The 120342-nt window shown below is 42.3% G+C and overlaps 6 protein-coding genes across 10 annotated transcripts; 1 reads left to right on the top strand and 5 right to left on the bottom strand.

Moving 5' to 3' along the window:
* Window positions 1-929: 929 nt before the first annotated feature.
* mfap5 (microfibril associated protein 5) lies at window positions 930-17951 on the top strand. 3 transcript variants are annotated; one of them, XM_060920502.1, is made up of 8 exons: window positions 930-1090; window positions 2554-2627; window positions 7856-7918; window positions 8032-8061; window positions 8177-8209; window positions 8302-8389; window positions 12528-12601; window positions 16074-17951. In XM_060920502.1, the coding sequence occupies exons 3-8, from the start codon at window positions 7876-7878 to the stop codon at window positions 16190-16192; spliced, it is 387 nt and encodes a 128-aa protein (XP_060776485.1). In that variant the 5' UTR covers window positions 930-1090; window positions 2554-2627; window positions 7856-7875; the 3' UTR covers window positions 16193-17951. The 3 variants fall into 3 exon arrangements, with proteins under 3 accessions (XP_060776485.1, XP_060776483.1, XP_060776484.1); XM_060920500.1 differs by lacking the exon at window positions 2554-2627 and adding an exon at window positions 1351-1372 and having other exon boundaries at window positions 932-1090; XM_060920501.1 differs by lacking the exon at window positions 2554-2627 and having other exon boundaries at window positions 932-1090.
* Window positions 17952-18061: 110 nt separating this feature from the next.
* On the bottom strand, window positions 18062-46523 carry necap1 (NECAP endocytosis associated 1). The gene is made up of 8 exons (XM_060920499.1): window positions 46429-46523; window positions 38621-38721; window positions 28079-28183; window positions 27907-27988; window positions 27684-27792; window positions 27314-27461; window positions 26683-26782; window positions 18062-19078 (listed from the first exon to the last, which is right to left on the bottom strand). Exons 1-8 carry the CDS (start codon window positions 46521-46523, stop codon window positions 19021-19023), a joined length of 798 nt encoding a protein of 265 aa, XP_060776482.1. The 3' UTR covers window positions 18062-19020.
* A 384-nt stretch (window positions 46524-46907) lies between these two features.
* aicda (activation-induced cytidine deaminase) lies at window positions 46908-53408 on the bottom strand. Its single transcript, XM_060920498.1, has 5 exons — window positions 53383-53408; window positions 52484-52649; window positions 51948-52227; window positions 48572-48687; window positions 46908-46982 (listed from the first exon to the last, which is right to left on the bottom strand). The coding sequence occupies exons 1-5, from the start codon at window positions 53397-53399 to the stop codon at window positions 46929-46931; spliced, it is 633 nt and encodes a 210-aa protein (XP_060776481.1). The 5' UTR covers window positions 53400-53408; the 3' UTR covers window positions 46908-46928.
* Window positions 53409-60612: 7204 nt separating this feature from the next.
* On the bottom strand, window positions 60613-74283 carry nat14 (N-acetyltransferase 14 (GCN5-related, putative)). 3 transcript variants are annotated; one of them, XM_060920495.1, is made up of 3 exons: window positions 74183-74283; window positions 67825-67940; window positions 60613-61556 (listed from the first exon to the last, which is right to left on the bottom strand). In XM_060920495.1, exons 2-3 carry the CDS (start codon window positions 67903-67905, stop codon window positions 60768-60770), a joined length of 870 nt encoding a protein of 289 aa, XP_060776478.1. In that variant the 5' UTR covers window positions 67906-67940; window positions 74183-74283; the 3' UTR covers window positions 60613-60767. The 3 variants fall into 3 exon arrangements, with proteins under 3 accessions (XP_060776478.1, XP_060776480.1, XP_060776479.1); XM_060920497.1 differs by lacking the exon at window positions 74183-74283 and adding an exon at window positions 68021-68260; XM_060920496.1 differs by lacking the exon at window positions 74183-74283 and having other exon boundaries at window positions 67825-68260.
* A 5561-nt stretch (window positions 74284-79844) lies between these two features.
* znf628 (zinc finger protein 628) lies at window positions 79845-102821 on the bottom strand. Its single transcript, XM_060921651.1, has 7 exons — window positions 102554-102821; window positions 91340-91880; window positions 91060-91132; window positions 88199-89290; window positions 85706-86060; window positions 82938-83092; window positions 79845-82648 (listed from the first exon to the last, which is right to left on the bottom strand). The coding sequence occupies exons 2-7, from the start codon at window positions 91717-91719 to the stop codon at window positions 80375-80377; spliced, it is 4329 nt and encodes a 1442-aa protein (XP_060777634.1). The 5' UTR covers window positions 91720-91880; window positions 102554-102821; the 3' UTR covers window positions 79845-80374.
* Window positions 102822-105985: 3164 nt separating this feature from the next.
* il11a (interleukin 11a) lies at window positions 105986-110832 on the bottom strand. Its single transcript, XM_060920494.1, has 5 exons — window positions 110463-110832; window positions 109803-109963; window positions 107094-107186; window positions 106710-106871; window positions 105986-106542 (listed from the first exon to the last, which is right to left on the bottom strand). Exons 1-5 carry the CDS (start codon window positions 110467-110469, stop codon window positions 106381-106383), a joined length of 585 nt encoding a protein of 194 aa, XP_060776477.1. The 5' UTR covers window positions 110470-110832; the 3' UTR covers window positions 105986-106380.
* Window positions 110833-120342: the final 9510 nt, after the last annotated feature.

The raw sequence follows: 120342 nt of genomic DNA, 5'->3' as shown, positions 1-120342 counted from the left end.
TGCACATATTAAAACTGCATGGCTCCAGAGTAAAAGAGTCCGGGTGCTAAACTGGCTTGCCTGCAGTCCACACCTGTCTCCTATTTAAAACATTTGGTGCATTATGAAGCGCAAAATAAAACAAAGGAGACCCCGAACTGTTGAGGAACTGAAACTGTATATCAGGCAAGAATGGGACAACATTTCTCTTTCAGAACTACAGCAATTGGTCTCCTCAGTTCCCAAACGTTTACAGAGTGTTGCTAAAAGTCGAGGTGATGCGACACAGTGGTAAACATGCCCCGTACCAATTTTTTTTTAAACGTGTTGCTGACATCAAATTCAAAATGAGTATATATTTTTCAAAAAAAAAAATCTTAGTTTAAGCATTTGATATGTTGGGTTTGTACTATTTTCAATGAAATGTAGGGTTTCCATGATTTGCAAATTATCACATTCTGTTTTTATTTACAGTTCACACAGCATCCAAACTTTTTTGGAATCGGGGTTGTATAAACTACCTGAAACAGACAGGAAGTAGACACTGTTGTGTAATGTAAATGAGTAAAATGACCTGTTTCAGAGAATAAAATCATGGATGTCACATTTGGTAGTCAGGACTGATTTATCAGGGAAGAAACTAGCTGAGCTCACTCATTATCATTCCCTCAGAATTTGAAAGATCAGTTTAGACTTTTTATCAATGGCCTTTGCTGATCCCTGGTGTTCAGAGTGTGTAACTAAAGAATTTATAACAACACAAGCACTTAAAACAGACAAGCAAACAGGCTCACAGACAAATTGACATATACAGGTAGGTGGGCAAGCAGGTAAGCAGACAGGTGGGCAGGCAGGTGGGCAGATAGAAACAAGCAATTTATACACTCCATTTGTAAATATTTGTCGTAACTGTTTAGTCATCCATGTGAAGCCATCTGCCATGTAAGATATTTCTAATGCCCACATTCAGTCATTTTGGAAACAACAGAGAGAGAGAGAGAAAGAGAGAGAGAGAGAGAGGCGGAGAGAAGGACAGAAGGACCAAGAAGGAAACAGAGAGAAAAGGAAAGGAGAGGTCGATAGATTTAGACAGAGCAACAAAAGGAGAATTGTAAGTATTCAAGCCTATCTTGAATTTCACTATAACTTACACCATTCTCACACCTCACTATAACATATTTACCACAGCACACTGAGCATGCATGGTATCTCTCATTACACTGATGATGCTCATAAATAAGTTTTTTCACTCTGCCAGCACCTGATTCCATTACCGATAACAGTGCACTGTTCAAGTTATACAATTTTCACTCTGACATTGGTTTGCATGTATAAACATTTACTTTAACACTGAATATGTGTGTATTGTAGATGAGAATCTGTCTGAGTACATGTGAGTAAATCAATGCACATAAACAGGAATGCATGTATAAGTCTCAATTAATTTGTTCACTCTGCATAAATCTAAAACTGCCCCCCCCAAAAAACCCTGCTAAAAGTGTGTGTGTGTGTGTGTGTGTGTGTGTGTGTGTACGAGAGAGAGAGAGAGAGAGAGTTTACAGGGAGGGTTGGAAAGCACATTCTTGAGTGTGAACTCATGTCTTGGAGGCCTTACACCAAAACATGGTCCAGAAAGGCAAGAGAGAGAGAGAGCGAGAGAGAGAGAGAGAGAGAGAGAGAGAGAACAGCTGTAACCAATATCCATTTATTGTGGAGCAAAAACTTTGAAGAAGCAAATAAATAAACAGATGATCTTTACCTGTTTTTCTCTCCTTCCTTTACTTACTGTTAGATTGAGCTACACGGCTCCATTCCACACTTCTTTAAACAGTGAGAAAACTGATTTAGAAAGTATTAGAAACAAATTCTCCTTATTGCTTCTTCGAGAAGATATTCATGGTGTGTAACATAAAAAAAAAACACCTTTTAAAATGTTTATTATCTGTAAAATAAAACTGCCTATAGCAGTGTACTTTATTAAGTCCAGCTAATTAATAAATACACCACGACATCATGGCACTTTTTAGCGATAAGTTTACTGACATAAGCCCATATGTATAATGTATACTGAGTGTGACTCGTATCATAGCCCTGCACAATGTGACAACACCCTTCTACACTGGAGCACAATAGAGCCACTGCTGACCAGGTATTATTTGTGAAGCTGCGACATTCAGTATACCTGCAAACTGCACCTATCAGACCTCCTTTTGCTAGAAGCGTTCATGCGGCATCTAGGTATGGTAAGAATCGAGGTGTGCATCAGGACTCCATTAGGATACCACAGGATGCAACAAAAAAAGTCACAAAAGTGGGAGGTGTTTACTTTCATGCAGGTGCAAACAAATACCAGATATGAAGCTCACAGAACAAACAGAGATGATAATCATTAACATGAAGGTGTGGCACTGCTCAGTGCATTTACATCATCTTTAGTAACTGCCTGGTCAGGGTTGTAGTGGTTTAGACTACTAGGTTGTTTATATTTTGGGAAATAGAACCAAGTAAACTAAGATATAAAAATAATATCTCATCTCATCTTATTATCTCTAGCTGCTTTATCCTGTTCTACAGGGTCACAAGCAAGCTGGAACCTATCCCAGCTGACTACGGGCAAAAGGCGGGGTACACCCTGGACAAGTCGCCAGGTCATCACAGGGCCCAGTGTTGACATTTCTACCTCTACAACCCCGATTCCAAAAAAGTTGGGACAAAGTACAAATTGTAAATAAAAACGGAATGCAATAATTTACAAATCTCAAAAACTGATATTGTATTCACAATAGAACATAGACAACATATCAAATGTTGAAAGTGAGACATTTTGAAATTTCATGCCAAATATTGGCTCATTTGAAATTTCATGACCGCAACACATCTCAAAAAAGTTGGGACAGGGGCAATAAAAGGATGGAAAAGTTAAAGGTACAAAAAAGGAACAGCTGGAGGACCAAATTGCAACTCATTAGGTCAATTGGCAATATGTTATTAACATGACTGGGTATAAAAAGAGCATTTTGGAGTGGCGGCGGCTCTCAGAAGTAAAGATGGGAAGAGGATCACCAATCCCCTTAATTCTGCACCGACAAATAGTGGAGCAATATCAGAAAGGAGTTTGACAGTGTAAAATTGCAAAGAGTTTGAACATATCATCATCTACAGTGCATAATGTCATCAAAAGATTCAGAGAATCTGGAAGAATCTCTGTGCATAAGGGTCAAGGCCGGAAAACCATACTGGGTGCCCGTGATCTTCGGGCCCTTAGACGGCACTGCATCACATACAGGCATGCTTCTGTATTGGAAATCACAAAATGGGCTCAGGAATATTACCAGAGAACATCATCTGTGAACACAATTCACCGTGCCATCCGCCGTTGGCAGCTAAAACTCTATAGTTCAAAGAAGAAGCCGTATCTAAACATGATCCAGAAGCGCCGACGTCTTCTCTGGGCCAAGGCTCATTTAAAATGGACTGTGGCAAAGTGGAAAACTGTTCTGTGGTCAGACGAATCAAAATTTGAAGTTCTTTATGGAAATCAGGGACGCCGTGTCATTCAGACGAAAGAGGAGAAGGACGACCCAGGTTGTTATCAGTGCTCAGTTCAGAAGCCTGCATCTCTGATGGTATGGGGTTGCATTAGTGCATGTGGCATGGGCAGCTTACACATCTGGAAAGACACCATCAATGCTGAAAGGTATATCCAGGTTCTAGAGCAACATATGCTCCCATCCAGACGACGTCTCTTTCAGGGAAGACCTTGCATTTTCCAACATGACAATGCCAAACCACATACTGCATCAATTACAGCATCATGGCTGCATAGAAGAAGGGTCCGGGTACTGAACTGGCCAGCCTGCAGTCCAGATCTTTCACCCATAGAAAACATTTGGCGCATCATAAAACGGAAGATACGACAAAAAAGACCTAAGACAGTTGAGCAACTAGAATCCTACATTAGACAAGAATGGGTTAACATTCCTATCCCTAAACTTGAGCAACTTGTCTCCTCAGTCCCCAGACGTTTACAGACTGTTGTAAAGAGAAAAGGGGATGTCTCACAGTGGTAAACATGGCCTTGTCCCAACTTTTTTGAGATGTGTTGTTGTCATGAAATTTTAAAATCACCTAATTTTTCTCTTTAAATGATACATTTCTCAGTTTAAAAATTTGATATGTCATCTATGTTCTATTCTGAATAAAATATGGAATTTTGAAACTTCCACATCATTGCATTCCGTTTTTATTTACAATTTGTACTTTGTCCCAACTTTTTTGGAATCGGGGTTATATTTTTTTCTCTCTAGTCTTTAAAAACAAATATAGATACAGATATGGATATTGGAAGCATTAGACAGATACAGATGTACAGTACCAGTCAAAAGTTTGGACACACCTTGACATAATATGGATTACTACAGTTGTGGAATAGGGCTATTTACTGTATTTTTTATAATTTACTATTTATTGTTCGATCTCAAACACATTAAGAAGGCAAGAAATTGCACTAATTAGCTTTTGACAAGACACCTGTTAATTGAAAAGCATTCCAGGTGACTACCTCATGAAGCTGGTTAATATAACGCCAATAGTGTGTAAAGCATCATCAAGGTAAACTGTGGCTACTTCATGAAACATATTTTGGTTTTGAACACTGTTTTTGTTTACTACATAATTCCAGATGTTATTTCATAGTATTGATGTCTTCAATATTGTTCGACAGTGTAGAAAATAGTCCCAATACAGAAAAACAAATGAATGAGTAGGGGTGTACAAACTTTTGGCTGGTACTATATAAATTAGCAAATTAATTTTTACACTTTCGTGGTTTATGATCTGCATCATTGCACTAAATGGCACAGTGTGATGGCCATTCATAAAAATGATTACACATGAAGAAATATACAGTGCCTTCCACAATTATTGGCACCCCTTGTAAAGATTAGTAAATAAAAAGGGTTAGGGAAAAAAAATCCACTTTTTGATGAAGGAACTTCATCTCACACTGAAAAAAAAAGATCCAACCTTTAATTGAAGTAAATTTATTTATAGAAAAACAAATTTGTTTGGTGTGTCCAAACTTTTGACTGGTACTGTCCATCTGTATCTGTATCTGTCTAGTGCTTCAAATATCCATACCTGTATCTATATTTGGATTTAAAGACTGGAAAAAGAAAAAGTTTTTTTTTTCAGTGAATAAATTCAATTAAAGGTTGGATTTTCTCATTTTTCCAGTATTAGATGAAGTTACTTTAAAGGTAGACTGCCTTTCGGATTTTTCAGGTGTAGATCATAAAAAGAATTTTCCCGACACCCAATTATTTTTGTTTAGTGGACTGAAAGCTACTGAATTTGAATCACAGACTTCCAATTTTATTAGTTTCATCTCATCTCATTATCTCTAGCCGCTTTATCCTGTTCAGAACAATTCATGAATTTAAGGCCACGTGGCCCTAAATTCTCCATTATTTTTTCCTGCTTCACCATGACCCAATTCAAGATATTACATCATGCATCACGTGGTGGGCTTTCCCCGTTCATTCAAGGCATTGTGGGATACAAATTTCAAACAGGAGAGAAAAATGGAGGACATGAGTATGAAACGTGAAAGACCGACTACAGTAACGGAAAGTGAGAAGAAAATACATTATGTTCTGAAGGAAAAGAAACACAAGACCAAACTAATAAATATCGGCGGTCAGCGAGCACCTCGGTGTGATCAGCTGTTCATTTAGTGACAGAAAGATGTACAGTGGTGCTTGAAAGTTTGTGAACCCTTTAGAATTTTCTATATTTCTGCATAAATATGACCTAAAACATCATCAGATTTTCACACAAGTCCTAAAAGTAGATAAAGAGAACCCAGTTAAACAAATGAGACAAAAATATTACACTTGGTCATTTATTTATTGAGGAAAATGATCCAATATTACAGAGCTGTGAGTGGCAAAAGTATGTGAACCTTTGCTTTCAGTATCTGGTGTGACCCCCTTGTGCAGCAATAACTGCAACTAAACGTTTCTGGTAACTGTTGATCAGTCCTGCACACCGGCTTGGAGGAATTTTAGCCCATTCCTCCATACAGAACAGCTTCAACTCTGGGATGTTGGTGGGTTTCCTCACATGAACTGCTCGCTTCAGGTCCTTCCACAACATTTTGATTGGATTAAGGTCAGGACTTTGACTTGGCCATTCCAAAATACTAACTTTATTCTTCTGTAACCATTCTTTGATAGAACGACTTGTGTGCTTAGGGTCGTTGTCTTGCTGCATGACCCACCTTCTCCTGAGATTCAGTTTATGGACAGATGTCCTGACATTTTCCTTTAGAATTCACTGGTATAATTCAGAATTCATTGTTCCATCAATGACGGCAAGCCGTTCTGGCCCAGATGCAGCAAAACAGGTCCAAACCATGATACTACCACCACCATGTTTCACAGATGGGATAAGGTTCTTATGCTGGAATGCAGTGTTTTAATTTCTCCAAACATAACACTTCTCATTTAAACCAAAAAGGTCTATTTTGGTCTAATCCGTCCACAAAACATTTTTCCAATAGCCTTCTGGCTTGTCTATGTGATCTTTAGCAAACTGCAGATGAGTAGCAATGTTCTTTTTGGAGAGCAGTGGCTTTCTCCTTGCAACCCTGCCATGCACACCCTTGTTGTTCAGTGTTCTCCTGATGGTGGACTCATGAACATTAACATTAGCCAATGTGAGAAAGGCCTTCAGTTGCTTAGAAGTTACCCTGGGGTCCTTTGTGACCTCGCCGACTATTACACACCTTGTTCTCGGAGTGATCTTTGTTGGTCGACCACTCCTGGGGAGGGTAACAATGGTCTTGAATTTCCTCCATTTGTACACAATCTGTCTGACTGTGGATTGGTGGAGTCCAAACTCTTTAGAGATGGTTTTGTAACCTTTTCCAGCCTGATGAGCATCAACAACGCTTTTTCTGAGGTCCTCAGAAATCTCCTTTGTTCATGCCATGATACACTTCCACAAACATGTGTTGCGAAGATCAGACTTTGATAGATCCCTGTTCTTTAAATAAAACAGGGTGCCCACTCACACCTGATTGTCATCCCATTGATTGAAAACACCTGACTCTAATTTCACCTTCAAATTAACTGCTAATCCTAGAGGTTCACATACTTTTGCCACTCACAGATATGTAATATTGGATCATTTCCCTCAATAAATAAATGGCCAAGTATAATATTTTTGTCTCATTTGTTTAACTGGGTTCTCTTTATCTACTTTTAGGACTTGTGTGAAAATCTGATGATGTTTTAGGTCATATTTATGCAGAAATATAGAAAATTCTAAAGGGTTCACAAACTTTCAAGCACCACTGTGACTGCCAGTGCACTTTCAAGTTAAACCTGTAGATGGCAGTAATGAAACACTGTGGATGCCAGCTGCCGTAAAACCCAAAAGAAGAAGAAAAAGAAGTAAATCTGCATATGTGCACACGGACTTCCTCTGTCTGCTTGAAGCGAGTGATTTCATGCATATTATTTGCTCGCGAATCCCCTCAAATTAAATCACTTCCCAGCCACAGAATGGCCCGTTTTGTTTTTTGTGAGATATTACAGAAATAAACATATCTCACAATGACCAAATTTCACCAATTTTATGAAATCGAAAGGCTGTGCAGCTTTAACAGAAGATGGATTTTTTTCCTGAGCTTTACAAAGGGTGCCAATAATTTTGAAGGGCACTATAGACCCTATAATAATTTAAACAATTAACTTGTACTTGTAAAAGTGAACTAAAATGTGTTCAGAAAATTGCAATCACAATCTCCTCTCTAAAAAGTTTATTTCAGTGGAAAACCAACACTTGTTTACTCCTGACCTTTTTCCCACAGATTCCACACTACTTTGAGAGATGGCCTGCTACACAACCATTGTGTTTCTGTACTGTTTCTGTGGTAACGGTTCAAACTGCACAACACAAACCAATTACACTAACTGGTGTCAACAAGAGATTATTTGTTCTCCTCACTATTGTTGCAAAATCACTTTTTTTCCCCCCCCCGCACAGGGCTTGTTGCTGTTTGGGCACAGCCAAAGGGTAGGACAAACTAGTACTGTTTCTGATTAACTTACTGAATGCAATCCACACTGATCACTGTGTCTGTTCGTTTGTTGTTAAGATATCTCACTTATTATTCATTTTGTTTCTTCAGCAACAGCAGAATCAGTCATAGAAGTGCCAGAAGGTCAGTATCTATATAAACACATGAAATCAGAGCACGATTTGGAGATCAGGAGTGTCAGAGATAACAGTGTGACAGTGCCTTGTATCTTGTAGACTGTAGAGAGGAAACCTACCCCTGTACTCGGATGTACTCGGTCCATCAGCCTACAAAGACATGCTTCCACACCACGTGCTTTTATAGGTATCATACTCATTGTTTTATATGTTTGTTTTTTTTTAAATGATACTTTCCAAAATGATTAAAAATTACAGGCCTACAGTTGTGGTCAGAAGTTTACATCCAGTGACATGAATGTCATCTTGGATATGAATGTCATGGCAATATTTGGGCTTTCAGTCATTTCTTTGAACTGTTCTTTTTCTGTGGTAGAATGATTGTACAGCATATATCTATTAAAAAAAACACTACAATTTGGTGCACAAGTTTTAATTTTCTTTGGGTTTTCTGAAATCAACACAGGGTCAAATATTTACATCCTCTCATTTACATTATTAATTCAGAGGTGCTGAAACTTTGAAAATGTCTCTGATCTTGCCAAGGCTGAGGTCTCTTCCTTTTAGTGATCATGATTGACTACAGCTGGTAGCTTCTCTGTGCTTTCATAAAAAGGGTTTGTTAACAGAACTCATTGGATTGACCAGCACACAGTAAAATGGGAAAGTCCAAGGAGCTCAGTGCAGATCTGAGAAAGAGGATCACAGATCTACACAACTCAGGAATGTCTCTTGGAGCCATTTCTAAACAACTGCAAATTCCAAGATCAGTTCAAACAATTGTATCCAAGTTACTGATAGGTGTAGTCACTTTGCTTCAAGAAAACCCAAACTGTCACCCTCAGCTGAAAGGAAATTGGTTTGGATGGTCAGGAACAACCTGGGAACCACCATGGCACAGCCCTGCCATGAACTGGAAGCTGATGGATCACTGTCTACAGTTCAGATCACCATGGACTAAGAGGCTGCTATACAAGAAATAACCCCCTGCTCCAAAATTGACACCTTCAAGCTAAACTAAAGTTTGAAAAGAACCTTCTGGAGGATAGCTGTATGGTCAGATGAGACAAAGATTGAGTTGTTTGGCCACAATGACCACCATGTACAGACGGACACTGTACCAGCTGGTGGTGGTGGTAGGATCATCATGCTCTGGGGCTGTTTTGCTGCCAGTGGAACTGGTTCATTGCTCAAAGTGGATGGAATAATGAAGAAGGAGGACTACCTCAGAATTCTTCAGCATAAACCATCAGAAACCTGAACATGACTTGGGACTTATAACAGGACAATGAACCCAAACACGCATCAGAGCTGGTTGTGGAGGATAAAGCAGGCTAACATGAAGCTTAAAACAAGTCCTGACTTCAACCCTATTGAAAATATATGGACTGTGCTTATACAGTGGGGCAAAAAAGTATTTAGTCAGTCACCAATTGTGCAAGTTCTCCCACTTAAAAAGATGAGAGAGGCCTGTAATTTTCATCATAGGTATACCTCAACTATGAGAGACAAAATGAGAAAAAAAATCCAGAAAATCACATTGTCTGATTTTTAAAGAATTTATTTGTAAATTATGGTGGAAAATAAGTATTTGGTCAATAACAAAAGTTCATTTCAATACTTTGTTATATAACCTTTGTTGGCAATGACAGAGGTCAAACGTTTTCTGTAAATCTTCACAAGGTTTTCACACACTGTTGCTGGTATTTTGGCCCATTCCTCCATGCAGATCTCCTCTAGAGCAGTGATGTTTTGGGGCTGTCGCTGGGCAACATGGACTTTCAACTCCCTCCAAAGATTTTCTATGGGGTTGAGATCTGGAGACTGGCTAGGCCACTCCAGGACGGCTTCTTACAAAGGCTTCTTACAAAGCCACTCCTTCGTTGCCCGGGCGGTGTGTTTGGGATCATTGTCATGCTGAAAGACCCAGCCACATTTCATCTTCAATGCCCTTGCTGATGGAAGGAGGTTTTCACTCAAAATCTCACGATACATGGCCCCATTCATTCTTTCCTTTACACGGATCAGTTGTCCTGGTCCCTTTGCAGAAAAACAGCCCCAAAGCATGATGTTTCCACCCCCATGCTTCACAGTAGGTATGGTGTTCTTTGGATGCAACTCAGCATTCTTTTTCCTCCAAACACGATAAGTTGATTTTTTACCAAAAAGTTCTATTTTGGTTTTAATCTGACCATATGACATTCTCCCAATCCTCTTCTGGATCATCCAAATGCTCTCTAGCAAACTTCAGATGGGCCTGAACATGTCTGGCACTGCAGGATTTGAGTCCCTGGCGGCGTAGTGTGTTACTGATGGTAGCCTTTGTTACTTTGGTCCCAGCTCTCTGCAGGTCATTCACTAGGTCCCTCGTGTGGTTCTGGGATTTTTGCTCACCGTTCTTGTGATCATTTTGACCCCACGGGGTGAGATCTTGCGTGGAGCCCCAGATCGAGGGAGATTATCAGTGGTCTTGTATGTCTTCCATTTTTTTAATAATTGCTCCCACAGTTGATTTCTTCACACCAAGCTGCTTACCTACTGCAGATTCAGTCTTCCCAGCCTGGTGCAGGTCTACAATTTTGTTTCTGGTGTCCTTTGACACCTCTTTGGTCTTGGCCATAGTGGAGTTTGGAGTGTGACTGTTTGAGGTTGTGGACAGGTGTCTTTTATACTGATAACAAGTTCAAACAGGTGCCATTAATACAGGTAATGAATGGGGGACAGAGGAGCCTCTTAAAGAAGTTGTTACAGGTCTGTGAGAGCCAGAAATCTTGCTTGTTTGCAGGTGACCAAATACTTATTTTACTGAGGAATTTACCAATTAATTCATTACAATGCGATTTCCTGGATTCTTTCCCCCCATTCTGTCTCTCATAGTTGAAGTGTACCTATGATGAAAATTACAGGCCTCTCTCATCTTTTTAAGTGGGAGAACTTGCACAATTGGTGGCTGATTAAATACTTTTTTGCCCCACTGTAAGTCGAGTCCATGCCAAGAAAAAAATATTTAATTGAACTCTACCAATTCTTCTATGAAGAGTCGTGAAATATTCAACCAGAATTCTGACAGAAGCTTGTTCATGGTAAACAAAAATGTTTGGTCAAGGTGAGTCTTGCGAAGAGACATTTTACCCAAATATTAGGTGTGCTGTATGTATAATTTTGACCCTGTTTTGATTTCAGAAATCCCAAAGAAAATTAAAAAGTTGTGCACCAAATTCTAGTGTTTTTTTTTAAAGATGTATGCTGTACAATCGTTCTACCTCAGAAAAAGAACAGTTCAAAGAAATTACTGAAAGACCAAATATTACCATGAGATTCAAAACCAAGACGACATGTCACTGTATGTAAAGTTCTGACCACAACTGTATGTGTGTATATATATATATATATATATATATATATATATATATACACACACACACACACATACATATATATGCTAGACGATTACTGGGGCCCGTGAATAGTGATTGTGATAAGGGACTGCTTGATAGATTAGTTCAGTCTAGTCAAAGTTGAGCTTTAGATGACAGGTTTTCATCCAGATGTAGTCAGAAAAACAGTCTAAAATCTTCAGAAATACTTGATAGATAGATAAATGAAAGTTTGTCAGCAGTGATGAGAAGAACCATGATATCGGATCACTGAGCCAGTAGTTTAGTATAAATGGAGAACAAAAGTGAACCATTGACACTGACTCCTGAATGACACGCACATCAGACTTTTTTCTCTTCACCATTTCTACCTGTATCAAATATGTCAGGGGTGAAATAATTAACAGCTATTCCAAGAAATTGAGTCATACATGAGCTGATAGCTGATGAGGTGTATAGCACCAAGTTGGTGATTAGCCATGTATGACGAGACTGAGTGGAATAACTGTTTTATTTTATCCACATTCACTGGATTTTGAGAAACAGAGCATTTTTATTTTTTGCAAATTCGATAAATAAAAACTTGGTACAAAACGTCCGACAAAATCATTTCCGTTTAGAATGTAAATGAACCGGCGAAATGACAGGAACAATTTGTGAAAAATGCTAAAATAATTCTTGAAAAATAAAAAAGATGTGTCCTTATCATCAAATACTTTTATTCTATATTTTGTTGCTTTTTTGTATTTTTTGAGCTTTTGTTTTTGAGTAGAGTTTTATTTCGTCCTTGGTTGGTTCAGCAACATGCACCGCCATTTTGTTTTTCTCTACTCACGGTATATGAACTGATATCCTATTAGGAGAGTAGCCAATCAGAGTGGCGATTGCTCATATCCAGTGAATGTGGATAGAATAAAGTGTATTAGACATTAACTCTGTCTGTCATAGTCTTCGCCGAATCTACGTGATCAACAAAGAGCTCTGTGTGAAGACCGTGTGTCCACAAGAGGAGTTACTGAAAGGTGGGACAACTGACAATTGTCTTATAATGGACACAAAAGGCACAATTGTATTTTTTAAATGCAGTAATACTTGTACATTCAGCTCTCCAAGAAATGTATAATTTATGTTAACTCCATACAGCCAGCTCCATAATTATTGGCACCTTTAGTAAAGATGGGTTAAAAATATCTTGGTTGAGGTTAATTAGTATAATCGTCCACTGGGGGGGGGGGGGGGGGGGGAATCTAACCATTAACTGAAGTCAATTTATTCTAAGAAAATTAATATAATTAAAAAAAACCATTATTGGCACTCAAATTCACCTGAGTGTTTAGGGACTCTTAAGTGGTCATCCATGACTTCCTGCTTCAATGGGATATACAGTGGTGCTTGAAAGTTTGTGAACCCTTTAGAATTTTCTATATTTCTGCATAAATATGACCTAAAACATCATCAGATTTTCACACAAGTCCTAAAAGTAGATAAAGAGAACCCAGTTAAACAAATGAGACAAAAAATATACTTGGTCATTTATTTATTGAGGAAAATGATCCAATATTACATATTTGTGAGTGGCAAAAGTATGTGAACCTTTGCTTTCAGTATCTGGTGTGACCCCCTTGTGCAGCAATAACTGCAACAAAAAATTTCCGGTAACTGGTGGTCAGTCCTGCACACCAGCTTGGAGGAATTTTAGCCCATTCCTCTGTACAGAACAGTTTCAACTCTGGGATGTTGGTGGGTTTCCTCACATGAACTGCTCGCTTCAGGTCCTTCCACAACATTTCGAATTGGATTAAGGTCAGGACTTTGACTTGGCCATTCCAAAAAATTAACTTTATTCTTCTTTAACCATTCTTTGGTCGAACGACTTGTGTGCTTAGGGTTGTTGTCTTGCTGCATGACCCACCTTCTCTTGAGATTTAGTTCATGGACAGATGTCCTGACATTTTCCTTTAGAATTTGCTGGGATAATTCAGAATTCATTGTTCCATCAATGACGGCAAGCTGTCCTGGCCCAGATGCAGCAAAACAGGCCCAAACCATGATACTACCACCACCATGTTTCACAGATGGGATAAGGTTCTTATGCTGGAATGCAGTGTTTTCCTTTCTCTAAACATAACGCTTCTCATTTAAACCAAAAAGTTCTATTTTGATCTCATCCGTCCACAAAACATTTTTCCAATAGCCTTCTGGCTTGTCCATGTGATCTTTAGCAAACTGCAGATGAGCAGCAATATTCTTTTTGGAGAGCAGTAGCTTTCTTCTTGCAACCCTGCCATGCACACCATTGTTGTTCAATGTTCTCCTGATGGTGGACTCATGAACATTAGCCAATGTGAGAGAGGCCTTCAGTTGCTTAGAAGTTACCCTGGGGTCCTTTGTGACCTCGCCGACTATTACACGCCTTGCTCTTGGAGTGATCTTTGTTGGTTGACCACTCCTGGGGAGGGTAACAATGGTCTTGAATTTCCTCCATTTGTACACAATCTGTCTGACTGTGGATTGGTGGAATCCAAACTCTTTAGAAATGGTTTTGTAACCTTTTCCAGCCTGATGAGCATCAACAACGCTTTTTCTGAGGTCTTCAGAAATCTCCTTTGTTCGTGCCATGATACACTTCCACAAACATGTTGTGAAGATCAGACTTTGATAGATCCCTGTTCTTTAAATAAAACAGGGTGCCCACTCACACCTGATTATCATCCAATTTATTGAAAACACCTGACTCTAATTTCACCTTCAAATTTTCTGCTAATCCTAGAGGTTCACATACTTTTGCCACTCATAGATATGTAATATTGGATCATTTTCCTCAATAAATAAATGACCAAGTATAATATTTTTGTCTCATTTGTTTAACTGGGTTCTCTTTATCTACCTTTAGGAATTGTGTGAAAATCTGATGAGGTTCTAGGTCATATTTATGCAGAAATATAAAACATTCTAAAGGGTTCACAAACTTTCAAGCACCACTGTACATATGAGGTGATAAAGGCCAAATTCCTTTCATCATTCATCAGCATGAGGACGATCACAGAATACCCAGCAAGAAAAGGGAGACAAAATCATGTTAATCTTCATAAACCAGATAACGTCTTTAAAATTAAACCATAAGGTGAAAAGTTTGTGGGCACCTGAACATCACACCCATATGTGGACCTTCCGCAAACTGTTGCCACAACCCCAGTGAACACCTTTGGGATGAACTGGAACAACAAGAAGTGCATCCCAAGTCTCCTTGCCCAACATCAGTTTCAGATCTCACTAATGCTCTTATGGTTGAATGAGCATAAATTCCAAAGTCATGCTCGAAAATCTAGTAGAAAGCCTTCCAAAGGGGGACTAAATGTAGATTGGGATGATTTAAAAAAAATGTATATGAGTGTGATGGTTTGATGTCCACATAGTGTGTCTACAAGCCTAGAAATGCCCATATCCACGGACAATAATTAAGATGTTTAGAAGAGGTAACAAGTGTATTTTGCCTCAATTCACAATGAGGACAACCGATACAGAGTCAAAAGTTTCAAGAATTTGGAAATTTACAAAAAGATGGAAGCATTTTGGGGTCACCAAGTTTACAGATCTACAATTAGACACCATGGCCATGCCATTTGGCAGATGTGCACTCTGATCAGGTTGTACGGTCAGATGAGTCAAAAATAAAGTTTGCTGGCAACAAACATGCAAGAGTGGTTTGGCATGAAGGATCTGTGATGATGTGGAGCTCTTCTTAAAATACAGGGCCTTGTGAAGGTCCATAAAGGTCCAGGAGATTTTGTATAAAACATCCAGCAGCCTCTCTGGTCATTGTTGGAACATCCAGCAGGATAATGATCTACAGTAAATGATTAAATCCATATGAAAATGGTTTACTTACCACAGAATCAAGGAGAAGAGTACACAAGAGAATATTTAGGACTATGGATGATCGGGAGAGATTCTGTATTGAGGAGTGTCTCCGATTCTTTGCTCTTTATTCTCTTATTCAAGGGAATCGGTTCTGTTATGTCATCAAAGGAAGATTGCACAAGAAGTACTACATGCAGGGCTGTAAATAACTATATGTCGGGGGGGGGGAGCCGTGGTCTAATGGTGAGAGAAATAGCTATGGGTAGAAAAAAGGTCACTGGTTTGAATCCCTGGATCAGCAGGTATGGCTGAAGTGCCCTTGAGCAAGGCATCTAATCCCCCACTGCTCCCTAGGCTGCTCTGGGTATGTTGTACATCGCTCTGGATAAGAGCATCTGCTAAATGTCTGTAATGTAACGTGATTTTGTTAAAAATGTTTTCTTCAATTAAATATTAGGTCATTTCATAAATTTGTGGTAAGATTCATTTTTAAGGCTAAGAATTAACTGCAACGTTATACCATGCATCTTTACAAAGGGTGCCAATACTTCTGAAGCTGAGCATATATTTCCATTGTTCCTATTTTTGTTGCTAAAGATCCAACCCCACCCTTCTCCCTTGTCTCTCTATTAGCGGAACTATGCAGAGAGAAATCTGGCTGGCCCAAACGACTTCAGAGGTCAACCAAAAAAAATGATGGCTTCCCACGACAACCGGAAGTGACAAACGCCGAGACAGAACAAGAAAGATAGAATCAAGAAGTACATGACAGAAGGACAGCTGACTCATTTAAACAAGCTACAAATTTGTGTAACATTTTACTTTCAAACTTTGTGTTCAAATTTGTGGTTCAGTGTGCTTTTCAAGTCTCAGATTTTCTTTTCTTTATTACTGCACAATAATTTCTCACTGCAAGCTGAGTGACGTACAGTGGGGTCCAAAACTGAGACCACATTGAAAATGTAGGATTTTTAAAATTGGAAATAATCAGAAAAGTTTAATTTCTGCAATATTTAAAACAAAGGAAGTAAATGGTCAACATTTGGAATACTGAATTACATTTCTAGGTCCCTGTTTAAATGTAAATGCAAAATGTGTAATATTGCGCATGTTAACTGCTTCATGCAAAAGGTCAGATTTTCCTCATGATTCATTTCATCCCTTCTATTGAAGCATGTGTTCACAGGACACTCCGATGGATTTGATCCAAAATGAATAAGATTTTACACAAACTCATGGAGTTCACACTGTCATTAAAGCAAAACAAGTGCTTGGGGAGCACAATATCCCCCGCTGGCAACTCTGCCATAACTCTGGTAAAATGCGACCGAATCGAATGAAATTGCAATATGCATATTACCGACAAATAACAAAGAATCCTGCCAAGTTTTGTGAAATTCCTCCAAAAATTGTGAGAGGAGTTGATTTCAGAAGGTGAGCACCCTTCCCGGGACGGACGGACATCACCACGACATAATCAGCCTTCGGGCCTTTCAGCCAGCAGGGGATAATAAAAATTGTAAGGGAAGTTGATTTCAGAAAGCAAGCACACACCTTGATGAAATTGCCAAAGTACAAGTTTGTTAATAATCAAGGGCATAACTCTGGTATAATTTGCCCAAATTAAACGAAATTTAAATCTGCGTTTAACTGTCATATAACAAAGCCTTTTGCCAAGTTTGGTGAAATTCCTCCACAAATTGTGAGAGGAGTTGATTTCAGAAGGCGAGCACACCTTCATGAAATTGTGAAAGTACAAGGTTGTTAATCAAGGGCCACAACTCTGGTAAAATGTGATCGAATTTAACGAAATTTCAATATGCGTTTAACTGTCATATAACAAAGCCTTTTGCCAAGTTTGGTGAAATTCCTCCACAAATTGTGAGAGGAGTTGATTTCAGAAGGAAAACACACTCATGAAATTGTCAAAGTATAATTTTGTTAATCAAGGGCTGTAACTCTGGTAAAATGTGACCCATCTGAACAAAATTGCAATATGCGTATTACCGACATATAACAAAAAATCCTACCAAGTTGCGTGAAATTCCTCCAAAAATTGAGAGAGGAGTTGATTTCAGAAGATGACCACCCTTCCCAGGACGGATGGACAGACAGACAGACATCACCACGACATAATTCCCCTTTGGGCCTTTCAGCCAGCGGGGGATAAAAAGGGGACGTATTAAATACTACGAAACTCTGAAATTCATGCAAAAATGTCAAAGATTCTACTTTTCACTCAAGTTGTTGTCATCACACATTTAGTAATGAAAATGGTTGCATTCAATTAGAAAAGAATGCAAACTAGAAGTATAAAAACATTCGTGCGCTCAGACTTTTGGACCCTACTGTGTATATTTTGCTGAATATATCCACATTATTCTTCATGTTATCAGTATCACACCGCTGTATTTTCACAACTTCACCTCATTCATATAATTCAATGTCTGAGTGTAAATGAAAGCTACAGTATGATGCTCCTATAACCAATAAAATTTCCTTTAACAATAATTTGGTTCTATAAACTGGTTTTAAAGCAAGTCCAAACAGCTGCTTTCTCATGAATCAACTTTTGTTTATTACATTGACTTTTATATTTATACATATACAACAGTGTTTGAGATTATACATACAGTATTTATTTTATATAACTAGAATGAACACACGATGAAAAAAAAGAGCAAATAAAACAATGCTTCCTGCTAATAACCTTAACAAAGTAATGTGAATTCACCTCAGTCAGAAATAAACTTTGTCACAGTTACAGTCACGGAAAATAGCTTAAATATCTATACTGCACAGTGCAACACTGCAATCTGCCATATCAGACACATGGTTATATCTAGAGTCTTTTAAGTCTGTAAAATTTGGTCAAGCCACAAAAGTATGTGCTATCGCAAGGCATCGGGATTTTGACCTCTTATTTCTGTATGATGGCGTTCGTTTGAATATTGCTGCTCGGACAGACCAGACTTTATTAGAGCCGTTCCACGTATTAGTGCAGTTCACAGAAAGCAAAGGTGAAGGTGCGAGTAAGAACACCATCCATCTTTATCAGTGCCTCACAGAAATGAACGAAAGCCTGGCTTATTTCCAATGAGAATGATTGCATATCGTCAGGAAGGAGCACTGATGCTGGAAAACGTACCACGGTCGGTTCACATTACGAACTTTTTTTGCATTTGCACCACCAGAGGGTGACGCAATCATTTCATTTGCACGGAACGCCTTTGAGCTCGTGTTAGAAAATGAGGTTATTCCACTTAACAACTTGTTACTGTTCAAGTAAACACGTGTCCAAATATACACCTCATTAATACATGTCCTTCTTGAGGCTCTTATGACTATGAACACGGAATACATCAATAAATAAAATAAATAATTGTTTGACAAAGATTTATGTAGATGTCATAATTAAACAGTGCAAAAAAAAAAAAAGACAGTGGACAAGTGTGTGAGAGAGAGAGAGAGAGAGAGAGAGAGAGAGAGAGAGAGAGAAATGGGTACAGGTAAACATAAGTGATAGCTTTAGTGTGTGACGGGTTAGAACAGATATGAAGTGAGCAGTGAGAGCACACACTCAGAACTGGACCCAGTTTGTCGAGGCAGACTCCGGCTTGGAGGGTTGAGATGACAAGCTGAAAAAGAGAGAGAGGCTGACATTTATTCATCTAAACACCTAAATCACCAGCTTATACAGAGGCAGAGAAAATGCAGTCATACCCCCCCCCCAAAAAAACCAACCTCTCAACTCGTATTTTCATTTTCAATTATTTTCCTTACTATTATCAATAAGGCCTGTGGTGAACATACTATTACCTGCAAAAGAAAGCCTGGTGGTCTGGGCTTTTACTGAAAGTAGGCGATATCAGCTATTAGTGTAAATAGGCAGGTGATTATAGAAAATCGTGTGCTCAGATTATCGAGAAAATGTCAGAATTTCTCGACTAATCACCTCGAGTGACTTGGCAAAATGGCGGCCAATCGCTTTGTTACCGTAAGTGAGGAAGAATTACAAATGATGAAAGAAAACGCTGTGAATCCTAAAAGCACTAAAAGATGCTACAAAGTTTGGTCTAAAACTATTCAAAGGTGAGGTGGAATTGTGATTTATTTTATCCATTTCAAAACATGTCTGAAGATTCTCAATCATCCAGGTCATAGTAAACTGTGGGTGGTAGAAATGGGCAACTGGACTTGCTTGAAGATTCTTGAAAACGTTTCACCTCTCGTCCAAAAGGCTTCCTCAGTTCTGTCTGACTAATAGGGAGCATCACCCTAACCATTGATCACCCTAATGACTTGCCGTTCACACCCAGCCTCCAGCAACCCACACCAACATGATGCCTCAATGACACCTTAGATGAGCTGGTCATCAGAATTCTGATTCTGAGCCAGGAGAGGATAAATATCTGATACTCCCTATTAGTCAGACAGAACTGAGGAAGGGGCGGCACGGTGGTGTAGTGGTTGGCGCTGTCGCCTCACAGCAAGAAGGTCCGGGTTTGAGCCCCGTGGCCGGCGAGGGCCTTTCTGTGCGGAGTTTGCATGTTCTCCCCGTGTCCGCGTGGGTTTCCTCCGGGTGCTCCGGTTTCCCCCACAGTCCAAAGACATGCAGGTGAGGTTAACAGGTGACTCTAAATTGACCGTAGGTGTGAATGTGAGTGTGAATGGTTGTCTGTGTCTATGTGTCAGCCCTGTGATGACCTGGCGACTTGTCCAGGGTGTACCCCGCCTTTCACCCGTAGTCAGCTGGGATAGGCTCCAGCTTGCCTGCGACCCTGTAGAACAGGATAAAGCGGCTAGAGATAATGAGATGAGATGAGAACTGAGGAAGCCTTTTGGACGAGAGGTGAAACGTTTTCAAGAATCTTCAAGCAAGTCCAGTTGCCCATTTCTACCACCCACAATCCATTTCAAAACAAAGTATTTTATGCGAGTCGGCGTAGATAAGCGACAAGTCTGCGCCGCGCCGTTATTACATTAATACATAGTACAACATACTAAAACAATTATCCGCCTCAGGCTCAGTGAATAATAACCTCGACTTCGTCTCCGTTATTATTCACTTAAATGTTTAATAATTGTAGTACAAATCAGACTGTAACGGTTACACACTGTTAGCTCAGCAGTTTACCATGTACAAGGTTCTAACCAATGACTGAGCCACAGCTTGGCTGTATCTAACTAAAAAAAAAAAAAAAAAACACGCTGAAGGAAATTATTTTCCTCATTAAAGATTTTAACTTTCCAACCAAAAGTTTTAATAATTGTGTAATAGACCGACAAAGAAAAGTCGTTATTATACATACAGGACACTTTTTCAATGGAATAAAAACATGTGTTCTATTCCCTTCTAGCGGGTTTCATTCATCTGGTTTGATAGCATGCGATATTGTTAGCATAATCGCTTGTCCTACATGTATTACGTCAACTCTATGCAATGGAGAATGAGCGTTGAATATGGTTTATGATCTTGCATGGTTGTCAAAACAACAGATCACATGTTGGAGATGTAAAACTTCGGCGACTGTGACAATCTGTAAACAAACATGGCTGCCAGGTTTGCGTCGTTAAATACAGAATTTTGAAAGAGAAAGACACATTGAACACCCTAAAAGAATGCATGTGTGTAATAAATAATAATAGCTGGCTTTTTTCATGGTATATCAGATATATTCAATTCCACTCGTCTTCGACTCGTTCAGGATCATGCTAGCTGAATGGAATATATCTGATATACCATGAAAAAACCCAGCCAATATTATTTAAATTTCAGCAATGGGCTTTAAGCAAGTGTCCCATTTGCCTGAGAAAAATGAGAAGCCATGTAGTACAGTACACACACCGTGGTGCAAGGGACTGTACTGACCGTCAGAGGAGTCCAAATGTGTTATCACTTGTGTGTGTGATCAAAAAAGGTTGATTAGCCCGACGTGATTTAATCTCTCATTGGCAGGTAGCACAGATACAAAGTTTACCGTTACAATCAACTGCAACAGTGACTGAGGTTGAATTATACATCAAACGTTGATGGTATTATAAGGGCCTACTGCATTATGCAGTACCATAAAGAAATACTGCATTTCTCCGAGTGTAGAGTTTCAAACCAGGTGTTTTTTTTTTTTTTTTAACAAGTGATAGTGTAAAAATTAGCCTGCACGATCATAACCGTGCTACCCAGGACTAGCATGAGCGCTTGAAAGTTTGTTAAGGTTAGAAAAGTCTAATTAGGCCGTATTACTAGGAAAGCTGCTTAGCTAATGAGGCCTTAGCACTAACTGATTGAGGTGCACTATTAAAGGCTGTAAAAATGATTGGGCTTGAGTTTTGAAATTGAGATTGTCTTTTAGGCTGCACGGTGGTGTAGTGGTTAGCGCTGTCACCTCACAGCAAGAAGGTCCGGGTTCGAGCCCCGTGGCCGGCGAGGGCCTTTCTGTGCGGAGTTTGCATGTTGTCCGCGTGGGTTTCCTCCGGGTGCTCCGGTTTCCCCCACAGTCCAAAGACATGCAGGTTAGGTTAACTGGTGACTCTAAATTGACCGTAGGTGTGAATGTGAGTGTGAATGGTTGTCTGTGTCTATGTGTCAGCCCTGTGATGACCTGGCGACTTGTCCAGGGTGTACCCCGCCTTTCACCCGTAGTCAGCTGGGATAGGCTCCAGCTTGCCTGCGACCCTGTAGAACAGGATAAAGCGGCTAGAGATAATGAGATGATATTGTCTTTTATGAAACGGGGTAAACAAATCATTCCAATATTATTGGAGCTCACCTCACCTTGTATAAGGTGTAGATATAATTGTATGCAATGACCCTTTAAATAATGTTTTTTCAACTGAGGAAAACCATTGCAGCGCCACTGACCCACACCAAAGTCTGTTCTTGTTTCTGCGTTCTGGCAAATGCAATCGCGTCATGAGACAATCTGTGAAACACTGACTTGCCGCACTGTGCCCAGCGCTGTCTTTTGTTGCATGGATCTCCTTAGGTCTCTAATAACTTACTGTACCATGCACATCACCAGAATCAGGTCTCCCACCTCTACATCATTACCACTTCTCACGATGGACTCACACTCATGCACTCCCATTCCCACTTGTACATGTTGGACTGACTGTATTCTGCGTCTTGTATAGTCCAGGGGTTCTCAACCATTTTGGAGAAATGACTTCAAATGAACATTATGAATTTTCAGTAATCTCAAGCGTAGGCATTTTTGGTTCCTCCTCATTATTTACCATCATGTGAATCTATATTCAAGAAACGTTTCAGCATATTTGTGTGTTCGTTTATGACTTCTTGTCTTGAATCAGACTCACTTTATGTTATTGAAGAACTAGCGCAATTACAGTAGATGGATGGAGAAATTTGTCCATTTTTGTGGGTGAACGCCGAGGTTAGTGCAACATGTCAGGATAGTGAAAGAAGAGTGCTCGGAGAGCACAATATCCCCTGCTGGCAACTCTGCCATACAGTGGTGCTTAAAAGTTTGTGAACCCTTTAGAATTTTCTATATTTCTGCATAAATAGGACCTAAAACAATCAGATTTCCACACAAGTCCTAAAAGTAGATAAAGAGATCCCAGTTAAACAAATGAGACAAAAATATTATACTTTAGTTATTGAGAAAAACAATCCAATATTACATATCTATGAGTGGCAAAAGTATGTGAACCTCTAGGATTAGCAGTTAATTTGAAGGTGAAATTAGAGTCAGGTGTTTTCAATCAATGGGATGACAATCAGGTGTGAGTGAGCACCTTGTTTTATTTAAAGAACAAGGATCTATCAAAGTCTGATCTTCACAACACATGTTTGTGGAAGTGTATCATGGCACGAACAAAGGAGATTTCTGAGGACCTCAGAAAAAGCGTTGTTGATGCCCATCAGGCTGGAAAACCATCTCTAAAGAGTTTGGACTCCACCAATCCACAGTCAGACAGATTGTGTACAAATGGAAGAAATTCAAGACCATTGTTACCCTCCCCAGGAGTGGTCGACCAACAAAGATCACTCCAAGAGCAAGCCATGTAATAGTCAGTGAGGTCACAAAAGACCCCAGAGTAACTTCTAAGCAACTGAAGGCCTCTCTCACATTGGCTAATGCTAATGTTCATGAGTCCACCATCAGGAGAACACTGAACAACAAGGGTGTGCATGGCAGGGTTGCAAGGAGAAAGCCACTGCTCTCCATAAAGAACATTGCTGCTCGTCTGCAGTTTGCTAAAGATCATGTAGACAAGCCAGAAGGCTATTGGAAAAATGTTTTGTGGACGGATGAGACCAAAATAGAACTTTTTGGTTTAAATGAGAAGCATTATGTTTGGAGAAAGGAAAACACTGCATTCCAGCATAAGAACCTTATCCCATCCATGAAACATGGTGGTGGTAGTGTCATGGTTTGGGCCCGTTTTGCTGCATCTGGGCCAGGACGGCTTGCCATCATTGATGGAACAATGAATTCTGAATTATACCAGCGAATTCTAAAGGAAAATGTCAGGACATCTGTCCATGAACTGAATCTCAAGAGAAGGTAGGTCATGCAGCAAGACAACGACCCTAAGCACACAAGTCGTTCTACCAAAGAATGGTTAAAGAAGAATAAAGTTAATTTTTTCGAATGGCCAAGTCAAAGTCCTGACCTTAATCTAATCGAAATGTTGTGGAAGGGCCTGAAGCGAGCAGTTCATGTGAGGAAACCCACCAACATCCCAGAGTTGAAGCTGTTCTGTCTGGAGGAATGGGCTAAAATTCCTCCAAGCCGGTGTGCAGGACTGATCAACAGTTACCAGAAATGTTTAGTTGCAGTTATTGCTGCACAAGGGGGTCACACCAGATACTGAAAGCAAAGGTTCACATACTTTTGCAACTCACAGATATGTAATATTGGATCATTTTCCTCAATAAATAAATGACCAAGTATAATATTTTTGTCTCATTTGTTTAACTGGGTTCTCTTTTTATCTACTTTTAGGACTTGTGTGAAAATCTGATGATGTTTTAGGTCATATTTATGCAGAAATATAGAAAATTCTAAAGGTTTCACAAACTTTCAAGCACCACTGTAACTCTGGTAAAATACGACTGAATTGAATGAAATTGCAATATGCGTATTACCGACATATAACAAAGAATCCTGCCAAGTTTCGTGAAATTCCTCCAAAAATTGTGAGGGAAGTTGATTTCAGAAAGCAAGCACATCTTGATGAAACTGCCAAAGTACAAGTTTGTTAATAATCAAGGGCATAACTCTGGTAAAATTTGCCCAAATTAAACAAAATTTCAATATGCGTACAACTGTCATATACTGTAACAAAGATTTTTGCCAAGTTTCAAGAAATTCGTCCAAAAATTGAGAGAGGAGTTAAACGCTGGCTACTTTGAAGAATCTAAAATATGAAACTTGCTTTTTTAAACACTTGTTTGTTTACCACATAATTTCGTACATGTTCCATATATTATTTCATAGTTTTGATGTCTTCGGTATTGTTCTACAATGTAGAAAATAGTCAAAATACAAAAAACCCCCAAACCCTATGAATGAGTAGGGGTGTCCAAACTTTTGACTGGTACTGTATGTGGACATCTGACCTTCAGATCTATATGTGGGCCTTCCCAAACTTTTACCACAAATGTTAAAAGCACGCAGTTATACCAGTGTTGTAGTTGAGTCCCTAAACCTCGAGTCCGAGTCCAGTCTCGAGTCCCCAGTGTTCAAGTTCGAGTCAGGTCATTATAAATAAATAAATAATTCGAGTCGATCCCGAGTCAAGTTCAACACTCCAACTGCACCATTTGATGGTGGCTGTTTTAGCCTCGTGAACATCAGTTTGTTCCTGAACATGACGTATGAACAGGTGAATGTGCTTCTCTTTGTCAGGGAGCGTGGAGTATTCTGTCAGAGATGGTTGAGAGACAGATGTAAATACAGAAGGTGTGTTTATTAATACAACTGAGAGGGTAAACAATCCAGAACGACAGGCAAAATCATAAAACAGTGAAACAGACAATAGGTTCAGCGCGGCACAAACGGGCTATCATAGACTTGGCAGAATCAAAGACGAGAAACAGGAAACCAAATACGGAAATAAGGCTCAGTAATGTGTCAGGAATGCAGCTCAATACTTCGCAAAGTCAGTGTTTTTTCACAGTTTTTATATAGGCACGCCGATTGCACCTTAATCCTGTGCAGGTGCGAATTGTTTATGGTGTGCACGCACGAGAGTCCGCTTAGCATGCACACTATTCAGAGTGCGCCCGAGAGTCTATCTGATGCACATACCAGGGTGCGTAGGTGTGACACTCTTATACAAAATTAGTACAAAATTAATGTAGATATAAATATCTTATGCCAAATTATTATGGAGCGTTACAAAAAATAAAGAAAAAATCCGAGTCCTCGTCTCCAATTTACGAGTCCTAATGCAGTTAATGCACAAGTCCAAGTTGAGTCACGAGTCCTTAAAATTAGGGCATGAGTCAGACTCGAGTACTACAAGCCTGTTGTATACTACGTTTTGCATTGTATGCTGCAGCATTGCACTTTCCTTTCACTGGAACTAAGGGGTCTAAATCTGTTCCAGCACGACAATGCTCCTGTGCACAAAGCAAGGTCCATGAAAACATGGTTTGCCAAGGTTGAAGTAGAAGAATTCAAGTGGCCTGCGCAGAGTCCTGACTTCAACCCCACCGAACACCTTTGGGATGAATTTGAACGGAGGCCGATGCACCCCAGGCCTCCTGACCCAAGATCAGAGCCTGACCTTACTAATGTTCTTGTGGCTAAATACGCAAATCCAAAATCTAGTGGAAAACCTTCCCAGATGAGTGGAAGTTATTATAACAGCAATGGGAATGAAATCTGGAATGGGACATTCAAAAGGCATAGATGAGTGTTTGGCAAACATTTGGCCATCTAGTGTATTAAAAAAAAAAAAAAAACAGAGCAAAAAGAGGATATTGTGAGGGAACCCCTGGTACAGTCTGGTTATACTGCTCTGTATATAGATCCTGTTTAGCTTGACTCATGATTGGTGGTGGTGGTTGTGGTCTGTAAGCATATACTGTGCATTGCTCCATAAATGTCACAAATACAACTTGAAACTTGGTGCTGACTGTTTGGACTTCACTGTGATTTTACACTGGCCACCAGGCAGCGCCAAAAACAGTTTGAAACATGGTTGGACTCTGACCAAACCTGTAACTGGACTGCTGTCTCAAGCTCTTTTACAGATGGTGCTTTACCTGTCGGATGTAAAATCTCCCCACAGGTCAGCATTTGTGCTCGGAGGTGTTGGCTGGACCAAAGTGTTTGAATCATTGCTGTCTAAATCCAGCAAACAACCTGAGGACAAAAAAATCATGAGTGGAGACCTTTACAGTGCCTTGTGTAAATATCACCACCATCCCCCTGAAGAACCTGGAACTCAAATGGTCTAAACTAAGGATTATACATCATGAATAGACACAAAATGTCCCATAATATTGAAGTGGGGCAGAAAAGTCATTATGTTTCACAAAATTAAAATCTCAAAAGTCCTCACTGCATAAGTATTGACCCCCCTTTGCTGTGAATCTGCTGCAATCAGGTGTCATTAGAAGCTACACAATTAGTTGAATGAAGTCTTTCTGTATGCAATTAAAATATAACGTCATCCCAATACAGGAAGGCTTCCAAGTTTGTTTTTTAGAGATCAGACGAAAACAAACAGCATCATAAAGACTAAGGAGTTATCAAAGTATGCCTGGGATATAGTGTAGTTCTTGAAAACTATTAATCAGGAATTGATTATTAATAAAATCCCAATCTTTGAACATCCTGTGCAGGTGATTAAAAAAAAAAAAAAAACAGATCCAGTCATAAATTACAAAATACCTATGTTGCTTCCACTCGTGAGTGGCTCGGTGTTGTTATTGGTGGACGTGGCTGAAGGAGGCGGAGCAATTTTGCCACTCGGAGGAGGTGGAAGTAGTCCAAGGCCACCTGAACTTTGTGGACGGGACTTTTCTCGCTTTTTACTTTGCTAGATAATAAACGAAAGGGATGAGGTAAATTAACAAAATATTCTAGGTACTGAATATAAAGCCTCCTTTACAAATGTCTAAGCTCGAGCTTAATCTTAAGAATCAAACTGCTGTTCAATCTATTCAATATACAGTACCTCAACCTCAATGTATGTATTACAGAAAATGGCAGCATAATCTCTTTATATGTGTGGGATAATGTGAACATAAAGAGCCTTTACCCCAATGTTAAGAGTGATGGTCTGACCTTCTTTAAAACCCAAATCTAATTTAGGGCCCAAGTCTGGAGTTTGAGCCTGCTTACTCAATTCATTGTCCTGCTTCACCCACCTGAGAGAGAAAGAGAGAGAGAGACACCATTACAGAGAGCCATTAGAGCCACACGCTTACCGGTCCAATGGGTCATAAAACCAAAATGATATGATCACAAGAAACATAGCCTACTTGAAATGATCCTGCAAAGCCACGTTGAAATCAAACGCATCTCCCCGGTCACCAAATCCAATGCCAATAAAGGCACTACGACCTGAAAAAGAAAGAGTGGGGCTGCTTGATGTCTAATTTTGAGAGATGATATTTCATTCAGATTGAAAATATAAAACGGTATCTAACTCACCGCTGTCATCTTGAATCCTAAGAACAAAGTAGCGGCTTGAGTCACTTACAGTTTCGACTGCGATACCAGGATACTGTTCCACCGGGGCTTGAGCAAACAGCTCCCCTACAGGACAGGATAGGACAGGACAGCATTAATTAGCGGAACCACTCTCTATTCTTGCCCTAAACAAACAAACAAAAAAAAAAAAAAAAAAAGGAGCAAGGAAAAAAAAAGGAAGGGAAACAAACAAACAAAAACACATAGCTATATTTTTGCTATGTTAAATAAGAACGTGTTGCATTGGAGAAACAGACAATAGTACGGGTTACATTTTATGGATCTAAGTAGCCTGCACATCAAGTCAAGTTAAATATATTTTTGTTTAAATTTTCTAAAAAGAGAAAAGGATCATGAGATGTAGCCCATTCAGAAACGGTCCTGTATAAGGAAGGAAGCAAGCATCACTTTGCTTCTGGGTGAACTGAATGAATAAATAAATAAATAAATAAATAAATAAAACAAAAACTGCATAACCTTAATGAAAATACCAAACTACAATTATATTTCTACAATTATGATATAGCACGCTCATGAATACAATGTGATTTTTGACCAAAATCAGTTCTTTTGTTTTAATCAAATCAAATCACTCGCACAACACTTCTAGGATGTTAAGAATACCCACAAAAAAATCTAATACTTTTCCTTTATCAGAATGCTCTTTTTTCACAGCATCAGAATGCTCTTTGGCTTCATCATCATCAATGGTATTTAAGCAGACACTTATCCAGAGTGACATACAACATACCCAGAGCAGCCTGGGGAGCAGTTAGGGGTGAGGTGCCTTGCTCAAGGGCACTTCAGCCATTCCTGCTGGTCCAGGGAATTGAACCAGCAACCTTTTGGTCCCAAAGCTGTTTCTCTAATCTTTAGGCCATGCCTTCCCCCAGGCTTATGCTATATGAGTTTTAGTTAATTAATATTGCAAGATTTATTGTACATCCCTTCCCTACAGTGTTCGGATATGACAACCTTGGATTCCAGGCAATACCAGGAAATATCACCTGGATACTTATCATTTTTCCAGTGAATCACAGCCACAGAGTTTGCGTTTTAAAAAACACCTTTCCTCCTGCATGTTTGCTAAATGGATTATTTGACGGACGGACAGACTGTCAGGATGGCTGTAAAAAACCATGAGGTGGCACTTTGAGCAAGCAATGGATGACATTCTGGGTGAGGGGAAGTGCACGGCCATAAAATGTCATGGTTCAATTTTCCAGTAGCAAGATTAGAGTTGAGCTATCAGGACGACTCATAACAATTACAGAACTTGCATTAATTTTTCCAAGTATATAGATACATCTGTAGATGCGCTGGGACACAATCAGTGATGTTTCCTGAGATCCTCAGGTGTTTCGGGTCTCACATCATCAGACAAGTTCCCTCAGGCGACCCAGCCGGGGTTGGTCAGGCCCCGACTTGTGTCCCAGCTAGGGATGGCGAAAACTAAAAAAAATCTTGACCGACCACCGAGTCTCATTAGCCGGTTAAAGTCGGGTAACCTATGAGTTTAAACAGGGATGCAAACGGCGCGCCTTTTGGAGGATGCCGCCTTTTTCACGGCTGAATCGTGCAGATCCGATTTTTTTGGGGGGGGGGGGGGGGGGGGGGCGTTGGAGTGTCTGAATAATTTCATCACAGTAAATTCTGTATTAAAGTTGCTAAGTGGGCAGGTGCCGTTGCGGTCCGTGAGGCGTGGGAGGTGTGTGTGTGTGTGTGTGGGGGCAGTGGGTCGGAGGGCTGCGCACATTTTCGCGGAAGCTGCGCAGGTGTGCACGGCTTTCTGATTTGCTGTTTTCTTCTCGTGCTTCCTGTGTTTCGTGGACTGTGGCGGCGTTTGCTTGTTTAGTAATTTTAATACAGAATTAAAACTTAAAAAAAATTAAACACTCTTAAAAATTAAAAAACACTCTTAAAAAACAAATTTCACACTCTGTGTCTCTGCTCGCAGCGCGCGGATGGGGGAGGGGCTGCTCGCTCTCACACACACACGAGGGAGGGGCTGCTCCCTCTCAGAGAGAGACACACACAGTTCAGTGCAGCTCCTGCTATAGCGACTGCTACGCGCACTGCATCACTCTCACAATTTCCCACAGGGGAATTGTCTCTAGTTTAACCGACAACCAAAAAAAATTAACCAGTTGACGTTGATTCGGTCAACCATCGGTCAAACGGTCATCGGTTAACATCCCTAGTCCCAGCATTATTAGCCCACTTCTCGGACCTTCTGATCCAAATCCACCTCGAGGCCATCTCCACAGCCTCTGAGGTGGACTTGATGGCTCTCCTCTTTGCTGCTCCTGTGATGCCGAGCAGGGTGTAGATCTTTCACAGGGAGCGGGCAGCAAAGTCTCTGCACCCCACTTCGACTGGCTCACAGCGAGCTTTCCAGCCCCTCCTCTGGCACTCCTCAATGAGCTCCTGATACTTGAGTCCCTTGCGCTCATTGGCCTCTTCCATGCGGTCCTCCAAAGGGACTGTCAGCTCCAGTAAGAGGGCCTGCTTGGAAGATGCAGATGTTAGCACCACATTTGGTCTCAGGGATGTTGGGGTTATGAAGTCTGGGAACTTGAGCTGTCTGCCCAAGTCAACCTGAAGTTCCCAGTCTGATGCCATGGAGAGCAGGCTGGCTGATGGCGAAGGCTTTAGCTGTGGCTTCTCTCCAGCCTTTATGAAGGCGATCTTCCTCTGGCTGCGAATGTGTTTGTTGGTGGCCACTGCCCTAGAGATGGCCTCTGCCATGATCCTCAAGACCTGGTCATGTCGCCAGCAATATCAGCTCTCCCCAAGGGCTGCTGAGCAGCTACTCAAGGTCCTCCTTCCTGGACAGAGTGGACAAGTTGGAGTGTTGCTCTTGCCCCAGGTGTGCAGGTTGGCTGGGCTGGGGAGCACATCATAGGCAGCCTGACTCATGAACTTGATGCGCTGTGGTTCTGCCTTCCGGATGTCATTCCAGCTCAGTTTCTTCTCTAGCGCTCCTTCCCACCTCATTCATGCCCCCTACTTCCACATGCTCACCATCCTGCTCATCCTCACTTCCTCCACACCTGCTCAGACCTCCTCCAGGACCAGGTGACGTCCGACTTTACCACACGCCTTGTCATATCGTGGTTGTGGGATGGCTCCCAGTCCTGCTCGCCCAGTTGCCACTGTGCCCAGCCGGGACTCCACTTCCTCCAGCCCCTCCTGCATTCTCCACTTCCTGCCCATCCGCACTACAGTGACTGCCGATTCCACTGTGGAGTCCCTGGAGTTGCTATAGGCTAGAGCAGCGTTTCTCAACCTTTTTTCAGTCACGGCACCCTTCAGAAGTATGCAAATTCTCAAGGCACCCCCATATAAAATATACGCAGTCACGCTGACCATACGCTGATCCCAGCAGTGACGTTGTGACATGGGAAAGGGGGCCATGAGACAAATTTTGATGATGCATGAGATGGCGATGATCTGCATTAGTGTAACTTTCATTTTATTTATTTCAATGTTAGAATGTATAATTTTGACGGCACCCCGGTTGAGAAAGGCTGGGCTAGAGCCTCCCTTAAGGGCTCAAGGGCACTTCAGCCATTCCTGCTGGTCCAGGGAATTGAACCAGCAACCTTTTGGTCCCAAAGCTGCTTCTCTAATCTTTAGGCCATGGCTTCTCTCAGGTTTCTGCTATAAGAGTTTTGCAATATTAATTAACTTAAATTTATTGTACATCCTTTCTCGAGAGCGTTCAGATAGGACAACCTTGGATTCCAGGCAATACCAGGAAGTATCACCTGGATACACATCATTTTTCTAGTGAATCACAGCCACAGAGTGTGCGTTTTAAAAAACACATTTCCTTATGGGTGTTTGCTAAATGGATTATTTGACGTATGCACTCTCAGGATGGCTGTAAAACCATGAGGTGGCACTTTGAATAAGCAATGGACGACACTTTGGGTGAGGGGAAGTGTACGACCATAAAATGTCATGGTTCAATTTTCCAGTAGCAAGATTAGAGTAACAGTATTGAAACTTCTAATATCAGGACAACTCAATTATAGAACTTGCATCAATTTTTCCAAGATATTATATGACACACATAGGGTGTGCAATGTATTGTGATGCATGTAATTTCAGCCAATCAGATTCAACATGTGGTGTAAATAGTCTATGAAATGTTACATTCCTTCATTTTTCTTACAAAATTAAACACCTTTTCGCTTTAAAACAATAAAAATAGCTATATATTTCTCCTTTACTTGTTTTTCCATCATCCTGAATTCATTCTGGGGCTGAAACTAATGAATGATCTTGAATGACCCAGATATGTATCAGTAATTATAGAGCAGATTGAAGATTGCCTTTAGTGCCTGATGTACTGCTAATATGGATCACTCCATGCTTTTTAAAAATAGCAAGCAGGTGATGATAAAAGGAGGACGACATGGCGATTGGGAAAAAAATAAAATAAAAATCAGCAGGATTTTCCAGGTGCTGTAGTTCATGTATATTTGAATCACCCAAAATGGATTTCTGCATACTGTATGTTGATCCTATTTTTAACAAATCTTTAATGAAAAAAAAAAAAAAGTTTCCAGAGTACACATCTTACTCAGAGAACAGAGTGTAGAATAGCTTACTTATACTTCCAGGTTGACTTTTTATTTCTGGATTCTTGAATATTTGATTTCTAGACAATTAAGTGATTCAATATTTTAAAAAAACACTGTATATACACAGTACCAGTCAAAAGTTTGGACACACCCATTCATTCAAAGGTGTTTCTGTATTTTGACTATTTTCTACATTGTAGAACAACACTGAAGACATCAAAAGCATGAAATAACATCTGGAACGTATATGGAATTATGTGCCTTGTCTTGGTCCCGTAACCCTACCCGGACTTGTGGGGGCTCTTTTTGAGCGACTATTTCACCAGCCTTCTCCACTGTGTGCGGTCTTGGGCAATAACCCTAACCCATAGCTACAGCATCAATCGTTTACCGCAATGCATTATGGGTGATACCCAGGGTCAGCTCCGCCGTATTGTTTACTTTCGCCTTTGTTAAAGGAGAACTGAAGGCAAATTTTTTATTATCAAAATTCTATTTCTCATTTTATTAAATATAGGAATGCATTTTTGAGAGCTATTTTGTCGCTGCTATAGCGAGTTAGTGTTTGAAATACGCTCTGTAATATATCAGTCCATATGTCAAAGCAACGGCCGTAAACAAGATGCGTTGAGACCTGTGCGAGACTTCGTAGGACGGAAGTAAAACGTACAATGGAAATCAAAGTGACCGACATCTGCCAGCGTTGTCAAAAGACGCGCGCGCCCCCTTTCGAATGCTGATGTAATCAAGCCGGGAGTTTTATTTGTTTTGATAGCGATCAGGAAAGTTTGAAAAAAGTAGGCAATAATCGTCATTTAAACTCGTTTTTGTGCAATATTTCGTTTGGAAAACAGTTTTCAAAATGGCGGCACTGACACCTGGCTGACACTTCACGTTTCGAAGTCTTGCACAAGTCTCGTGAAGATCACGCGGATAAGCGACGCCTGCCGTGGACCAAACGAACTAAATTCAACACGGCTAAAAACCGAATAGGCCGATAAGTATAATATTTAATTGCGATTAGTTGCCAATACGAGGCACGATATAAGGTTACTAAAACTGAAAACGTCATTGAAGAACATGTTAAGAAATAAAGCGAGTTTAAAAATGACTTCAGTTCTCCTTTAAACACTGCACTGTTCTGTCTAAGTGGTTTTAACCATGTCTAAAGTGAATTGCTGTACGCCCTACTGTGTCTCCACAACAAAGAGAACACCTAATTTGAGCTTTTATCAGCTGCCAGTTGAGAAGAAGAGAAGAAAGAAATGGATAAGTTTAATCCGCAATGAAAACCTTCAAACTGAATCGAAATGGACAAGTGTTTGTAGCTTACATTTCTCTGGTGGGAAAAAGACGTACATAAACTGCGACCCAGCAATATTTCCACGGTCTGTGGAACGGCCTTTGGTTATAGAAGATTATAACAATTGACAAAGTTCATCGTCTGAAACTAGCGATATTCCAGAGCCTGTAAAACAAAGAAGCATTCTTCGGCCTTTGCCTCTCAATGTACCAAAGCACTCGGCAGCCGAACGAGCCTGTCGGACCGATAAAACTCCCAAACCATGAAGGGTTCTCTATCGGGTATGTATAATGCTCAGTGTACCTCACTAGCGGCATTTATACTAAACATGACACGGCAGATCAGCGGGTTTCCAAAGTTTTTTTTGTAATGTTTCCTGATAAGTTTTCTTTAACTAAATCATTCATTACCTCACCTGGAACAGAGTCAACCAGGGAGCGAGGTACTGTTTTTGGTGGGGTTTCTTTGTGAATGATATTACAGGAAAACGGCTGAACCAATCTTCATGAAACTTTCAGGATAGATGGGCATTGGTCTCAAATAGAACCTCCAACATTTTGAGGGTCATCCGGTCAAGGTCACCAAAAAGGTCAACATTTTTTTTTTTTCGCAAGGTCTTCCTTCATAGTCATTCAGATGTGTTCTGATTGGCTGACAGCAGTACAGTGTGCGAATGAGAATCAGAACTATGTTGATTGGCCAAGTATGTTCACACACAAGGTCACAAATCAAGGTCACCAAAAAGGTCAAAATCGTTTTTTCGCGATATCTTCCTCCATATTCATCATAAGTGCTACCGGGAGAGGTTTGTTTTGTCTGGCAACACTTGTTTATAAATGTTTTGATGCTGTTCATCTGGGCCCGGGATCACGAAGCAATCTTAGACTTAAGTCAAAAGTTGATTTTTCATAATAGTTTCCCTTACTGCATCTGTAACTTTCATTGTGCTGGATCAAGATTAAGTACAAGGCGAAGATTTCATTAGAACAAAGCTTCTTAGAAAATGGTAAGGAATAACTGAAGATTAAAAGTGGGTGGTAAAAGAGAGCAACTGGACTTGCTTGAAGATTCTTGAAGACGTTTCACCTCTCATCTGAAAGGCTTCTTCAGTTCTGTCTGACTAATAGGGAGTATCGGGTATTTATCCTCTCATGGATGAAAAGCAATCCTAAGAGTGCGAAGCAATCCTATCAGGATAAATACCTGATAGTCCCTATTAGTCAGACAGAACTGAAGAAGCCTTTTGGATGAGAGGTGAAACGTCTTCAAGAATCTTCAAGCAAGTCCAGTTGCTCTCTTTTACCACCCACAGTTTACTATGACCTGGATGACTGAGAATCTTCACAGACATGAAGATTAAAAGAAACAAATTTAGACTTAATTCCAAGATTGCTTCCTGATCCCGGGTCCTGTAGTCCGGGGGTGTTTTTTTTACCAAAAACCCCTTCGTACCTTCTCACCAAGCTTGATATGGATTGCGATTTTCCTGCTGTAAACCCTCGACATGTTATCCACCTCTTTAAATCACCAATTTCATTGTCTTCCACAACGGAGCATGGCAAAATCGCTCCCCTCACATCGCTCTCACGTAAAATGAATCTGACATCTGCTATATCGCTCAACTGCTGACCCCGGCTATCCCCCACAATGCATTGTGGTAAACAAGTGATGTAGCTATGCTTGGGGGCTATACTTAGTGTTTCTGCAAAGGTCTTCTTGGTCCATTCACTGATGATGTCTGCCCATTTTTTTTCTCCGTCTGCACCGCCTCCTCGCTCCATTGACTGTTCCTTGAAGGGTCTTGGCCAGCCCATGTGATCTCGTTATGTGTCCATACCAATTTAACTTTCTTCTTTTCACACCGCTGTCAGCAGGTCCGCATACCGTCTCCTGTGTTGTTTGATTTTGCGCATGTCCTCATTTGTGACATGGTCTGTGTACCTTCTGCCAAGAATCTTCCTGTAACATTTCATTTCTACAGCTTGGAAGCTTAGCGGTCAGTGTCCAGGACTCGCATGCAAACAGAAAAATGGAGAGCAGTAGAGCATATAATAGTTCCAATTTGGGTTTAAGGCTGATGTTCTCATCTTTCCAGTTGGGTTTAAGTTTGTCTAGGGCTTTAGCTGTTAGTGCTGCTCTTGCCAGGACTTCTGTCCTGGAGCAGTCTTCACTGATCATTGCTCCCAGATATTTTCATTTCTTTCCAGCCTCAAGTTTGTTGCCGCTAGCTGTGATTTTTGTTTTGATTGGTTCCTCTTTGTTCGTCATCGACTTGATTTTCCCAGCACTTATTTCCATGCTGTACTTGGCCAATGTTACATCTATACAGTTCACAAGTTTTGAAAGTTTTTCTTTGGACCCAGCCAGCCTGTCAACATCATCAGCAAATCTAAGGTTTGAGATGGTGCATCCTCCAATACTGACCAAGCAAGAATGATGTTCAAGTGCCTCAGTCATTATACAGTTGTGGTCAGAAGTTTACATACAGTGGCATGAATGCCATCTTGGATATGAAGGTCATGGCAATATTTGGGCTTTCAGTAATTTCTTTGAACTGTTCTTTTTCTGTGGCAGAATGATTGTACAGCATACATCTTTAAAAAACACTAGAATTTGGTGCGCAAGTTTTAATTTTCTTTGGGTTTTCTGAAATCAACACAGGGTCAAAATTATACATTCAGGGTCAAACATTTACACATGCTCACTTAGATTATTAATTCAGAGGGGCTGAAACTTCCAAAATGTCTTATCTTGCCAAAGCCGAGGTCTCTTAACTTCCTGTTAGTGATCATGATTGACTACAGCTGGTAGCTTCTCTGTGCCTTCATAAAAAGGGTTTGTTTACAGCACTCATTGGAGTGACCAAAGATTGAGTTGTTTGGCCACAATGACCACCATGTACAGAGGGACACTGTACCAGCTGGTGGTGATGGTAGGATCATCATGCTCTGGGGCTGTTTTACTGCCAGTGGAACTGGTTCATTGCACAAAGTGGATGGAATAATGAAGGAGGAGGACTACCTCAGAATTCTTCAGCATAAACCATCAGAAACTTGAACACGACTTGGGACTTACAACAGGACAGTGAACCCAAACACACAGAGCTGGTTGTGGAGGATAAAAAAGGCTAACATGAAGCTTAAAACAAATCCTGACTTCAACCCTATTGAAAATATATGGACTGTGCTTATAAGTCAAGTCCATGCCAAGAAGAAAAAACAAATTTAATTGAATTCTACCGTGAAGAGTCGTGAAATATCCAACCAGAATTCTGCCAGAAGCTTGTTCATGGTAAACAAAAACTTTTGGTCAAAGTGAATCTTGCGAAGAGACATTTTACCCAAATATTAGGTGTGCTGTATGTATATTTTTGACCCTGTGTGTATAATTTTGACCCTGTGTTGATTTCAGAAAACCCAAAGAAAATTAAAACTTGTGCACCAAATTCTAGTGTTTTTTTTAAATTAAAGATGTACGCTGTACAATCATTATGCCACAGAAAAAGAACAGTTCAAAGAAATTACTGAAAGCCCAATATTGCCATGACATTCATGTCACTGGGTGGCATGGTGGTGTAGTGGTTAGCACTGTCGCCTCACAGCAAGAAGGTCCTGGGTTCAAGCCCAGCGGCCAACGAGGGCCTCTCTACATGGAGTTTGCATGTTCTCCCCGTGTCCGCGTGGGTTTCCTCCGGGTGCTCCGGTTTCCCCCACGGTCCAAAGACATGCAGGTTAGGTTAACTGGTGACTCTAAATTGACCGTAGGTGTGAATGTGGGTGTGAATGGTTGTCTGTGTCTATGTGTCAGCCCTGTGATGACCTGGCGACTTGTCCAGGGTGTACCCCGCCTTTCGCCCGTAGTCAGCTGGGATAGGCTCCAGCTTGCCTGCGACCCTGTAGAACAGGATAAAGCGGCTAGAGATAATGGATGGATGGATTCATGTCACTGTATGTAAACTTCTGACCACAACTGTATGTTCTAAGAATACACTGAACAAAGTAGGTGAAAGGAGACCTCCTTGGCAGACCCCAACTGATGTGTGAAACCATTTCGCCACTGTACCTCGGACAAGTACAGCACTGCTAACTTTAGCATACACTTGTCTAATGGTTTGTATTGGTTTTTTGCACGCGTTGAATTTTTTCCATATTTGCCCATTATGTGGTAAATAAAAGAAAAAGTTAAAAAAAATGTGTTTCATATTTTAGATTCTTCAAAGTATCCAGCGTTTACCTTGATGATGCTTTGCACACTATTGGCATTATCTTAACCAGCTTCATGAGGTAGTCACCTGGAATGCTTTTCAATTAACAGCTGTGCCTCGTCAAAAGTTAATTAGTACGATTTCTTGCCTTCTTAATGCAGCCAAGATCAAACAGGAAATAATAGAGTAAATAGCTCTATTCCACAACTGTAGCAATCCATATCATGTCAAGAACCGCTCAACTAAGTAAAGAGAAACGACATCCATCATTACTTTAAGACATGAAGTGACTTAATTAATAAAAATAAAGAAAAAGCATTGAATTAGAAGGTGCGTCCAAACTTCTGACTGCTACTGTACACACTAATATATGTGTGTTATTCATGGGTACTACATCTTCTGACCTGAGATCTTATCCTCTAGCTTAATATAGGCAACTTTTCCCCTGGCCGTCACTCTCATTCGTCCTGTCCAGTCAGGAGCGTCTAACTTCCAATCAGCTGCCCTGCAAGACACAAAAACAAACAAACAGATGATTATCCAATATGCATAACCGCTTATCCTGTGCAGGGTCGTGGGCAAGCTGGACCCTATCCCAGCTGACTACGGGCGAGAGGTGGGGTACACCCTGGACAAGTTGCCAAGTCATCGCAGGGCTGACACATAGAGACAAACAACCATCCACACTCACATTCACACCTACGGTCAATTTAGAGCCACCAATTAGCCTAACCTGCATGTCTTTGGACTGTGGGGGAAACCGGAGCACCCGGAGGAAACCCACACAGATACGGGGAGAACATGCAAACTCCACACAGAAAGGCTCGAACCCAGAACCTTCTTGCTGTGAGGTGACAGTGCTAACTACTACACCACCAGACAGACAGTTCAAACTCTTTGACAAGTGATGGTACCCTTTTCAGTAAATGTAACAATTACACCATGCTATCGAGGGTTTTATGGGATGGGTTTTCACAAAGCTGTGGGGTTCGAACTTTCCATTTGAACTTGAGCAACCTTTATACTTGCTGCCCAATAGTTGATAGTGTGTTCTCTTATTAAGTGTACTGAGTGACATGGTAGTTCCATGTTACTGTGTGTGGCACTTGAACAAATGTATCAAGCACAACTCTGTTAGGATTTTTAAGTATAGTGGATTCTTAATGGGGGTGGCATGATGGTGTAGTGGTTAGCGCTGTTGCCTCACAGCAAGAAGGTTCTGGGTTCGAGCCCAGTGGACAACAGGGGCCTTTCTGTGCAGAGTTTGCATGTTCTCCCCGTGTCCGCGTGGGTTTCCTCCGGGTGCTCCGGTTTCCCCCACAGTCCAAAGACATGCAGGTTAGGTTAACTGGTGACTCTAAATTGACCGTAGGTGTGAATGTGAGTGTGAATGGTTGTTTGTCTGCATGTGTCAACCCTGCAATGACCTGGCGACTTGTCCAGGGTGTACCCCGCCTCTTGCCCATAGTCAGCTGGGATAGGCTCCAGCTTTCCTGTAACCCTGCACAGGATAAGCGGTTATGAATAATGGATGGATGGCTTCTTACTGGTCACTTTATGAGATACACCTTCTTTAAGGTAGAAACGACTAGCGCAGGGGTGGGCAATTATTCTTTCCATGGGGCCACGTGAGAAACAGAAAATTTTGTGGAGGGCCGGACCAAAAGGCTGAACTAAATTCTGCATAATATTAATTGTATTTCTTTATATAAAGCAGTAAATAACATAGCTTGTAAAAACAGCTAAGACTGGTAAGAGTATGGAAAAAACGGGGTTGCCTTACAAAAAATGTCATTTATTCAATCAAATTTCCCAAAACAATGGTTAACAAAATGTGAACATTTGTACCGTTTTTTTTTTTCAGTCACATTCACCCCAAAAACACAATAAAGACATCACGGTATTGTCTTTCTACTCCACATATCAAGCAAGATACATCATATTATAATAATGATGCCCACATTTGTAGTCTAATCACCTCATTTGGTGTTTTTCAGTTTTTTATTTGTTCAGTGAGAGAAATCTAGTCTCTGTTGGTCTTTAACGAGTGCATCAGAGTCAGGTTGAATGTCTGAGGTGGAGATGCGAAGCACAGCTGACAGATGATCATCAGTCGATTCGGTGTAGGAATCAGATCTTTTTTTTATTGAATTCAAACATATAAAATAATTCTGTTTATTACAACATAAAATAACATCTCTTCTGAAAATATAATCTAAAAAGAAAAAACTTATCAAATACATATATATACACAATATATGTAAAATGGAAAAAACAAAAAACAAGGGGTTTATGAAAGGTTAACTTGTGCTATGATTGTGTACAGTATATTTGCATGAGGATTGTTTATATATTTCAGACATTTTTGTAACAAGGACAGTTCATTCTTAAGAGCAGGCCATGAAGGGGGGGGATTTGGCATATCGACACTTGTGTATGTAATATTTTGTAAAAATAATGAGATTATTCACCAAAAAGTAGGAATCAGATCTACAGATCGGCTTGGGCTCCGGCGCCTGTTGGTGACGTCACACTATGTGATTGGCTGGACCGTTTGAAGAATGACGTGCAAGTTTGTGGTTGGTCTGGACAAATTACGAAAGTAGTTATCGCGGGATTAGGTTTCGTGGGATTTCATGTCATGTTCATGTCGCGCGCATTGCGTTTTTGTTGAACACAACTTCAAAATAAAAGCAATGCACATTCAGTCCATGCATTAGGTAAAATTAGAAAATTCTTTTATTTTGTAATTTCTAATTAACCTTACGCGGGCTGGTCAGAATGAACCAAAGGGCCGGATGCGGCCCACGGGCCGTAAAACGCCCAGGCCTGGACTAGCGTCATCTTTTTCTGTGCACAAACATCCTCCAACCCAGGTGTCATCAACTATCAGAAAAGCAGGTTCAGATCCAGACCTAGCAAAGCATTTCAGTGGATTCAAACTAATACCGGATATAATACTGCAGCAGAGCTGATAAACATACAGTATGAAGGGGAAAAAATGGCCATGGTTGAGTGACTCGAGTTTTAGAAACATGAAGCAGCTCGGCTTCCGCAGCAGATCTTCTATTGTGGTTTATCACATCAGAGGCATTTATGTAAATTATTTAACTGAAGGAAGATTAGACCAGAGAGGACTTAAAGAGCTAAAGACACGTGTTTAAAAAAATATATAAATAAATAAAAAAAGGAAGAGTGTTTTCACAGTCTTTCATAGACTATTTTTACCCTCTCTGGTCTGATTCATGAACTGACATCACTTGTTTATTATAAAAAAAAAATAAAAAAAGGCAAAGAAATCAAACTGTTTAAAGATGAACAGGACCGAGAAGTATGTGTTTATTCTTTGCACATCACATTCAAAATAGTTATGTCTCATCTGTTTAGAATTAAATGGTGCCGTCAAATAAACAGGAAACGTCACCATGAAGCAAAACATAACCATTTCAAAATGGTCTTATTTATAGTCTTAAATCCTAATGGTTACATGTTAGAAACAGCAAGTGTTGTCATCATTTGGTCATGTTAATTACTTAGTAAACCCGAGGAAATTATTTGACATAACCGGTCCCTTAGAAACTGCAGTTGAAGACCCCTGGACTAGTCCCTATGTCGGTGTCTGCTCACACAATGATGCTGGCTTGATATATTTGTGGCTTTAATCTGTTTCTCAAAAGTGACAATGAGACATTTAAAAATTCCAATAACACCACAGTGCATGATACACTCATACCAGCTCTACACACACACACACACACACACACCCATGTCAGTGTCACCGCTGTGCTCTGGGGCTGACAAACAACACATACATATTAACAGATGGGCTACACTTATTTATACCACAGTCCTGCTGAATTCACAAATCAGAAGGTGTGGGTTCATTTTCACGAACAGCGCAGCTCTGATAACAAATCTGGCTGCAACATAAACAAAAGGTTTAAAACGTACTACTTCTAATATGCTATTATTTCTATAGTAACAGCTCAAACACCCAAGCTGTGTCCGAAATCACTCACTCACTGTCTAGGGAATTACTATATAGAGGACTACATACAGTAGTGAGCTCATTGGTAAAATGAAAGAACGCTTTCGGACACTACTCTACCGCGCCGTTATTTACGTCATTACTGTCGCACAGTTAAAATGTGCCAGATCAGTCGGCTGGTGGGTTTTCAAAGTAATAAATACATGCATGTATTTTTGTGATAAATCCATATTATACTGAGCGCATTTCCCACATAAATAAATACGAAGTGCTTTGTGTCTGCTGCATCTTTCAGTTCTTTTAAATCAAGGCTGAATCTTTTCTTCTTTGCTGCTGCCTTTTATTAAATCAAATTTGAGGCCTTTGATTAATTCCTCGCTCTGCACTGGAACATTTATTCTGTCATCTGCCATTTTCCTTTCAGCTCGATCACAATATACGCATGATGGGATATATTGCTTGGTTAGTGACCATCGGTTGTACACTACTTTTCATGATGTACTGTGGGATACTATGAGTGCACTATATAGGGTGTAATAATTCTCACTATACGTTCGGACAGCACTACAAAATGGCGTCCTCACTATACAGTCCACTATATAGCGAGTGATTTCGGACACAGGGCAAGGGATTTTTATAGTGAATGATTAACATGAGCCAAGCTTTTTTTAATAAATAAATAAAATTAAATTAAAAAGGCGAGGTTTTCTGTTAGGAGTTCATTTATCATTAATGGAAGGAGTATTCAGTATCAGCGCTTTGTAAGAGTTAGTCACTTTTTTTCTGCCAGGAGTTTTCACTTTCTAGTGAACCTAACAAGATGCATCGTGTCTTATTAATTCCCCAAGAGAATAAAAACAGAGGCTGGTGAGAGAATGACTGTACGTGCTATAAAACGTAACTGATAACAGGAACCAACTTTATCTCACGGATGTTCCTCAACTATAAACAAAAGTGTGATGTTTAATTAAGAAAAAAAATTGATATCACTGATAAATGGCTGTGGTATAAGAGGAATAAAACACTACAGGATACATTATAGGAAAAGAATCAGCTTGTGACCATCCTGGGAATGTTGTTTCCTGACAGCATGGCCCATTGTTGGTGGTTCCCCCCCTTACAAATTGTATATCGACAATACAAAGCACATCTGTATATGTACTTTAGAAAACGTCCACCGAGTACATGTCCAGTCCTGTGCAAAAGTCTTAGGCATCCTACTGTTTTAGATTTTTTTTAAATTATTTTATGACTTCTATATTATCGAGTCAGTATTAAAAAAAAAACTTTTTAGAATTCCCAAACCTTAGTTTTCCAGCAAGAAATGAAATGTTACAGAAATACAATTCTTGTACGTCAGTAAAGAAAAGCGGTATGTTATGAATATAAGAGATGGTTCAGACAGAAAAACATAATGAAGCACTCTCGGAAAACAAAGTACATTATTGTACCTTTAGAACTACAACGTCTTGTCACTAGGGCAATACCCTCGAAGGTACTTGTATATTATATATACACACACCTTTTTGACCTTAAAAAGGTACACATAGTTACCTTGAAGTCCAATAATGAGCCCTAGGGGGTACATTAGTGCAGATTGTACCATGGGGTACAGAAATGAACTCCTACTGTATCCCCGTTTCTGACAGTGAGGCTGCCGGGTTTTCGCACAAAAATAAGTCAAGTTTATTTGTATAGCGCTTTTAACAATAAGCATTGTCGCAAAGCAGCTCTACAGAATTTGAACGACTTAAAATATGAGATAAATCGTATCCCTAATCTACCCCCAATAAGCAAAGCTGTGGCGACGGTGGCAAGGAAAAACTCTCTCAGACGACATGAGGAAGAAACCTCAAGAGGAACCAGACTCAAAAGGGAACCCATCCTCATTTGGGCAACAACAGACGCCATGACTATAACATTAACAGTCCTAACATAAAGTCAGCTTCGTTGATGCCATAACCCCCCCACCGACGGACACCCGAGCGCAAAACCGTTCACGACAACCGCAGTCCCAAAGTCAACTGCAGTCCCCAGCCACAAAAGCACCACTGCTAGAATCCAGAGCGTCCTCCAGGCGCGACCCCAAACTGTCTACAGGAGCGATGCGATGAGACTCCAACCAGACACAGGGCACCAGGATGGATCAGGCAGGTCCGAGGAACAGAAGAGGTCAGCATGTCGATCCCAGAACTGACATGTAACAGGTTCTGTACAGTAAGATGCTCAGTAAAACCTACAGCTCCTCATTTCCTTATAAAACCGCACTCGTTGTACCGGAGACTAATGGTTAGCACGAAGGATCAGTGCATCAAATATTGCCTTTGCTTCATTTATTACGCATCTCATCTCATCTCTAGCCGCTTTATCCTGTTCTACAGGGTCACAGGCAAGATGGAGCCTATCCCAGCTGACTACGGGCGAAAGTCGCCAGGTCATCACAGGGCTGACACATAGACACAGACAACAATTCACACTCACGGTCAATTTAGAGTCACCAGTTAACCTAACCTGCACGTCTTTGGACTGTGGGAGAAACCCACGCAGACAACACGCAAACTCTGCACAGACAGGCCCTCGCCGGGCACGGGGCTCAAACCCGGACCTTCTTGCTGTGAGGCGACAGTGTTAACCACTACACCACCGTGCCGCCCCTTCATTTATTACTCATCTCATCATCTCTAGCCGCTTTATCCTGTTCTACAGGGTCGCGGGCAAGCTGGAGCCTATCCCAGCTGACTACGGGCGAAAGGCGGGGTACACCCTGGACAAGTCGCCAGGTCATCACAGGGCTGACACATAGACACAGACAACCATGCACACCTACGGTCAATTCAGAGTCACCAGTTAACCTAACCTGCATGTCTTTGGACTGTGGGGGAAACCGGAGCACCCGGAGGAAACCCACGCAGACAACATGCAAACTCTGCACAGACAGGCCCTCGCCAGGCACGGGGCTCGAACCTGGACCTTCTTGCTGTGAGGCGACAGCGTTAACCACTACACCACCATGCCGCCCCTTCATTTATTACTCATCTCATCATCTCTAGCCGCTTTATCCTGTTCTACAGGGTCGCATGGCACGCTGGAGCCTATCCCAGCTGACTACGGGCGAAAGGCGGGGTACACCCTGGACAAGTCGCCAGGTCATCACAGGGCTGACACACAGACAACCATTCACACTCACATTCACACCTACGGTCAATTTAGAGTCACCAGTTAACCTAACCTGCACGTCTTTGGACTGTGGGGGAAACCGGAGCACCCGGAGGAAACCCATGTAGGCAACATACAAACTCTGCACAGAAAGGCCCTCGCCGGCCACGGGGCTCGAACCTGGACCTTCTTGCTGTGAGGCGACAGCGCTAACCACTACACCACCGTGTCGCCCCTTCATTTATTACAGGATTTCTTCATACTTGCCGTAGACTTTTGCCCGGCATGTAGAGTAGAAGTGGGAACACTTTTTTTTTTTAATAGTGAAAAACATGCTATGTTCTCATGATGACTAAGATCTCAAGATGCTGCTATCACAGCTTAAATAAGGAAGTAATTAAAAAACAAACAAACATGCTTAATTTTATGGTTCATTTTCAGTCTATATCCGATTAGTGATGGGAGAAATGTCATGTTGTGATGATCTGTCCAATAAATCATTGATTAGTCAGTAATGAAACCCTGCTGGACTTGTGTTCAAGTCTCCCACGCGAGCGACTCCGGAGGAACCAATCAGCATCCAGGAAGCGGATTAAACAAACACTGCTGTCCAGTCATTGTCCGGAAAGCATTGCCTGACGTCATCAGATTACGTGCGAACGTAAACACGATGTATCCTTCAGATATCCTTTCCGGCAGATACAGACGCAAGCAAGGAAAAACGTTTGTGTACGAGCAGGACAACATTGCGCGGCTCAATAAAAGTGAAAAGACGAGAATGATGCATGTCGAGGTTGTAAAGGGGAAGGAAATTAGGAATGACACCATCCCTCAGGGCATGGGAAGAAACTCAGTCCCTACTCCTTCAGTGTGTGTGTGACGTAATGGCTTTCCAAGGCCTAAATCATGTGTAGCATCAATAAACATGCAACAGGGATTCTGAGTGTAAACATGGCATGCGAGCAAAAGGGTTAATGACGCTGAAGGTGTAGCTGTGAAAGATGGATGGATGGATAGAAGGATGAATGAATGAATGAAGCTCATGACTCGACGGTATCACGGCTTTACCTGACGGCACGGTTCGATGCTCGCGGCGGAATTCGGTACACATTGACGTCAGGTTTGACACACAGAACTGACTCGTACTCCACCTCGGCCGCCATCTTGGATTTTAATTCAGCCGCTTGTTTGCTGCCGCAGCCTGCTCTTTGGGTTTAACGGGACCGTTAAAGTCGTATTACACCGTGTATCTGCGCACTACATTTCTTCCATACCGTTTTTTTGTGTGTGTGTATGAAGGATGAGGCAAAAATAAAGAACAAAAATGATCTTGTCAAAACACGGTCTGAGGGAATGAAAATAGCGTCCACAAGTAAACTCTTTATTGTAGTATTTCTGAAAAGTACCAGAACATACAGCCCTGTATATAAAACAATAATGCTATTTAAAACAGAAAAGTAGACTATTACTCTTCCAGTGATTCAAGTCTCAGATATGTTTTTCTTCTTCTTCTTCTTCTTCTTCACAGCACCATAATTCATTATCATGTAAACAGTTGTGTTCTCAGTTCACAGGCCCAGCAGAGCGAAGCCGTCCCTCAGGTCCTCAGACTCCTCACTCGGCTGGAGACACAAAAACAGAGGCGTAATTTGTGACATACTGTTTTCTAACTCACCAATGCTTTGTTGTTATTATATTCATCCATGGGGCGGCACGGTGGTGTAGTGGTTAGCGCTGTCGCCTCACAGCAAGAAGGTCCTGGGTTCGAGCCCCGTGGCCGGCGAGGGCCTTTCTGTGCGGAGTTTGCATGTTCTCCCCGTGTCCGCGTGGGTTTCCTCCGGGTGCTCCGGTTTCCCCCACAGTCCAAAGACATGCAGGTTAGGTTAACTGGTGACTCTAAATTGACCGTGAGTGTGAATGGTTGTGTGTGTCTATGTGTCAGCCCTGTGATGACCTGGCGACTTGTCCAGGGTGTACCCCTATCCCAGCTGACTACAGGCGAATGGGGATCGGCTACAGATAATGGATGGATCAAAGTCCTTCCTGTGCCATGTGGTGCATGAGGCGGCGCCGATCTTCGTTTCCATAGCCCCCCACTGTAACCCTAGCTATGTGAGAGGCCGAGGGCTACGGAAACGAAGATCGGCGCCGCCTCATGCACCACATGGCACAGGAAGGACTTTGATCCATCCATTATCTGTAGCCGATCCCCATTCGCCTGTAGTCAGCTGGGATAGGCTCCAGCTTGCCTGCGACCCTGTAGAACAGGATAAAGCGGCTAGAGATAACATCCATCCAACCGGCTAGTGGCCTAGTGGTTAGCGTGTCCGCCTCTCGATCGGGAGTTCTATTCACGGTCGGGTCCTACTACCATCTGGCAAGGCACGCTGCAATACAGATGTGAATGGGGAGTTAAACTCTTGTGGTTACCAGAGGACTAGCCCCCCACTGTAACCCTAGCTATGTGAGAGGCCGAGGGCTACGGAAACGAAGATCGGCGTCGCCTCATGCGCCACATGGCACATGACTTTGATCCATCCATTATCTGTAGCCGCTTAGGTTGCAGGCAAGCTGGAGCCTATCCCAGCTGACTATGGGCATGAGGCGGGGTACACTCTGGACAAGTCGCAGGGCTGACACAGAGAGACAAACAACCATTCACTAGAAGCGATTCTAGAGTCTGTTGTGGCCCCAAGCAAAAATTTCCAAGGGGCGCTTCTGACCAGTGTTCATCACCAATATGTTATAAATAATCTGACGCCAACGAAAAATGTATGAAACCAAAGTTTTTTAAATTCCAAATGTGAAAATACAAATGGTAAAGAACAATAAAAACAATAAATAAATAAGCCCTCGGGCCCCGACTCTCAGGGGGGCCCCTGGGCCAGGGGCCCCCAAGCAGTTGCCTGCCTTGCCTGTTCACAAGCTGCATGTCTGCCATTCACACCTACGGTCAATTTAGAGACACCAGTTAACCTAACCTGCATGCCTTTGAACTGTAGGGGAAACCGGAGCACCCGGAGGAAACCCACGCAGACACGGGGAGAACATGCAAACTCCACACAGAAAGGCCCTCGTCGGCCGCCGGGCTCGAACCCAGACCTTCTTGCTGTGAAGCAACAGTGCTAACCACTACACCACCGTGCCGCCCTATTATATTCACTAGACGAGAAAAAACAAAACCCTGACTTTTTTTGTTTTATATTCTTACTTTCAGGATTCGCTGTAGTTTCCGGGACAGTCTGATAGAGTTCTGGTGAAGGCCATCCCAAGCCTTAAAAGCCTTCGCTTTACGAGCCACAAAGGTTTGCCAACAGTAGAAATAATCTGTTGAGAGAGAATGAAGTACAATTTACAATCTTACGATTGCAAAAAAACAAAAAAATGAACAGTGAAGTTGAAGGTTAAGGAGCAGGGTTCGGGACTCTGTGCGTAGTGTCAGTGTCTGGGACTGACTGTTTAAAATTAGTTTGATTATGCAACACAATCTCAGAAAGTAAAGTACATTATTCTATCCGCATTGACTGGATATGAGCAATCGCACGCTCTGATTGGCTACTCTACTACTAGGATATCAGCTCATGTACTGTGAGGAGAGAAAAACAAAATGGTGGAGGAGTGTGTTGCTGAACCAACCGAGGATGAAATAAAAACTCTACTCAAAAACAAAATCCCAAAATACAAAAAAAAGCAACAAAATATGGAATAAAAGTATTTGATGGGAAGAATGTACTTTTTAAAATGTATTTTTCACAAACTGCTACTGTCATTTCGCCGGTTTGTTTACATTCTAAGCAGAAATGATTTTGTCTACATTTTGTATAAAGTTTTTCATCTCATCTCATTATCTGTAGCCACTTTATCTTTCTACAGGGTCGCAGGCAAGCTGGAGCCTATCCTAGCTGACTACGGGCGACAGGCGGGGTACACCCTGGACAAGTCGCCAGGTCATCACAGGGCTGACACATAGACACAGACAACCATTCACACTCACATTCACACCTACGGTCAATTTAGAGTCACCAGTTAACCTAACCTGCATGTCTTTGGACTGTGGGGGAAACCGGAGCACCTGGAGGAAACCCACGCGGACACGGGGAGAACATGCAAACTCCATACAGAAAGGCCCTCGCCGGCCACGGGGCTCGAACCCAGACCTTCTTGCTGTGAGGCGACAGCGCTAACCACTACACCACCGTGCCGCCGTATAAAGTTTTTATTTATCAAATTTGCAAAAAAAAAAATAGAATAAAACAGTTATTCCACTCAATCTCGTTGTACTTGGCTTATAGCCAACTTGCGACTATGCGCCTCGTTGGCTATCAGCTCATATATGACTCGATTTCATGGAATAACTTAATTCTTGTACCTTTAAGGAGAAACCAGCTTGATACTGGGGCAGTATCCTCTAAGGTACTTATTTGTACCCATTATATACTGCTTGGGAACATATGTGTACCTTTTTGGCCCTAAAAAGGTACACATAGTTACCTTGAGGTCGAATAATGAGCCCTAGGGGGTACATTAGTGTAGCTTGTACCTTATGGGACAGAAATGGACTCCTAATGTACCCCTGTTTCTGTCAGTGCACATAATCAAACTATAACCTATTCTAAGGCCCTGGACACACTACAGCTCGCGATGGGTTTGCGTTGCAAATACTTGGTGATGAAAAATTGGTAACATCGCCACCAATCGTGCGATGTGCAGCGAATGTTCTCTGAGCTTCGCGAGTTGTTTTTTGATGAGTGGCTGAAAACGTTGTGAAAAATTTCAATGCATGTTTTGAAATTTGGTGGAGATGTTTCCATCGGGGATGGCACAGTGGTATAGTGGTTAGCGCTGTCGCCTCACAGCAAGAAGGTCCGGGTTCGAGCCCAGTGGCCGGCGAGGGCCTTTCTGTGTTGAGTTTGCATGTTCTCCCCGTGTCCGCGTGGGTTTCTTCCGGGTGCTCCGGTTTCCCCCACAGTCCAAAGACATGCAGGTTAGGTTAACTGGTGGCTCTAAATTGACCGTAGGTGTGAATGTGAGTGTGAATGGTTGTCTGTGTCTATGTGTCAGCCCTGTGATGACCTGGCGACTTGTCCAGGGTGTACCCCGCCTTTCGCCCGTAGTCAGCTGGGATAGGCTCCAGCTTGCCTGCAACCCTGTCGAAGGATAAAGCAGCTAGAGATAATGAGATGAGATGTTTTGAAATTTGGTGGAGATGTTTTCATCGGGGATGGCACGGTGGTGTAGTGGTTAGCAGTGTTGCCTCACAGCAAGAAGGTTCTGGGTTCGAGCCCAGTGGCCGGCGAGGGCCTTTCTGTGTGGAGTTTGCATGTTCTCCCCGTGTCTGCATGGGTTTCCTCCGGGTGCTCCGGTTTCCCCTACAGTCCAAAGACATGCAGGTTAGGTTAATTGGTGGCTCTAAATTGACCGTAGGTGTGAATGGTTGTGTGTCTCTGTGTGTCGGCCCTGCCATGATCTGCCGACTTGTCCAGGGTGTACCCTGCCTCTCGCCCATAGTCAGCTGGGATAGGCTCCAGCTTGCCCGCGACCCTGCACAGGATAAGCGGTTACGGATAACGGATGGATGGATGTTTTCATCGGCAACGACGCGGCGAACACTTCTAGATGGGTTTGGGAATACTTCATGAAGCTTCGCCACCAAAAAACCTCATTTTTCATTGATAACCCATAGCAAAGCATCGCAAGCTGTAGTGTGACCATAGTCTAATGTGATTTATGCAACATCTTAGCAAACTTGCACGAATGGATATAACTAATAGACAGAAACTCTCTACATATAATAAAGTTTAGTGTGATAAACTTGTGCAGCACTTATTGTGGAAACACAGCAAACCAAACCATTTTACAAAATGGTGGTAATACTAATTTCTCTGATGAGTTGCAAACAGGGGCGGCACGGTGGTGTAGTGGTTAGCGCTGTCGCCTCACAGCAAGAAGGTCTGGGTTTGAGCCCCGTGGCCGGCGAGGGCCTTTCTGTGCGGAGTTTGCATGTTCTCCCCGTGTCCACGTGGGTTTCCTCCAGGTGCTCCGGTTTCCCCCACAGTCCAAAGACATGCAGGTTAGGTTAACTGGTGACTCTAAATTGACCGTAGGTGTGAATGTGAGTGTGAATGGTTGTCTGTGTCTATGTGTCAGCCCTGTGATGACCTGGCGACTTGTCCAGGGTGTACCCCGCCTTTCGCCCGTAGTCAGCTGGGATAGGCTCCAGCTTGCCTGCGACCCTGTAGAACAGGATAAAGCGGCTACAGATAATGAGATGAGATGAGTTGCAAACAATCCACAGGACTCCATTTTGACCATCAATGATCAAAACAATGTATTTGAACAGGTTTTGTTATGCACATGAATGGACTACTAAACCCTCCTGGTGCCCATCACATGGCCTGCACCTGGGACAGCTTCCTGTTTGGGGTTAATGGTCATCTTTGTCTCTCCAACCTGCACATAACCTCATTTAAGTCTGATTCATTCGAGCGTATATGTTTACATAAGCTAACTGACAAAGTATCAGAGAACGCTGATGTTTTTAAAAACATTTATATGCATATAGCCTAATCTTTTTTTTTTTTTTTTACCTTTATAGGTCATGACGGTCACTTGGACACCTGCCCTTTGCAAGCACCGGAGTCCCTCTCTCTCTTGACTGTCCTCCTCGTCACAGAAGTAGAGTCGTGAGACGAAGATGCGCAGCCGCAAGTTGGGCATCTGAGACATGAAGCGAGAAAGGCGATGGGCACAGTTTGAACAGGGTGACCAGGAACAGAACCAGGTGATGGCATATGCCACCCTGACACCATCCACACCGGAACCCAAGAAACCCGGGCACAGTACACCAAGGTAGCTCAGGAAGAGAAGCTGAAGGGAGGAAAAATGGCTGTTATTAATATCAATTGTCATCTCATCATCAAAACAGGCTGAATCTTAATAGACTAATCCCCAAATCCATACATGGGGATTGTTTTAATGGCAGATGTACTGTATGTGCCCATGGAGATACCATTTTGTTTCAAACTAGCAAAGATAATCGCAGTGTGTTAATCGCATTCACACTGACTTTATCCTCGCAATCTGTTTTTCCTCTCACAGTTGCATCTGTCCATCCACATCTTACCTCCACATGGCAGCCAGAACGATTGCGCAGGTGTCCAAAGTCGAAGGAGAGCGAGTCGGGACTGTTGCGTTTCTTGACCACAAAACAGAGGTAGGTCTCGTTCCTCCCACGAGCCCAGCGTACGTTCTTATAGTGGTAAATAAACTTCCTTTGAGTCAGCAGCACTCTGTAACAAAGAACAATGATCCAAAAGAACTATTAAAATTAGTCATGAGTGATGCTAAAATATCAGTGTGTGCATACGGGTTGAGGAAAGAAGGCGTAAGATTACTACTGATCTTAATTTGACAACATTTACAGTATGTCAAAGGTAGATTGAAATCATTGAAAGGGAATACAATAGCATTTAACTTCTAACATTTATTTAATAAGTTGTAATTTATAGTAACTAATTTATAAGTAATTTTGTAACATTAATAATGCATAAACATTATAATAATTAATAACAACAATGATAGATAGATAAACTGTTCAGAATGAATTTGTTAAGTAGCTTTATGTCTCTAATGTTCGGCTTTTTAACTTTAAATGTCTTGTGCAGTCATGCATGTAGGAACTGCTACAACACAACAGCAGTTATAAAGAGATTTAGAGATTGTACTGTGCAAAGACACACACACACACACACACACACACACACACACACACACACACACACACACATACACACCTAGCACTCTCAGTTTCATCCTTTGTTACTAATAGCTGAGAAAGTTCGAAAATTGCATTACGATACATCGATATATTTTCATTCAATAAAAGTCTAATCTTCTTTCCCATTCATTAAAAATCTAATTTTAAACGATTTTTTTTCTTAATAATTCCTGAACTCTCCATCATCTGCGGCATTTAAACTAGCGTTCTTAGTATTATGGGAATTTTTTTTTTTTTTCACTCACCTGTCCAGCTTGCTCATCGTTTCGAAAGATGAAACAAACTCGGTGGTTGAGTCATGCAAAAAATGAGTGAGAGTTCTGAAAGTAATGTGGAGGAAGAAGGAGGTATAGAAAACGTGTGACATATTGATACACTTGAGTGAAAGGGGGTCCCTGATTGGGTGACAACAGTTTTCAAACACAGTTGGGAGGGCTGAAGTTTATTCGAACCGACAGTCTCAGAGAAGCGTATAAATAGCAATTGCTATTTCAGAGAACAAACAAAGCAGTTCGAACCTCATTGTAAAACAACATTAGAAAATAACTACAGTGCCCTCCATAATTACTGGCACTGCTTGTAAAGATTAGGAAAAAAAAAAGGGTTAGAAAAAAAATCCAGCTTTTGGTGGAGTCACTTCATTTCACACTGAAAAAGAAAAAAAAATCCAACTTTTTAAAATGTTCTGGTATTTCATGGAGTCCATGATGCCGTGGACCCTAACAAGGTTTCCAGGGTCTTTGGAGGAAAAACAGCCCCTAAACATGACAACTTTCACCATATTTTACAGTTGGGATCGGGTTCTTTTCATTATAGCTATCCTTCTTTTTACGCCAAACCCACCTTGAGTGTTTACTGGCACAAAGCTCCATTTTTGTTTCATCAGACCATAGAACACGGTTCCAGTCAAAGTTGTAGTAGCGTTTCGCAAACTCCAGGCGCCTTCATTTGTGGTTAACTGACAGAAAAGGTTTTTTTTCCCCCTCACATACCTTCCAAATAATCTGTTGGCAATGAAGGTGGCATCTGATGGTGGTTTTGGAGACTTGGAAACCCCAAGATTTTACTTTTTCTTGTGATTCACCAACAGTGATCCTTGGGGATTTTTTTTGTCTCTCTTAACATCCTCCTCACTGTACATGGGGGCAAAATAAACTTGGGTCCTCTTCCAGGCAAGTTTGTAAGAGTTCCAGTTGGTGTCCACTTTTTTATTCTTACCCTAACAGTAGAAATTTTCAGGCGAGTAGGTTTTTTTAAAATCTCTGTCTCTGTCTCTCTCTCTCTCTTTATATATATATATATATATATATATACACACACACACACACACACAGTGGCATGCAAAAGTTTGGGCACCCTTACTGAAAATGTCTGTTACTGTGAATAGTTAAGTGAGCAGAAGATGAACTGATCGCCAAAAGGCATAAAGGTAAAGACGACACATTTCTCTTCAGCGTTTTCTGCAAGATTTCTGTATTATTTTTGTTTTGTACAACTGGAGAGTGAAAAAAGAAAAGGAACACCATGCGAAAGTTTGGGCACCCCAATACATCTGAGTTCTCAGGTAACTTTTACCAAGGTTCCAGACCTTAATTAGCTTATTGAACTGTGGCTTGTTCAAATTCTTCATTAGGAAAGGTCAGATGATGCAGATTTCAAAGCTGTATAAATTCTCTGACTCCTCAAACTTGTCCCTAAAATCAACAGCCATGGGCTCCTCTAAGCAACTCCCTCGCATTCTGAATAATAAAATAATTGATGCTCACAAAGCAGGAGAAGGCTACAAGAACGTAGCAAAGTGTTTTCAGGTAGCTGTTTCCACAGATCGTAATGTTATTAAGAAATGGCAGTTAACAGAAACAGCGGAGATCAAGGTGAGGTCTGGAAGATGAAGAAAACTTTCTGAAAGAACTGCTTGTTGGATTGCTAGAAAGGCAAATAAAAACCCTGTTTGACTGCAAAAGACCTTCAGAAAGATTTAGCAGACCCTGGAGTGGTGGTGCACTGTTCTACTATGCAGCGATACCTGAACAAATATGACCTTCATCGGAGAGTCATCAGAAGAAAACCGTTCCTGCATCCTAGCCACAAAATTCAGCGTCCGAAGTTTGCAAATGAACATCTAAATAAGCCTGATGCATTTTGGAAACAAGTCCTGTGAACTGATGAAATCAAAATAGAACTTTTTGGCCACAATGTGCAAAGATATGTTTGGAGAAAAAAGGGTGGCAAATTCCATGAAAAGAACACCTCTCCAACTCTGAAGCATGGGTGTGGATCGATCATGCTTTGGAGCTGTGTTGCAGCCAGTGGCACAGGGCACATTTCATTGGTCGAGGGAAGCATGGATTCGAATAAATACCAGCAAATTCTGGAAGCAAACATCACACCATCTGTAAAAAAGTTGAAGTTAAAAAGAGGATGGGTCCTACAATAAGACGATGATCCAAAACACACCTCAAAATCTACCATGGAATACCTCAAGAGGCACAAGCTGAAGGTTTTGCCGTGGCCCTCACAGCCCCCTGACCTAAACATCATTGAAAATCTGTGGATAGATCTCAAAAGAGCAATGCGTGCAAGACAGCCCAGGAAACTTGTAGAACTGGAAGCCTTTTGCAAGGACGAATGTGTGAAAATCCCCCAGGTAAGAACTGAAAGATTATTAGCTGGCTACAAAAAGTGTTTACAAGCTGTGATACTTGCCAAAGGGGGTGTTACTAGGTACTAACCATGCAGGGTGCCCAAACTTTTGCTTCGGGCCCTTTTCCTTTTTTGTCATTTTGAAAATGTAAAAGATGAAAATAAAAAATTGTTTTTGCTTTAAATATAAAGGGAATGAGTCATCTTTAACTTTATGCCTTTTGGCGATCATTTCATCTTAACTGTTCACAGTAACAGCAATTTTGACCAGGGGTGCCCAAACTTTTGCATACCACTGATTATATATATATATATATATATATATATATATATATATATATATATAAAACCATTCCCTGACTTATGAAGGTCAACACACTTCTCCCTCATTTGGTTTACGTGTTCTCATATCTTTCCCATGTTGATGGATGACGAAGGAAATCTGGCCTCTGTGTCACCTCATATTGGTTCCCCGGTTAATCAGGAAGTCATGGGTTACAGCTTGAAAGTTCCTACACACTCCAATCAACTCAAACATGTACAATTTAATGGGAAACATGCTTCAGTTACATTGTGTTCACTATAATTTCCAGGGGTGCCAGTAAGAGTGGCACATGTGTTTTTGTTGAAAATAATTATCTGTTGATGAGGGATTTGTTTTTCTCTGAATACATTTATTTTAATTCAAGGTTGGATTTTCCTCATTTTTTTTCAGTGCGTGATGAAGCGACTTCACCAAAAGGTGGATTTTTTTCCCTAACAATCTGTGGTTGGTAGAAGAGAACAACTGGACTTGCTTGAAGATTCTTGAAGACGTTTTGCCTCTCGTCTGAAAGGCTTCCTCAGTTCTGTCTGACTATAGGGAGGATCAAGTATTTATCCTCTCATGGATCATCATAGAATCAGAATTCTGATGGCTGCATTGTAGGTGGCTGATAAAAGATGTCTTAGACACCCACCTCTGTTCAGTGATGGTCGTTCCAGGTTGACAAAAATAAACGATCCTCTCTGGCTAAGATGTCTGCCAGTTTTCTGGAAGTCCTCTCATACTCCCGCACCAGTCGAAGGGATCTCATCCCAAAGTGCGTAGAAACATATCTGTGAAGATACTCAGTCACCCAGGTACATAGTAATCTGTGGTTGGTAGAAGAGAGCAACTGGACTTGCTTGAAGATTCTTGAAGACGTTTCTCCTCTCGTCCGAAAGGCATCCTCAGTTCTGTCTGACTAATAGGGAGTATCAAGTATTTATCCTCTCATGGATCATCATAGAATCTGAATCAGAATTCTGATGGCTGCATTGTAGGTGGCTGATAAAAGATGTCTTAGACACCCACCTCTGTTCAGTGATGGTCGTTCCAGGTTGACAAAAATGAACGATCCTCTCTGGCTAAGATGTCTGCCAGTTTTCTGGTAGTCCTCTCATACTCCCGCACCAGTCGAAGGGATCTCATCCCAAAGTGCGTAGAAACATATCTGTGAAGATACTCAGTCACCCAGGTACATAGTAATCTGTGGTTGGTAGAAGAGAGCAACTGGACTTGCTTGATAAATACTTGATACTCCCTATTAGTCAGACAGAACTGAGGAAGCCTTTCGGACGAGAGGCGAAACGTCTTCAAGAATCTTCAAGCAAGTCCAGTTGCTCTCTTCTACCAACCACAGATTACTATGTACCTGGATGACTGAGTATCTTCACAGATATGTTTCTACGCACTTTGGGATGAGATCCTTTCGACTGGTGCGGGAGTATGAGAGGACTTCCAGAAAACCGGCAGACATCTTAGCCAGAGAGGATCGTTCATTTTTGTCAACCTGGAACGACCATCACTGAACAGAGGTGGGTGTCTAAGACATCTTTTATCAGCCACCTACAATGCAGCCATCAGAATTCTGATTCAGATTCTATGATGATCCATGAGAGGATAAATACTTGATACTCCCTATTAGTCAGACAGAACTGAGGATGCCTTTCGGACGAGAGGAGAAACGTCTTCAAGAATCTTCAAGCAAGTCCAGTTGCTCTCTTCTACCAACCACAGATTACTATGTACCTGGGTGACTGAGTATCTTCACAGATATTTTTTCTAACACTTTTTACTAACATTTACAAGGCGTGGCAATAATCGTGGAAGGCACTGGAGCTAAATTCTCAATTGAGTAATCGACTGCAACTCAGGTGGATGAACAATTGGATTGATTGATTTTACTTCCCACAATTCAACCTGATATTGATGTGGCATCAGAAAATAGCAGAGATTGGGATTTTGTTTAACACACAATAGCACTTTTTCTACATGACTGGCGTCATAAAATTGCAAAAACTGGGAATTTTTATTTTATTAAAAATATATATATATTCAATATGTTTTATTTTAAATATTCAACTCCAAAGAATGGGATTTTTCTTTTTTACACAATAGCACTTTCCTTGACCACATATTAGTCTCTTAAGTGTTTGACGTGACTTGTAGCCTTTTTTACGCTCAGATGTGCGTCACAAACTGCAGCCTGTGGCGTAACCATGGCAAGCTGGAAATTTCCAGAAACCTTGCACCCAACCAAGGAAGCCTCCACTTCACTTTTCCCACATGGCCTTTAATCATTCCCATTATACCTTCTTCAGCATTCTGGGTTGTTGGTTTTTTTTTTTTCTCTATTACCTGGGTCTTTCCCCTTTATTTATTTTTCCCATATAGACATCCTAGGAAGAAAGTCCAGTAGAAAGCTTGAATACCTTCCAAAAAAAAGTGTTTCCAAAGACCTAGATTACCTTCTTCCTTTAAAACATACACTGGAGCCCTCACTTGAGACCACTTTACCACAGAGGAGAGCCTAGAAATTCAGCCTGACCACATAACGTCACAAGTGCTCAATGGAATGCATAAGCACACATATCACTGCTCTTCTGCATCCTGCTAATTTGCGACTATGTGCAATTGTTTTCAAAACCCCTTTCTGGTTTCCGTACAGTTGGCATCATGTCCGAGGCTCACTCTAATTCACCCTTTCATGCACTCTGTGGTCAGGGAAATCACCGTTTCCCAGAGAGCTCCCTCTGATCTCTGTTTGTGTGTGTATGTGTAAGAGAGAGAGAGAGAGAATGAATGAGAAGACGAAAGTGTCCATCTGGTTTTGGTTTTTTTTTTTTTTAACATCTGTCTGCTCCCACGATTCAGCCTCTGACCACAAATCGTTCAGAGGTCCGGCTATATTATGGGTTGGTGTGCGCGTCTGTATAACAGAGAGCATTGAAGAAAGCAACAGAGAAAGCCGAACACAATGCAGGTTCAAAATTTCCTATCATTCTTCTTCCTAATAATAACAACAACCAGTACGCTGCATATTTATGCACCAGGACAAGCAAACCTAGTGTTTTAAAATTTGTAACTGACAGTAATAAAGAATATTACTGACCAGCCACATCTCACCCCTTTCCTCCTTTCATGTTCACACCTATATAGTCGGTCTCTCACACACATACAACAGCCGCTTCAATGCATCAATTGGCACAACACGTATGAACGAATTAGGGCAGGAAACGCAGAGTCATTCTTTCCGAAACCCACCCGCCCACACACACAAACACACAGACACACCTCCAAAGACCTATCGTGCAGACAAAATCAACCACAACTCCAAACACACTTTTCCAGAGCTGTGAACTTGCATCTGTTTCCTGAAGACAATAATAGGTACACTTTGGTTAGGGGGACACACTTGCAGGTGTTTACTAATGTGGGCTCCAGCGCGGCAGAACAAACAAAGACCACAACAAACAAGGCACGGTGCCAAATCACATGAAAGAAGATAGCGAAGCAGTAACCGTGAACGTGTTAATTACCGAGCTGTCTGCTGTGACCCACTTAGAAAATAATCCAACTCTGAAATGAGTAAGAAACACTTCTTACTCAACTCAAGTATGTGATCTGTATCGTGCAAAACGTAAACCTGATTAAAATGAATCAAATCTCATGGTTTTGTGATAGCCAAAGCGCAAAAAAAAGTCCATTGGTGTTCACTACAGCCTGCTTTTTTTTTAAAGGTTTATTTAAAATGGCCGTTCCTATCCTATCATGCAGACACGGTTTTAGCAATCATCACCGATAACGAAATGAAGCCAATTCTTTCTGGCGTGCCTTTGAAGATCAGCCTAAAAGATACATTTTCAAATCATGACATCGAAGTTTGCTGCTGCACCAGGTGCACTTTCTCACCACACACACACAACTGTACAAACATCCGGTGGTGAATGAGGTAGTAGGTGAGACATATAAGTCACTGTGTGCGGTTAAGGTAAAGATATAACCGCATGCTTCAACTTCAAAATACATATATGCTTGCTTACTGCTGTTTGATGGCAAGTATAAAGTTTGCAAACGTTTACAGTCGAACATGCAGCATGCATTTGTGTTGATCTGCGTCGGCATCTATAGTAATCTGGTCGCCCTCACTCAGTTTACCACAGCAGAACCACAAACTGCACATCTCTACCTGGCAAGAGAGAACCAGAAAGCTATACATCTCGAAAAGACGACACCCGAGTCATTTTCATATAAAGACATGTTTTACAGCTCAGTTTGAACCTACGCATTCAGATCAAAACCTTTTTTATGACTAGTAATGCTGCATAATTAACAGCAACCCCTGAGTAAAACCAGTTTGAGAGAAGATTTATTTATAGCTTTTTACAGACAAAAGAAAAACTCTGGTAGTTCAGTACTATTCTGTTACAGTGCAACTACATGAATTAAAAAAAAAAAAATCTGAAATGACATCAGAACATTTAAAATAAATGTAATGGAGAGAAAAAATAAGCAAAAAGACACAATAAATAACCAATATAAATAAACGTTGTAATTTTAAATGAACTTGTGGGTTTCACTCACTGTAGTGAGTTTATAGAATTTCAGAAATTACGTCAGTAATGTCACAAATTATTTGACTATTTTACGATTTCAGGCTGTAGTTACAAAAAAAGTGCCCATTCACAAGTCTTTAACAAACACCTTTGTCACTGGGAAGCCCAACCAGCCTTTTCCTGGCTCCTCGTAATCCTCCTCCTCCTCTTCACCTTCCACCCCAGACGTCTCTCCCTGGAGCCGGTAGCCCAGTTTTCTGAAGAATGCCTCTCCTACTTTGGAGGGGAAGGGCACATGGGCATAGACCCTGTGCACTCTGCTCTGTTTGGCTCTAGACTCCAGGCTCTGGACCAGCAGCCTGCCAAGCCCTTCTCTCCGGTACCAGCTCTGCACTACCAGCCTACAGATACGGTACACACCATGCCGGCTCCAACCATCTCGGGCAACGCAACCAAGCACTTCACCATCGCTCTCTGCGACCCACACCTCCCCTGCAACACGTGCCCGCTCCTTTAGATCATCTTCATCCACCTTCTCCTTGTCTTCAGCCTTCGCTTTCTCTGCCTCTTTGCTCTTATACTTCTCTTTGGCTTTCTTCCGACGTTTGGCTTTCTCCTGGTCAGTCACGAGCTTGGCTTTGGTGGCATGCGGGTTCGGTAGGTCTGGTTCGGACCTAGCATGGTAGCTGCTGCCCAGATAGTCCCAGTAGGGTCTGCTGGAGCCCAGGATGCCCATGGACCGTGGGATGGTGAGCTTGAGGTATATGATGAGAAGGAAAACAGGGATGAAAAGGGCTAGCATAAAAGAGTGCACTACAAAACGGAGCACAGAAGAGACTGTGGCAAGCAGCAGGACCGCCAGTGGTCTCGTAAGGAGGTGCAGGATGAGCCGGTTCTCCATCCCTTCACATCCTTGCTGGAAGACAACAAGGCAGAAGTTTGGTGACGGAAGCAGAAAGTAGTAGTTATACATGATGAAAAAAAATATTTTTATTAATTTGCTGCACATAGATAGATAGATTCTTTACTGTCATTGCACGTTACTATACGACGAAACCCTGTTTGAGGGCTCAGATCACAGCAGCATATCAATAAAATAAATAAATAAATAATATACATAACCTTTTAAATAGCAGCATATTGGCATACAAGCAGAAGTATGTAATTATTCAATGTAGCCAAACACAGTAAGGTGCAGAGAGTGCGAGTCCAAATCCGGATCAGGCCTCCAGCAGAGCTTTTATGGCCCTGGGGAAGAAGCTATTTTGGTGTCTTGCGGTTTGTGACTTTATGACCCTAAGCCTGCCAGAGGGAAGGGCGTCAAAAAGACATTGTCCGGGGTGGGTGCAGTCAGTCCTAATCTATGTGGCTCTGTTTCTCAACCTGGCAGAGTAAATCTGTTCCAGGGATTGGACAGGGGTACCAATGATTTTAGATGCAGTCCTGATGATCCGTTGCAGATCTTTCCTCTCCTCCGAGGTGCATCTGGAGAACTGCACCATGCATCCATAGCTCAGAACACTTTGTATGGTGCACTGGTAGAAGTTGGTGAGGAGTTTCTGTGAGAGCCCAGTTTTCCTCAGGGATCGCAGGAAGAAGTCTCTCTGCTGGGCCTTCATCACCACCTCTCTGGTGTTCACTCCCCATGTCAGGTCCTCTAATGCCCCTTTTCCACCAAATCAGTTCCAGGGCTGGTTCGGGGCCAGTGCTGGTGCTGGTTCACAACTCGTTCAACTTGCGAGCCAGCTGAGAACCAGTTTGCTTTTCCATAGCTCGCAGTGCTAGAGGAAGCCACATCATTACGTCGCTGTATACGTCAGTTATGTTGTTGTATACGTCATTACGTCGCTGTATACGTCAGTTACGTCGCTACGTTTGCATAAACCTTGGCGCGAATATCGAAGCAAAAACAACATGGAAGAAACAGCAGCAGCAGCAACAATAATAATAATAATAATAATAATAATAATAATAATAAATGACTTCGCGTTTGTACAGCTGCTGCTTCTTGTCGCTTAAAAATTGCCATCTTTTGCGGTCTTGTTATTGTTGTTGGTCTTAACAACTCCGCCCCCCCCCCCCGCTGACGTAAGCGGTTCTTTCCTCTGGCCCAGCAGAGAGTTGGTGCTAGCCTGGAACCGGTTTTTCTGGCCCCAGAGCCAGTTCTTTGTCAGTGGAAACAGAAAACCCGGTTCCAAACTAAGCACTGGCCCCAAACCAGCCCTGGAACTGCTTTGGTGGAAAAGGGGCATAAGAGGTGAACACCGAGGTACTTGAAGCTCCCCACTTATTCCACCTCCTCTCCAGAGATCACCAGGCTGGCATTTGTTTTAACTGGTCGTTTTCTGACGTCAATGACAAGCTCCTTCGTTTTGTTGGTGTTGAGGAGCACCACCAGCACTGTTCTGACACCAAGATGTGAGGGCCTGAACTTCCTATCTGTAGGCTGCCTCATCGCTGTTGGTTATCAACATACAGTGCTCAGCGTAAATGAGTGCACCCCCTTTGAAAAGTAACATTTTAAACAATATCTTAATGAACACAATTTCCAAAATGTTGACAAGACAAAGTTTAATATAACATCTGTTTAACTTATAACGTGAAAGTAAGGTTAATAATATAAAACTTAGATTACACATTTTTCAGTTTTACTCAAATTAGGGTGGTGCAAAAATGAGTACACCCCACAACAAAAACTACTACATCTAGTACTTTGTATGGCCTCCATGATTTTTAATGACAGCACCAAGTCTTCTAGGCATAGAATGAACAAGCTGGCGACATTTTGCAACATCAATCTTTTTCCATTCTTCAACAATGACCTCTTTTAGTGACTGGATGCTGGATGGAGAGTGATGCTCAACTTGTCTCTTCAGAATTCCCCAAAGAAAATTATTTCTTTCCACCACAAAGGTGAAGGCTACAAGAAGATCAGCAAAGCTTTACTTATCAGTCAGAATACTGTAGCAAAAGTGGTACAAAAATTTAGAAAGATGTTACTGCAACCATCTCACAGAGACGTCCAGGTCGTCCACGGAAGTTAACACCTCGACAGGAGCGTCTTCTGATGAGAAGGGTTGAAGAAAATCGGCATGCGAGTTCACTGCAGTTATCTAAAGAAGTAGAAAGCCAAACTGGGGTGACTATTTCCCGTGACACAATACGGCGTACACTGCAGAGGAATGGCATGCATGGATGCCGTCCACGAAAGAAGCCTCTCCTAAAGTCCAGTCACAAAAAAGCCCGCCTAGAGTTTGCCAGGGCCCATGCTGACAAAGATGAAGACTACTGAGACTCTATACTCTGGAGTGATGAGACCAAGATAAATGTTTTTGGAACTGATGGCTTCAAAACTGTATGGCGTCGCAAAGGCGAGGAATACAAAGAAAAATGCATGGTGCCTACAGTGAAACATGGTGGTGGCAGTTAGGGATCGACCGATATGTTTTTTCAGGGCCGATACCGATTATTATGGAATTGGGATGCCGATAACCGATATGTGCAACCGATAAATGTAAACATTATAATTCACATGAAATTAAACATAGCACACACTGACACAGACCTTCATATCCATGAAATGTATGTTTAATTGTAAAATTGAACATGAAATTTTGTGCAGGGAGATGCCAGCAGCATTTGTACAATAAAGTCAAACATTAGTTAGAATAAAATGAGAAATAAAATAATAATAAAATAAATATTCACCAATAAAAAAATAAATCACTCCCTACTATATTACAGCTCACCATTTTCAGTGGAAAATAAATGAAAATACACTCTGGATTCTTTTACACTAAGAACTAAGTAAGACTTACCAACTTCAAGTAGTTTTTAAATAACAAAACCAAGTGTAGGGAGCTGCCTGCAGCATTTTTTAAAAAGTAACATCAAACATACAGTAAAGTAGGCCATCACTCCCTATCAGGAGCGGCTGCTCCTTTAAGAGTATATCGCTTTCCGAATCAGGAGCGCTAGCGAGGAGAATCACTTGCGCAAGAATTATAAATACTAGTCACATCTGGCTTGTTTAAATGTTCAAATAGCGCTTTATAAAGTTATCTAACATACAAGTGCAATGCGCTTTCTGAGCACGAGTCACGTCATGAAGTTTACTCATCACCATAACAAATAGCCAGTAGGCTTGCGCTAGCCTACAGAACACAAACACTACGTTTTATTTCGTCTTCCCTTGACCACCTCTCTGTATGGCTGTCATTCTACTGTTCGAGTAGAACTACTGACACATTCACAACGTTTCCAGACAGGGATTTAAAAATGCCTACGTTATGCTGTTTCAGCGAGACTGGTTGGTTGTAGGCTAATTCAAGTGCTTCCTTCCGTAAGCTAAGTTTGCCTGGCTACACAGATGCAAATGGACAATTTTAACGAGTAGTAGATGAAGAATGTAAACATATAATGATATTGTACTTGTGTGTTTGTGACTTATTGCGGCAAAAGCAGCGTGTCCTTACCTTGATACGGGCGCCTTGAAACAGTTCAGAGTGTTTAGCTGCGCGTGTCGATTGGCTATATCTTTTGTGCCAAACAAATCAGATGTTGTGGTGGGCGGGAAATGTGTTCTTGAACTCAGAGAGGCGAGTGCAGGAAAGGACGTGCAGTGACAGTCGCGTTAGGAACGAAATGGCTGCAAAAAGGCATGTTATCGGCATATCGGTGGAAATTATGGCCGATACCGATAACCCTAAAAATGCAGAATATCTGCCCGATATATCGGCCAGGCCGATTATCGGTCGACCCCTAGTGGCAGTGTCCTTATGTGGGGCTGCACGAGTGCTGCTGGTGTCGGGGAGCTGCATTTCATTGACGGCATCATGAATTCACAGATGTATTGCTCTATACTGAAAGAGAAGATGCTACCATCACTCCGTGCCCTTGGTCGTCGTGCACTTTTCCAACATGACTAAACACACATCTAAGGTGGATTTCTGAAGAAGAACAGGGTGAAAGTGATTCAGTGGCCAAGTATGTCTCCTGATCTGAACCCAATCGAACACCTATGGGGAATTCTGAAGAGACAAGTTTGCAGACAATACCGTCATTTTAAGTTTGCTGCACAATAATGAATCCAGCCATGGTCCAGTCTTGGAGGATTTTATCAGGTGGTGCAATCTTTCTTTCTTGGTGCTTAATACATCCAAAACAAAGGACATGATTATTGATTTCAGAACTCAGGCTCCAAACCATGATCCCACAGTCATTAAGGGCCAATTTGTTGAATGGGTGGATAATTACAAGTATCTTGGGATTGTCGTTGATGACAAACTGACTTTTAACAAGAACTGCGAAGCAGTATGCAAGAGGGGACATTAGCGGCTGTTTTATCTTCGGAAATTGTTCTGTTTTAACATTGACAAAACTATGCTGACCCTATTTTATTGTGCTTTTATTGAGTCACTGTTATCTTTTGCCTTGGTGTCTTGGTTTGGTAATCTGTCACTACAGGACAAAAACTCCCTGAACCAAATCATTAAATGGGCTGGGCGGCTAATTGGGAAGCCTCAACTCACCATGTCTTCTCTTTATGACACAGTTACAACGTAAAGCTACCTGTATTCTCAAAGATGGCTCACAACCGTTGCATGGTGAGTTCCAGCTCCTTCCCTCTAGTCGTTGTTTTGGGGTCCCTAAGGGAAGGACAAAACGGTACAGAAAGAGCTTTGTACCAACAGCAATTGTATTGCTGAACAGTAAGGCCCAGAGGTGAACAATCTTGTTCATACTGAACAACTGATGATGAAGCACTTTTTAAAGACCATACTTTTAAGGATTGTATATGTTAGGATGTGTGTACTGCTGTTGTCTTGTCTGTCACAATGTATTTTACGTAGCTGTTATTTTGTACTGGGATCGCTGAATTCCTGCCTGCACAACGAATTTACCAATACTACAGTATGGTACAAATAAAGAAACCTTGAACCTTGAAGTTGAGCATCACTCTCCATCCAGCATCCGGTCACTAAAAGAGGTCATTGTTGAAGAATGGAAAAAGATTGATGTTGCAAAATGTCGCCAACTTGTTCATTCTATGCCTAGAAGACTTGGTGCTGTCATTAAAAATCATGGAGGCCATACAAAGTACTAGATGTAGTAGTTTTTGTTGTGGGGTGTACTCATTTTTGCACCACCCTAATTTGAGTAAAACTGAAAAATGTGTAATCCAAGTTATATTATTAACCTTACTTTTTCCCATTATAAGTTAAACTAGTGCTGTCAAAAATGTCGCGTTATTAATGCGTTAACCTGACTCAATTTTAACGGCGATAATTTTTTTATCGCGAGATTAACGCTCTGTGACATGTAGGTTTTTCATAAGCTTTTGAAACTGCCAGGAACTTGTAACAGAGACTTTGCTTAGAAAAACGATAGCAGCTAGACTGTAATGCCACGCCCCGCACAGCCAGAGTCCTCTGCCCTCCCCCGAAGAGCCACGGTGCTCGGCTTAGGTTTCGTTTTCCCATCGGCGGCTCCAGCCCCACTTTGCAGTGGCTGTGACAAGACGTGTTATGCTCTGCAATAAAAAAAAAAAACATTGGTACAACCAGTGTTCGAACTATGCCGATATTTTCGGGGGGTCCCTTTTTTCCCCTTGGGGGGCAGGGGGTGCTTGCGCTTGTCTCAGAGCGCGGCTCTCCATCGCACACTCACTTTGGATATGCAAATGCTTCCCGTTACATACGATTGCTATGTCAGTAAACATCATTTTGCCAATATTTTAGAGACCCCCCAACATTTCCCAAATCATGTTTTCAAGGGATCTCATGTCTGTTTCAGGGGATCTCGGATCCCCCGAGTACCCCCGTAGTTCGAACGGTGAGCAAGCCCATTCACTTTATGCTGATAAGAGAATTACAATGGTTTTTCATGTGACAAAAATGTGCAATTAAATTGCGATTAATCGTGAGTTAACTATGACAGTCGCGACATTAATCGCGATTAAATATTTTAATCGCTTGACAGCACTAAGTTAAACAGATGTTATATTAAACTTTGTCTTGTCAACATTTTGGAAATTGTTTGTGTTCATTGAGATATTGCTTAAAAATTTTACTTTTCAAATGGGGTGTACTCATTTACGCTCAGCACTGTACTAGCCAAAGACAGGCACATGAAACAAACAAACAAAAAAGATCTACACAATGATGAAGTCGTCATCGAAATACCTTGATAAGAGCCTTTACAGCCTCAATATCCTCCTCTTTCATCCGCCGAAGCACTACATTTCCCAGGTCCAAGTGTGCCATCTTATTCAACCTTTATGGGGATTCAAACCTAAGTCCTGAAGAGACAGCATTAATACTTGAAACTGAAAGTCTACTGGAGGCTTACAGTACAAATGACACTTTATATTTTAGTTACTGGTTTTTCAGATGTGTGAAATGGATGTGAATTGTGTCTCGCTCAAGTGTGTCTCATCAAAAACAGCCTAGAGAGAAACACGTCTGTGAAGATTCTCAGGTCATAGTAAACTGTGGGTGGTAAAAGAGAGCAACTGGACTTGCTTGAAGACGTTTCACCTCTCATCCGAAAGGCTTCTTCAGTTCTGTCTGACTAATAGGGAGTATCCGGGATTTATCCTCTCATGGATGAAAAGCAATCCTAAGGTGTCGTCGAGTCATCCTGTTGGTGTAGGTCAGTGGGAGTCAGGTGTGAACGGCCTCAAGTGGTTCCTCAGGCCAGAACTCTGCTGTCTATCTTCATCGCAACAAAGGACAGTCGTTTCAGGATTGCAACGTACGCATTTTAGCCAGAGAGGATCGTTGGTATGAGCCAGGGTCTCCGCGGATCCTTAAAAAGTCTTAAAAAGTCTTATTTTTAATATGTGTTTTTTAAGGTCTTAAAAAGCATTATATTTCGCTATTTTTTGAGCTATGGTATTAAATTTCACATGGGAGGTATTAAATTTCATCCGGGTAGCCTACGGTAAATGAAAAAAAAAACCATATGTCTGGATTTTTTTTCCGCGCTAACGTTATTTATTCAACCAGCGTCGTTTGTTGTCAAGATGCTGAACAAGTAGCACAAGAGCCGTTGTGTGTCTAGCACTAGTTCTAATAGCGCAGGAACCACGCCACAGGGGGCAGTGTGTTCTTTTATCCATGTAGTAGAACCATTGAGAGTAGAGCAGACGAGGAAGAAGTGGTTGAACTTGAACATGAACGGAGATGGGGAAGTGTAAGTTTAGTAAGAAGTGGCTTGAGGAGCCAAAATACAAAAGTTGGCTAACAACAGCAACTTCAGAATATGAAGCGAGATGTGAGGTATGTCGGAAAGACATCAAGTTAACAACAATGGGCTGTAAAGCCCTTGACGCTCACTCGAAAGGGGAAACGCATATGCGCTATGCTGCTAGTCGGGCAACAACAGTCCCCATGCCAATGTTAGCCTCTACGGTCACAAAAAGTGCAATGCCAGCTTTAGCGTCTCCGGGTCCCAGCACAAGTGCTTTCGCGGCATTCGCCCCAACCGCTACGCTGAAGGCAGAAATACTGTGGGTTCTGCAGACGATTACCTGACACCACTCATACACTTCAAATGAAGGTGTGAGCTTATGTTCTGTTTTGTTAACTGAAGATCAATTTGTTTCCTCACTGTTTATGTTTACAGCAGTACCCTACTATTAAAATATCGAGAAGGCAGCTAATGTTCTGTTTTGTAAACTGAAGATGCACTTATTTATTAAAAAAAATGCTTTGAACTTAACCTAGAGTGTGCTTTTTTTTTTTACTGTACGTATTTGTTCCGCGGTAGTGGTCTTATTTTTTATACTCGGTGGTCTTAAAATGGTCTTAAAAAGTATTATTTTTGCTGGTCAGAAATGTGCAGAGACCCTGATGAGCGAGGAGTTAAAGAAGCCATTGGCGGCACAGTGGTGTAGTGGTTAGCATGGTCGCCTCACAGCAAGAAGGTTCCAGGTTCGAACCCAGCGGCTGGCGAGGGCCTCCCCGTGTCTGCGTGGGTTTCCCCCACAGTCCAAAGACATGCACTTATGTTGACGTGGGGCGGCCTTGGGCTGAGGTGCCCTTGAGCAAGGTACCGAACCCCTGACTGCTCCCCGGGTGCTCTGGTGTGGCTGCCCACTGCTCTGAGTGCGTGTGCATGCACGCGTGTGTTCACTGCTTCAGATGGGTTAAATGCAGAGGATGAATTTCACTGTGCTTGAAGTGTGCATGTGACAAAGGTTTCTTTTCTTTGTCAACCTGGAACGGCCATCACTGAACAGAGGTGGTGGTCTAAGACATCATTTATCAGCCACCTACAATGCAGTCCTTGGCACACTTCCCAGACAACTGAATGCACACCAAAACCCAGGAGGACAGATACCCCTTTTCCACCAAATCAGTTCCAGGGCTGGTCCGGGGCCAGTGCTTAGTTTGGAACCGGGTTTTCTGTTTCCACTGATAAAGAACTGGCTCTGGGGCCAGAAAAACCGGTTCCAGGCTTGGGCCAGAGGAAAGAACTGCTTGTGTCAGCGGGGGGGGGGGGGGGGGGGGGGGTTGTTAAGACCAACAACAATAGCAAGACCACGAAAGGTCACCATTTTTAAATAAGCGACGAGATACACTATATTGCCAAAAGTATTTGCTCACCTGCTTTGACTCACATATGATCTTAAGTGACATCCCATTCCTAATCCACAGGGTTCAATATGACGTCGGTCCACCCTTTGCAGCTAGAACAGCTTCAACTCTTCTGGGAAGGCTGTCCACAAGGTTTAGGAGTGTGTTTATGGGAATTTTTGACCATTCTTCCAGAAGCGCATTTGTGAGGTCACACACTGATGTTGGACGAGAAGGCCTGGCTCTCAGTCTCCGCTCTAATTCATCCCAAAGGTGTTCTATCGGGTTGAGGTCAGGACTCTGTGCAGGCCAGTCAAGTTCATCCACACCAGACTCTGTCATCCATGTCTTTATGGACCTTGCTTTGTGCACAGTCATGTTGGAAAAGGAAGGGGCCAGCTCCAAACTGTAAAAACAGTCTGCATGCCTAGGTGCTTGATTTTATACACCTGTGGCCATGGAAGTGATTGGAACACCTGATTCCAATAATTTGGATGGGTGAGCAAATACTTTTGGCAATATAGTATACACTTACCAGCCTATTCAGTTTTTAGCCATGCTGAATGTAGTTCGTTTGGTCCACAGCAGGCGTCGCTTATCCACGCGATCTTCACGAGACTTGTGCGAGACTTCAAACGTGAAGTGTCAGCGCCGCCATTTTGAAAACTGTTTTCACAGCGGCCAGATCACCATATCATTCCAATTTAGATTCATTTCAAGATTTGCAGCTTCATCAGTGACGGAGCGTCAGTCCTGCACGCTGTGGCACGCGCGCCTCAGGCTGCGCACACACAGAGTGGACTCCAGCACGCGCGCCGTGAACAAGGCGCACCTGAGCTCAATTAAGGAGCTGTGTTTGCATTGCAAAATTATTATAATATGCATTACCAAGCCTTTCTACCCATTGTCTTGATTTCCTGTCCTAGTCTGCATGCCTAGGTGCTTGGTGGCCATGGAAGTTATTGGAACACCTGATTCCGATAATTTGGATGGGTGAGCAAATACTTTTGGCAATACAGTGTATCATGGATGCAGTAAAGCAGCAGTCATCCATTATTATTATTATTGTTCTTCTTCGTGTTGTTGTTGCTTCGATGTTCGCGCCAAGGTTTATGCAAACGCAGCGACGTGGCTCCCCTTAGCACCCCAAGCTATGGAAAAGCAAACTGATTCTCAGCTGGATTCAGAGCATTTTTTAAGGATTTTCCACTAGGAGACCAACTGGTCTGGGCGATACAATCACAGGCCCCAGAGTCCATGCGGCTGCACCTCTGCAGCATATTCTGTGATGCAAAATGGTTCACCAATCACCATACAGACAAACACACTACAGTGACTACACAGCTATCAAGAGCAATTACCAAGCACAAATGTTATGTCAAAGACACTCAAAGTTACGCAGTAATGACATCGGATTCTGACATCAGCCATCTCAGTAACCAAATTTTAGTTTTGTTTTTCTTAACCAACATGATCTTGTGTGTGTATATCTTATAACATAGATCTTCGTTTTCCTTGTTAAATGTATACTTACATGGTACTTGGTTAATTAATTGCGACTGACTGAACCAAATGATAAGGCATACAGTTAGGTCCATATATATTTGGACACTGACACAAATTTTGTTTTTTTACCTGTTTACTGAAACATATTCAGGTTATAGTTATATAATGGACATGGACAAAGTCCAGACTTTCAGCTTTCATTTGAGGGTATCCACATTAAAATTGGATGAAGGGTTTAGGAGTTTCAGCTCCTTAACATGTGCCACCCTGTTTTTAAAGGGACCAAAAGTAATTGGACAATTGACTCAAAGGCTATTTCATGGGCAGGTGTGGGCAATTCCTTCGTTATGTCATTCTCAATTAAGCAGATAAAAGGCCTGGAGTTGATTTGAGGTGTGGTGCTTGCATTTGGAAGATTTTGCTGTGAAGAAAACATGCGGTCAAAGGAGCTCTCCATGCAGGTGAAACAAGCCATCCTTAAGCTGCGAAAACAGAAAAAAACCCATCTGAGAAATTGCTACAATATTAGGAGTGGCAAAATCTACAGTTTGGTACATCCTGAGAAAGAAAGCAAGCACTGGTGAACTCATCAATGCAAAAAGACCTGGACGCCCACAGAAGACAACAGTGGTGGATGATCGCAGAATAATTTCCATGGTGAAGAGAAACCTCTTCACAACAACACTCTCCAGGAGGTAGGCATATCAATATCCAAATCTACCATAAAGAGAAGACTGCATGAAAGTAAATACAGAGGGTTCACTGCACGGTGCAACCACTCATAAGCCTCAAGAATAAAAAGGCTAGATTGGACTTTGCTAAAAAACATCTAAAAAAGCCAGCACAGTTCTGGAAGAACATTCTTTGGACAGATGAAACCAAGATCAACCTCTACCAGAATGATGGAAAGAAAAAAGTATGGTGAAGGCGTGCTACAGCTCATGATCCAAAGCATACCACATCATCTGTAAAACACGGCGGAGGCAGTGTGATGGCTTGGGCATGCATGGCTGCCAGTGGCACTGGGTCACTAGTGTTTATTGATGATGTGACACAGGACAGAAGCAGCCGGATGAATTCTGAGGTATTCAGAGACATACTGTGTGCTCAAATCCAGCCAAATGCAGTCAAACTGATTGGTTGGCGTTTCATAATACAGATGGACAATGACCCAAAACATAAAGCCAAAGCAACCCAGGAGTTTATAAAAGCAAAGAAGTGGAATATTCTTGAATGGCCAAGTCAGTCACCTGATCTCAACCCAATTGAGCATGCATTTCACTTGTTAAAGACTAAACTTCAGACAAAAAGGCCCACGAACAAACAGCAACTGAAAACGGCTGCAGTAAAGGCCTGGCAGAGCATTAAAAAGGAGGAAACACAGCGTCTGGTGATGTCCATGAGCTCAAGACTTCAGGCAGTCATTGCCAACAAAGGGTTTTCAACCAAGTATTAGAAATGAACATTTTATTTACAATTATTTAATTTGTCCAATTACTTTTGAGCCCCTGAAATGAAGGGATTGGGTTTAAAAAATGGTTTAGTTCCTCACGTTTTTATGCAATCATTTTGTTCAACCCACTGAATTAAAGCTGAAAGTCTGAACTTCAACTGTATCTGAATTGTTTTGTTCAAAATTCATTGTGGTAATGTACAGAACCAAAATTAGAAAAATGTTGTCTCTGTCCAAATATTTATGGACCTAACTGTAACTTGGTTTAAAATTTGGTCTCCCAGTGAAGCTGGTTTGGCACTGACTAGGAGACCAAATCTGGCCACTGGGAGACCATTTGGTCTCCCAGTAACTATGTTAAAAAATGCTCTGGCTGGATCGCAAGTTGAACGAGTTGTGAACCAGCCCTGGAACTGATTTGGTGGAAAAGGGGTAAGAGAGAACCAGCAATCCATTGATCACCCCAACGACTCTCACCCGGCCCCCAGTGACCCACACCAACAGGATGACTCGACGACACTTTAGGATTGCTTTTCATCCATGAGAGGATAAATCCCGGATACTCAGACAGAACCGAAGAAGCCTTTCGGATGAGAGGTCTTCAAGAATCTTCAAGCAAGTCCAGTCCTTTCAGCCTAGAGAGAAGAATCATGGTGTTCTGCATGCTCTGCTTAGGGTCGAAGCCACAGGATTATCATGCAGTACCAAATATAGCAGGAGCTGGGGGTGGGACAAGACCAGAAGGAAAGGGTTTAATCGGTTTTTAAGCCACTAACACAGATAATGGCTATGCATGCACAAAAAATGTACTTCTGTTCTCACTCTATTTCTCCCTGAATCCGCTGAGAGTCCTGTTAGGGCTTACAGTGGCGTGGTCGGGTATGTGGTGTATTTACTAGCGCTGCGTCCTTACGAATGACTTTGAAAAACCTCTTAAGGGAAAACGTTTCCTGTTTAATCCAACACTGCGCTGTGTACCGGGCCAGAGACCGCTATACTTACCTCAGGCATAAAGGTTCAAATCATTTCCAAGCGCGCATAGTGCCCACAGGCTCTCACTGCGGAGAGGAGCTACAGGGTTACGGCTACACGCTAAGCGCGCTTTCAGCGTAACTGCGTTCGTGAATACCAAAGCAGCGGCGCATCAGCCGAAAGGTCATCTACGTCACGACTTTAACATAATTCCACAAGTCGTCGAAAATAATGACAGGTTTATAAATAATTACATAAATAAACAAGCAACGTTACATGTCAGAACCTACGGAAGCCGAGAGAGGCCCGTCATATAATCCTTTTTTTTTAATTCACCTTGTTATCCCGAGATAACGACATAATTAATTCAGGACCTTGAGAAAACACCACAACTAATTCGAGATCTCGAGAAAACAAAACCGTTATTCCGAGATAACGACATAATTAATTCAGGATCTCGAGAAAACAACACAACTAATTCGAGATCTCGAGAAAACAAAACCGTTATTTCGAGATAACGACATAATTAATTCAGGATCTCGAGAAAACACCACAACTAATTCGAGATCTCGAGAAAACAAAACCGTTATTCCGAGATAACGACATAATTAATTCAGGATCTCGAGAAAACAACACAACTAATTCGAGATCTCGAGAAAACAAAACCGTTATTTCGAGATAACGACATAATTAATTCAGGATCTCGAGAAAACAACACAACTAATTCGAGATCTCGAGAAAACAAAACCGTTATCCCGAGATAAGGACATAATTAATTCAGGACCTTGAGAAAACAACACAACTAATTCGAGATCTCGAGAAAACAAAACCGTTATTTCGAGATAAGACATAATTAATTCAGGATCTCGAGAAAACAACACAACTAATTCGAGATCTCGAGAAAACAAAACCGTTATTTCGAGATAACGACATAATTAATTCAGGATCTCGAGAAAACACCACAACTAATTCGAGATCTCGAGAAAACAAAACCGTTATCCCGAGATAAGGACATAATTAATTCAGGACCTTGAGAAAACAACACAACTAATTAGAGATCTCGAGAAAACAAAACCGTTATCCCGAGATAACGACATAATTAATTCAGGATCTCGAGAAAACAACACCACTAATTCGAGATCTCGAGAAAAAAGCGTTATTCCGAGATAATGACATAATTAATTCAGGACCTTGAGAAAACACCACAACTAATTCGAGATCTCGAGAAAACAAAACCGTTATTCCGAGATAACGACATAATTAATTCAGGATCTCGAGAAAACAACACAACTAATTCGAGATCTCGAGAAAACAAAACCGTTATTTCGAGATAACGACATAATTAATTCAGGATCTCGAGAAAACAACACAACTAATTCGAGATCTCGAGAAAACAAAACCGTTATTTCGAGATAAGACAATTAATTCAGGATCTCGAGAAAACACCACAACTAATTCGAGATCTCGAGAAAACAAAACCGTTATTTCGAGATAACGACATAATTAATTCAGGATCTCGAGAAAACACCACAACTAATTCGAGATCTCGAGAAAACAAAACTGTTATCCCGAGATAAGGACATAATTAATTCAGGACCTTGAGAAAACAACACCACTAATTCGAGATCTCGAGAAAAAAGCGTTATTCCGAGATAATGACATAATTAATTCAGGATCTCGAGAAAACAACACAACTAATTCGAGATCTCGAGAAAACAAAACCGTTATCCCGAGATAACGACATAATTAATTCAGGATCTCGAGAAAACAACACCACTAATTCGAGATCTCGAGAAAAAAGCGTTATTCCGAGATAATGACATAATTAATTCAGGATCTCGAGAAAACAACACAACTAATTCGAGATCTCGAGAAAACAGAACCGTTATTCCGAGATAACGACATAATTAATTCAGGATCTCGAGAAAACAACACAACTAATTCGAGATCTCGAGAAAACAGAACCGTTATTCCGAGATAACGACATAATTAATTCAGGATCTCGAGAAAACACCACAACTAATTCGAGATCTCGAGAAAACAAAACCGTTATTCCGAGATAACGACATAATTAATTCAGGATCTCGAGAAAACACCACAACTAATTCGAAATCTCCAGAAAACAAAACCGTTATTCCGAGATAACGACATAATTAATTCAGGATCTCGAGAAAACAACACAACTAATTCGAGATCTCGAGAAAACAAAACCATTATTCTGAGATAACGACAATTAATTCAGGATCTCGAGAAAACAACACAACTATTTCGAGATCTCGAGAAAACAACCATTATTCTGAGATAACGACATAATTAATTCAGGATCTCGAGAAAACAACACAACTATTTCGAGATCTCGAGAAAACAAAACCGTTATTTCGAGATAACGACATAATTAATTCAGGATCTCGAGAAAACACCACAACTAATTCGAGATCTTGAGAAAACAAAACCGTTATTCCGAGATAACGACATAATTAATTCAGGATCTCGAGAAAACACCACAACTAATTCGAAATCTCCAGAAAACAAAACCGTTATTCCGAGATAACGACATAATTAATTCAGGATCTCGAGAAAACAACACAACTAATTCGAGATCTCGAGAAAACAGAACCGTTATTCCGAGATAACGACATAATTAATTCACGATCTCGAGAAAACAACACAACTAATTCGAGATCTCGAGAAAACAAACCCATTATTCTGAGATAACGACATAATTAATTCAGGATCTCGAGAAAACAACACAACTAATTCGAGATCTCGAGAAAACAAAACCGTTATTTCGAGATCTCGAGAAAACAAAATTATTTAATGATCTCGAGTAAACAGCTGAGAAATGGTTCATTCAGGTGCGCCAAGAGACTTGTGATATGCTGACTTTGGGGCTATTTCTCATTCTGTATAGACGCAGCTTTGGTCATTAGAATGTCTGGAATAATCGATCACCTAATAAGGCAATATTTTGATCAGGGGTTGACACAGGGAGAGATTGCATTAAGTCTTTTAATAAGGGATCATTTCAAAATTAGTCCGCGGCACCTCCGCAGAAGACTGGCCCCCCTCTCTCTCAAGGCATCGTAAAAAGTCATTTCTGCTCTGTTACATGTCCGCCAATTTCTAAGTCTTCGTTGTCTGACCCACAGGGGGCGCAGCTCTGCTAGAAATCTCAGCTGTTTTCTCGAGATCATAAAATAAATTTTGTTTTTTTCGAGATCACGGAACAATTGTCTTGTTTTCTCGAGATCATGGAATAATTGTTTTGTTTTCTTGAGATCTCGAATTAGTTGTGTTGTTTTCTCGAGATCCTGAATTAATTATGTCGTTATCTCGGGATACTGGGTAAAAATAGCGTACTTTTTTTTTGCTAGACATAGTTTATTATACTTCGTCTTAAAAGCCATTCCACTGAATCGGTGCCATTTCCGTCCCTAGAAAATATGTATAAATGCACATAAAAATGTACTTTAAAATACATTTCCTTATTACCTGCACATTGATCTGATTTCAAATTTAAGCTATATAATTGTAAGGATTAATAAAAACTACCTAAAAACAGAAAAATAGCATGGGTTACCTGTCCCTGCACTCTAACTTTATACTTAACTATGAAATATGATTAAAATCCTTCAGAAACAGTATTTCTTTTGTTGTTGTGTGACTCCATATCCTATCCATGGTTTAAATATTTTTTTCCATAAGAAATCCACAATATCTTAGTTAAAATACATGTTTTAGTCGTGTCCCTGGGTTTTCACTCAGTCCTGTTACCCAAACATATTACCCCGTCTGACAAATTTGGAACATTCCATAAATCACATGCTCAACAGGAAGTTACAGCAGTTGTGTCTTCTGAAGGCCATGGGAAGACCAAAAGTTAGTTCTCTCATTTACTTTTCTGTATATTTGATGATTTTTTAACTTTGACTGATAAGGTCAATGTCAGCATACTGTCCTGTTACTTAAATTATTTCTTAGATGATTTTATTTTAAAAATACAGATTTTTGGTAAATCACTAGAATGTGCTAAGTGTGGTCATGCTATTAGCGATGACGCCATGTGGCTTAATTCCATGTATTAGCTAATCCTAGGCTAAAAACTCAGTCTTGTTACTTTCAGAGTTTTGGTAACAGGACTGAAAAAAAATGCAGCCATCTTTGACTTCCAAACCTTGTAGCGTAGCCTGAGGTTGACCAATACACATTTTGAATAGTTAAATATGTGTTATTATAATCAGTGTTGAAAAGATATAACAAATTAAGTTTAATTTGGGAGTGGTACAACAAGTAAATGGCACCCATTCGGTGGAATGTCTCTGAAGTGCAGAATGAACCACCCCGCGCACACACACAAAACAAGTGTTGCCGGGCAAAACAAACCTCACCCGGCAGCACTTATTTTCAACCTATATGTTGATCATGGTAATATTTCGCTGTCCGGTTATAGTCCTAGGGAAATTCATGGCCTTGAGTTTGACCTTTCAAAGTCATTCAAGGTGCCAAATGAAAGCCCATATGGCACTTCCTATAAGTTGATGGTAAACGTGTCTACCATCATCCATTTTCAAGTTACAGCCCTCTGGAAACCCGTGACCTTGAGTTTGACCTTTCAAGGTCACTTGAGGTCAATGGTCACGGCACCAAATGAAAGCCCATATAGCACTTCCTATAAGTTGATGGTAAACATGTGTCTACCCATCAACCGTTTTCAAGTTACAGCCCTCTGGAAATCCGTGACCTTGATTTTGACCTTTCAGGGTCACTCAAGGTCAAAGATCATGATGCCAAATGAAAGCCCATATGGCACTTCCTATAAGTTGATGAGGGTAAACATCTGTCTACCATCAACCATTTTCAAGTTACAGCCCTCTGGAAACCCATGACCTTGATTTTGACCTTTCAAGGTCAAACATAAATGGCACGAAAGCCCATATGGCACTTCCTATAAGTTGATGATGGTAAACGTGTCTACCATCAACTGTTTTCAAGTTACAGCCCTCTGGAAACCCGTGACCTTGAGTTTGACCTTTTAAGGTCACTCAAGGTCAAAGATCATGGCACCAAATGGAAGCCCATATGGCACTTCCTACAAGTTGATGATGGTAAACGTGTCTACCATCAACCGTTTTCAAGTTACAGCCCTCTGGAAACCTGTGACCTTGAGTTTGACCTTTCAAGGTCACTCAAGGTCAAAGATCATGGCACCAAATGGAAGCCCATACGGCACTTCCTATAAGTTGATGGTAAACATCTGTTTAAACTATGAGAGACACCCCATCGTGTAGCATATCAATGGAAGCAGAATTGAAAGATGAGCATTCTGGAATTGATTCAAAGTAAATATGATGAATATGAAGGAAGATATCGCGAAAAAACCCAGATTTTGACCTTTTTTTTGGTGACCTTGACCGGATGACCCTCAAAATGTTGGAGGTTCTATTTGAGACCAATGCCCATCTATCCTGAAAGTTTCATGAAGATTGGTTCAACCGTTTTCCCATAATGTTGCTAACAAAGAAACCCCACCGAAAACAATACCTCGCCCCCGGTAGACTCCGTTCCCGGCGTGGTTTAAAAAAACAAAAAAAAACACTCCCACACACACAATCACGACACTGATAGCAGTTTGTTGAACATGATAATTTACTAATATTAACAATTATAGTGAAACTAAACAGACTATAGACATATTCACAGTTCATGTTACACTTTAGCTGTCAACATGACAGCATATTAGTTTACAGTTGTCCAACATTCTTCAGCAGCTCCTCCTCAATTCATCATCTAAGAGTAATATTTATTAAAAAAAAAAAGTCATATCTTTTGTGTGTGGTCTATGAAACGACTCCCTCTATGGGCTGCTGAGTTACTCTCACCTTAATCTAGGTAAAGCAGTGCTCAGAACACTCCCACACACTGAAGGAAGAGGACAACATATTTATTTATTAAAAAAAAAAAAAAAAATCAACCATTGCACCAAAAGCATTTTTGCCATGCATTTGCCTGTCAATTCTTGCTATAAAGCATGGCCTTAACCCTCCATTTCACTTTCCTGATAGCTGAAAGTCAGACTGCTTTAGGTTTAGTCATCTGGATCATAAAAGGCATCATTAAAAATCAGTGCGTCATCAAAGACTCAGGTTGCTGGTAGTTAGTAGTGTGCATTGATTAGTAGGACCATGTACGTGTTGCGTTTTGACATTCCTTCTGAGCTTAGTCTTAGGTCCCATTCACACTGGCTGATAGTCTGCTCTCAGTTTCTAGCATCTTCTGTTCCTCTGATGCCATTTCTTGTGATGCAGTGCCTTCTTTGTCCATGTTCCTTAATCCTACCGAAACGCCTTCTGTTCCCTCTGTCAAACTGCTGGTACTAACCTCAATAATAACAATACCTTCTCCTCCCTCTAACTGAAATATGCTCCCCATTTGCCCTGCTCCTGTCCCAGTGACTCCGCCAGGACTCGTAAAACTGCCCCCCGTGTCAGAACTACTGCCCCCACCTTCTATTACTGCAATCATTTGAACGCTTTCCCCGCTGCCTGTGTCCGCATCTATTTTGGCCTCGCTGCCTAATTCAAACACAACTTCCTGTCCACCGAGAGGCATTAAGGTTTGGGAAGGATGGCAAGAAAGACCTAAATCTTCACCCGAGCCTTCAGGAAAGTCAGCATTTGGTGGGACGTCTTCATCACTTGGTGCATCTGTTTGGAAATGAAGAACAAATGCTTTCTCTTCCACCCCGACACCTTCTTCAAACCCTTCCATTCTTTCACTTTCCCTTGCGCCACTCCAATCCTGAAGCAAGTTAAGAGAAACCATCCCAGTCTTCTCCTTGTCTCCATCTCCCTCCATCTCTTCCTCTGACTGAAATCGGAGAACATAGGATTTCTCCCCGCTCGCTTCACTTCCTTCTTCTCCTTGTTCGCTTTCTCCTTCAAAATGTAACACGTATGACCTTTCTCCCTCCACCCCTTCGTTCATTTCCACCTTCACCTCCATTTCGTCTCCTTGCTCCCTCTCCTCAGTCTCCTTCTCAAAACACAGGACAAAGCGCTCCTCTGGTAGTGGCTCTGGAAGTTTCTCCACTTCCTCTGCAGCAGAAGCGTTTTGGTGGTCGCCTGTCAGAATACAGTGGCTGTCTGTTGGGGGTGGAGTTGGGGCCATTGCTGATACAGTGACGGTAGCAGGGCCAGAGGGTGCGTCAGGCACATTATATGAACTCAGTGGTGGCACACATGTTGGAACGTTATGTTCCCGGGACATGGTTGTAGAAGACGCAACAGAAGCAGCAGTTGTGGTTGTTGAAATAGTAGAAGGTACTAATCCTTGAGGAGTCGCTGTGACAGATGCTGTCTGCACCAAGGACCCAGATTTCTGAGTTTTAGCTTTGCGCCCACGCCTGGTTCTAGGGCTCCTGGTGTGGCTAAGCGGTCCTAAAATCGGTCTAGTAATGGCGGTTGTGTTTTGGGGTGGGGCAGTGACGAGGGGAGCACTACTGTTGGTAAAAATAAACCTCTGCTGCGTCTGGAGTGGCTGAAACTGTGATATCTGGGTTTGAGCTGGAGCTAAAGTGGCTATCTGTGGCAGTGCTGGTATGGTTTGCATCAAGGGGAGGGGCTGTGGTGCTGAGGGAGCAGGAAGAGTGTTTGTATTGGATGCTGTTGGAACAAGAATCAGACTTGGCTGGTTCCCACTGGAGGACTGGCACTGAAGAAGCAGGAAGTTCTGGGATGGCAGTTGTTGTGGTGGTGGAGGAGGAGGAGGTGGTGGTGGAGGAGGAGGGGGGGCTTGGACAGGCTGTGTGGGTGTTGGATTGGACAGCGGGATCAGCTGTAGTCCTGTGGGTGTCTGGATCATAAAATAATTTTGTGACGTGTTTGGAGGAATGTCCAAATTTGATGGTGAGAGAATGAGTGTGGAATTCCCTTCACTAGAAAACAGAGAACTGAGCCCTCCTGCTGCATTCATGTTTAGATTCAGAGTAGTAGTTGAGATTTCTGAGGACCCACTACCGTTCTTTGTGGTTTTCCCTGCTTCTTTCGTACATGTAGCCCCTCCACCGCTGCCATGCGTCCGCAGGTGCCGTTGCAGGTAAGAGTGCATGACGAACTCTTTGCCGCAGCGCTGACACTTGTAGTCTTTGCGTGAGGAATGTGTGCGGAGGTGAAGTTGTAGATTGGAGGAGTGTGTGAAACATTTGTGGCACTGCGCGCATTGGAAAGGCCTCTCACCCGAGTGTGTGCGCTCGTGTTGCTTTAGGTTAGAGGTCTGCGAAAATGCCTTGCCGCACACAGAGCAGGCATGTGGTCGCACGCCCGAATGCAATTGGCTGTGCCGCCGCAGACAGCTGGTGTTCTTGAATGATTTGCCACATTCCTGGCACACGTACGGCCGCTCACCAGTGTGCTGCCGCAAGTGGTACTGGTAATGCGAACTCCACTTGAAGGTCAAAGGGCAGTAGGGACACTGGAAGGCTCGTACTCCTGTGTGCACCTGTGCACGCACACAAAACAGAGAAGCTGCTGAATTTGGATTTGCGTTTTAAATTATTAAAAATACAGTAAGCAGGTGAAAGAAAAGCATGACCTGCACTGAGGTTTGTCATGTAAAATCAGCAAAATGACGACGTATTTTATTAACAGATACTAACATGAATACCATTTCTAAATCAAAAGTGTGAATGAAGCTCAAAGAAATGTACATCCTGCCATATTGTGGTCTGAATGTCTTTACCTGCTTTGTCAACGTAATCATTTGGCGTAAAAAGCATGGCAGTTTTTACCCGTTGATGTATGGACAGTAGAGATGATCTCTTAAAGCTTTTTCCACACTCTGTGCAGCGGTACGGTCTCTCTCCCGTATGGTCTCTCATGTGGTATCGCAAACCTGAAGAACCCTTAAAGGACTTCCCACATTCTAAGCACCGATACGGCCTCTCTGTACACAAAAAAAAAAAGAAAAAAAAAAAAAGGGCGACATTGCGAAATATCAGAAATTATGACTCAGGGAATTACTTACAGTCAGGATAAAACCCATCTTTAACCCAAAGGAAAAATTTTGCCTTGATGTTATGCCCAGGTCAGACGGCAGGCTGCAACTAGTTTTCAACTACTTGCGTCTACAACCCCGATTCCAAAAAAGTTGGGACAAAGTACAAATTGTAAATAAAAACGGAATGCAATGATGTGGAAGTTTCAAAATTCCATATTTTATTCAGAATAGAACATAGATGACATATCAAATGTTTAAACTGAGAAAATGTATCATTTAAAGAGAAAAATTAGGTGATTTTAAATTTCATGACAACAACACATCTCAAAAAAGTTGGGACAAGGCCATGTTTCCCACTGTGAGACATCCCCTTTTCTCTTTACAACAGTCTGTAAACGTCTGGGGACTGAGGAGACAAGTTGCTCAAGTTTAGGGATAGGAATGTTAACCCATTCTTGTCTAATGTAGGATTCTAGTTGCTCAGCTGTCTTAGGTCTTTTTTGTCGTATCTTCCGTTTTATGATGCGCCAAATGTTTTCTATGGGTGAAAGATCTGGACTGCAGGCTGGCCAGTTCAGTACCTGGACCCTTCTTCTACACAGCCATGATGCTGTAATTGATCCAGTATGTGGTTTGGCATTGTCATGTTGGAAAATGCAAGGTCTTCCCTGAAAGAGACGTCGTCTGGATGGGAGCATATGTTGCTCTAGAACCTGGATATACCTTTCAGCATTGATGGTGTCTTTCCAGATGTGTAAGCTGCCCATGCCACACGCACTAATGCAACCCCATACCATCAGAGATGCAGGCTTCTGAACTAAGCGCTGATAACAACTTGGGTCGTCCTTCTCCTCTTTAGTCCGAATGACACGGTGTCCCTGATTTCCATAAAGAACTTCAAATTTTGATTCGTTTGACCACAGAACAGTTTTCCACTTTGCCACAGTCCATTTTAAATGAGCCTTGGCCCAGAGAAGATGTCTGCGCTTCTGGATCATGTTTAGATACGGCTTCTTCTTTGAACTATAGAGTTTTAGCTGGCAACGGCGGCTGGCACGGTGAATTGTGTTCACAGATAATGTTCTCTGGAAATATTCCTGAGCCCATTTTGTGATTTCCAATACAGAAGCATGCCTGCATGTGATGCACTGTAGATGATATGTTCAAACTCTTTGCAATTTTACACTGTCGAACTCCTTTCTGATATTGCTCCACTATTTGTCGGCGCAGAATTAGGGGGATTGGTGATCCTCTTCCCATCTTTACTTCTGAGAGCCGCTGCCACTCCAAGATGCTCTTTTTATACCCAGTCATGTTAATGACCTATTGCCAATTGACCTAATGAGTTGCAATTTGGTCCTCCAGCTGTCCCTTTTTTGTACCTTTAACTTTTCCAGCCTCTTATTGCCCCTGTCCCAACTTTTTTGAGATGTGTTGCTGTCATGAAATTTCAAATGAGCCAATATTTGGCATGAAATTTCAAAATGTCTCACTTTCAACATTTGATATGTTGTCTATGTTCTATTGTGAATACAATATCAGTTTTTGAGATTTGTAAATTATTGCATTCCGTTTTTATTTAACGGAACAAAATCGCAGGTAGACGCAAGACGACGCAGATAATGGCAGTGTTGCAGAGGGTCTTTAATAGAAGCAGGTGGATCACGATCTGTTCGCATTTCAGCTGCGATTCACTTCCAATCGGTGCAAACAGCAAGTTGACGCATGTAGAGGCAGGTGGTTGTGCAACGCTTGAGCGACCAATTGCAGGTTGAAGCAGTTTGGAGTGTGTGGAGAAGAAAAGAGGAAGACAAAAACGCACGTTCACACGAACTCTGCGACTTTCACAATACTCATAGTTTATTAACTAACTTCAGCAAAATTCTCAGACTTAATTTCCCCAGTGTTAAGCAAAAAAGTGTTAAAGCTGAAATGACACTGTAAAAAGCTGATTTAAGTTTAGGAAGTGTTAAACACTGCAGAGATTGGGACAAAATAAACACCAGCATAGTAATTTAACACTATTAAATTTGCTGTGTAAACTTCAACCTTACCATGCCCGGTTGAACGGCTCCATCTCATCATACGTGAACAAAATAGAGGTCACACATTCCCTAAACGTTACTCTTGAGTTGAGGAGCGAAAAGAAAAGGAGCTTGTTAACACACACACACCCATTTCCAGCAAGGTGCACGGCTCAACTAACAGAAAACACGAGCGTGAGCTGAGGACGCCGCTTCTTAAAAGACACATTTCACAATTTTGACTCTTACAACGTCGGAACACAACGAAGGATTTGGCGCAAAACGCCTGCGTCCACCGCCACCCGACCGATCGCAGGCCGCAGCATGCGTCTTTCTGCCGTCTGACCTGGGCATTACATAACCAAAATAGAATCAACCTGCCAACTTAGATGGATGTTGCAACTTATTTTCTGCTAGTAAACAAAACATGATGAATGTCCTGGTAGCATTTAATAGTTTCCCAAGTCCTTTTCACGGATTCTGAAGAATGAAGGAAATCAGCATTGACATCTTTTGAGAACTCAATAAAGCTCACCGTTATTTGCAGCAGAGCCCTTGCTCCCGCCTCCTCTCCTTCCTGCCTTCCCTGATGCCCTGTTGTTTGGTTTCACAGTTTGCTTCTCTCCCTCTTCTGTAACGGCAATGAGGCTGACATGAATCTCCCTTTCTCCTTCCTCCCCCTCTCTCTTGGCAGAGGATGAGGAAGACAGGGGCAGCGAGAGGGACAGTGAAGGAGGGCAGACTATCTCGGCCTCTGCCTCGGCCAGCAGTCTCTGCTCCTCAGTGTGTGAGAGCTGGTGGGTAAGAAGAGACGAGAGCAGGGGGAAGGAGCGGTCGCACACAGAACAGCTGAACTGAGATCTGGACTGGGACAGCGCCAGAGGGTGCACCTGGTTGAAGTACAATCGACAGAAAATTTCACATATAACAATCGTATTTCTATCTACAGTGTTGCTTGAAAGTTTGTGAACCCTTTAGAATTTTCTATATTTCTGCATAAATATGACCTAAAACATCATCAGATTTTCACACAAGTCCTAAAAGTAGATAAAGAGAACCCAGTTAAACAAATGAGACAAAATATTATATTTGGTCATTTATTTATTGAGGAAAATGATCCAATATTACATATCTGTGAGTGGCAAAAATATGTGAACCTCTAGGAAGGTGAAATTAGAGTCAGGTGTTTTCACTCAATGGGATGACAATCAGGTGTGAGTGGGCACCCTGTTTTATTTAAAGAACAGGGATCTATCAAAGTCTGAGCTTCACAACATGTTTGTGGAAGTGCATCATGGCACGAACAAAGGAGATTTCTGAGGACCTCAGAAAAAGCGTTGTTGATGCTCATCAGGCTGGAAAAGGTTACAAAACCATCTCTAAAGAGTTTGGACTCCACCAATCCACAGTCAGATTGTGTACAAATGGAGGAAATTCAAGACCATTGTTACCCTCCCCAGGAGTGGTCGACCAACAAAGATCACTCCGAGAGCAAGGCGTGTAATAGTCGACGAGGTCACAAAGGACCCTAGGATAACTTCTAAGCAACTGAAGGCCTCTCTCACATTGGCTAATGTTAATGTTCACAAGTCCACCATCAGGAGAACACTGAACAACAAGGGTGTGCATGGCAGGGTTGCAAGGAGAAAGCCACTGCTCTCCAAAAAGAACATTGCTGCTCGTCTGCAGTTTGCTAAAGATCACGTGGACAAGCCAGAAGGCTATTGGAAAAATGTTTTGTGGATGGATGAGACCAAAATAGAACTTTTTGGTTTAAAATGAGAAGCGCTATGTTTGGAGAAAGGAAAACACTGCATTCCAGCATAAGAACCTTATCCCATCTGTGAAACATGGTGGTGGTAGTATCATGGATTGGGCCTGTTTTGCTGCATCTGGGCCAGGACGGCTTGCTATCATTGATGGAACAATGAATTCTGAATTATACCAGCGAATCCTAAAGGAAAATGTCAGGACATCTGTCCATGAACTGAATCTCAAGAGAAGGTGGGTCATGCAGCAAGACAACGACCCTAAGCACACAAGTCATTCTACCAAAGAATGGTTAGGCCACACCAATTCAACTAGTTGGTTCTCGGAATCGCCGCTTGAAGAAAATGCAAAATGGAAAAAAAATAAATAAAATCGAACTCAAACTCCCGCCAACAGAAAAGGTCATGTGACATCGAAAACCAATCAAATCGCCCCTTTCACTTTCGATAAAGACTTGTGGAAGAAACATGCCTGTGGAGGGGAATCCTGCAAAGCCTGTGTTTGAGATTGTTAGGATATTCAGCGAACAGAAGCATAAAATCTTTGACAGGTGTGTTGAAATTCTGTTTACTGGTCTGCCTGTATTGTTTGGTCTATTTCCACCGCTAATTTTACCATCAGAGCATTTTTTAAATTTTATTTTTATTTCGCCTGCTCGCTTCATACTTTTCCTGAAAAAATCCGAGAACCAACTAATTAAATTGGTTTGGCCTTAAAGAAGAAGAAAGTTAATGTTTTGGAATGGCCAAGTCAAAGTCCTGACCTTAATCCAATGGAAATGTTGTGGAAGGACCTGAAGCGAGCAGTTCATGTGAGGAAACCCACCAACATCCCAGAGTTGAAGCTGTTCTGTACGGGCTAAAATTCCTCCAAGCCGGTGTGCAGGACTGATCAACAGTTACCGGAAATATTTAGTTGCAGTTATTGCTGCACAAGGGGGTCACACCAGATACTGAAAGCAAAGGTTCACATACTTTTGCCACTCACAGATATGTAACATTGGATCATTTCCCTCAAATAAATAAATGGCCAAGTATAATATTTTTGTCTCATTTGTTTAACTGGGTTCTCTTTATCTACTTTTAGGACTTGTGTGAAAATCTGATGATGTTTTAGGTCATATTTATGCAGAAATATAGAAAATTCTAAAGGGTTCACAAACTTTCAAGCACCACTGTATTCTTGCAGTTTCCTCCCCTTAGTATTGTAAGATCCTCTCATTCAAGATTTGTCCTCCATATCATTTAATATCACTCACCTGTGCTATGTGTCTGCTCATCGAGCTGCTGTTCTTGAAGCTTTTCCCGCAGTAGGCACACTCCGACAATGCAGCCACAGTCGTGTCCACTATGGATGTAGTGTCATCTGAGGGAATCTGGGCCACGGAGTTGGTGAAGCTCTGCAGCAAGTCATACTGAACCTGACCCGATCCATCCCCGATCCCACCCAATCCAAGTAGTTCTGTCCCCTGCCCACTCTCAGACACTGTCGTGGTTTCCACCACCTCCTCAAAGTCCGCCAACAAGGGGGCCATCCCAACCAATGAAACCCCACCTCCCTGAGCCTCCATACCATCACCTCTGATGTCTTCGCCCCCATCCCCTGCCCCCAGGCTGTGCAGATGCAAGGCTTGATGTTCTTCCAGGTGTGTTTGGGTTCCGAATGTCTCGTTGCAGCTGCCGCAGCTGTACAGCAACACGTTAGCACCCGTTTCTGTAGACTGCTCCATATTCACCTGTACATGCTCTGAGCCTGTTGCTGTCAGGACGTTCTGACCGCCTTCAGCTGAGGCCGATGTACAAGATGAGGGCACGTGGTGAGATAGGAAGACCTGACTAGTTCCCCCCTCCTGCCCACCTACAAGGCCCACCATGTCCGATATTGTCATTTCGACTGCCTTTAAATCGTCTGAAGTCGCCCCCTCGAGCACCACCTCCACATTCGTCTGTGACCCTCCCTTTCCTGTCTTCCCCCCACCCTGAGCCTTGACCTCGGTGTGGGAGTTGCGATGAAGTGCCAGGTTGGAGGAGTGTGTGAAGCTGCGACCACACTCCCCACACATGTATGGCCTCTCGCCCGTATGTATGCGCATATGTTGCCTTAGGTTGGTTGACTGGCTGAAAGCCTTGTTGCACACCATACAGACATAAGGCTTGACACCCAAATGCACGTTCTTGTGCCTACGCAGGCTGCTGGAGTTCTTGAAGGCTTTGGGACATCGGTCACATGGATAAGGGCATTCGCCGGTGTGTTGGCGGAGGTGATATTGGTAGTGAGAGCTCCACTTGAAGGTGAGAGGACAGTAGGGACACTGGAAGGTACGCAAACCTGTATGCACACTGCGATGAACCTAAATTTGAAAATAAAATTCACAGAAAGTAAACAGTAAATTCATGGTTCAAAATGCATTTACAGTTATGGTCAGAAGTTTACATACAGTAACATGAATGTCATCTTGGATATGGATGTCATGGCAATATTTTGGCTTTCAGTAATTTCTTTGAACTGTTCTTTTTCTGTGGCAGAATGATTGTACAGCATATATCTTTAATTTAAAAAAACCCCACTAAAATTTGGTGCACAAGTTTTAATTTTCTTTGGATTTTCTGAAATCAACACAGGGTCAAAATTATACACACAGGGTCAAACATTTACACATGCTCACTTAGATTATTATGTCAGAGGTGCTGAAACTTCCAAAACGTCTCTTATCTTGCCAAAGCCGAGGTCTCTTAACTTCCGGTTAGTGATCATGATTGACTACAGTTGGTAGCTTCTCTGTGCCTTCATAAAAAGGGTTTGTTTACAGCACTCATTAGATTGACCAACACACAATATAATGGGAAAGTCCAAGGAGCTCAGTGCAGATCTGAGAAAGAGGATCACAGATGTACACAACCCTGGAATGTCTCTTGGAGCCATTTCTAAACAACTGCAAATTCCAAGATCAGTTCAAACAATTGTATGCAAGTTATTGTGAGGTGTAGTCACTTTGCCAAGCCACTTTGCTTCAAGAAAACCCAAACTGTCATCCTCGACTGAAAGGAAATTGGCTTGGATGGTCAGGAACAACCTGGGAACCACCATGGCACAGCCCTGCCATGAACTGGAAGCTGATGGATCACTGTCTACAGTTCAGTGAGTTTTATATCGCCATGGACCAAGAGGCTGCTATCCAAGAAATAACCCCCTGCTCCAAAACTGACACCTTCAAGCTTAACTAAAGTTTGAAGCTGACCACATGGACAAAGAAAAAAAAGCCTTCTGGAGGAGAGCTGTGTGGTGAGATGAGACAAAGATTGAGTTGTTTGGCCACAATGACCACCATGTACAGAGGGACACTGTACCAGCTGGTGGTGGTGGTGGTAGCAGCATCATGCTCTGGGGCTGTTTTACTGCCAGTGGAACTGGTTCATTGCACAAAGTGGATGGAATAATGAAGGAGGAGGACTACCTCAGAATTCTTCAGCATAAACCATCAGAAACTTGAACACGACTTGGGACTTATAACAGGACAATGAATCCAAACATGCATCAGAGCTGGTTGTGGAGGATAAAGCAGGCTAACATTAAGCTTAAAACAAATCCTGACTTCAACCCTATTGAAAACATATGGACTGTGCTTATAAGTCAAGTCCATGCCGGGGGGGGGGGATTTAATTGAATTCTACCAATTCTACCATGAAGAGTCGTGAAATATCCAACCAGAATTCTGCCAGAAGCTTGTTCATGGTAAACAAAAATGTTTGGTCAAGGTGAATCTTGTGAAGAGACATTTTACCCAAATATGAGGTGTGCTGTATGTATATTTTTTTGACCCTGTATGTATAATTTTGATCCTGTGTTGATTTCAGAAAACCCAAAGAAAATTAAAACTTGCGCACCAAATTCTAGTGGGTTTTTTTTTTTTAAATTAAAAGCTGTACAATCATTCTGCCACAGAAAAAGAACAGTTCAAAGAAATTACTGAAAGCCCAAATATTGCCATGATATGAATGTCACTGTATGTAAACTTCTGACCACAACTGTATTCACATGCATATAGTAGGTCTAGTATGTTTCAATTGTGAAATCTTGAACGAGACCCTGCTGGCCCTGATGCTGGCAGGTAGTGCTCACCTGGAGGAGAGATGAGCGCTTAAACGCTTTACCACAATCCTCACATTTATAAGGCTTCTCTCCTGAATGAGACCTAGAATAAAGGGTATAAAAATCTTCTTAGAAATCTAATTCATCCGGTTGCGCATTGTTAATTTTTGCAGTCTTTAGAGCAGAGCGCCTGTTTCACTCCGAGATGCATTAAAAAAAAAAAACACGTTATACCAACATGATTTTGGAAGAACAGGAATCACATTGATTCAATATTCAGATCTGTAAAGCGAACCATTTAACATCTTACCTCTGGTGATAAAGCAGAGCAGATGAGCCTTTGAAAGCCTTGGGACACAGGTTACAGCGATACGGCCTCTCGTTGTTATGGCTACGCTGATGATGTGCCAACCTGGAAGACCACTTAAAACTCTTCCCGCAATCTAGACACTGAAAGGGGTGTTCAGGATTTTGGGAGCCCATCGTCCCTGGAGACGTCGACGATGTCACCATCTCGACTCCCGTAAGCACGACGGTTTCTGTCCCTTTCTCTTCTTCTCCACCTTTCTCTTCATCGTTATCCTCCTCTTCCACTGAGGGAAGAAGCGATGGAAATGGAGAGAGGGACGAGGGAGTCTGGCTTGGAAGAAGCTCTGTTTGGACTACCAGGCTAGCAACAGAGTTGGCCATTGTACCCTATGAGCAGAGGAGGATGCTCTGGGTTGCAGTGCAGATTACTAGTCTTGTGGATCCTCCCAATTTACAGCAGCCATTGCAGATGTTTTGTGGAGCGCTGTTGATGATGATGTATAGCCGAGCCTGGAATGAGTGCTGTAACTTCTTCACTTCAACTGCCAGAACAGTACAGATAAGCAGAACACGAAATGAGCTAGTCATATGAATACATGTTTCACCCAAATACAACGTGTGGCTTTTCACAGCAAAGTTATTTTTAACAATCTTAAAAAAAAACAAAGTCACATGATTTAAATACCAACACTATGGACGTGGCATTCTAACCTGTGCTTTAGCAGATTTTCACATAAGGAATACTTTCCAAAAGTCTTAGGCACCCTACTTTTTTTTAGTACAAACTTTGTTATAGATTTCCATTTTATGACTTCTAAATTATCAGTTCAGGGGGTGGAACGGTGGTGTAGTGGTTAGCACTGTCTCCTCACAGCAAGAAGGTACTGAGTTCGAGCCCAGTGGCCGACGGGGGCCTTTCTGTGTGGAGTTTGCATGTTCTCCTTGTGTCTGCATGGGTTTCCTTCGGGTGCTCCAGTTTCCCCCACAGTCCAAAGACATGCAGTTAGGCTAATTAGCTACTAGAGGTGTGACGATTAATCGATCCCTGATCTATCGATCCATTTCAATCCACGATTCAAAAATCGATTAAAATTTAATGAATCACGATTCACTAACAATACCTTATTTCATCCTGATAACCCGAGATGCACAACAAATTTTGACAAACGGCATAATTTCGATATTAAAAATTCCATTCGGTATCTGGAGCTGTATGTGGGCGCAGCCATGTTTTTGGTTACTACAGCAATCTCGCGAGATCACACGCTGCTTTGTGAACAACGTGGTGGCCGACTAGGAATTCCTGAAGCCACCGGCTTCTAAAAGCCCAGTTTGGCGGCATTTCTTACAATCTCTGCCTTATGTACTCTCTGGACAATGAATGTTGTGTCTCAAGAGGTGGTATTCACTTTAATACAAGTGACTGTATTTTTGTGTTTTAAAAGATTGAGACAAAAGTCATGAAGTTTTCATTGCTTTTTGTGGCTACTGCCTCATCAAAGTGAAGCGAGGCAGTAGCCATGAGGTCATCGTGTTGTACGAATGAGTGGAACAATAGCAAAACTTCGTAACCAATCAGCACTTATCCTGATCAAGTTTGATTACCCGTTCGACTTCTTGATAAACTTCGGGACCAGTCATAACCAGAAACGAAATAAGAGAAACCTCGTTATAACTTCGGAGTATCGGAAGATAATCGGCAGATAAAAAGATAAATGAAATTCACCTCGTGGTTCACCAAGGCTACGGATTCGATATCAAGTAAGTGGTGTTTATTTTAAGAAAATTTACCTTTTGATTATCACAGCTTTTGTTTGGTCCTTCTGAAAGGGCAAATGAAAGCTTTTTTTTTTTAGCTTTTTGGCAGATATATCGAGAAGCCGATATCAAACTTCTGCTAGCTGCTTTAAATTTTACACTTTAGAGTCTTTACACTACACTTGTGAAACAAAATGTGCTCATTAATACTAAACAATACTTCTAAGACAATTCATGAACAAGTGCTTTCTTACCATTTTGAAAATAGATCTAGTTCACAGCACTGTATTTTGAACAAAACACAGCAGACAAAATTGGTAATCAAAATACTACAAGCCCTGATGCTGCTCACAGCTCGATGATGCTTGCAAGAGAGGAGGCGAGTAGAACTGATAACATGTATATGCGCTATACAGGGCTTAAAATTTGCGGTGGTCTGGTCACGCGAGGCGACTTAATTTGTCATTTGGCGGGTGATTCCTGTCACTAGGCAGCCCGGCTGGCTAGTTGAAAATAAAAAATATATATGAAGCGAAGATTCAGACTAGGGCTGTGCAATATATCGAATATACTCAATATATCTCCGAAAATTCTGTGTGAGATACATAAAATTATTATATCATAACTATTGAGTATTTTATGGTCATCTGCTGACTTGTGTTTGTTTCGTGTTTGTTGCGTTTGTTTAAAACATTTTCCGGTGGTTTTCTCCCTGTCCCTCAGGCAGTAACGTGAGAGGCTGCCTAAGGGGAAAAAAAAAACAAAAAACAATAACATCACACACTCGCCAACCAATCCCGGGCGACATCTCTGTGCTGAAAGGAACTTGCAGAAAGATTTTCTAGTTTCGGTTTACAGCGCTGACTCAGTTTGTGCAATCGCTGGTGTTGCACAGGCTACCGTGTAAGCTCTGTCAATTTCAGCGACAAATTAAAAATGGAAGCGGACGAACTGGTTCCTAAAAGAACTAGTAAGGGGTCAGTCATCTGGCATTTTTTTGGATTATATTATGGTGCTCTGTGTTGTTCTCATTTATGTATTTAACAACAGTATCAAAATACTCAGGTCTTGAAATAAATGCACATTAGTCATGAACAATGGTAACTACTCTCTTTTGTGTTATTTTTGACAGAAGTAAAATTCATACATGAACAAATTTTGGTGAGTTGATTTTCTGTTTGGCGAGTTACTTTGGAAGGTAACTAGTCCGGCTGGCTGGTGAAAAAAATATATGAATTTCGAGCCCTGCTATATATACACACTACCGTTCAAAAGTTTGGGGTCACCCAGACAATTTTGTGTTTTCCATGAAAAGTCACACTTTTATTTACCACCATAAGTTGTAAAATGAATAGAAAATATAGTCGAGACATTTTTCTGGCCATTTTGAGCATTTAATCGACCCCACAAATGTGATGCTCCAGAAACTCAATCTGCTCAAAGGAAGGTCAGTTTTATAGCTTCTCTAAAGAGCTCAACTGTTTTCAGCTGTGCTAACATGATTGTACAAGGGTTTTCTAATCATCCATTAGCCTTCTGAGGCAATGAGCAAACACATTGTACCATTAGAACACTGGAGTGAGAGTTGCTGGAAATGGGCCTCTATACACCTATGGAGATATTGCACCAAAAACCAGACATTTGCAGCTAGAATAGTCATTTAGCACATTAGCAATGTATAGAGTGGATTTCTGATTAGTTTAAAGTGATCTTCATTGAAAAGAACAGTGCTTTTCTTTCAAAAATAAGGACATTTCAAAGTGACCCCAAACTTCTGAACGGTAGTGTATACTGTATGGACATGGGATCAGAAAACAATTTTATTTACAAGCAGTAGCCACATGTACCCATAGGGTACCTTTTTTGTTGTTGTTGTTGTTTCTTAGTGTTTTGAAAATTAAAATGTGCCAAAAATGACTGAACTGTGATACATTCATCGTTACATTCAAAGTCAATGGAGTGACTGGAGTCTGAATAAAGACTACAAAGGCAACGCTACTTGTTTTTTTTTTTCCTCTACATTTCTAGGCTGACAGTTAAACAGAATATCGACAATGATTTGCATCAGTTATAAAATAGAGGAGCCCTGTGATGACCTGGCAACTTGTCCAGGGTGTACCCCGCCTTTCGCCCGTAGTCAGCTGGGATAGGCTCCAGCTTGCCTGCGACCCTGTAGAACAGGATAAAGCAGCTAGAGATAATGAGATGAGATAAAATAGAGGACAAAAAAAATGTGAATTGTGATTCGAATCAAATCATGAAAAACTGAATAGTCACAGCTCTATTTTTCAGGCAACTCTAAATTGCCCATAGGTGTGAATGGTTGTTTCCCAAGCCCAGAAATGGGAGGGTTGCGACAGGAAGGGCATCTGGTATAAAACTGTTCTCCAATTAATATGATATGTGGATCAGTAGGGTCCATATGGACCCCGACCTGGCAACGTGCTGGACAAGGAGGATGAAGAAGAAAATCATCAGTTCAGTACAAACACATTTTAGATTTCCAAACATTAATTTTCAAGTACAACATTAAATGTTAAAGAAAAATGTCTGGATGTCAGTAAAGACAAAAAAAAAAAAATCATGAAGGCTGCGCGAATAAGACGCAAGTATGACAAAGTGTCCAGAAGAACCGTGACAGGTTCTTCTCAGTAAAACTTACAACTCATTTCCTTATAAAACTGCCCTAATTGTACCTGAGACTACTGTTTTTAAGCAAAGGATCATCACATCAAATATCGACTTTGTTTCATTGAATACTGTTTACTGTTCTTTAACCCTTTGAGGTCGAGAGCTTCGCTGGCAAAGCTCGGCAGGTTTAGAATGAGTAGGTCATGTATTTAGATAAATATGTTCACAAGTTTTTTTTAAATATACAAGCATGATAAACATATTGGCAGAAACTTTATACTTTCCTATGTGCCCACTGCCAAATAATATTATAGTTTTTAAAATGACCTAAATTAGATGAAACATAAAACTTGTCACCTTACTCAGTCACACCGGAGTTGGAGCGCTAAGCGCCCACTTACGCATTCATAAAAGACTAAATCACATGGTAACGGCATGATAATCACTTTCACTCTTTCAGTTTTGATTGGTTTCTTTTTCACCATGGGAACGCCCACCATAAACAAGATAAAATCTGTCAGACATAGTTTGGGCTATTTGGAGGTAAAACTTGTTGCGAGATGGCATGCGAATTTTATACGCTTTGGATGATTCAGGACAGTGAATCAATTCATGATTCATTTCACGATTCAGGACAGCAATTCAATTTCAGGACAGCAAATCAATTCATGATTCAGGACAGCGATTCAATTCAATCTTGAGAAGTGCAACACTGATGATGAACGGTTGCCTTTTTTTTTTTTTTTTACTTCGACTCAATCCAGCCAAAGATCAACTCGAGTAAGTGTAAATATTTCTTCTATTTCTTATGAGCAGAACAGTTGATGTGTGTGCACTGTAGTGCATCCATCCATTATCCGTAGCCGCTTATCCTGTGTGTGTGTGTGTGTGTGTGTGTGTGTGTGTGTGTGGGGGGGGGGGGGGTCGTAGGCAAGCTGGAGCCTATCCCAGCTGACTATGGGCGAGAGGCGGGGTACACCCTGGACAAGTCACCAGATCATCGCAGGGCTGACACATATGCCCCTTTTCCACCAAAGCAGTTCCAGGGCTGGTTCGGGGCCAGTGCTTAGTTTGGAACCGGGTTTTCTGTTTCCACTGACAAAGAACTGGTTCTGGGGCCAGAAAAACCGGTTCTAGGCTAGCACCAACTCTCTGCTGGGCCAGAGGAAAGAACCGCTTACGTCAGCGGGGGGCGGAGTTGTTAAGACCAACAGCAATAAGACCGCGAAAGATCGCCATTTTTAAGCGCCGAGAAGCAGCAGCTGTACAAACGCGAAGTCATCCATTATTATTATTGTTGTTGTTGTTTCTGCTGCTGCTTCTTCCGCGTTGTTTTTGCTTCGATATTCGCGCCAAGGTTTAAGCAAACGTAGCGACGTAACTGACGTATACAGCAACGTAATGACGTGGCTTCTCTAAGCACCGCGAGCTATGGAAAAGCAAACTGGTTCTCAGCTGGCTCGCAAGTTGAACGAGTTGTGAACCAGCACCAGCCCCGAACCAGCCCTGGAACTGATTTGGTGGAAAAGGGGTAGCAGAGACTAACAACCATTCACACCTACGGTCAATTTAGAGCCACCAATTAGCCTAACCTGCATGTCTTTGGACTGTGGGGGAAACCGGAGCACCCGAAGGAAACCCACACAGACACAGGGAGAACATGCAAACTCCACACAGAAAGGTCCTGGAACCCAGGACCTTCTTGCTGTGAGGTGACAGTGCTGACCACTACACCACCATGTTGCCCACTGTAGTGCATGCACAGGAAAAATGACTGAGCAATTCTTTCCAGAATTAAAAGTATTTTCCTAAAAATAGTTAATTTTGCTCGATTTTGAGTTTAGAGAGTAAAATTTGGAGTTGGAGCAAAATTACAAAGTAATTGTGTAACAGAGTTGGTTGTGGCTCTGAACTGAGTAAAATGGTACAAGAGTTAATTTCAAGACACACTGAATAGAGTCAAATAGCAGATAAATGAAACTGTTTTAGAACTATGTTGGAATGTGTGAAAAAACATGACCTTACCCATCATGACTTGACCTGATAGGATTAAGAGATGGCAGTGGGAGTGGTTTTCATTCTTCTCATTGAATGGAATGGAATTTTTTACGCTCCTCACTGAATACCTCTCCCACTCACAACCCTTTATCCCAAAACAATAAGACATACTTTTTTTTTTTTTGATGGCCAGTTAATTGTCCAAATCAGTGGAGCAGATTTAAGTTTTGGTGCTTGATCCATTCCTAAGACTGTACAGAATCACCTCAAGTGACCAAAACAGTTCGTCACAATGGGTAAGGTCATGTTTTTTTTTTTCTTCACACAATCCAACATGGTTCTAAAACTGCTTTTTACAACATCTTTATTTAGCTAATTTTTTTTTTTTTAAGTACAAGCATGACATTCATACTACATGGATATTATTATAGCTGAACTTGTCAAGTCAAGTTTATTTGTATAGCACTTTTAACAATAAACATTGTCGCAAAGCAGCTTTACAGAATTTGAATGACTTAAAATATGAGCTAATTTTATCCCTCATCTATCCCTAATGAGCAAACCTGTGGCAATGGTGGCAAGGGAAAACTCCCTCAGACGACATGAGGAAGAAACCTCGAGAGGAACCAGACTCAAAAGGGAACCCATCCTCATTTGGGCAACAATCAGACAACATGACTATAACATTAACAGTTTTAACATGAAGTCAGTTTCGCTGATGTTATAACTCATCATTGATGGAAACTTGAGTGCAAAACTGTTCATGACAACTGCAGTCCTAAAGTTTGCAAACTTGTGCTGAATAAAAAAAAAAAGTTATACGACTTTGAAAATACTGCTTTGTTTAGTTATGCTACAATGACCTGCATAGCGCTTGTATTGTTTCTGCCTACCGCTAGCAGCCTGCAGTGGCTACTCATGCGTCGCGTTTTGATCTTTGCTTTCTACGTTATTGATTCCCGTGCGGATTTTCCCAGTACACAAATACTGATGACGTAGTCAGTATTCTCAATAACCTCGTGTTTCTCGAATTTTGCGATGTGACAACGGGAAGTGGAAAAAAATTGTTTATGAAGTAGACCCTCATCTTCCAACTTCTGCTACCATCAATGGTGAGTAGGTTGTATTTTCTAAACATATAGAAGTGATAGCTTAAGTATTTTTCTTGATTACTGCCAAGTTTCATCGTAATCAAAAGACTAGCACATTGGTTTTGCTAATGTTAGAAAACTGTGTCTCCAAGTGCTGCCAGCGGACGGGCAGCCATATGGCATGCCGTAATTGTCTTTAAAGATGTTAATTACCATGGAAATTAAAATAAAAATAATAGTACATGACATTGTAGTTTGGATATTTTGTTATTTTCTTGTTCCCCTTATCATAAGCTTTCAGCTGATCCCTTACTTTTTGAAGTAGTACAAAAATTAAGCAAGTTATGGTTATTTACAGGTGAAAGTTGCTGATATTGGTCACAGTTCTTCTATTGTTTTAGTGTGTAATTAAGGGCTGAAAATGTTTTCGAAATAAAATTCATAACTTTCTTAATATTTGTCATAGATAGTTGGTTCAAGCATCATTTTAAAGGTCTTTTCTAGTGCTTTCTAGTGTAGTAGAAATATTCTTAATCTAATAACTTTGATTTTTATTGGCACATGCCTACTTTGTTGAAATTGAAAGGTGGTGCAAGTGGTTAGCACAGTCGCCTCACAGTAAGAAGGTTCTGGGTTCGAGCCCAGCGGTCGGCGAGGGCCTTTCTGTGTGGAGTTTGCATGTTCTCGCCGTGTCTGCGTGGGTTTCCTCCGGGTGCTCCGGTTTCCCCCACAGTTCAAAGACATGTGGTTAGGTTAATATGGGACGGCCTTGAGCGAGGCACCTAACTCCCAACTGCTCCCTGGGCGCTGTTAGCATGGCTGCCCACTGCTCTGGGTATGCGTGTGAGCTCATTGCTCACATGTGTGTGTGCGCGCGCATGTGTGTGTTCACTGCTTCAGATGGGTTAAATGCAGAGAGGAATTTCACAAGTGTGTGATGAATAAAGCTGTGCTTTCTTTCTTAATTCTGAATTTTTTTTTTTACATTTATATTATCTATATCTCATTCTCATCTCATTATCTCTAGCCGCTTTATCCTTCTACAGGGTCGCAGGCAAGCTGGAGCCTATCCCAGCTGACTACGGGTGAAAGGCGGGGTACACCCTGGACAAGTCGCCAGGTCATCACAGGGCTGACACATAGACACACAACCATTCACACTCACACCTACGGTCAATTTAGAGTCACCAGTTAACCTAACCTGCATGTCTTTGGACTGTGGGGGAAACCGGAGCACCCGGAGGAAACCCACGCGGACACGGGGAGAACATGCAAACTCCACACAGAAAGGCCCTTGCCGGCCCCGGGGCTCGAACCCAGGACCTTCTTGCTGTGAGGCGACAGCGCTAACCACTACACCACCGTGCCGCCCTATATTATCGATATTATTTTATTTATTAGAATGACTTACTCACTGTTTAAGTGCAGTTTGTAATGATTATGTTCAAAATTTCCAGAGCCCGACCGAAAATCATATTGTATGACGTAGGTCTTCGGAATAAAGATTCTTCCAAAGTACAGGTTAAAGGGCTAAACTTAAACTATGACTTGTTTTGGTGCCATTCATTGAGGAACCGTGGTTGGTTAAAGTGATCAGCAGTGTCCTTTCCTCGCAAGAATGTTCTGGGTTCGAACCTGCCGGTTGATTCTGTGGAGGCTATGGGGAAGCTGAAAAGTTACAGAAGCAGTTTTGGGACCAAAAGGTTGCTGGTTCAGTTCCCTGGACACCAGCAGGAATGCCTGCCTTGGGCAACCCCTAACAGTCCAAAGACGTGTGGATTAAGTCACATGGATTACTCCTTGTTTTGAAGTCTTTAGCGTGCTCCTGACATCTGTGTCGACTAACAGCTTTAGGAAGCAAATACTAAAACGGGTGGCATGGTGGTGTAAGTGGTTAGCACGGTCGCCTCACAGCAGGAAGGTTCTGGGTTCGAGCCCAGTGGCTGTCGGAGGCCTTTCTGTGCGGAGTTTGCATGTTCTCGCCATGTCTGCATGGGTTTCCTCCGGGTGCTCCGGTTTCCCCTACAGTCCAAAGACATCCAGGTTAGGCTAATTGGTGACTCTAAATTGACCGTAGGTGTGAATGTGGGTGTCTTTAAAACGTGCAGGACATGGGTTCTGTAGCCTGTGCCTGGCAGCACGGTGTAGTAGTGGTTAGCACTGTCGCCTCACAGCAAGAAGGTCCTGGGTTCGAGCCTAGTGGCCGGCGAGGGCCTTTCTGTGTGGAGTTTGCATGTTCTCCCCGTGTCCGCGTGGGTTTCCTCTGGGTGCTCCGGTTTCCCCTACAGTCCAAAGACATCCAGGTTAGGCTAATTGGTGGCTCTAAATTGACCATAGGTGTGAATGTGGGTGTCTTTAAAACGTGCAGGACATGGGTTCTGTAGCCTGTGCTTGGCACCACGGTGTAGTAGTGGTTAGCACTGTCGCCTCACAGCAAGAAGGTCCTGGGTTCGAGCCTAGTGGCTGGTGGAGGCCTTTCTGTGTGGAGTTTGCATGTTCTCGCAGTGTCCGCGCGGGTTTCCTCCGGGTGCTCCGGTTTCCCCCACAGTCCAAAGACATGCAGGTTAGGTTAATTGGTGGCTCTAAATTGACCGTAGGTGTGAATGTGGGTGTCTTTAAAACGTGCAGGACATGGGTTCTGTAGCCTGTGCTTGGCGGCACGGTGGTGTCGTGGTTAGCACTGTCACCTCACAGCAAGAAGGTCCTGGGTTCGAGCGTAGTGGCTGGCGGAGGCCTTTCTGTGTGGAGTTTGCATGTTTTCCCCGTGTCCGCGCGGGTTTCCTCCGGGTGCTCTGGTTTCCCCTACAGTCCAAAGACATCCAGGTTAGGCTAATTGGTGGCTCTAAATTGACCGTAGGTGTGAATGTGGGTGTCTTTAAAACGTGCAGGACATGGGTTCTCTAGCCTGTACTTGGCGGCACGGTGGTGTCGTGGTTAGCACGGTCACCTCACAGCAAGAAGGTCCTGGGTTCGAGTGTAGTGGCTGGTGGAGGCCTTTCCGTGTGGAGTTTGCATGTTTTCCCCGTGTCCGCGCGGGTTTCCTCCGGGTGCTCCGGTTTTCCCAACAGTCCAAAGACATGCAGGTTAGGCTAATTGGTGGCTCTAAATTGACCGTAGGTGTGAATGTGGGTGTCTTTAAAACGTGCAGGACATGGGTTCTGTAGCCTGTGCTTGGCGGCACGGTGGTGTCGTGGTTAGCACTGTCACCTCACAGCAAGAAGGTTCTGGAGTTTGCATGTTCTCGCCGTGTCTGCGTGGGTTTCCTCCGGGTGCTCCGGTTTCCCCTACAGTCCAAAGACATGCGGTTAGGTTAATAGGCTGAGGTGTTCTTGAGCGAGGCAACTAAGTCCCAACCGCTGTTAGCATGGCTGCACACTGCTCTGGGTATGTGCGTGTGTTCACTGCTTCAGATGAATAAAGTTGCGCTTTCTTTCTTTTTGATAACAAAATCATTCCAATGCCAGACCCCTGAGGGTTAAAGTGTGTTTTGTTTAAAATGCACAAACACTTGTTCATGATTTCTGAAGGCATCTTTGCTGTCCAGCCCAGGACTGGGTGTAAATGAGTAAAATCATTTGGCGAATAAGTGATCAGCATGTCCCCTTTAAACCCCTCCTCCCCCTGCGTCCCTCCCTCCTGTTCTGTGTCGGTGTCCCTGCTGCGTTGTCTCGAGGAAATAAAATAAAAAAAACCAAGATGAAGACAAAACCAACGAGATGTCAAACATGCACACTCACCCTCATATATAATGTTGTGTAAATCAGCACTGACTTCCTGTCTCACGGCTGTGTCCAGTCCCGAGCCGGCCTTCCCGCATCCATCTCACTGTCCGCCTCAGTTTCTCTCAAACAGCGCACTGTTCCTCCGGATTTCTGCACATGGGCGCTGCATATGTCCCTCTCCTGTAATTATTAATTTTGCTGAACAGTTTTGATGTATTGAAACGGCTCTGGAGTCCGCAGTGATAGTCCACACAACCTTAACAATGATGTCGGGCACAAACTAACCAGCAGTCGCCCGCCTGCTTCCGGCTCTCAGCAACGGCGCACGCTATTGGTCCGTTCTTCCTCCCAACGCGTCATGTCATTGGTCAATACCATCAACGCTGATAAATTAGTACTAAATATTTCCAAATGTTCTCCAAGAGGCATGTAATCTAAGTATCTGCTCGTATTTCTAATACTTCACATGTCACAGCATAATAATTCGGGCGTAAATGAAGCTCAAGGTATTTATTTGTGCGTCTGTTCCAGGGTTTGTGGGAAATGTAGTTTTTGCAGCACAGACGCGAGGCCTTAAGCACAGGCTATCTATCCATCCACATTCACACCTACGGTCAATTTAGAGCCACCTGTTAACCTAACCTGCATGTCTTTGGACTGTAGGGGAAACCGGAGCACCCGGAGGAAACCCACGGGGACACGGGGAGAACATGCAAACTCCATACAGAAAGGTCCTCGCCGGCTGCTGGGCTTGAACCCAGGACCTTCTTGCTGTGAAGTGACAGTGCTAACCACGACACCGCCGTGCCGCCAAGCACAGGCTACATAAGCCATGTCCTGCACATTTTAAAGACACCCACATTCACACCTACAGTCAATTTAGAGTCACCAGTTAACCTAACCTGCATGGACTGTAGGGGAAACCGGAGCACCCGGAGGAAACCCACGCAGACACGGCGAGAACATGCAAACTCCACACAGAAAGGCCTCCGCCAGCCACGAGGCTCGAACCCAGAACCTTCCTGCTGTGAGGCGACCGTGCTGACCACTACACCACTGTGCCGCCAAGCACAGGCTACAGAACCCATGTCCTGCACTTTTTAAAGAAAGCACAACTTTATTCATCTGAAGCAGTGAACACACACACACACACATACCCAGAGCAGTGTACAGCCATGCTAACAGCGCCCGGGGAGCAGTTGGGACTTAGGTGCGTCGCTCAAGAACACCTTAGCCTATTAACCACATGTCTTTGAACTGTGGGGGAAACCGGAGCACCCGGAGGAAACCCACACAGACATGGCGAGAACATGCAAACTCCGCACAGAAAGGCCGCCACCAGCCGCTGGGCTCGAACCCAGAACCTTCCTGCTGTGAGGCGACCGTGCTAACCACTTACACCACCTTGCCACCCGTTTTAGTATTTGCTTCCTAAAGCTGTTAGTTGAATCAGATGTCAGGAGCACGCTAAAGACTTCAAAACAAGGAGTAATCCACATGACTTAATCCACACGTCTTTGGACTGTTAGGGGTTGCCCAAGGCAGGCATTCCTGCTGGTGTCCAGGGAACTGAACCAGCAACCTTTTGGTCCCAAAGCTGCTTCTCTAACCTTTCAGCTTCCCCATAGCCTCCACAGAATCAACCGGCAGGTTCGAACCCAGAACATTCTTGCTAGGAAAGGACACTGCTAATCACTTTAACCAACCACGGTTCCTCAACGAATGGCACCAAAACAGGTCATAGTTTAAGTTTAGCCCTTTAACCTGTACTTTGGAAGAATCTTTATTCCGAAGACCTACGTCATACAATATGATTTTCAGTCGGGCTCTGGAAATTTTGAACATAATCATTACAAACTGCACTTAAACAGTGAGTAAGTCATTCTAATAAATAAAAGAATAGAGAATATAAATGCAAAAAAAAATCTGAATTAAGAAAGAAAGCACAACTTTATTCATCACACACTCGTGAAATTCCTCTCTGCATTTAACCCAGCTGAAGCAGTGAACACACACATGCACACACACATACCCAGAGCAGTGGACAGCTATGCTAACAGCGCCCAGGGAGCAGTTGGGAGTTAGGTGCCTCGCTCAAGGCCGTCCCATATTAACCTAACCGCATGTCTTTGAACTGTGGGGGAAACCGGAGCACCCGGAGGAAACCCACGCAGACATGGCGAGAACATGCAAACTCCGCACAGAAAGGCCCTCGCCGGCCACGAACCCAGAACCTTCTTACTGTGAGGCGACCGTGCTAACCACTACACCACTGTGCTATATAGTAAATACCATATATTTACTATAAAGGAACTTTTCACTGCTCTTTTAAATTTCTTAATAGTTGTCAGTGATTGAGTGTTATCCGGTAAAGTGTTCCAGCTGTGTAGACACGAGATATGAGATCTTAACAGACCCCAGTTCATGTTGGATTTAACCATTCTCAGTATATTTTTATTATGTGTATTGTACTTGTGTGTACTTGTACTGAACACTGGCAAAAGAAGGGGGGGGAAAAAATCACACTGCAACGGTCCTTGCTATTAACTCCTTTATTGTATCTGACGCACTCTTGACACCTTTCTGTCAAACAGCAATGTCACTTACAGCATGTGAGGCAATGCAGTTGAACATTAAAATTTTCAATAGCAATGATAAAGTCTGATTATAAGTAGTATAAAAGTATAAAAATTACAGAAGGCTTGCTTCTCTTCAGTGAAAATAAATAACATGAAAACATAATAAATAGTATATCAAAAGACTAAAAAAAAAAGTCAAAACAGAATAATTTTGATATTGCGATAAAATTGACAGAGCAAGGGGCCTTATATCATAGAAAACTATAATATAATACACATTTGCACTGTACTGAACAATTTACATTCAGGATGATGTATGTACACCTGTACATTACCAAATAAATCACGATATCACAATACATAGTATTTTAAGGCTTGGGTTGTTTCTCATTTTTTTTCTTTCATTGAACGTTGCTTACGAACGGGTTAGCCGTCGAAGCACATCTGAATCAGAGGATCCAAAACACAAACCCAAATATACTGTGCAAAGAAGGAGACAAAAAAAAGGAGAAAAAAGGCAGCAATGGTGTAGGTCAGTGCTTTGTGATCCTTTTTTCCTCCCATTTGCTAATTTATCATCATCATCATCATCTTACACTAACAGACGCCTTGCAAACCCAGCAATATTGCTACATCTAGTGGCAAAAACAATCTAGATAACAACAATTGTGAACACATGTCTCCTGAATTAAAAAAAAAAAAAAAAAAGAGAGAGACATGAGGAAGAGTACAATTTGTTAAATATGAGGCATCAACAGATTTTTCGGAAGAATGGCTAGAAGAGAAAGAAAGAAAGATGGAAAACAGGAAGACAGTACATTTTACTTTTAAAATGGTAAAGAAAATGACGGTGTTTTTTTTTTCCTCAAAGAATTAAATAAATAATGACACCAAATAAATAACTAAATAACCGCTCAATAAATAAATAAATACATAAATATTAGGTTGAATTAAAAAAAAAAAAGCGCAAGAGAAGAAAGTGAAATTCAGATGAAATTATGCAGAGGATCAGAAGCAGGCTGTTGGCAGTGATGTGTCGCTGTAGTCCAAACACTCACAGCTGTGGCAGACAGGTGGCGTTCTCATGTTTGCACTCTGGCTTCAATGTGCCAATGACTACAGATCAGTGACGACAACGTTGCTGCCATTCGATCAGCTCACATATGCACCAGGCTGGTAGTTCATACAGGGACAGAGGAATGGCCATTCGCCGTAGTGTTAGAAATGGTGGGTCGTGATTGGCTGCGGGCTTGACAGCAGCCCTCATGCCTGCATTTTGGACTTGAGGCTGAGGAAAGCACGCGCCGCCCAATCACAGTAAAGCCTGAACCTCTGAAGAAGCACCTGTGAAGACTGATTTATCTCCCATTGGGAGGAGGGTTGGGGAGGGAGGGATGGAGAAGGTACCCGAGGGGTGTCCAGCATCTGAAAACAGATACATAGAAAGGGATGTCAAAACAGACCGAATGTGACGATGCCACCTATGGAGGTGTTTTTATTTTTTCATTCATGCCTTGAGATTGATGTTGTAAATGATGTTTTGCAGTGCTGGCAGATAGACAGATATATAGTGTGTGGTGCGTTTCGGTTACCTGGCGCTGTAGCAGATTGATAAGACTCTTGATGTGCGAGATCATTTCGACTAGCTTTGGTCCTGAGGAGTGATGGTGCTTCTGTGTCACCTTGTTCAGCCACTCGAAATGGTGCTCGAAAGTCTTGAAGCCAGCGTGGAGCTGAGAAAGCGTAGATTTCAGCTGGGAGGAGAGAAACGTTCCATTAGATTAGGTGCATTCAAATTCGTAACCAAACTCTTTCACGTTTGCTTTTATAACCACAATGACATACTTCGTTACTTTAAATTACATCTAAAATTCTGCAAACAAGCTACTTCTGTCCACTCACAAACAGTGAAGAGCGTGTGCAAAATTAAGAGGTTGATAAACCACAAGGCAGACAGACTCTGGCTGGAAGTTTACCTCCAGTGAACCAAGGTCATTGGCTCTGCTGTTGATGGCTGGAAGAGACTTGAACCTGTGGTGGTCGATCACCGGTTCACCCTTGTGGTCACTCTGAAATAAAGGGCCAAAAGGATAGAAATGCCTTCAGTAAACAGATAAAACACATGATCACAAGGGAAACGCTGTCCACAAAAGCAACGTCATGGCACTATGCAGAATTTCCCATGCTTCGAGACGACCTCCGAGCCCTGATCCAAGAACAGTTCGCAGTGGCCAGAGTGCTAATATTAGCAACCTCGAGAGGATGCCTCCTGCTCTTAAATCAGTAGCAGAAAGCATCCTCTACCAATACCACAGAATTACAGAGCATCAGAGTCACCGAGAGTTCACCAGGGTACAACCTCTGAAAGTCAACAAGAAAAGTTTGTGACCTGAAGCCACAGGATGTTTTTTAGAGGAAGAATAACAGCATATGCAATGAGTAAGGCGCTTGGAGCAGAATAGACAACATTGGGATGTAGGGAAACTCCAGGGTCAGGCCTAAAAAAAAGGCGCAATGACATACAGACCCAGAAGAGGCCCCACTTTTTTTCCATTCCGACCACTAGAGGGAGACAGAAACATTAAAAGAAGAGGTTATTAGGCGGTTTTGGTTGTTTAAACTTCTTAGCTCCTGTTTGTTAATGTGTTTAAAGGGCATAAACAAGGGCTGAACAGTGTTGCTACCAAATGTAGTTACACCACTAATGGGCAGGAAATAAGACAATTCAGACATCAGAAGCGTACAAGCGGCGCTGATCAGTCGATTAGGTGACAGGTGTAATGCACGCTATGCGTCATCGAGGTTTTCATCAGATGAGAAAAACATCATCATGAAGCAGCACGGTGAGGTCAGCTTTCCGCTGCCGTCCTTCCACTGTTTGTCTCAGTGTTTTTTCCTTCATGTGTTGTTGCTGTCTTGCAACCATTTCACACATCCCCATGCCTTGCTTTCTTTCTCTCATCAAGAAAGACCCAAAACACATTCCATTCCCTGCTTCATTACTCACTTCTCCCTGTCACTGCTTCTAATCTTCATCTGACATGAGCTTTGCTCCTAGACATGCATGTACTGAATGTCCATAGTGTTCTCGGCTCCACTTTTCTCCTCACGCACGCACGTGCACATCCTCTTGGATCCTCAGCTCACCTCACTGCATTTTGTCCCCCTCTCCTTCTGTGTTCCTGAATGCAAATATGGCAATGTGATAAATCTACCTGATTTCTATCGGAGCACTTTGCTGTGACAACCGAAAAGCTAAACAAGTAATCCCACACCTACACAGCCCACAGCTATTTACAATACACACACACAGAGTCAGGCAAGCACCGAATGGAGTAAATACACCCTCGCAAACTAACACACATTAACACATTCTGTGCGTGCAACCACAGCAGCCAGCACACATCGTTTTTATTGCTTTCTTGTGGGGACTTTCCATCAACTCCCAACTATTTTTCTTTCCTAGGCTTGACCCGTGTAAAGTGTAACTCCATGCAAGAAGAACCAAAATAAATCTGACTGAAAAACTAACAAACTACTGCTCAGAGTGGACTGGGGTCTTTTTGTCGCAGGTGGCGTCTTTGATAATGATCTGCCTTCACATCTGGCGCACCAGCACAAAGCAACGCACCGAACCTGACTGTATCTAATCTCCCTTTAAGCACATATACAGTCAGGTTAGCATCAGTCTGGCTGCATGTCATTGCAGCCTACTGCATACGCCGAGAGTGACAGAGTCCCTGATCTGATCTTACTTACATACAGGTCATACCTGAGTGCATTCTCAAAGCCATGAAAGGGAGCAATATAACCTCAGATACAATCAAACGCAGCAGAAGAGGATGAGGTCAGAGTTTCTGTGCTTCACAAGGGCACTGCAGTCTGAGGCAAGGAACATCAATGAGACCCTGAGCCGTGACTCAAGACACTTATAGACAACTGAAACTAAAACCCTTTACGCTCCCTCCACACGTTCCTGCTGCATAAAGCAATGTTTATGGTGCTGCCTGACTGTTCCAGACTGTACTTTTCAAATTTCGCCTCGCTTGTGCTTGTAAACAGGCCTTCAGAAAAGCCATGGCAACGCAAGGGAGGACATGCTTATGTTTCCATCAGGGAGTTATGACAGGGAGGCCTCTCAGAGGTGAACGGAGTACAGAATGAATGGGTTCAGTGCCCCTTAGGCTAAGGACCTCAATCACCTAGCAACCTGGCAAAACCTGACCGAAAACCTTTGTCGCTTACTGACTAAAAGGAACGATCCGACAAACCGAACCGAACCCTAAGAAGCAACCCTGTAGTGGAAAGACTTCGTGGCTGGAGAGATTCAGCGTTTAGGGCTTACTACTGTTCAAGTTTAGTCTGGGATGATGGCCAGGACTGGGCTCGAGTCCAGATCGCTGTTGTTTTAGCCTGATGGAAATGAGCGTTATCTTCACCCTCATGGATTCAAAGCCACCGCAATCTGCCACCCCTGCTCTCACCATGATTAATGCAGACCAGATGAGCTGAAAGGCCACATGTGTGTTTGAGCTCAGAGAAAGGGAGCAAGAAGAAGAAGAAGAGCTGTAGCTCAGCCAGATCCCACATGCTGAATTGAGATCTGAACACCATCAACTCGAGGTTGCTAAAGGATCATTCATTCATTCATTCATTCATCACTGATGCATTAGAGCTGAACTTACGATCAGGTCGTGGGTCATCTTCTGCAGATGCCTCGTCTGGTTGGTCAGCTTGTCGAAATCGGTGTGGGGACGTCGCGGGTGGGCGGGAAGCGCCGAAGTAAACAACGACAGCTGAGCCAATAGGATGGAGAAGAGCAGCGAGGAGGCGGAGTCGAGCAGCACTGCGGAAGGGAAATCAACAGTGATTAGTGCACGTGCGCGCGGCTCGTTAGAGCGACAGAGATGCGATCTCATACACACACACGCACGCGCGCCCCATTAGAGCGACAGAGATGTGATCTCATACACATACGCGCACACACACACACGCGCGCGCCCGGGTTTGTTGTTCCGGCGGAAACAGCGTGCTGCAAGTGTTACAACACGCGGACTGATTAAGCCGGGATAGTTGTGTCAGGCGGAGAGAAATGAATGAGCTCTGGAGACTTTATTTAGCTGCAATACAGCAGTGAATATGTTCGATTCCCACTGTCGATTTAAACCTAAATAAACAGTGAGTGCTGTCAATCCTGTCCTCTCTCTCTCTCACACACACACACACACACACGCCCATCAAACTTTGGGCATCCCATAATATTTTGAAATAGTGATTTACCAAAAAAAAAAAAAACATTGATGAAAAAACATGATTATTACAGAGGAAGGAATAACATCACTTACATTTCATGTTTGTGTAGATCCTTGAAGCAGGCTAATAAATAGGTTGCAAATAAATAGTGAGATAGATAAATAAATAAATAGCGTACAAATTAATAAATAAACAAACAAGAGTTCCGGTTCTTTGTCACGTGCTCCCGAACTACTTCTGATTCTGGAGAGTCCGACCGACGGTTCGAGAGAGAGAGATGGAAGGAAGGAAGGAAAAGAAACGGGTCCTGAGTGGGTGCAGAAGTGTCTAATTCCTCCCTTTAAACATTTCGACTTGAGCACACCAAAAGCTGGAACAGACAGGAAGGATGGAGAGGGTCAGAGAGAGAGAGAGAGATAGACAGAAGGAGAGAGGGATGCGAGTGTGTGTAGTGTAAGTGATTTTTTCGCGCAGTGAAATGTTTAGGCTTGTTTAAAACTTCCTTTTATAAAGACGTTCTGTATGACACATCCCTGAGTCACCGTGCTTCATTCATAAAATCTCTCTCTCTCTCTTTCTCGCTCCCCCCACCTCTCTCTCTCTCTCTCTCTCTCTCTCTCTCACTCTCAAAAAAAAAAAGGTACAATTCCGGGTTTTTTTTTTCTCTGCTGGCAATATCACTTTCTCTTGCTCTATCTCTGCAACTGCTATCTCTCTTCCTCTGTGTCTATCACCCCAATCTCTCTCTATCTTTCCATCTCCAAATCTCTTCCCCTTTCTCTGTGTATCACTATAAAAAAGTTAAAAGGCCCATTGTCTCATGCTCTATCTATCAATCTGTGCTGTCCGGTGTGTGTGTGTGTGTGTCTCTCTCTCTCTCTCCTGTGTCCTCCATGTATCCACTGTCTCTTACTTTAACCTCAAGGGTATAAATAAACAGTTCATTTCAATGCAACATGTACTCTAAAATAGCTAATCTAATTTACATTGAACAGCACAGGCACGTGTGTGTGCACACTTTTTTTATTTTCACTTTTAATCCCTTTTTCCTGTGAGTCTTTGTTTCCGAGTGATTAGGGGAAAGGTGTGCTGTCCGGATACAGCATTGGGGTCTGTAGATATCATACAGTAACAGTAAGGCAGACAAACACCATCCTTGATCCCACAAGACAGACAGACAGACAGACAGACAGAGAGAGAATATGTGTGTGTGTGTGTGTGTGTGTGTGAGAGAGAGGGGGCAAATTTAGCATATACCAACACACAGCTCTGGAAACACTCAGTCACATCCAGTAGAGCATAAGAGGCGAAAAAGAGGCAGCGAGGAGTTTCCAGAGAGTGGGAGAGGGAGAAACAGAGAGGAGGTTAATTCAGCTTTACACATGTATCCAGTATGGAAGATTATACCATTATAGCCCTTAAGACTGTTACACACACGCTCGCACGCGCACATATTCACAAAGGACGCATACTCAGACACCTATGTACACACATTTTTGCTCACATATAATTGTTAATTCTCTCACTGTCTCATTCACACACACACACACACGTACACATGAGGGTGTGGTAGAGGGGTCAACTCTGGTTTGTTAGGTCAGAGGCAGAGAAGAAAGTGAGCATGGGAGAGAGAGAGAGATGGAGGGAAGGAAATAGATGAGTGTGCAGGAGCAACGGAGGAACGGCGGGAGATATTGACACACTCTCTCCTTTAATTTCCCCACATCAAAGGCCTGTTTGAAGACACAGCTGGGAAGAGAATAAAAGAAAGAGTGAAGTTAGTCACTCCAGAACTCTCTCTCTCTCTCTCTCTCTCTCTCTCTCTTTCTTTGCCCTGATGGGGGTCTCTTGGGTGGCTGAGTGTGTTTAACTCCATAATCAAGTGGTAGCAGAGGTGTGTGTGTGTGTATCCATGAAACTGCGTTTGTGTGGTCCTCATGGTCAATCATCGATCACTTAAAACCCACAAAGGAGGAGCAGACGCATTAGTGCATTAGTTGTCATGTCATTCTATCCCAACGTATACACACACACACACACACACTGCCACTCATACCCTCCTCGTGGGGGAAGTGAGCCACAGGTGGGCAGCAGTTAGTGTCCAGACATCCTGCTACCTCATTACAGTATGACACACACACACACACGTTCATATAGACACATTTGCACACATGCTTAAACACCCCGAATGTACTTTCTTGCCCACACACACAGTCAGACCCCCACGTTCAGTATAAAAGCCCCCCTTCTTCCACCATTTACACATCCCTCCATCCACACACACACTTCTGTACACCCACGTTTTTTAACAGCTTCTTTTGAACTTGCATCACCTCCGGCTAGAGGGCAGAAGTTTAATTGTACTAATTAAATTCCTAATGAATTGATACAGGTGGTTAAAAAGCTAACTTTAAGAGCTACCGTCAAGGTGCAACCACTCTGTCAGACCAACATGCCAACTCATTTATAAATACACTCACCGGCCACTTTAATAGGAACTTATTCTTGATTCTAAGGTTCCTGTTCTTGGCTGGCAGGAGTGGAACCCGATGTGGTCTTCTCCTGTTGCATGCTGAGATGCTTTTCTGCTCATCATGAGTGTAAAGAGTGATTATATGAGTTACTATATGCTTCCTGGCAACTCAAACCAATCTGGCCATTTTCCTCTGACCTCTCATCAATAAAAAGTGTTTCCACCCACAGAACTGCCGCTCACTCGGTGTTTTTTTGTTTTTCGCACCATTCTCTCTGTGTGAACTCTAGAGACTGCTGTGTGTGAAAACCCCAGGAGATCAGCAGTTTCTGAAATACTCAAATCAGTCCATCTGGCTCAAACCAACACCCACAGTGGTCACAGTGAAAGAAAGTCCCACTTTGGGATCACAATTTTTTTCCCCATTCTGATGTTTGAAGTGAACGTTAACTGAAGCTCTTGATTTGTATCTGTATGATCTGATGCATTGTGCTGCTGTCGAGGGATTGGCTGATTAGAGAACTGCATCAAACAGCAGGTGTGGGTGTTCCTAATAAAGTGGCCAGTGAGTGTATACAGTACATGTTCTGGCATTGGCAACAGTGAACATGTCCTTCTGACCAGCAGAGTCAGTGTGTGTCTCTTAAGTGTGTGTACGAGTGTGAGTATTGCAGTGGTTAGATTAATGTAGGTTGAATGTTTGTCTTTACTTCATACCACATTAGCAGTATATGTAGCACCAGCCATAAGTTTGTACACGCCTACTCGTTCATAGGTTTTTTTGTATTTTTGATTATTTTCTACATTGTAGAACAAGACTGAAGACATCAAAATGATGAAATAACATATGGAACATATATGGAATTATGTGGTAAACAAATAAGTATGGGGCGGCACGGTGGTGTAGTGGTTAGCGCTGTCGCCTCACAGCAAGAAGGTCCTGGGTTCGAGCCCCGGGGCCGGTGAGGGCCTTTCTGTGTGGAGTTTGCATGTTCTCCCCGTGTCTGCGTGGGTTTCCTCCGGGTGCTCCGGTTTCCCCCACAGTCCAAAGACATGCAGGTTAGGTTAACTGGTGACTCTAAATTGACCGTAGGTGTGAGTGTGAATGGTTGTCTGTGTCTATGTGTCAGCCCTGTGATGACCTGGTGACTTGTCCAGGGTGTACCCCGCCTTTCACCCGTAGTCAGCTGGGATAGGCTCCAGCTTGCCTGCGACCCTGTAGAAGGATAAAGCGGCTAGAGATAATGAGATGAGATGTTGCATATTTTCGATTCTTCAAAGTAGCCGGCGTTTACCTTGATGATGCTTTGCACACTATTGGCATTATCTTAACCAGCTTCATGAGGGAGCCACCTGGAATGCTTTTCAGTGAACAGCTTTGCCTCGTCAAAAGTTAATTAGTGCAATTTCTTGCCTTCTTAATGCATGTGAAATCAAACAGCAAATAATAATACAGTAAATAGCCCTATTCCACAACTGTAGTAATCCATATTATGTCAAGACCCGCTCAGCTAAGTAAAGAGAAACGACATCCATCATTACTTTAAGACATGAAGCGTCTTTTAATTCATAAACGTAAAGAAAAATCACTGTATTAGAAGGTGTGTCAAATCTTTTGACTGCTACTGTATGCAACAAGTGTAAACAAATGTCCATTAATGACACATGAAAAGTACAATCCAGGCTCATCACATGCACACGCACATGCACACACATTTGTCTAGCCCTTTTTCACACACAAAATGCATTAATGCATCAGGTAAAACCAACACAGGATAGATAACCCATTTTCATTCCCACTCAGTCTTCCATCACGGTAAAGTAACGGCTGTCGTGTATTTCCACCTGACTGTATTTAACACGATGCTACGGAGAGCAAAAGGAGTAGGTGTCCATAGTGCTGTCGCAATATCACTACATCATCACCGCCAGCAACGTCACAACCGGACACAACACATTAGTCCAGTGGTTCCAATTTCCCACTTGAGCCATGGTAAAAGATCATCATTAATGTTACTAGGTCGCCAAGGGATAGGTTAACATTGACTTTTGACTTTTCTTGTTTTGCTCCCATTCTCACACAACACCATTACAGCAGAATATAGCGATGAATAAACTGTTTTCAGTGTGAATGTGGTATTTTATTAGCTTTGTGAGAGCCTTCCATTGACATGTATGTAGGTAATAATGCAGTTATGGTCTGAATCTAACCCTGACCCTAATGTCTGTGACCAATCTTTTAGCTCATTTAGTTTTTATAAAAAAAAAAAGTTTTGCTCAAGGAGACAAGACAAATATTCCAGAAAGGTCAAAACGGTCAGATATTCCTATTCTTGTGGAGAAATTTGGTCCCCATTAAGACATATAAACATGCCCACCACGAAGTATTGGGTCACGTTCCGGTAGATCTGAATGCGTCCTTGCTGACTGTACTACACAGGAGAGCTGCCAGTGGCAATTCCAAAGATTATTTGTGGAGCCACTGAGTAGGTCAGTTAGCAGGAAAGCCCTTTAAAATGTCCTGTCTAGACCTGAAAAATGAATGTGCGTGTGTCAGTGAGTGTGTGTGTGTGTGAGTGTGTATGCATGCATGCCTGTATGACCTGTAAATCATTGCAAGTTTATTGAATTAAGCTGGTGTTATGAGACAAAGTATCACCAGTCTAAATAAGATGGAACACATACCTTGATAAAAAAAAGGGGACGTTTCATACTTTCTTCTGCATCAGTAAATAAAACTCAGTGTTTAATGTTACCCTGTTCTTTTAATGCTTCAAAACACCGAGGCTCTACGGCCATCAGATTACACACTCACATTACGCGAATGCACACGCATTTTTGCTTCTTTTGTCAGGAACATAGACACACGTTCACACGCTCTGCAACATAAACAAAAGCCCAAATGATTGCTATGACACAGCATTGGATAACAGGAAGAGGACCTGAAGGAGAATACGCTCATAACTTATCATTTCTCGGCCATCACACATAATTTCCTGCAGGGAATTTTCACGACAGAACGAGATCAAAAACAAGGAGGAAAGAGCAACACGTGAGAGTGGGAGTCGGAAGTCTTCCACGAGCGTGCGTGTGTCTGTGTTTGTGTTGAGATTGTGCTAATATTTACTCTCATATTGCTACATCACTACTTTTTCCCTTCTGTCAGATCCTGTAACAGAGGGAAGATGAGCATCCCAGCTGGGTCTGTCACCACGACAACTTCTGACCCGACCCCCCCCCCCCCCCCCCCACACACACACACACCCCACCACCAAAGGGGCCCCACTTCCTGCCCCCCCCAAAGACGTCAGAGAACATGTGAGTGTGGAAATGACTCTGGGAAAACAGAAAGGGAAAGGGAGAGAAAAAAAAGAATGACAAACTGTGGGGAGATCATTGAGCAATAATGTGATGTCTGAAGAACTTATTTTCTCACACATAAAACACGTGCATGTCCGCACACGCACGCACGCACACACACACACACACACACACACAAACAATTGCTTTGTATGTAAACTATCCAGTCACACTAGGTCAAAGACGGAAAGAGAACAAGAAAAAAGAGAAAGAATCCTGTGTTGTGGTATAAACAATCTACATCCCACCGCACTCATAAAGCAAAGTTAATGAGGACTGTTACTGAGCCAACTGCTTCCCTCACACTCACACACACACAAAGAGGGCTGGACACAGGCCAGGCAGCACTCAGTACCACCGGGTGATGCCCCTCAAACACTTTCTCACTTTTCTGCTGATGAAACATCTCTGCTGACGGCTCCTTCTTATTACAAACTCACTCGATCTTATTATGAAAATTCTTCTAAATGATATAAATCACCCAGAGGAGCTGCGTTCCGGTTTCCAGAGCTTGGCAGCCAGCATTCTCTGATATGCTCCTGACGCACAATCATATACACTCATACTTGCCCTCAGTGATGCAAGTCAAAACCTGGATACAATTTTACTGGTACAGTAAGACACTAGGAAAAAGTGCTTAGCTGAGCCCCATTTACCATAACACTTTCTCTGTCTCTGGCTGGTGGAGAAACAGCGGAATGACCATGGTGGAGCAATAAGACAGAGCATCAGGAAGGGGGGTGTGGGGGTGTGGAGAGATGGAGAAGCAGCGCACGCAAAGGGAATTTTTTACAGGATAGACATGTCTTTTCCACACTGTCTCTTTCTCTGTCTCTCTCTATTCCTCTACTCAGAGCTCTCGCCATCTCAAAAGCCTGGTAATGTTTTGCAGACTGTATTTGAGCCTGTGAACAAGCCGACACACACTTTCACCAACACACCCCTGATCCCGGGCTACCACACACACACATACTTGTCCGTGTAACTTCTCCAATTCTCAGGCTGCCTAAACATTCTTTCCTTGCCTGTCATTGTATGTGGTGTCTAATACTTTTTTCTCTTACTCTTTCCCTCTGTCTGTCTGTCTGTCTGACTGACTGACTGACTCCCCAGCACACCCCATGTCTCTCCACATTTGTCAATCTTTCTTGCCATCTCTCCATCCTTCCGGCTCTCAGGGGAAGAGTAGGTGTTGGACGGAGAGGGCTTCATATAAACAGTGGGATACTAAACAATAACAAAAACAGCCGGATGTAAACAAGACCAAAGAATGTAAACAGGTCTGGCCATTGGGCTAACACTAAGGGAACTGTGAAGCAAGATTAGATTATCATCTCAAATCTCTCTCTCTCTCTCTCTCTCTCTCTCTCTCTCTCTCTCGTGAATGTACTCCAGGAATTCTGCTAGAGTCATGGACTGACAGGGAGCCAAAGGCTAAACAGTGAAAAAAGAGCTGACAAAAGGCTGAAAAGAAGAGTGAGGGAGTACAAGAGGGGTTATTTTTAGCGCATTCTTTCTTGTAAAGAGAAGCTCCTGGGAGACAATACTTGCGCATTCCCTACGTATTTGTCAAGCTGTGCTGCATGTCTGCTCAGGCACGGAGCGTCACAGTGACCCCCTGGTTACCCCACCACTTACCGGACCTCAAGATAACCCCCCCGACTCACACACCCTGGGTACTGGGTAATACACTCCCATTACTGGACACCTTCCTGTCTCTGCCTGCGTCACAGTCCCAGTCTGGATATTATTCTTTCGAAAAATCTCACGACTGAAAAACAGAAGAGCATGGATGGGAGGGGTGATAAAGAGACAGAGGAGTAGAAGGACAAGATAGGGGAGACAGAGAGAAAAAGGCAGGCGTTTGGTCCAAGGGGGCCAGAGAGGCAAAAGACTGGAATGCTCTGATGTCACTTTCTTGGCTCACTGACAAAGCTTTTCACCATGACCCAAATGATCTGAGAGAGAGAGTACCCTTTAGAGCATGACACCAGGGCATAGACCATCCACATGCTGTCACAAGAAAATGCAGCAAAATGTGTAAAACCCAGGAATTTATTCCCACAGTAAAGACACAATTTATACTCTCAGTAAAAAAAAATTACTAAATTGGAAAGCACCCTTTATTAATTTAAATTAAGTCATGAATCAATCACACTTGACTTATGATATAGACGCCTATCTAACCCCATAACCCCATAATCTAACCCTGTCAAACACTACTAACCCCAAAATAGGCAGCTAAGAATCAACAACATGCAATCATCCAGTGTAGAGCCTAACAGCTTGTTTTGAGTGGCTTTAAATGTACCTTTGTTCAACAGTTTTTGATAAAGCAGATGTGTTTCCCATTGCTATTAACCAGGGTTGGCAGGTTTTACAAAAATTCCAGACCAAATACATCTCAAAAAGGAAGAGAAATTTTGCTTCTTTTTTCCCAGTCACACATTTCACCATCGACAATCCATAATATCATCAAAAGATTCAGAGACTCCAGAGTAATCTTTGCACATAACGGGCAAGGCCAAAAACCAACACTGAAGAACATGACCTTTGATCCCTCAGGCAGCACTGCATTAAAAACTGACATGACTGTACAACCCTGATTCCAAAAAAGTTGGGACAAAGTACAAATTGTAAATAAAAACGGAATGCAATGATGTGGAAGTTTCAAAATTCCATATTTTATTCAGAATAGAACATAGATGACATATCAAATGTTTAAACTGAGAAAATATATCATCTCATTATCTCATCTCATCTCATTATCTCTAGCCGCTTTATCCTGTTCTACAGGGTCGCAGGCAAGCTGGAGCCTATCCCAGCTGACTACGGGCGAAAGGCGGGGTACACCCTGGACAAGTCGCCAGGTCATCACAGGGCTGACACATAGACACAGACAACCATTCACACTCACATTCACACCTACGGTCAATTTAGAGTCACCAGTTAGCCTAACCTGCATGTCTTTGGACTGTGGGGGAAACTGGAGCACCCGGAGGAAACCCACACGGACACAGGGAGAACATGCAAACTCCGCACAGAAAGGCCCTCGCCGGCCACGGGGCTCGAACCCAGACCTTCTTGCTGTGAGGCGACAGCGCTAACCACTACACCACCGTGCCGCCCAAAATGTATCATTTAAAGAGAAAAATTAGGTGATTTTAAATTTCATGACAACAACACATCTCAAAAAAGTTGGGACAAGGCCATGTTTACCACTGTGAGACATCCCCTTTTCTCTTTACAACAGTCTGTAAACGTCTGGGGACTGAGGAGACAAGGTGCTCAAGTTTAGGGATAGGAATGTTAACCCATTCTTGTCTAATGTAGGATTCTAGTTGCTCAACTGTCTTAGGTCTTTTTTGTCGTATCTTCCATTTTATGATGGGCCAAATGTTTTCTATGAGTGAAAGATCTGGACTGCAGGCTGGCCAGTTCAGTACCCGGACCCTTCTTCTACGCAGCCATGATGCTGCAATTGATGCAGTATGTGGTTTGGCATTGTCATGTTGGAAAATGCAAGGTCTTCCCTGAAAGAGACGTCGTCTGGATGGGAGCATATGTTGCTCTAGAACCTGGATATACCTTTCAGCATTGATGGTGACTTTCCAGATGTGTAAGCTGCCCATGCCACACACACTAATGCAACCCCATACCATCAGAGATGCAGGCTTCTGAACTGAGCGCTGATAACAACTTGGGTCGTCCTTTTCCTCTTTAGTCCGAATGACACGGCGTCCCTGATTTCCATAAAGAACTTAAAATTTTGATTCGTCTGACCACAGAACAGTTTTCCACTTTGCCACAGTCCATTTTAAATGAGCCTTGGCCCAGAGAAGACGTCTGCGCTTCTGGATCATGTTTAGATACGGCTTCTTCTTTGAACTATAGAGTTTTAGCTGGCAATGGCGGATGGCACGGTGAATTGTGTTCACAGATAATGTTCTCTGGAAATATTCCTGAGCCCATTTTGTGATTTCCAATACAGAAGCATGCCTGTATGTGATGCAGTGCCGTCAAAGGGCCCAAAGATCACGGGCACCCAGTATGGTTTTCCGGCCTTGACACTTATGCACAGAGATTCTTCCAGATTCTCTGAATCTTTTGATGATATTATGCACTGTAGATAATGATAT

The sequence above is a fragment of the Neoarius graeffei genome, chromosome 5 (genome assembly GCF_027579695.1).
Source record: "Neoarius graeffei isolate fNeoGra1 chromosome 5, fNeoGra1.pri, whole genome shotgun sequence".
In the NCBI taxonomy this organism is placed as follows: domain Eukaryota; kingdom Metazoa; phylum Chordata; class Actinopteri; order Siluriformes; family Ariidae; genus Neoarius; species Neoarius graeffei.
The sequence above is the reverse complement of the archived record's forward strand: the minus strand, read 5'-3'. Positions and strand labels throughout refer to the sequence as shown.

Coding starts and splice junctions, on each gene's coding strand:
- mfap5 (XM_060920502.1), top strand. CDS start 7,876: ATGGCCTGCTACACAACCATTGTGTTTCTGTACTGTTTCTGTG. Junction 8,062..8,176: donor TGTTTGGGCACAGCCAAAGG/GTAGGACAAACT, acceptor TTGTTTCTTCAG/CAACAGCAGAATCAGTCATA. Junction 12,602..16,073: donor ACAAGAGGAGTTACTGAAAG/GTGGGACAACTG, acceptor TCTCTCTATTAG/CGGAACTATGCAGAGAGAAA.
- necap1 (XM_060920499.1), bottom strand. CDS start 46,523: ATGGCGGCCGAGGTGGAGTACGAGTCAGTTCTGTGTGTCAAACCTGAC. Junction 28,184..38,620: donor GCTAGAGGATAAGATCTCAG/GTCAGAAGATGT, acceptor CCTGTCCTGTAG/GGGAGCTGTTTGCTCAAGCC. Junction 27,462..27,683: donor CCATCACTCTTAACATTGGG/GTAAAGGCTCTT, acceptor TTTATTATCTAG/CAAAGTAAAAAGCGAGAAAA.
- aicda (XM_060920498.1), bottom strand. Junction 52,228..52,483: donor GTTCTGGCTGCCATGTGGAG/GTAAGATGTGGA, acceptor TCCTCCCTTCAG/CTTCTCTTCCTGAGCTACCT. Junction 46,983..48,571: donor AACTACAGCGAATCCTGAAA/GTAAGAATATAA, acceptor TTGTGTCTCCAG/CCGAGTGAGGAGTCTGAGGA.
- nat14 (XM_060920495.1), bottom strand. CDS start 67,905: ATGGCACACTTGGACCTGGGAAATGTAGTGCTTCGGCGGATGAAAGAG. Junction 61,557..67,824: donor CTGTAAAGGCTCTTATCAAG/GTATTTCGATGA, acceptor GTTGTCTTCCAG/CAAGGATGTGAAGGGATGGA.
- znf628 (XM_060921651.1), bottom strand. CDS start 91,719: ATGGCCAACTCTGTTGCTAGCCTGGTAGTCCAAACAGAGCTTCTTCCA. Junction 91,133..91,339: donor GCTCTGCTTTATCACCAGAG/GTAAGATGTTAA, acceptor CCTTTATTCTAG/GTCTCATTCAGGAGAGAAGC. Junction 89,291..91,059: donor AGCGCTCATCTCTCCTCCAG/GTGAGCACTACC, acceptor TTTCAAATTTAG/GTTCATCGCAGTGTGCATAC.
- il11a (XM_060920494.1), bottom strand. Junction 107,187..109,802: donor AGATGACCCACGACCTGATC/GTAAGTTCAGCT, acceptor CCTTTATTTCAG/AGTGACCACAAGGGTGAACC. Junction 106,543..106,709: donor TCAATCTGCTACAGCGCCAG/GTAACCGAAACG, acceptor ATCTGTTTTCAG/ATGCTGGACACCCCTCGGGT.